The sequence below is a fragment of the Arachis hypogaea genome, chromosome 9, assembly GCF_003086295.3.
Source record: "Arachis hypogaea cultivar Tifrunner chromosome 9, arahy.Tifrunner.gnm2.J5K5, whole genome shotgun sequence".
Taxonomy (NCBI): Eukaryota; Viridiplantae; Streptophyta; class Magnoliopsida; order Fabales; family Fabaceae; genus Arachis; species Arachis hypogaea.
Genome location: NC_092044.1, coordinates 112,518,882 through 112,660,570, shown reverse-complemented (window position 1 = coordinate 112,660,570; position 141,689 = coordinate 112,518,882). Strand labels below are relative to the sequence as shown.

Here is a 141,689-nt window from a genome sequence, read left to right as displayed (position 1 = left end):
GGAAATTGGGAAGCCCTCTCAGAAGGCTCGGCCAGAGAAAATTTATCACTCCACAAAGAATGAGCATTCGCCCCAGGAATGAAACCATGGAGTTTACGTTGATGATAAAAAAAACTAAGGTTGAAATCTCGGCAGGAGCTTTACCCCCTTCAGACAGCACCTCCAAAGAATTGTCAGACTCGTCCCTTTTTCTTTTTGAAGAAACTGGCTGCGCAGTAGAGAAAGCAACACCCTCCTCACCAGTCTTCAGAAACACAGAGGTACTCACACCTTTCTCCTTTTTCTTATCAAGGAAAGACTGAAGCCTGGACGACGTTAGATGCGGAACCCGTCCTCCTACAAACAAGCACAAACAAACATCAATTATCAAACAATAGACTAATACTATATATATATATATATATATATATATATATATATATATATATATATATATATATATATATATATATATATATTACCTATATACGTCCTCAACCCGTCCCTATCATTCTCTTTTTCAAAATTCAACATCTCAGAGATCGAAAGGCACTCTCCAGTGGCAAAATTTTTTACCAAAAAGTCAATAACTAAATCCTCCTCCTCGGTCCTATAAGCCTCGAGAACTTACATAGGCTCGGAACACCAATAAAGCGGATACCTCTCCATCAACTCATCATCAAGATAAAAAGGGTATTCAGTTTCTACATATCGGACTTTGACGAATAGGAATTTGAAATTTTTAAAAGAAGACTTATAAAGAAGGAATATAGAACGACCGGAAAAGCTACTCAAACAAACCCATAAACCCTTTCGAACTCCCTTGGACTGAAACAGAGAAAAGAAAATCCCAAGAGAAGGAGAATATTCAAGAAAATCCATCAAACACTAGTACGCCTTCAGGAACACCCACAAATTCAGGTGTAGTTGAGAAGGGGCACAATTCAGCTGAGTCAAGACGTCGCATTCAAAAGAAGAAAAAGGAAACCTAATATACAACTCAGATAAACAAGGAGAATACATATCGAAGTACCCCCAATCTCCCCTACGCTCACAAACCCTATCCTCACTCGAGCAGGGCAGAAGTTCGATAGCAACATTAGAATCATCCTTAGTCAATTTCATGGCACGAAGCTCTCGAAGAGAATCAAAACTACAGTACGAAGAAGCACGGGTCTTAACATCGTCATGTACCCAATAATAAAGATCATCTTTTTTAACCTCAACAACTTTCTGCTTTTTCTTCAACTTTTTCTTTTCCATTACAGACTAAACTACGACAAGATATAGAGAAAGAGTAGAAGACAAAGAAGAAGAAAATTCTAACCTTTGGAAGTCATTTTCGGTCAAAATTTGAGTAAAAAGGAGTGACTTTTTGAGATTTTCCAAGAGAAAGAAACAGTAAAAGCCTATTACAACCCACTAACTAAGTGGAAAAGTAAAAAGACGAACCGCTAAGGAACCAGGGGTCAAAAATGGTACAGATGCAGTCATTAAGTGAAATAACTACAACACGTTTTCCTAAAAAAGGGAAAAAAAACACCCCTTTGAATCCAATAATTAATCATTAAACCATCTTTTCAAAAATTACAGATTGCAAACCACAAGACCTAACAAAACGCAGCGTTGAGGTTGGGGGCTGCCAAGACCGAGATATAGGTCGACTTAAGCTCAACTTGCTAAAAATAAAAACCCAGGCAAGTTAAGCTTGGGGGCTGTGTACTGCACCTTACAAAATCAGAACCTACCCCCTATATCTCGGCCACGTTAAAGAAGCAGGTAGGCAGCGGATAAACACAATAACAATAACCACCCAAGAATCTCAACCCAAACCGGGATTCACTCCAACAAATCACTAAACGGATTCAACCCAAAAAGTCTATAAAATGGCAACTGCTGAAATCACCAAAGGCATCTAGACTACACACACTAGTATTTCGTTCTGGTACTCGTATATTGAAAAATATTTTTTACTAACTTGAGCGTCGGAGTCCGTTTTGTAGGTACCCCCGCTCGGTCCGTGTTCAAGCAAGGTGCTCCTCGTCTCAAACCCGGTCATCTCCTCAGTAACACCTAGAGTCCGACGTATAGCACGGAGACGAGTATCCTTGCACGAACATGTGGTTTTTTAAAAATTTCTGTTAAGTGTGCCAAAAATTTCTTTAGTTAAATGTCAATCTTTTAAACATATAGTCTTTTAAAAAATTTTGTATTGTGCACCAAAATTTAAAAAATTTATATATTGTGTACTAAAATTTTGTGTTGGGTGTATTTTATTGGTTGAGTGTTAATACTCTAAGAATGTGGTCTTTTAAAAAATTTTGTACTATGCATCAAAATTTCTATGGTGTGAATAAAATTTTTTGTGCTTTTATTTGCTTAAAGAAGATGACAACTATGATGGTGATGATAATGATAGAAGACGATGAAAAAAATCAAACAAGTATTGAAGAAAAACAATAGAAGAAAATGATGACGACGACAGAGATGACGATGATGATGTCATTGAAGAAGACGACCTCAATAAACGATAATGAAGAATGAAGAAGAGGAGGAGAAAGAAAAAAAAAGCAGTTGTAGCATATATATACATACCTTCAAAAAAGATGTGTGCTGTAATTTAGTTAAATACTTAATTTTAAAATATTTGGACACCTTAAGAAATGTGTATTAAAAATGTATAAAAAAGTTATATATATATATATATATATATATATATATATATATATATATATATATATATATATATATATGACCATGTTAATAATAATGATAGAAGAGGAAGAAGCAACTTAATTTTAAAATGGTTGGACGCATTTTTATTGAATTCTTTTTATATTATAAAGAAACGTGTACTAAAGGTGTATAAAAAAGTAATATATATATATATATATATATGTTAAAAAATTATCAAAATTTATTATATTTTATCATTACTTAGTCATTTATATTTAAAAATATAGGATAAAGTATGTTATTGAATTATTAAACTAAATGAATTGAATTTTAATGGTTAAATAATGGTAAAAAATAATAAATTTTGATAAGCCTCTAATATTCTTTATATATATAATTTAAAAAATAAACCTCCCATTTTGGTACTCCAGTCCGCTATTCCCAAAGATGTCTGTTTTCTCTCCTATAAACAAATTTACTTTTATTTATTTATTTATTTTATCATTTTGGACAATATTTGTTGAATTTCTGCGAGAAGAAGAGCAGAATAAGAAGATAATATTATATATGAAGTTGTTGTGTTGAAGTTGTTTTACATAATATAAAAGTCATGTTATTTATACAAATATTTTCAACTAATCTCATAAATATTCATCTACTAATTACGAGCTATTACTAACTTAATTCCCAACTACTAACAACTCTAATAATATTTTAATAATATTCAAAGTATCTTAATAAAATCTTGCTAGAATTCTATATTTAATTAACAATATATATGTTTTTATTGAGATTGAAACTCATCAACACTGCATCATGCGAAAAAAACCCTTAAAGAAGAAAGTAGATATTTATATCTTGATATAAAATGACGTCAATATTAAAAACTCTTGAGAAGCAGTTGGCTTTGTGTTATTAGTAATTACATCTCATTTATTTGTCACGACAATGTGAAAGTAATATATAATTTATTCGGCTTTTCCACTTTCTAATGAAAGCTTTAGTCTCCACGCTATGAAGAACAAGTTTACTAGCCAGCTAGTAGAACTCACATGCATAATTACTAACATACATATATAAATGCCAACAAAATTATTTCAATATTGATTAAATTACTTTTAGATCTAAAAATGTTACTCAAAGACAACTCTTTTGAATTCTTAGATAATATTTTTTTAAATATTGTTTCAGATGAAAAATGCTGCCGTGGTGGTAGTTGATTTCTTAAACTTATCTGTAATTAAACTCAAGGGCATGGATCCAATGAATTTGTCTGTTTTTAGTTTTTTTTTTTGACAAGAAGTTTATTATTAATCTAGCAAATGTTGCAAGCATTTCTATAGTATTATTTAACCTCGGATCTCCATTATTTCGTAAAAATAATATTTTATTTTATATTGTGAAAATAAATGTGATAAGATAAATAAAAGATAAAAATTTAAATAAAATAAAAAATACAACAAAATAAAAATAAAAATAAAAAAATTAAAATTGAATAGAGAGAGTTGGTTTACTTTAATTTTTATTAATTTTTTTTAAAAAAATTCTTCAATCACACTTATACACATCATAATTTATAAATTAAATCGGGAAAACTTATAACTTTCTACCCAATTTTTTCAATACAATAAAAAAAAATCCATTCAATTTTATTTATCTACGTCATGATTTTACTACGAAATAAAAAAATTCAAATTTCTAACCACAGAATACTATAACTACAATAACTAAGAAGATACTTATCATTTTTTATTAAGTCAAAATAAAAAAATATTCTAAAACTTATAAACATAAAATCCAATCCAATGATTAAATAAATAAAAATTAAAGTATATCAAAATAAATTAATAATTTTTAAATAATATTTAATCTTTTTATATCACGGACATTTGAATCACGTATCAAAATAAAATTTAACTCTACAATTACTTTTTTTTATTATTTAATAATATTTTATTCTTCTTGGATCTTAGAGAATTGCAGTTATTGATGATCATCACCGCCTGAGAAACACGCTTGTTTGGGAGTATTATTAGTTTCTTCAACTTATGCACGGGGAAGGGAGAATACTTAGATATATATACACATTCAAATTTCAATTTGAAACAAAGACATCCATGTAGATAGAAAAAGACAAATTAAAGATGATACATGATATATTTGATGTTTGGTAGGTAGAAGAAGAAACAAGCTAAGTGATTCATTTTGATATATAAACAAGAAGGGACACAAGGTAAATGCTAATAGAACCAATGAGAAAGACGAGTCCAATTGCACCACATGCCATACCCAACATCTCTACGTATTCTGTTACTATTTTTGAATTTCTCTTATACCTTGAAACCTCGTATTCATTATTATTCAGCTTGTTATAGTTCCACCCACCATCCCTTTTCTTCAATTCTTCAATTCTTGCCCTCAAAACACTCAAATTTGCATCAACCATGTCTGCTGGCTTATTTGCCAAAACAATCACAAAATAAAACATGTTTTTTTGTAAAAAAATAAACTCTGAAATCTGATATGGTATCATAAAATGAAAAAATATATCATTTGTTGATAATAATAAATTTTTGTTAACAAAAACAGAAATAAATTAATATATAATATAAAATCGTTTTGCTGTGTTTGCGAGTCATGATCTTGAATCTTTAATTTGTTTTTTCCCCTTGAATTAATTTGCTTTTATCAAGGATGAATAATTTCAACTCATGAACACATCTTGTTAAGGATTGATAGATTGAGTAGCGAGTACAAGAATATATGTATTAATTACCATTGTCCTTAAAGCACTGCAATCTTATCTTGGGGTAAGGTTGGGAGAGCTTTATTTGCCAGCGATTTGAAGTCGCACTTGCACCGAAGAAACATGATACAGAGTAAGAAGCCATGATAATAACGATGATGTAGGTTTTGATTTCCTTGATTCCTACCTCATGTATTTATAAAGGACGATTAATTATTATCTATGATTGAGTACTTTAGTTTGACACTATATAGTATATTCTATATAGTGAAAGTAGCTAGGCACACAAAATAATAATAATAATATTATACTTCAAAGTGTATCAGGTCCACTTTAGCGACCTTTGATTTAAGATTAGAATAAAAAAGGATGAAAGAAAGTAGAAGTCCAAGTGTATTGTTTCATAGGATTACACATGCCACCGCTTGACTTAATCGAGATCCTTGTACAGAAACATCACCGTACTCAGATTTGAGAATTTTGAGAGTATCCCATGATCAAGAATATGATCATAGATAATGATTACGGAGTGCGTTGGATACAATAAAATAAAATAAGATAAATGACGATTTATATGAAATGTTTTTAACGTCAAAATAACAAATAAAAATATTAAATAATTTAATATAACTGACTGTTAATTTGTATATATAGATTTCTGTAAAAATTACATAAAAATTTTGTAAGTACAAAAAGAAGATAAAAAAATTCAATAATATTACATGTACAATTTTTTTGTAATTAAATTTAATTAAATTAATAAAAGGTACGTCTATATGTCACTGTTTTTTGTTATTTGCATTTTTTAGCATAGAAATTTTTTTTACAAAATAAAAAAACTTGTAAATATAATATAAAAAAATTTGCGCATAATATAAAACTTTTATTTACAGCACACATTTTTTTTTAATTTATTGATTAAGTGAGTCAATATTTTGGATATATGGTGTACTGTACCCTACAAAATCAGAACCTACATCCTATATCTCGGCTACGTTAGCACGTTAAAGAAGCAGGTAGGTAGCGGATAAACACGATAACAATAACCATCCAAAAATCTCGGCCCAAACCAGGATTCACTCCAACAAATCACTAAACGGATTCAATCCAAAAAGTCTATAAAACGGCAACTGTAAAATCACCAAAGGCATCTAGACTACTCACACTAGTATTTCGTTCTGGTACTAGTATATTAAAAATATTCTTTACTAACTTGAACATCGGAGTCCTTTTTGCAGGTACCACACTCGGTCCGTGTTCAAGCAAGGTGCTCCTCGTCGCAGACCCGGTCATCTCCTCAGTAACACCTGGAGTCCGACGTATAGCACAGAGACGAGTATCCTTGCACGAACATTTGGCACCCACTGTGGGGCAAAAAGCCTCACCTTCTAGTTTTTTCCGAGCTAACAATTTCACATTGGCCTTGTATTTTCTTTCCTTTCAGGAACTGAACCATGACGGACCATTTGGTAACTCTCTCGACCAATCCGACCAACGTTGACCTATTAGCTGCAAATTCCGCCTTGCTCGCGGAAAACCAGCGAATAGCCGAACTGTTGGCAGCAATGCAGAACAATGACGAGCAGAAGACCAACAAGAAAGCAAATACCGATCAGCATGAGGAGCGTCAATCAGAATCAAACGCAAAGACGGTGGAAACCAACCCCAAAACAGCAAGACGACGGACTAATCCCTTTTCCGAAGAAATAATGAGCTTTAAAATGTCTAAAAATTTTACACTTTCAATGACCCTAACACTGTACAAGGGGATCGAAGATCCTAAAATCCATGTTACAAAATTTGAAAATCAATGATGTTTCTCAATAGTGACTTCGATCCCATCTTGTGCCGATCTTTTCCAACCTTCTTAGATGGAGCTGCTTTATTATGGTTTTCTAACTTACCTGCAGGATCTATATCAAGCTTTGAAGAGTTTGCCAAATTATTTATAAATCATTTTGCAGCATTGATGAGCGGATAATTTGTACGCTTTTTGGCATTGTTTTTAGTATGTTTTTAGTATGATCTAGTTGGTTTTTAGTATATTTTTATTAGTTTTTAGTTAAAATTTACTTTTCTGGACTTTACTATGAGTTTGTGTATTTTTCTGTGATTTCAGGTATTTTCTGGCTGAAATTGAGGGATCCGAGCAAAAATCTGATTCAGAGACTAAAAAGGACTGTAGATGCTGTTGGATTCTGACCTCCCTGCACTCAAAGTGGATTTTCTGGAGCTACAGAAGCCCAATTGGCGTGCTCTCAACGGCGTTGGAAAGTAGACATCCTGGGCTTTCCAGAAATATATGATAGTCCATACTTTGCCCAAGATTTGATGGCCCAAACCGGCGTTCAAAGTCACCCTCAGGAATTCCAGCGTTAAATGCCGGAACTGGCACAAGAATGGGAGTTAAACGCCCAAACTGGCACCAAAGCTGGCGTTTAACTCCAAGAGGAGTCTCTACACGAAAATGCTTCATTGCTCAGCCCAAGCACACACCAAGTGGGCCCGGAAGTGGATTTTTATGTCATTTACTCATCTCTGTACACCCTAGGCTACTAGTTTTCTATAAGTAGGACATTATACTATTGTATTTTCATCTTGGTTCTTCTGGTTCCCTCTCTGGGACCGAAGCCAATGATCACTCTTGTTCTTATGTATTTTCAACGGTAGAGTTTCTACACACCATAGATTAAGGTGTGGAGCTCTGCTGTACCTCGAGTATTAATGCAATTACTATTGTTCTTCTATTCAATTCCGCTTGTTCTTGTTCTAAGATATCACTTGTTCTTCAACTTGATGAATGTGATGATCCGTGACACTCATCATCATTCTCACCTATGAACGTGTGACTGATAACCACCTCCGTTCTACCTTCGATTGGGTGAATATCTCTTGGATTCCTGATACACGATGCATGGTTGATCGCCTGACAACCGAGTGCTCGCCTGACAAACGAGCCAGCCATTCCCGTGAGATCAGAGTCTTCGTGGTATAGGCTAGAACTGATGGCGGCATTCAAGAGAATCCGGAAGGTCTAACCTTGTCTGTGGTATTCTGAGTAGGATTCAATGATTGAATGACTGTGACATGCTTCAAACTCCTGAAGGCGGGGCGTTAGTGACAGACGCAAAGGAATCACTGGATTCTATTCCGGCCTGATCGAGAACCGACAGATGGATAGCCGTGCCGTGACAGGGTGCGTTGAACATTTCCACTGAGAGGATGGGAGGTAGCCACTGACAACGGTGAAACCCTTGCTTAAGCTTGCCATGGAAAGGAGTAAGAAGGATTGGATGAAGACAGTAGGAAAGCAGAGAGACGGAAGGGAAGGCATCTTCATACGCTTATCTGAAGTTCCTGCCAATGAATTACATAAGTATCTCTATCTTTATCTTTATGTTTTATGCGTTTATCACCATACCCATTTGAGTTTGCCTGACTGAGATTTACAAGGTGACCATAGCTTGCTTCATACCAACAATCTCTGTGGGATCGACCCTTACTCGCGTAAGGTTTATTACTTGGACGACCCAGTACACTTGCTGGTTAGTTGTGCGAAGTTGTGTTTATGCCATGGTGTTGAACACCAAGTTTTTGGTTTCATCACCGGGGATTATTTGAGTTGTGAAAAGTATTGATCACAATTTCGTGCACCAAGTTTTTGGCGCCGTTGCCGGGGATTGTTGAGTTTGGACAACTGACGGTTCATCTTGTTGCTTAGATTAGGTATTTTTTTCAGAATTTTTGAAGATGAATTCTAGAGTTTCATGATGATTTGTTGAAGTCTGGCTGGCTGTGAAGCCATGTCTAATTTCATTGGACCGAGGTTTCAACTTATCATCACAAGAGCTTGTTGATTTCTATCAATCTTGCTGTTGGAGCAGTGATCTGCTAAGGCTTGGCTGGCCATTGGCCATGTCTAGTGTTTTGGACCGAAGCTTTCTTTGAGAGCTTGGCTGGCTGTGAAGCCATGTCTAATTCCTGGACCGGAGTCTTAGACTAAACATTGCATGATTCCTGGAATTCTCATTAAGAATTTTGATATCTTTGTCCACTTAATTTTCGAAAATCACAAAAAAAAATTTACAAAATCATAAAAACCAAAAATATTGTATGTTTCTTATTGAGACACTAGTCTCATTTTAAGTTTGGTGTCAATTGCATGCATTCATTCATGTGTCTTAGTGATCTTCAAGATGTTCTTGATGATTTCTTACTCTAATCTTTAAATTCTCTTGACTTGGGTGTTTTGTGTGTCTCATATGCATTCTCATTAGTGTCAGTAGAATACAAACTGCTAAGTTTGGTGTCTTGCATGCATTGTTATTTGATTCTTGTTGCATTTTGATTTTTCCTTATTATTAAAAATCCAAAAATATTTTTAATTTGTGTCTTCTCAAGTCAATAATACAGAGAATTGAAGATTCAGAACATACAGCAGAGGAATTACACAGAAAAAGCTGGGCGTTTAAAACACCCAGTGAAGAAGGACAGACTGGCGTTTAAACGCCAGCCAGGGTACCTGGTTGGGCGTTTAACGCCCAAAAGGGTATAGTTTTGGGCGTTAAACGCCAGAATGTGCACCATTCTGGGCGTTTAACGCCAGGATGGCACAAGAGGGAAGATTTTGTTTTTAATGCAGTTTTTTTTTCAGTTTTCAAACTTTTTCAAAATCAAATCTTTTTCAAATCATATCTTTTCAATCATATGTTTTCAAAATCAATTTCTTTCTATTTTTAAAAAAATACTTGCTATCAATTAATGATTTGATTCAACATTTCAAGTATGTTGCCTTTTCTGTTGAGAAAGGTTTAATGTTTGAATCATATCTTTTCTTGTTAGCCAAGTTTTTAATTTTCAAAATCAAATCTTTTTAAAATGTTTTTCAAATCATATCTTCTCAATCACATCTTTTTAAAACTAATCATATCTTCTTAACCACATCTTTTTCAAAATAGTTTTCAATCAATTCTTTTTGATTTCTAATTTCAAAATCTTTTTCAAAAATCACTTGATTTCTTTTCCACTTTCATTTTCGAAAATCAATTAGTGTTTTTCAAAAATGTTTTCAAAATCTTTTACTTAATTTTCGAAAATTACTTCCCTTCTTCTCACATCCTTCTATTTATGGACTAACACTATTCCTTAATGCAAAATTCGAACTCCATCTTCTTTGATAAGTTCGAATTTTCTACTTCTGTCTTCTACTTTTCTTTTCCTCTGACACCTAAAGGAATCTCTATACTGTGACATAGAGGATTCCACATTTTCTTGTTCCCTTCTCTTTCTTATGAGCAGAAGCAAGGACAAAAGCATTCTTGTTGAGGCTGATCCTGAACCTGAAAGGACCTTGAAGAGAAAGCTAAGAGAAGCCAAAACACAACTCTCTGTAGAGGACCTCACAGAAATCTTCAAAGAAGAAGAACCTATGGCAGCCGAAAACAACAACAATGCCAACAATGCAAGGAAGGTGCTAGGTGACTTTACTGCACCTACTCCCGACTTTTATGGGAGAAGCATCTCTATCCCTGCCATTGGAGCAAACAACTTTGAGCTTAAGCCTCAATTAGTTTCTCTAATGCAACAGAATTGCAAGTTCCATGGACTTCCATTGGAAGATCCTCATCAGTTTTTAGCTGAATTCTTGCAAATCTGTGACACTGTCAAGACTAATGGGATTGACCCTGAGGTCTACAGACTTATGCTATTCCCTTTTGCTGTAAGAGACAGAGCTAGGACATGGTTGGACTCACAACCTAAAGAAAGCCTGGACTCTTGGGAAAAGCTAGTCAATGCCTTCTTGGCAAAGTTCTTTCCACCTCAAAAATTGAGTAAGCTTAGAGTGGAAGTCCAAACCTTCAGACAGAAGGAAGGAGAATCCCTCTATGAAGCTTGGGAAAGATACAAACAATTAATCAGAAAGTGTCCTTCTGATATGCTTTCTGAATGGAGCATCATAGGTATTTTCTATGATGGTCTCTCTGAACTATCCAAAATGTCTTTGGATAGCTCTGCTGGAGGCTCTCTTCATCTGAAGAAGACGCCTACAGAAGCTCAAGAACTGATTGAAATGGTTGCAAATAACCAATTCATGTACACTTCTGAAAGGAATCCTGTGAACAATGGGACTAATCAGAAGAAAGGAGTTCTTGAGATTGACACTCTGAATGCCATATTGGCTCAGAACAAAATATTGACTCAACAAGTCAATATGATTTCTCAAAGTCTGTCTGGAATGCAAAATGCACCAAGCAGTACTAAGGAGGCTTCATCTGAGGAAGAAGCTTATGATCCTGAGAACCCTTCAATGGAAGAGGTGAATTACATGGGAGAACCCTATGGAAACACCTATAATCCTTTATGGAGAAATCATCCAAATTTCTCATGGAAGGATCAACAGAGACCTCAACAAGGTTTCAACAACAGTAATAGTGGAAGAAACAGGTTTAGCAATAGCAAGCCTTTTCCATCATCTTCTCAGCAACAGACAGAGAGTTCTAAGCAGAATAACTCTGACTTAGCAACCATGGTCTCTGATCTAATCAAAACCACTCAAAGTTTCATGAATGAAACAAGGTCCTCCATTAGAAATTTGGAAGGACAAGTGGGTCAGCTGAGCAAGAGAATTACTGAACTCCCTCCTAGTACTCTCCCAAGCAATACAGAAGAAAATCCAAAAGGAGAGTGCAAGGCCATCAACATGGCCGAATTTTGGGAGGAAGGAGAAACAGTGAACGCCACTGAGGAAGACCTCAATGGACGTCCACTGGCTTCCAATGAGTTCCCCAATGAGGAACCATGGGGATCTGAGGCTCAAAATGAGACCATAGAGATTCCATTGGACATACTTCTGCCATTCATGAGCTCTGATGAGTATTCTTCCTCTGAAGAGGATGAGTATGTCACTGAAGAGCAAGTTTCTAAATACCTTGGAGCAATCATGAAGCTAAATGACAAGTTATTTGGAAATGAGACTTGGGAGGATGAACCCCCTTTGCTCACCAAAGAACTGGATGACTTGTCTAGGCAGAAATTACCTCAAAAGAGACAAGACCTTGGGAAGTTTTCAATACCTTGTACCATAGGCACCATGACCTTCAAGAAGGCCTTGTGTGACTTAGGGTCAAGTGTAAACCTCATGCCTCTCTCTGTAATGGAGAAGCTAGGGATCTTTGAGGTACAAGCTGCAAAAATCTCACTAGAGATGGCAGACAACTCAAGAAAACAAGCTTATGGACTTGTAGAGGATGTTCTGGTAAAGGTTGAAGACCATTACATCCTTACTGATTTCATAATTCTTGAGACTGGGAAGTGCATGGATGAATCCATCATCCTTGGCAGACCCTTCCTAGCCACAGCAAAGGTTGTGATTGATGTTGATAGAGGAGAGTTAATCATTCAAGTGAATGAAGAATCCTTGGTGTTTAAGGCCCAAGGATATCCCTCTGTCCCCATGGAGAGGAAGCATGAAGAGCTTCTCTCAAAACAGAGCCAAACAGAGCCCCCACAGTCAAACTCTAAGTTTGGTGTTGGGAGGCCACAACCAAACTCTAAGTTTGGTGTTGAACCCCCACATTCAAACTCTAAGTTTGGTGTTGAGAGGTTCCAACATGGCTCTGAGCATTTCTGAGGCTCCATGAGAGTCCTCTGTCAAGCTAATGACATTAAAGAAGCGCTTGTTGGGAGGCAACCCAATGTTATATTTTATCTATTTTCCTTTGTTATTTTATGTTTTTTGTAGGTTGATGATCATGAGAAGTCACAAAATCAATGAAAAAAGCAAAAACAGAATGAAAAACAGGAAAAAAAAATAGCACACCCTGGAGGAAGAACCTGCTGGCATTTAAACGCCAGTAAGGCTAGCTGTTGGGCGTTTAACGCCCAGTCTGGCACCATTCTGGGCGTTTAACGCCAGAAAGGGGCACCAGACTGGCGTTAAACGCCAGAAAAGGGCAAGAAGCTGGCGTTAAACGCCAGAAATGGGCACCAGCCCAGCGTTTAACGCCAGAATTGGCTCAAAACGCAATTTTTCTTGCCATTTGGTGCAGGGATGACTTTTCCTTGACACCTCAGGATCTGTGGACCCCACAGGATCCCCACCTACCCTACAACTCTCTCTCTCTTCTTCACCCATTCACCAATCACCTCAACACCTCTTCCCCAAAAACCCTTCACCTATCAAATCCCATCTTTCTCTTCACCACTCACATCCATCCTTCATAAAACCCCACCTACCTCACCATTCAAATTCAAACCACTTTCCCACCCAAACCCACCCTCACTTGACCGAACCCTACCCCTCCCCCACTCCTATATAAACCCTTCTTCACTCCTTCATTTTCACACAACCTAAACACCATTTTTTCCCCTTTTGGCCGAACACAGCCATTCCCTTCTTCCTCATTTCTTCTTCTTCTACTCTCTTCTTTCTTCTTTTGCTCGAGGACGAGCAAATCTTTTAAGTTTGGTGTGGTAAAAGCATTGCTTCTTGTTTTTCCATAACCATTTATGGCATCCAAGGCCGGAGAAACCTCTAGAAAGAGGAAAGGGAAGGCAAAAGCTTCCACCTCCGAGTCATGGGTGATGGAGAGATTCATCTCAAGGGTGCATCAAGACCACTTCTATGAAGTTGTGGCCTTGAAGAAGGTGATCCCCGAGGTCCCTTTTTCACTCAAAAAGGGTGAATATCCGGAGATCCGACATGAGATCCGAAGAAGAGGTTGGGAAGTTCTTACCAACCCCATTCAACAAGTCGGAATCTTAATGGTTCAAGAGTTCTATGCCAATGCATGGATCACCAAGAACCATGATCAAAGTGTGAACCCAGATCCAAAGAATTATCTTACTATGGTTCGGGGGAAATACTTGGATTTTAGTCCGGAAAGTGTAAGGTTGGCATTCAATTTGCCCATGATGCAAGGAGATGAACATCCTTACACTAGAAGGGTCAACTTTGATCAAAGGTTGGACCAAGTCCTCATAGTTATTTGTGAAGAGGGCGCCCAATGGAAGAGAGATTCAAGAGGGAAGCCGGTTCAATTGAGAAGGCATGACCTCAAGCCCGTGGCTAGAGGATGGTTGGAGTTTATTCAACGCTCAATCATTCCCACTAGCAACCGGTCCGAAGTTACCATAGACCGGGCTATCATGATTCATAGCATCATGATTGGAGAAGAAATAGAAGTTCATGAGGTTATAGCTCAAGAACTCTATAAGGTGGCGGACAAGTCCTCCACCTTGGCAAGGTTAGCCTTCCCTCATCTCATTTGTCACCTCTGTTATTCGGTTGGAGTTGACATAGAGGGAGACATCCCTATTGATGAGGACAAGCCCATCACTAAGAAGAGGATGGAGCACACAAGAGACCCCACTCATCATGAGATCCCTGAGATTCCTCAAGGGATGCACTTTCCTCCACAAAACTATTGGGAGCAACTAAACACCTCCCTAGGAGAATTGAGTTCCAACATGGGACAACTAAGGGTGGAGCACCAAGAACACTCCATCATCCTCCATGAAATTAGAGAAGATCAAAGAATCATGAGAGAGGAGCAACAAAGACAAGGAAGAGACATTGAGGAGCTCAAGCACTCCATAGGATCTTCAAGAGGAAGAAAGAGCCGCCATCACTAAGGTGGACCCGTTCTTTGATTTCCTTGTTCTTTATTTCCTGTTTTTTTTCGAATTTTAATGCTTATGTTTATCTATGTTTGTGTCTTGTGATCATTAGTGTCTTAGTGTCTATGCCTTAAAGTTATGAATGTCCTATGAATCCATCACCTCTCTTAAATAAAAATGTTCTTAATTGAAAAAGAGAAGAATTGCATGAATTTTGAATTTTATAACAGTTTAATTATTTTGATGTGGTGGCAATATTTTTGTTCTCTGAATGTATGCTTAAACAGTGCATATGTCTTTTGAATTTGTGGTTCATGAATGTTGGCTCTTGAAAGAATAATGAAAAAGGAGACATGTTACTGAGGATCTGAAAAATCATTAAAATGATTCTTGAAGCAAGAAAAAAGTAGTGATTCAAAAAAAAAACGAAAAAAAAGGGGAGAAAAGAAACAAAAAAAAAAGAGAAAAGAAAAAAAAAGGATAATAAAAAGTTTTGATCCAAGGCAAAAAGAGTGTGCTTAAGAACCCTGGACACCTCTAATTGGGGACTTTAGCAAAGCTGAGTCACAATCTGAAAAGGTTCACCCAATTATGTGTCTGTGGCATGTATGTATCCGGTGGTAATACTGGAAGACAGAGTGCTTTGGGCCACAGCCAAGACTCAATAAGTAGCTGTGTTCAAGAATCATCATACTTAACTAGGAGAATCAATAACACTATCTGGATTCTGAGTTCCTAAAGAAGCCAATCATTCTGAATTTCAAAGGATAGAGTGAGATGCCAAAACTATTCAGAGGCAAAAAGCTGAAAGCCCCGCTCATCTAATTAATACTGATCTTCATAGATGTTTTTGGAATTCATTGCATATTCTCTTCTTTTATTCTTATTTGATTTTCAGTTGCTTGAGGACAAGCAACAATTTAAGTTTGGTGTTGTGATGAGCGGATAATTTGTACGCTTTTTGGCATTATTTTTAGTATGTTTTTAGTATGATCTAGTTGGTTTTTAGTATATTTTTATTAGTTTTTAGTTAAAATTCACTTTTCTGGACTTTACTATGAGTTTGTGTGTTTTTCTGTGATTTCAGGTATTTTCTGGCTGAAATTGAGGGATCCGAGCAAAAATCTGATTCAGAGACTAAAAAGGACTGTAGATGTTGTTGGATTCTGACCTCCCTGCACTCAAATTGGATTTTCTGGAGCTACAGAAGCCCAATTGGCGCGCTCTCAACGGTGTTGGAAAGTAGACATCCTGGGCTTTCCAGAAATATATGATAGTCCATACTTTGCCCAAGATTTGATGGCCCAAACCGGCGTTCAAAGTCACCCTCAGGAATTCTAGCGTTAAATGCCGGAACTGGCACAAGAATGGGAGTTAAACGCCCAAACTGGCACCAAAGCTGGCGTTTAACTCCAAGAGGAGTCTCTACACGAAAATGCTTCATTGCTCAGCCCAAGCACACACCAAGTGGGCCCGGAAGTGGATTTTTATGTCATTTACTCATCTCTGTACACCCTAGGCTACTAGTTTTCTATAAGTAGGACATTATACTATTGTATTTTCATCTTGGTTCTTCTGGTTCCCTCTCTGGGACCGAAGCCAATGATCACTCTTGTTCTTATGTATTTTCAACGGTAGAGTTTCTACACACCATAGATTAAGGTGTGGAGCTCTGCTGTACCTCGAGCATTAATGCAATTACTATTGTTCTTCTATTCAATTCCGCTTGTTCTTGTTCTAAGATATCACTTGTTCTTCAACTTGATGAATGTGATGATCCGTGACACTCATCATCATTCTCACCTATGAACGTGTGACTGACAACCACCTCCGTTCTACCTTCGATTGGGTGAATATCTCTTGGATTCCTGATACACGATGCATGGTTGATCGCCTGACAACCGAGTGCTCGCCTGACAAACGAGCCAGCCATTCCGTGTGATCAGAGTCTTCGTGGTATAGGCTAGAACTGATGGCGGCATTCAAGAGAATCCGGAAGGTCTAACCTTGTCTGTGGTATTCTGAGTAGGATTCAATGATTGAATGACTGTGACGTGCTTCAAACTCCTGAAGGCGGGGCGTTAGTGACAGACGAAAAAGAATCACTGGATTCTATTCTGGCCTGATCGAGAATTGACAGATGGATAGCCGTGCCGTGACAGGGTGCGTTGAACATTTCCACTGAGAGGATGGGAGGTAGCCACTGACAACGGTGAAACCCTTGCTTAAGCTTGCCATGGAAAGGAGTAAGAAGGATTGGATGAAGACAGTAGGAAAGCAGAGAGACGGAAGGGAAGGCATCTTCATACGCTTATCTGAAGTTCCTGCCAATGAATTACATAAGTATCTCTATCTTTATCTTTATGTTTTATGCGTTTATCACCATACCCATTTGAGTTTGCCTGACTGAGATTTACAAGGTTACCATAGCTTGCTTCATACCAACAATCTCTGTGGGATCGACCCTTACTCGCGTAAGGTTTATTACTTGGACGACCCAGTACACTTGCTGGTTAGTTGTGCGAAGTTGTGTTTATGCCATGGTGTTGAACACCAAGTTTTTGGTTTCATCACCGGGGATTATTTGAGTTGTGAAAAGTATTGATCACAATTTCGTGCACCAAGCATCCAAAATCTACATGCGAGACTCGAACTATCTCAGCACGATCAAACAGGAACAATATGAAAGCTTAAAAGAGTACATGATGCGGTTCACAGAAGCAGCTATGCAAATCTCTGATCTTAACCCCGAAGTGCAGCTACACGCCATCAAAAGCGGACTCTGTCTCGAAAAATTCCAGGAAGCAATAGCAGTGGCAAAATCAGAAACGCTGGAGGAGTTCCGAGAAAAAGCCCAGGGTCAAATTGAAATTGAAGAGATCAGGGAGGCCAGAAGAAGCAAAAGGTCGACCAAAAAAGAAGAGGAAAGGCCACACCGGCCTACAAGTAAAGACCCCCGGAAACCATTCAAACTAGCGCCGAAGTTCGACTCGTACATAAAATTCAACACAAAAAGGGAGGATATAATCAAGGAAATTCTGCACAACAAACTGATCAAACCACCTATCAGAGCAGGGTCATACCAAGATCAAAAGTATGTGGATCGAAGCAAGCACTGTGCTTTCCATCAAAAGTTCGGTCATACAACAGACGAGTGTGTGGTGGCAAAAGATCTGCTTGAAAAGGTTGGCGAGACAAGGACTTTTAGACAAATATATCTCATCAAGAAAGCAACACGACACAGAAAGAGAAGTAGAAAGAGAAAGCAAGCAAAAACAAGTCGTAGCACCCCCATCCAAGGGGATAATCAATTACATTTCAGGAAGCTTCACTGGCGGCGAAAATATCACTTCAGCAAGGAAAAGAAGCTACCGAGCAATGATGACGATGGAAGGATCTCGTCCGGTACGACAAACGTCGGTTCCGACCTCCCGCATCGACTTCAGCGCGGCCGATTTCAAAACAACCTGCCCGAACTTAGACGACCCTGTTGTCATCTCAGTCCACATGGGAGAGTTAATAATAAAAAAGGTCCTGCTCGATCCAAGAAGCAGTGCCGATGTCTTGTTCTACTCAACCTTCAAAAAGATGCACTTCAACGACAACGCACTACAATCGTCACCCAGAGAATTGGTAGGGTTCTCTGGAGAAAAGGTATCGGTATCAGGTATATTTGGCTGAGAACAACAATTGGAGAATCTCCAAACAATAAAACACTATACATTCAATTCCTAGTGGTTGATTGCCCCAGCCCTTATAATATCATCCTAGGGCGTCCATCACTAAACGCCTTTGAAGCCATTGTTTCAACAATTCATCTTTGTGTGAAATTTTCTTTGAAGGATAACGCAGTAGGGACGATATACGTCGACCACAAGGAGGCAAGACAATGCTACAACGCAAACTTCAAAGTAGTCAAGAAGGAAGAAACACCTCGGATACACACGGTGTACAACTCGAAAAATATACCAACTCTGGCCGAACTGGACCCTCGAAGTGACGACAGTCGTCCCAATAGTGACTTTGAAAAATTTGAATCAATGATGTTTCTCAATAGTGACTTCGATCCCATCTTGTGCCGATCTTTTCCAACCTTCTTAGATGGAGCTGCTTTATTATGGTTTTCTAACTTACCTGCAGGATCTATATCAAGCTTTGAAGAGTTTGCCAAACTATTTATAAATTATTTTGCAGCATCCAAAATCTACGTGCGAGACTCGAACTATCTTAGCACGATCAAACAGGAACAACATGAAAGCTTAAAGGAGTACATGATGCGGTTCACAGAAGCAGCTATGCAAATCCCCGATCTTAACTCCGAAGTGCAGCTACATGCCATCAAAAGCGAACTCTGTACCGGAAAATTCCATGAAGCAATAGAAGTGGCAAAATCGAAAACGCTGGAGGAGTTCCGAGAAAAAGCCCAGGGTCAAATTGAAATTGAAGAGCTCAGGGAGGCCAGAAGAAACAAAAGGCCGACCAAAAAAGAAGAGGAAAGGCCACACCGACCTACAAGTAAAGACCCCCGAAAACTATTCAAACTAGCGCCGAAGTTCGACTCGTACACAAAATTCAACACAAAAAGGGAGGACATAATCAAGGAAATTCTGCACAACAAACTGATCAAACCACCTATCAGAGCAAGGTCATACCAAGATCAAAAGTATGTGGATCGAAGCAAGCACTGTGCTTTCCATCAAAAGTTCGGTCATACAACAGACGAGTGTGTGGTGGCAAAAGATCTGCTTGAAAGGTTGGCAAGACAAGGACTTTTAGACAAATATATCTCGTCAAGAAAGCAACACGACACAGAAAGAAGTCGTAACACCCCCATCCAAGGGGATAATCAATTACATTTCAGGAGGCTTCGCTAGTGGCAAAAATACCACTTCAGCAAGGAAAAGAAGCTACCGAGCAATGATGACGATGGAAGGATCTCGTCCGGTACGACAAACGTCGGTTCTGACCTCCCACATCGACTTCAGCGCGGCCGATTTCAAAACAACCTGCCCAAACTTAGACGACCCTGTTGTCATCTCAGTCCACATGGGAGAGTTAATAATAAAAAAGGTCCTGCTCGATCCAGGAAGTGGCGCCGATGTCTTGTTCTACTCAACCTTCAAAAAGATGCACTTCAGCGACAACGTACTACAATCGTCACCCGGAGAATTGGTAGGGTTCTCTGGAGAAAAGGTATCGGTATCAGGGTATATTTGGCTGAGAACAACAATTGGAGAATCTCCAAACAATAAAATACTATACATTCAATTCCTAGTGGTTGATTGCCCCAGCCCTTATAATATCATCCTAGGGCGTCCATCACTGAACGCCTTTGGAGCCATTGTTTCAACAATTCATCTTTGTGTGAAATTTTCTTTGCAGGATAACGCAGTAGGGACGGTATATTTCGACCACAATGAGGCAAGACAATGCTACAACGCAAGCCTCAAAGCAGTCAAGAAGGAAGAAATACCTCGGATACACACGGTGTACAACTAGAAAAAAAATACCAACTCTGGCCGAACTGGACCCTCGAAGTGACGACAGTCGTCCCACGCCAACAGATGTTTCTCAATAGTGACTTCGATCCCATCTTGTGCCGATCTTTTTCAACCTTCTTAGATGGAGCTGTTTTATTATGGTTTTCTAACTTACCTGCAGGATCTATATCAAGCTTTGAAGAGTTTGCCAAATTATTTATAAATCATTTTGCAGCATCCAAAATCTACGTGCGAGACTCGAACTATCTCAGCACGATCAAACAGGAACAGCATGAAAGCTTAAAGGAGTACATGATGCGGTTCACATAAGTAGCTATGCAAATCCCCGATCTTAACTCCGAAGTGCAGCTACACGCCATCAAAAGCGGACTCTGTCCCGAAAAATTTCAGGAAGCGATATTAGTGGCAAAACCGAAAACGCTGGAGGAGTTTCGAGAAAAAGCCCAGGGTCGAATTGAATTTGAAGAGCTCAGGGTGGCCAGAAGAAGCAAAAGGCCAACCAAAAAAGAAGAGGAAAGGCCACACCGACCTACAAGTAAAGACCCCCAAAAACCATTCAAACTAGCACCGAAGTTCGACTCGTACACAAAATTCAACACAAAAAGGGAGGACATAATCAAGGAAATTCTGCACAACAAACTGATCAAACCACCTATCAGATCAGGGTCATACCAAGATCAAAAGTATGTGGATCGAAGCAAACACTATGCTTTCCATCAAAAGTTCGATCATACAACAAACGAGTGTGTGGTGGCAAAAGATCTGCTTGAAAGGTTGGCAAGACAAGGGCTTTTAGACAAATATATCTCGTCAAGAAAGCAACACGACACAGAAAGAGAAGCAGAAAGAGAAAACAAGCAAAAAGAAGTCGTAACACCCCCATCCAAGGGGATAATCAATTACATTTCAGGAGGCTTCGCTGGCGGCAAAAATACCACTTCAGTAAGGAAAAGAAGATACCAAGCAATGATGACGATGGAAGGATCTCGTCCAATACGACAGACGTCGGTTCCGATTTCAAAACAACCTGCCCGAACTAAGACGACCCTGTTGTCATCTCATTCCACATGGGAGAGTTAATAATAAAAAAGGTCCTGCTCGATCCAAGAAGCAGTGCCGATGTCTTGTTCTACTTAACCTTCAAAAAGATGCACTTCAGCGACAACGCACTACAACCGTCAGCCAGAGAATTGGTAGGGTTCTCTGGAGAAAAGGTATCGGTATCAGGGTATATTTGGCTGAGAACAACAATTGGAGAATCTACAAACAATAAAACACTATACATTCAATTCCTAGTGGTTGATTGCCCCAGCCTTTATAATATCATCCTAGGGCATCCATCACTGAACGCCTTTGGAGCCATTGTTTCAACAATTCATCTTTGTGTGAAATTTTCTTTGTAGGATAACGCAGTAGGGATGGTATACGTCGACCACAAGGAGGCAAGACAATGCTACAATGCAAGCCTCAAAGCAGTCAAGAAGGAAGAAACACCTCGGATACACACGGTGTACAACTCGAAAAATATACCAACTCTGGCCGAACTGGACCCTCGAAGTGACGAAAGTCGTCCCACGCCAACGGATGACCTTGAAAAGGTACAATTAGGTCAGGAAGAACAATTCACTAACATAGGATCCGCATTCATTGCAGGACAGAAGGACGACATTATCACAATACTAAAGACAAACGCCGACCTTTTTGCATGGAGACCGGCGAACATGCCTGGTATCGACCCCAATTTTATCTGCCATAGGTTGGCAGTCAACCCCAATACCCGACTTATACGACAAAAGAAAAGAAACTTTGGAGACTAAAGGAGAAAGGCAGCCGAGGCAGAAACAATAAAGCTCCTGGAGGCAGGGTTTATCCGGGAACTACAATTTTCAGCATGGCTAGCAAACGTCATAATGGTGTGAAAAAGCTCGGAAAAGTGGCGCATGTGCGTAGACTTTACCGACTTAGACAAATCATGCCACAAAGAGGGTTACCCACTGCCCAACATAGACAGGCTAGTAGATGACACCTCAGGTTTCCTAGTACTTAGCTTCATGGATACCTACTCAGGTTATAATCAAATTCTCATGCATCCGGGAGACGAAGAAAAAAAAACATTCGTCACCGATCAAGGGAACTTCTGTTACAAAGTCATGCTCTTTGGGCTAAAAAACGCGGGGGCAACATATCAACAGCTAATGGACAAAGTGTTCAAAGAACAGATCGGAAGAAACATTGAAATATATGTAGACGACATGGTAGTAAAGTCAACCTCAGAGGAACAGCACAAGGACGACCTGACCGAGGTATTCGAACAGCTCAGAAAACACAATATGGGATTGAATCCAGAAAAGTGCGCCTTCGGAGTACAATAAGGAAAGTTCCTCGGCTTCCTATTAACCAACAGGGGGATAGAGGCAAACCCTGTCTCGCAGTAATCAACATGCAATCTCCTTGGAATAAGAAAGAGGTCCAACAGCTAACAGGTCAGTTAGCAGCTCTTTCCTGCTTCTTGCCAGCAGCAGCAGAAAAATCATATCACTTCTTCAACACCTTAAAAAAGTCCGATCAATTCATCTAGATAGAGGAATGTGAAGAAGCTTTCACAAAATTCAAAAATGCCTTAGGGTCACCACCCATATTGAAAAAGCCGGAACAAGGTAAGCCTTTACATCTATTCCTTTCAATTTCAACTAACACAATCAGTTCGGTACTTGTAACAGATAACGAAAAAGAACAACACCCAATATACTTTGTAAGTAAAGTCCTATAGGGTGATGAGACGATATACCCAATGATAGAGAAATTAGCATTTGGACTAATTGCCACAGATCGGAGGCTACGACATTATTTTCAAGGATACCGAATTATAGTTTGAATCAATCAACCGCTTCGACAAATCCTAGCAAAACCTGACCTAGCAGGAAGACTCACAAAATGGTCGGTCAAACTCTCAGAATTCGACATTACTTATCAGTCCATAGGATCCCCCAGGGCCCAAGCCCTGGCCGATTTTATCTCCGAATTCACCAATGAAGTAGAGGAAGCCGAGCCATGGGAATTATATGTAGATGGAGCATCCAATGACAACGGATGCGGAGCAGGAATACTGCTAAAATACAAAACAGGGGTATACGCCGAGCAATCAATAAAATTTCTGTTCCAGGCAACAAACAACCAAGCCGAGTATGAGGCGTTATTAGCGGGACTAAGACTCGCAAAAGAAATTCAAGTGCCAAGCTTGCAAGTATATTGTGATTCCTTACTCGTAGTACAACAGGTAACCGGTAACTTCCAAACTAAAGATCCCCTCTTGGAAGAATACTTACATATTACTAAAAACATGATAAAAAGTTTTCAAACATTTGAAATAACGAATATACCCCGAGAACAAAATAGCAGAGCAGATATACTATCAAAGCTAGCAACATATAGAGATGACAAACACTTAGAAAATCTGGTACATCTCACACTAACGAAATCTAGCCTAGATATGCAGTATGTTTTATATGTGTCACGGGAAGGAGATTGGCGAACCCCCATAATACAATACCTAAAGACAGGAGTAGTGCCAGAAGGCAATCCGACATCTTTCAAAAGAAAAGCAACCAATTACACCCTAATAGGAGATCATATATACAGACGTGGTTTTTTCCAACCACTACTTAAATGCCTCGCAGGAGATGACGCAAGAGCAGCAGTCGACGAAGTCCATGAAGGTATTTGCGGACACCATATCGGAGGCAGAAGCCTGACAGCAAAAATCTTGCGCCCAGACTACTATTGGCCGACCTTAAGGTCGGACTGCACGAACAAGGTTTGAAAATGCGATTCGTGTCAAAAATGCTCGCCACTAATACACAGTCCAGCCGAGACGTTGCATATGTCCGACGCCAGCTGGCCATTCCACAAGTGGGGCATGGACATCCTCGGACCATTCCCAACATCGCCAGGCCAGGTAAAGTTCCTTTTGGTGGCTATTGATTACTTCACAAAGTGGATATAAGCATAACCACTTGGAAAAATCACCTCGGACAAGGTACAAAAATTTATTTGGAAATTTATTATTTGTAGATGTAGTTTACCAAGAGAAATTATTTCCGATAACGGCAGGCAATTTAATGATAAAAAAAATCACCTCGTTCTTAACTAACATGAATATAAGACACCATTTTTCCTCTGTCGAGCACCCACATACCAATGGGCTCACAGAGGCAGCTAATAAAGTGATTTTGCAGACCCTTAAGAAAAAATTGACCGAGGATAAAGGTCGCTGGGCCGAACTTATACCAGAAATACTGTGGAGTTATAACACAACTCCTCAAACCACGACAAAAGAAAGCCCTTTCCGCTTAGTGTACGGAACAGAGTGCGTAATCCCTTTGGAAATCAGCCAAGGCTCGACCAGGACCGAACACTTCAATGAGAGTGCCAATGAACAATCTCGGCGTGCCGAAATTGACGTCGTTGAGGAAGAACGCAATTACACAGAGCTAAGACAAAAGTCAATGCAACTAGCTATGAAGCGTCAGTACGACAAGAAAGTAAAACCAAGGATCCTTAAACAAGGAGACCTAGTGCTCAGACAACTAGAAAATATTCGGAAGTCACCAGGCCATGGAAAGTTAGCAGCAACATGGGAAGGACCTTTTCGGATCGCCAAAGTAATCGGAAGAGGTGCCTACTGCTTAGAGACATTGAACGGAACAGCCTTACCAAATACATGGAATATTTCGTCACTTAAATACTACTATAGCTAATCATGATGTTGTAAGAAGCAGGATGGCCAGGTACTCTTTTTCCTAGCCACGAGGTTTTTCCCTAAGGAGGGTTTACTCGGGTAGGTTTTAACGAGGCCGACCATCCTGCAAACCTCAAACATGAGGAACAATTACATATGAATAAAAGCATACATTTACTATACTATGCAGTCATATTCTAAACATATTACGAACCAACAAGGTATAAACGTTGGAATCATATAGCATAACATAGCAAAGCCATTCCGAAACCATAGTTCAGACAATCAATCATTAACGTTGGAACAAAAACTGACAAGTTTTTCAAAAAACAAAATACAAATCCAAACTACTTTCTACCAAGATATCAAATAGGCGGTGGAACATTCTCATCATGATCATCGCCAGCCTCATCTTGAACTAACTCTCCATTAATAACTATCTTCGTCACATCAAATTGACGAATATCAAACCCGGGAACAAACAGCGACACCTGAGAAACAGCTCGATCAAACCCCGAGGTAAACATTTCTATACCTTGATCCTCCAGCTCATGAATACGGGCAATCATCTCACCTTTTGTCTTGTCATTATCCCTTATCTCGGCCTGAAGAGTCTGAATCTGATCCTGAAGATGACATACTTCCTGCTCCTTCTCCTTCAACTTCGCAGCAATATCGGTAACAGCATCTTCCTTCTCCTTCATCTTAGCTGTAATGTCAATAATAACCCCCTCATTCTCTTTCACCAAACGCTCTAGAGCAGCAAACTTATCAACATCAACTTGTTGCTCGGCACCAAGAAATTCGGTGGTACGACTAACACACAGTAGACGAGTAGCAACAAACTGACAGGGTAATATTAAACCCAATCAAAAAAAAAAAGAGAGGAGATGGAAGAAAAAGAGAGTCAAAAACTACCTGAACATATTTACCTAAGGCTTCCACCCCGGCACGGCGGGTAAGCACCATGTCCCCAGAAAATTGGGAAGCCCTCTCAGAGAGCTCGGCCAGGGAAAATTGATCACTCCACAAAGAATGAGCATTCGCCCCAGGAATGAAACCATGGAGTTTACGTTGATGATAAAAAAACCGAGGTTGAAACCTCGGCAGGAGCTTTACCCCCTTCAGACAGCACCTCCAAAGAATTGTCAGACTCGTCCCTTTTTCTTTTTGAAGAAACTGGCTGCGCAGTAGAGAAAGCAACACCCTCCTCACCAGTCTTCGGAAACACAGAGGTACTCACACTTTTCTCCTTTTTCTTATCAAGGAAAGACTAAAGCCTGGATGACGTTAGATGCGGAACCCGTCCTCCTACAAATAAGCACAAACAAACATCAATTATCAAACAATAGACTAATATTATATATATATATATATATATATATATATATATATATATATTACCTATATACGTCCTCAACCCCTCCCTATCATTCTCTTTTTCAAAATTCAACATCTCAGAAATCGAAAGGCACTCTCCAGAGGCAAAATTTTTTACCAAAAAGTCAATAACTAAATCCTCCTCCTCGGTCCTATAAGCCTCGAGAACTTACATAGGCTCGGAACACCAATAAAGCGGATACCTCTCCATCAACTCATCATCAAGATAAAAAGGGTATTCAGTTTCTACAAATCGGACTTTGACGAATAGGAATTTGAAATTTTTAAAAGAAGACTTATAAAGAAGGAATATAGAACGACCGGAAAAGCTACTCAAACAAACCCATAAACCCTTTCGAACTCCCTTGGACTGAAACAGAGAAAAGAAAATCCCAAGAGAAGGAGAATATTCAAGAAAATCCATCAAACACTAGTACGCCTTCAGGAACACCCACAAATTCGGGTGTAGTTGGGAAGGGGCACAATTCAGCTGAGTCAAGACGTCGCATTCAAAAGAAGAAAAAGGAAACCTAATATACAACTTAGATAAACAAGGAGAATACATATAGAAGTACCCCCAATCTCCCCTACGCTCACAAACCCTATCCTCACTCGAGCAGGGCAGAAGTTCGATAGCAACATTAGAATCATCCTTAGTCAATTTCATGGCACGAAGCTCTCGAAGAGAATCAAAACTACAGTACGAAGAAGCACGGGTCTTAACATCGTCATGTACCCAATAATAAAGATCATCTTTTTTAACCTCAACAACTTTCTGCTTTTTCTTCAACTTTTTCTTTTCCATTACAGACTAAACTATGACAAGATATAGAGAAAGAGTAGAAGACGGAGAAGAAGAAAATTCTAACCTTTGGAAGTCATTTTCGGTCAAAATTTGAGTAAAAAGGAGTGACTTTTTGAGATTTTCCAAGAGAAAGAAACAGTAAAAGCCTATTACAACCCACTAACTAAGTGGAAAAGTAAAAAGACGAACTGCTAAGGAACCAGGGGTCAAAAATGGTTCAGATGCAGTCATTAAGTGAAATAACTACAACACGTTTTCCTAAAAAAGGGAAAAAAACACCCCTTTGAATCCAATAATTAATCATTAAACCATCTTTTCAAAAATTACAGATTGCAAACCACAAGACCTAACAAAACGCAGCGTTGATCTTGGGGGCTGCCAAGACCGAGATATAGGTCGACTTAAGCTCAACTTGCTAAAAATAAAAACCCAGGCAAGTTAAGCTTGGGGGCTGTGTACTGCACCTTACAAAATCAGAACCTACCCCCTATACCTCGGCCACGTTAAAGAAGCAGGTAGGCAGCGGATAAACACAATAACAATAACCACCCAAGAATCTCAGCCCAAACCGGGATTCACTCCAACAAATCACTAAATGGATTCAACCCAAAAAGTCTATAAAATGGCAACTGCTGAAATCACCAAAGGCATCTAGACTACACACTAGTATTTCGTTCTGGTACTCGTATATTGAAAAATATTTTTTACTAATTTGAGCGTCGGAGTCCTTTTTGTAGGTACCCCGCTCGGTCCGTGTTCAAGCAAGGTGCTCCTCGTCGCAAACCCGGTCATCTCCTCAGTAACACCTAGAGTCCGACGTATAGCACGGAGACGAGTATCCTTGCACGAACATGTGGTTTTTTAAAAATTTATGTTAAGTGTGCCAAAAATTTCTTTTGTTAAATGTCAATCTTTTAAACATATAGTCTTTTAAAAAATTTTGTATTGTGCACCAAAATTTAAAAAATTTATATATTGTGTACTAAAATTTTGTGTTGGGTGTATTTTATTGGTTGAGTGTTAATACTCTAAGTATGTGGTCTTTTAAAAAATTTTGTACTATGCATCAAAATTTCTATGGTGTGAATAAAATTTTTTGTGCTTTTATTTGCTTAAAGAAGATGACAACTATGATGGTGATGATAATGATAGAAGACGATGAAAAAAATCAAACAAGTATTGAAGAAAAACAAGAGAAGAAAATGATGACGACGACAGAGATGATGATGATGTCATTGAAAAAGACGACATCAATAAACGATAATGAAAATGAAGAAGAGGAGGAGAAAGAAAAAAAAAGCAGTTGTAGCATATATATACATACTCTCAAAAAAGAAGTGTGCTGTAATTTAGTTAAATACTTAATTTTAAAATATTTGGACACCTAAAGAAATGTGTATTAAAAATGTATAAAAAAGTTATATATATATATATGATGACCATGTTAATAATAATGATAGAAGAGGAAGAAGCAACTTAATTTTAAAATGGTTGGACACTTTTTTATTGAATTCTTTTTATATTATAAAGAAATGTGTACTAAAGGTGTATAAAAAAGTAATATATATATATATATATATAAATGTTAGAAAATTATCAAAATTTATTATATTTTATCATTACTTAGTCATTTATATTTAAAAATATAGGATAAAGTGTGTTATTGAATTATTAAACTAAATGAATTGAATTTTAATGGTTAAATAATGGCAAAAAATAATAATTTGTGATAAGCCTCTAACATTCTTTATATATATAATTTAAAAAATAAACCTCCCATTTTGGTACTCCAGTCCGCTATTTCTAAAGATGTCTGTTTTCTCTCCTATAAACAAATTTACTTTTATTTATTTATTTATTTTATTATTCTGGACAATATTTGTTGAATTTCTGCGAGAAGAGAGCAGAATAAGAGATAATATTATATATGAAGTTGTTGTGTTGAAGTTGTTTTACATGATATAAAAGTCATGCTATTTATACAAATATTTTCAACTAATTTCATAAATATTCATCTACTAATTACGAGCTATTACTAACTTAACTCCCAACTACTAACAACTCTAATAATATTTTAATAATATTCAAACTATCTTAGTAAAATCTTGCTAAAATTCTATATTTAGTTAACAATATATATGTTTTTATTGAGGTTGAAACTCATCAACACTGCATCATGCGAAGAAGACCCTTAAAGATGAAAGTAGATATTTATATCTTGATATAAAATGACGTCAATATTAAAAACTCTTGAGAAGCAGTTGGCTTTGTGTTATTAGTAATTACATCTCATTTATTTGTCACGACAATGTGAAAGTAATATATAATTTATTCGGCTTTTCCACTTTCTAATGAAAGCTTTAGTCTCCACGCTATGAAGAACAAGTTTACTAGCCAGCTAGTAGAACTCACATGCATAGTTACTAACATACATATATAAATGCCAACAAAATTATTTCAATATTGATTAAATTACTTTTAGATCTAAAAATGTTACTCAAAGACAACTCTTTTTAATTCTTAGATAATATTTTTTTAAATATTGTTTCAGATGAAAAATGCTGCCGTGGTGGTAGTTGATTTCTTAAACTTATCTGTAATTAAACTCAAGGGCATGGATCCAATGATTTTTGTCTGTTTTTAGTTTTTTTTTTTTGTGACAAGAAGTTTATTATTAATCTAGCAAATGTTGCAAGCATTTCTATAGTATTATTTAACCTCGGATCTCCATTATTTCGTAAAAATAATATTTTATTTTATATTGTGAAAATAAATGTGATAAGATAAATAAAAGATAAAAATTTAAATAAAATAAAAAATACAACAAAATAAAAATAAAAATAAAAAAATTAAAATTGAATAGAGGGAGTTGGTTTACTATAATTTTTACTAATTTTTTTTAAAAAAATTCTTCAATCTCACTTATACACATCATAATTTATAAATTAAATCGGAAGAACTCATCAACCTTCTATCCAATTTTTTCAATACAATAAGAGAAAAATCCATTCAATTTTATTTATCTACATCATGATTTTACTACGAAATAAAAAAATTCAAATTTCTAACCACAGAATACTATAACTACAATAACTAAGAAGATACTTATCATTTTTTATTAAGTCATAATAAAAAAATATTCTAAAACTTATAAACATAAAATCCAATCCAATGATTAAATAACTAAAAATTAAAGTATATCAAAGTAAATTAATAATTTTTAAATAATATTTAATCTTTTTATATCACGGACATTTGAATCATGTATCAAAATGAAATTCGACTCTATGATTACTTTTTTTTATTATTTAATAATATTTTATTCTTCTTGGATCTTAGAGAATTGCAGTTATTGATGATCATCACCGCCTGAGAAACACGCTTGTTTGAGAGTATTATTAGTTTCTTCAACTTATGCACGGGGAAGGGAGAACACTTAGATATATATACACATTCAAATTTCAATTTGAAACAAAGACATCCATGTAGATAGAAAAAGACAAATTAAAGATGATCCATGATATATTTGATGTTTGGTAGGTAGAAGAAGAAACAAGCTAAGTGATTCATTTTGATATATAAACAAGAAGGGACACAAGGTAGATGCTAATAGAACCAATGAGAAAGACGAGTCCAATTGCACCACATGCCATACCCAACATCTCTACGTATTCTGTTACTATTTTTGAATTTCTCTTATACCTTGAAACCTCGTATTCATTATTATTCAGCTTGTTATAGTTCCACCCACCATCCCTTTTCTTCAATTCTTCAATTCTTGCCCTCAAAACACTCAAATTTGCATCAACAATGTCTGCTGGCTTATCTGCCAAAACAATCACAAAATAAAACATGTTTTTTTGTAAAAAATAAACTCTGATATTTGATATGGTATCATAAAATGAAAAAATATATCATTTGTTGATAATAATAAATTTTTGTTAACAAGAACAGAAATAAATTAATATATAATATAAAATCGTTTTGCTGTGTTTGCGAGTCATGATCTTGAATCTTTAATTTGTTTTTTCCCCTTGAATTAATTTGCTTTTATCAAGGATGAATAATTTCAACTCATGAACACATCTTGTTAAGGATTGATAGATTGAGTAGCGAGTACAAGAATATATGTATTAATTACCATTGTCCTTAAAGCACTGCAATCTTATCTTGGCTTAAGGTTGGGAGAGCTTTATTTGCCAGCGATTTGAAGTCGCACTTGCACCGAAGAAACATGATACAGAGTAAGAAGCCATGATAATAACGATGATGTAGGTTTTGATTTCCTTGATTCCTACCTCATGTATTTATAAAGGAGGATTAATTATTATCTATGATTGAGTACTTTATTTTGACACTATATAGTATATTCTATATAGTGAAAGTAGCTAGGCACACAAAATAATAATAATAATATTATACTTCAAAGTGTATCAGGTCCACTTTAGCGACCTTTGATTTAAGATTAGAATAAAAAAGGATGAAAGAAAGTAGAAGTCCAAGTGTATTGTTTCATAGGATTACACATGCCACCGCTTGACTTAATCGAGATCCTTGTACAGAAACATCACCGTACTCAGATTTGAGAATTTTGAGAGTATCCCATGATCAAGAATATGATCATAGATAATGATTACGGATTGCGTTGGATACAATAAAATAAAATAAGATAAATGACGATTTATATGAAATGTTTTTAACGTCAAAATAACAAATAAAAATATTAAATAATTTAATATAACTGACTGTTAATTTGTATATATAGATTTCTGTAAAAATTACATAAAAATTTTGTAAGTACAAAAAGAAGATAAAAAAATTCAATAATATTACATGTACAATTTTTTTATAATTAAATTTAATTAAATTAATAAAAGGTACGTCTATATGTCACTGTTTTTTGTTATTTGCATTTTTTAGCATAGAAATTTTTTTACAAAATAAAAAAACTTGTAAATATAATATAAAAAAATTTGCGCATAATATAAAACTTTTATTTACAGCACACATTTTTTTTAATTTATTGATTAAGTGAGTCAATATTTTGGATATGTGGTGTACTGTATCCTACAAAATCAGAACCTACATCCTATATCTCGGCCACGTTAGCACGTTAAAGAAGCAGGTAGGTAGCGGATAAACACGATAACAATAACCATCCAAAAATCTCGGCCCAAACCAGGATTCACTCCAACAAATCACTAAACGGATTCAATCCAAAAAGTCTATAAAACGGCAACTGTAAAATCACCAAAGGCATCTAGACTACTCACACTAGTATTTCGTTCTGGTACTAGTATATTGAAAATATTCTTTACTAACTTGAACATCGGAGTTCTTTTTGCAGGTACCTCACTCGGTCCGTGTTCAAGCAAGGTGCTCCTCGTCGCAGACCCGGTCATCTCCTCAGTAACACCTGGAGTCCGACGTATAGCACAGAGACGAGTATCCTTGCACGAACATTTGGCACCCACTGTGGGGCAAAAAGCCTCACCTTCTAGTTTTTTCCGAGCTAACAATTTCACATTGGCCTTGTATTTTCTTTCCTTTCAGGAACTGAACCATGACGGACCATTTGGTAACTCTCTCGACCAATCCGACCAACGTTGACCTATTAGCTGCAAATTCTGCCTTGCTCGCGGAAAACCAGCGAATGGCCGAACTGTTGGCAGCAATGCAGAACAATGACGAGCAGAAGACCAACAAGAAAGCAAATACCGATCAGCATGAGGAGCGTCAATCAGAATCAAACGCAAAGACGGTGGAAACCAACCCCAAAAAAGCAAGACGACGGACTAATCCCTTTTCCGAAGAAATAATGAGCTTTAAAATATCTAAAAATTTTACACTTTCAATGACCCTAACACTGTACAAGGGGATCGGAGATCCTAAAATCCATGTTACAAAATTTGAATCAATGATGTTTCTCAATAGTGACTTCGATCCCATCTTGTGCCGATCTTTTCCAACCTTCTTAGATGGAGCTGCTTTATTATGGTTTTCTAACTTACCTGCAGGATCTATATCAAGCTTTGAAGAGTTTGCCAAATTATTTATAAATCATTTTGCAGCATCCAAAATCTACGTGCGAGACTCGAACTATCTCAGCACGATCAAACAGGAACAATATGAAAGCTTAAAAGAGTACATGATGCGGTTCACAGAAGCAGCTATGCAAATCTCTGATCTTAACCCCGAAGTGCAGTTACACGCCAGCAGTGGCAAAATCGGAAACGCTGGAGGAGTTCCGAGAAAAAGCCCAGGGTCAAATTGAAATTGAAGAGATCAGGGAGGCCAGAAGAAGCAAAAGGTCGACCAAAAAAGAAGAGGAAAGGCCACACCGGCCAACAAGTAAAGACCCCCGGAAACCATTCAAACTAGCGCCGAAGTTCGACTCGCACACAAAATTCAACACAAAAAGGGAGGATATAATCAAGGAAATTCTACACAACAAACTGATCAAACCACCTATCAGAGCAGGGTCATACCAAGATCAAAAGTATGTGGATCGAAGCAAGCACTGTGCTTTCCATCAAAAGTTCGGTCATACAACAGACGAGTGTGTGGTGGCAAAAGATCTGCTTGAAAAGGTTGGCGAGACAAGGACTTTTAGACAAATATATCTCATCAAGAAAGCAACACGACACAGAAAGAGAAGTAGAAAGAGAAAGCAAGCAAAAACAAGTCGTAACACCCCCATCCAAGGGGATAATCAATTACATTTCAGGAGGCTTCGCTGGCGGTGAAAATATCACTTCAGCAAGGAAAAGAAGCTATCGAGCAATGATGACGATGGAAGGATCTCGTCCGGTACGACAAACGTCGGTTCCGACCTCCCGCATCGACTTCAGCGCGGCCGATTTCAAAACAACCTGCCCGAACTTAGACGACCCTGTTGTCATCTCAGTCCACATGGGAGAGTTAATAATAAAAAAGGTCCTGCTCGATCCAGGAAGCAGCGTCGATGTCTTGTTCTACTCAACCTTCAAAAAGATGCACTTCAGCGACAACGCACTACAATCGTCACCCAGAGAATTGGTAGGGTTCTCTGGAGAAAAGGTATCGGTATCAGGTATATTTGGCTGAGAACAACAATTGGAGAATCTCCAAACAATAAAACACTATACATTCAATTCCTAGTGGTTGATTGCCCCAGCCCTTATAATATCATCCTAGGGCGTCCATCACTGAATGCCTTTGGAGCCATTGTTTCAACAGTTCATCTTTGTGTGAAATTTTCTTTGCAGGATAACACAGTAGGGACGATATACATCGACCACAATGAGGCAAGACAATGCTACAATGCATGCCTCAAAGTAGTCAAGAAGGAAGAAACACCTCGGATACACACGGTGTACAACTCAAAAAATATACCAACTCTGGCCGAACTGGACCCTCGAAGTGACGACAGTCGTCCCAATAGTGACTTCGAAAAATTTGAATCAATGATGTTTCTCAATAGTGACTTCGATCCCATCTTGTGCCGATCTTTTCCAACCTTCTTAGATGGAGCTGCTTTATTATGGTTTTCTAACTTACCTGCAGGATCTATATCATGCTTTGAAGAGTTTGCCAAACTATTTATAAATTATTTTGCAGCATCCAAAATCTACGTGCGAGACTCGAACTATCTCATCACGATCAAATAGGAACAACATGAAAGCTTAAAGGAGTACATGATGCGGTTCACAGAAGCAGCTATGCAAATCCCCGATCTTAACTCTGAAGTGCAGCTACACGCCATCAAAAGCGAACTCTGTCCCGGAAAATTCCGTGAAGCAATAGCAGTGGCAAAATCGAAAATTCTGGAGGAGTTCCGAGAAAAAGCCCAGGGTCAAATTGAAATTGAAGAGCTCAGGGAGGCCAGAAGAAACAAAAGGCCGACCAGAAAAGAAGAGGAAAGGCCACACCGACCTACAAGTAAAGACCCCCGAAAACCATTCAAACTAGCGCCGAAGTTCGACTCGTACACAAAATTGAACACAAAAAGGGAGGACATAATCAAGGAAATTTTTCACAACAAACTGATTAAACCACCTATCAGAGCAGGGTCATACCAAGATCAAAAGTATGTGGATCGAAGCAAGCACTGTGCTTTCCATCAAAAGTTCGGTCATACAATAGACGAGTGTGTGGTGGCAAAAGATCTGCTTGAAAGGTTGGCGAGACAAGGACTTTTAGACAAATATATCTCGTCAAGAAAGCAACACGACACAGAAAGAGAAGTTGAAAGAGAAAGCAAGCAAAAACAAGTCGTAACACCCCCATCCAAGGGGATAATCAATTACATTTCAGGAGGCTTCGCTAGCGGCAAAAATACCACTTCAGCAAGGAAAAGAAGCTACCGAGCAATGATGACAATGGAAGGATCTCATCCGGTATGACAAACGTCGGTTCCGACCTCCCACATCGACTTCAGCGCGGCCGATTTCAAAACAACCTGCCCGAACTTAGACGACCCTGTTGTCATCTCAGTCCACATGGGAGAGTTAATAATAAAAAAGGTCCTGCTCGATCCAGGAAGCAGCGCCGATGTCTTGTTCTACTCAACCTTCAAAAAGATGCACTTGAGCGACAACGTACTACAATCGTCACCTGGAGAATTGGTAGGGTTGTCTAGAGAAAAGGTATCGGTATCAGGGTATATTTGGCTAAAAACAACAGTTGGAGAATCTCCAAACAATAAAACACTATACATTCAATTCCTAGTGGTTGATTGCCCCAGCCCTTATAATATCATCCTAGGGCGTCCATCACTGAACGCCTTTGGAGCCATTGTTTCAACAATTCATCTTTGTGTAAAATTTTCTTTGCAGGATAACGCAGTAGGGACGATATATGTCGACCACAAGGAGGCAAGACAATGCTACAACGCAAGCCTCAAAGCAGTCAAGAAGGAAGAAATACCTCGGATACACACGGTGTACAACTAGAAAAAAATACCAACTCTGGTCGAACTGGATCCTCGAAGTGATGACAGTCGTCCCACGCCAACGGATGTTTCTCAATAGTGACTTCGATCCCATCTTGTGCCTATCTTTTCCAACCTTCTTAGATGGAGCTGTTTTATTATGGTTTTCTAACTTACCTGCAGGATCTATATCAAGCTTTGAAGAGTTTGCCAAATTATTTATAAATCATTTTGCAGCATCCAAAATCTACGTGCGAGACTCGAACTATCTCGGCACGATCAAACAGGAACAACATGAAAGCTTAAAGGAGTACATGATGCGGTTCACAGAAGTAGCTATGCAAATCCCCAATCTTAACTACGAAGTGCAGCTACACGCCATCAAAAGCGGACTCTGTCCCGAAAAATTCCAGGAAGCAATAGCAATGGCAAAACCGAAAATGCTGGAGGAGTTTCGAGAAAAAGCCCAGGGTCAAATTGAAATTGAAGAGCTCAGGGTGGCCAGAAGAAGCAAAAGGCCAACCAAAAAAGAAGAGGAAAGGCCACACTGACCTACAAGTAAAGACCCCCAAAAACCATTCAAACTAGCGCCGAAGTTCGACTCATACACAAAATTCAACACAAAAAGGGAGGACATAATCAAGAAAATTCTGCACAACAAACTGATCAAACCACCTATCAGAGTAGGGTCATACCAAGATCAAAAGTATGTGGATCGAAGCAAACACTGTGCTTTCCATCAAAAGTTCGATCATACAACAGACGAGTGTGTGGTGGCAAAAGATCTGCTTGAAAGGTTGGCAAGACAAGGACTTTTAGATAAATATATCTCGTCAAGAAAGCAACACGACACAGAAAGAGAAGTAGAAAGAGAAAACAAGCAAAAAGAAGTCGTAACACCCCCATCCAAGGGGATAATCAATTACATTTCAGGAGGCTTCGCTGGCGGCAAAAATACCACTTCAGTAAGGAAAAGAAGCTATCGAGCAATGATGACGATGGAAGGATCTCGTCCGATACGACAGACGTCGGTTCCGACCTCCCGCATCGACTTCAGCGTGGCCGATTTCAAAATAACCTGCCCGAACTTAGACGACCCTGTTGTCATCTCAGTCCACATGGGAGAGTTAATAATAAAAAAGGTCCTGCTCGATCCAGGAAGCAGTGCCGATGTCTTGTTCTACTCAACCTTCAAAAAGATGCACTTCAGCGACAACGCACTACAACCGTCAGCCAGAGAATTGGTAGGGTTCTCTGGAGAAAAGGTATCGGTATCAGGGTATATTTGGCTGAGAACAACAATTGGAGAATCTACAAACAATAAAACACTATACATTCAATTCCTAGTGGTTGATTGCCCCAGCCTTTATAATATCATCCTAGGGCATCCATCACTGAACGCCTTTGGAGCCATTGTTTCAACAATTCATCTTTGTGTGAAATTTTCTTTGTAGGATAACGCAGTAGGGATGGTATACGTCGACCACAAGGAGGCAAGACAATGCTACAATGCAAGCCTCAAAGCAGTCAAGAAGGAAGAAACACCTCGGATACACACGGTGTACAACTCGAAAAATATACCAACTCTGGCCGAACTGGACCCTCGAAGTGACGAAAGTCGTCCCACGCCAACGGATGACCTTGAAAAGGTACAATTAGGTCAGGAAGAACAATTCACTAACATAGGATCCACATTCATTGCAGGACAGAAGGACGACCTTATCACAATACTAAAGACAAACGCCGACCTTTTTGCATGGAGACCGGCGGACATGCCTGGTATCGACCCCAATTTTATCTGCCATAGGTTGGCAGTCAACCCCAATACCCGACTTATACGACAAAAGAAAAGAAACTTTGGAGACTAAAGGAGAAAGGCAGCCGAGGCAGAAACAATAAAGCTCCTGGAGGCAGGGTTTATCCGGGAACTACGATTTTCAGCATGGCTAGCAAACGTCATAATGGTGTGAAAAAGCTCGGAAAAGTGGCGCATGTGCGTAGACTTTATCGACTTAAACAAAGCATGCCCCAAAGACGGTTACCCTCTGCCCAACATAGACAGGCTAGTAGATGACACCTCAGGTTTCCCAGTACTTAGCTTCATGGATACCTACTCAAGTTATAATCAAATTCTCATGCATCCGGGAGACGAAGAAAAAAAAACATTCGTCACCGATCAAGGGAACTTCTGTTACAAAGTCATGCTCTTTGGGCTAAAAAACTCGGGGGCAACATATCAACAGCTAATGGACAAAGTGTTCAAAGAACAGATCGGAAGAAACATTGAAATATATGTAGACGACATGGTAGTAAAGTCAACCTCGGAGGAACAGCACAAGGACGACCTGACCGAGGTATTCGAACAGCTCAGAAAACACAATATGGGATTGAATCCAGAAAAGTGCGCCTTCGGAGTACAATGAGGAAAGTTCCTCGGCTTCCTATTAACCAACAGGGGGATAGAGGCAAACCCTGTCTCACAGTAATCAACATGCAATCTCCTTGGAATAAGAAAGAGGTTCAACAGCTAACAGGTCAGTTAGCAGCTCTTTCCTGCTTCTTGCCAGCAGCAGCAGAAAAATCATATCACTTCTTCAACACCTTAAAAAGTCCGATCAATTCATCTAGATAGAGGAATGTGAAGAAGCTTTCACAAAATTCAAAAATGCCTTAGGGTCACCACCCATATTGAAAAAGCCGGAACAAGGTAAGCCTTTACATCTATTCCTTTCAATTTCAACTAACACAATCAGTTCGGTACTTGTAACAAATAACGAAAAAGAACAACACCCAATATACTTTGTAAGTAAAGTCCTATAGGGTGCTGAGACGATATACCCAATGATAGAGAAATTAGCATTCGGACTAATTACCACAGATCGGAGGCTACGACATTATTTTCAAGGATACCGAATTATAGTTTGAATCAATCAAACGCTTCGACAAATCCTAGCAAAACCTGACCTAGCAGGAAGACTCACAAAATGGTCGGTCAAACTCTCAGAATTCGACATTACTTATCAGTCCATAGGATCCCCCAGGGCCCAAGCCCTGGCCGATTTTATCTCCGAATTCACCAATGAAGTAGAGGAAGCCGAGCCATGGGAATTATATGTAGATGGAGCATCCAATGACAACGGATGCGGAGCAGGAATACTGCTAAAATACAAAACAGGGGTATACGCCGAGCAATCAATAAAATTTCTGTTCCAGGCAACAAACAACCAAGCCGAGTATGAGGCGTTATTAGCGGGACTAAGACTCGCAAAAGAAATTCAAGTGCCAAGCTTGCAAGTATATTGTGATTCCTTACTCGTAGTACAACAGGTAACCGGTAACTTCCAAACTAAAGATCCCCTCTTGGAAGAATACTTACATATTACTAAAAACATGATAAAAAGTTTTCAAACATTTGAAATAACGAATATACCCCGAGAACAAAATAGCAGAGCAGATATACTATCAAAGCTAGCAACATATAGAGATGACAAACACTTAGAAAATCTGGTACATCTCACACTAACGAAATCTAGCCTAGATATGCAGTATGTTTTATATGTGTCACGGGAAGGAGATTGGCGAACCCCCATAATACAATACCTAAAGACAGGAGTAGTGCCAGAAGGCAATCCGACATCTTTCAAAAGAAAAGCAACCAATTACACCCTAATAGGAGATCATATATACAGACGTGGTTTTTTCCAACCACTACTTAAATGCCTCGCAGGAGATGACGCAAGAGCAGCAGTCGACGAAGTCCATGAAGGTATTTGCGGACACCATATCGGAGGCAGAAGCCTGACAGCAAAAATCTTGCGCCCAGACTACTATTGGCCGACCTTAAGGTCGGACTGCACGAACAAGGTTTGAAAATGCGATTCGTGTCAAAAATGCTCGCCACTAATACACAGTCCAGCCGAGACGTTGCATATGTCCGACGCCAGCTGGCCATTCCACAAGTGGGGCATGGACATCCTCGGACCATTCCCAACATCGCCAGGCCAGGTAAAGTTCCTTTTGGTGGCTATTGATTACTTCACAAAGTGGATATAAGCATAACCACTTGGAAAAATCACCTCGGACAAGGTACAAAAATTTATTTGGAAATTTATTATTTGTAGATGTAGTTTACCAAGAGAAATTATTTCCGATAACGGCAGGCAATTTAGTGATAAAAAAAATCACCTCGTTCTTAACTAACATGAATATAAGACACCATTTTTCCTCTGTCGAGCACCCACATACCAATGGGCTCACAGAGGCAGCTAATAAAGTGATTTTGCAGACCCTTAAGAAAAAATTGACCGAGGATAAAGGTTGCTGGGCCGAACTTATACCAGAAATACTGTGGAGTTATAACATAACTCCTCAAACCACGACAAAAGAAAGCCCTTTTCGCTTAGTGTACGGAACAAAGTGCGTAATCCCTTTGGAAATCAGCCAAGGCTCGACCAGGACCGAACACTTCAATGAGAGTGCCAATGAACAATCTCGGCGTGCCGAAATTGACGTCGTTGAGGAAGAACGCAATTACACAGAGCTAAGACAAAAGTCAATGCAACTAGCTATGAAGCGTCAGTACGACAAGAAAGTAAAACCAAGGATCCTTAAACAAGGAGACCTAGTGCTCAGACAACTAGAAGATATTAGGAAGTCACCAGGCCATGGAAAGTTAGCAGCAACATGGGAAGGACCTTTTTGGATCGCCAAAGTAATCGGAAGAGGTGCCTACTGCTTAGAGACATTGAACGGAACAGCCTTACCAGATACATGGAATATTTCGTCACTTAAATACTACTATAGCTAATCATGATGTTGTAAGAAGCAGGATGGCCAGGTACTCTTTTTCCTAGCCACGAGGTTTTTCCCTAAGGAAGGTTTACTCGGGTAGGTTTTAACGAGGCCGACCATCCTACAAACCTCAAACATGAGGAACAATTACATATGAATAAAAGCATACATTTACTATACTATGCAGTCATATTCTAAACATATTACGAACCAACAAGGTATAAACGTTGGAATCATATAGCATAACATAGCAAAGCCATTCCGAAACCATAGTTCAGACAATCAATCATTAACGTTGGAACAAAAACTGACAAGTTTTTCAAAAAACAAAATACAAATCCAAACTACTTTCTACCAAGATATCAAATAGGCGGTGGAACATTCTCATCATGATCATCGCCAGCCTCATCTTGAACTAACTCTCCATTAATAACTATCTTCGTCACATCAAATTGACGAATATCAAACCCGGGAACAAACAGCGACACCTGAGAAACAGCTCGATCAAACCCCGAGGTAAACATTTCTATACCTTGATCCTCCAGCTCATGAATACGGGCAATCATCTCACCTTTTGTCTTGTCATTATCCCTTATCTCGGCCTGAAGAGTCTGAATCTGATCCTGAAGATGACATATTTCCTGCTCCTTCTCCTTCAACTTCGCAGCAATATCGGTAACAGCATCTTCCTTCTCCTTCATTTTAGTTGTAATGTCAATAATAACCCCCTCATTCTCTTTCACCAAACGCTCTAGAGCAGCAAACTTATCAACATCAACCTGTTGCTCGGCCCCAAGAAATTCGGTGGTACGACTAACACACAGTAGACGAGCAGCAACAAACTGACAGGGTAATATTAAACCCAAACAAAAAAAAGAGAGGAGAGGGAAGAAAAAGAGAGTCGAAAATTACCTGAACATATTTACCTAAGGCTTCCACCCCGGCACGGCGGGTAAGCACCATGTCCCCAGAAAATTGGGAAGCCCTCTCAGAGAGCTCGGCCAGGGAAAATTGATCACTCCACAAAGAATGAGCATTCGCCCCAGGAATGAAAACATGGAGTTTATGTTGATGATAAAAAACCGAGGTTGAAACCTCGGCAGGAGCTTTACCCCCTTCAGACAGCACCTCCAAAGAATTGTCAGACTCGTCCCTTTTTCTTTTTGAAGAAACTGGCTGCGCAGTAGAGAAAGCAACACCCTCCTCACCAGTCTTCGGAAACACAGAGGTACTCACACCTTTCTCCTTTTTCTTATCAAGGAAAGACTGAAGCCTGGACGACGTTAGATGCGGAACCCGTCCTCCTACAAACAAGCACAAACAAACATCAATTATCAAACAATAGACTAATACTATATATTATATATATATATATATATATATATATATATATATACACACACGTCCTCAACCCCTCCCTATCATTCTCTTTTTCAAAATTCAACATCTCAGAGATCGAAAGGCACTCTCCAGTGGCAAAATTTTTTTACCAAAAAGTCAATAACTAAATCCTCCTCCTCGGTCCTATAAGCCTCGAGAACTTACATAGGCTCGGAACACCAATAAAGCGGATACATCTCTATCAACTCATCATCAAGATAAAAAGGGTATTCAGTTTCTACAGATCGGACTTTGACGAATAGGAATTTGAAATTTTTAAAAGAAGACTTATAAAGAAGGAATATAGAACGACCAGAAAAGCTATTCAAACAAACCCATAAACCCTTTCGAACTCCCTTGGACTGAAACAGAGAAAAGAAAAACCCAAGAGAAGGAGAATATTCAAGAAAATCCATCAAACACTAGTACGCCTTTAGGAACACCCACGAATTCAGGTGTAGTTGCGAAGGGGCACAATTCAGCTGAGTCAAGACGTCACATTCAAAAGAAGAAAAAGGAAACCTAATATACAACTCAGATAAACAAGGAGAATACATATAGAAGTACCCCCAATCTCCCCTACGCTCACAAACCCTATCCTCACTCGAGCAGGGCAGAAGTTCGATAGCAACATTAGAATCATCCTTAGTCAATTTCATGGCATGAAGCTCTCGAAGAGAATCAGAACTACAGTACGAAGAAGCACGGGTCTTAACATCGTCATGTACCCAATAATAAAGATAATCTTTTTTAACCTCAACAACTTTCTGCTTTTTCTTCAAATTTTCCTTTTCCATTACACACTAAACTACGACAAGATATAGAGAAAGAGTAGAAGAAAATTCTAACCTTTGGAAGTCATTTTCGGTCAAAATTTGAGTAAAAAGGAGTGACTTTTTGAGATTTTCCAAGAGAAAGAAACAGTAAAAGCCTATTACAACCCACTAACTAAGTGGAAAAGTAAAAAGACAAACCGCTAAGGAACCAGGGGTCAAAAATGGTTCAGATGCAGTCATTAAGTGAAGTAACTACAACACGTTTTCCTAAAAAAGGGAAAAAAAACACCCCTTTGAATCCAATCATTAATCATTAAACCATCTTTTCAAAAATTACAGATTGCAAACCACAAGACCTAACAAAACGCAGCGTTGAGCTTGGGGGCTGCCAAAACCGAGATATAGGTTGACTTAAGCTCAACTTGCTAAAAATAAAAACCCAGGCAAGTTAAGCTTGGGGGCTGTGTACTGCACCTTACAAAATCAGAACCTACACCCTATACCTCGGCCACGTTAAAGAAGCAGGTAGGCAGCGGATAAACACAATAACAATAACCACCCAAGAATCTCAGCCCAAACCGGGATTCACTCCAACAAATCACTAAATGGATTCAACCCAAAAAGTCTATAAAATGGCAACTGCTGAAATCACCAAAGGCATTTAGACTACACACACTAGTATTTCGTTCTGGTACTCGTATATTGAAAAATATTTTTTACTAATTTGAGCATCGGAGTCCTTTTTGTAGGTACCCCGCTCGGTCCGTGTTCAAGCAAGGTGCTCCTCGTCGCAAACCCGGTCATCTCCTCAGTAACACCTAGAGTCCGACGTATAGCACGGAGACGAGTATCCTTGCACGAACATGTGGTTTTTTAAAAATTTCTGTTAAGTGTGCCAAAAATTTCTTTAGTTAAATGTCAATCTTTTAAACATATAGTCTTTTAAAAAATTTTGTATTGTGCACCAAAATTTAAAAAATTTATATATTGTGTACTAAAATTTTGTGTTGGGTGTATTTTATTGGTTGAGTGTTAATACTCTAAGTATGTGGTCTTTTAAAAAATTTTGTACTATGCATCAAAATTTCTATGGTGTGAATAAAATTTTTTGTGCTTTTATTTGCTTAAAGAAGATGACAACTATGATGGTGATGATAATGATAGAAGACGATGAAAAAAATCAAACAAGTATTGAAGAAAAACAAGAGAAGAAAATGATGACGACGACAGAGATGACGATGATGATGTTATTGAAGAAGACGACATCAATAAATGATAATGAAAAATAAAGAAGAGGAGGAGAAAGAAAAAAAAGCAGTTGTAGCATATATATACATACTTTCAAAAAAGAAGTGTGCTGTAATTTAGTTAAATACTTAATTTTAAAATATTTGGACACCTAAAGAAATGTGTATTAAAAATGTATAAAAAAGTTTTATATATATATATATATATATATATATATATATATATATATATATATATATGATGACCATGTTAATAATAATAATGATAGAAGAGGAAGAAGCAATTTAATTTTAAAATGGTTGGACACTTTTTTATTGAATTCTTTTTATATTAAAAACTAATAAATTTTGATAAGTCTCTAACATTCTTTATATATATAATTTAAAAAAGAGGCCTGCTACACATACAAGTAAAAAGATTGTACAAGTTTTACAAGTTATTAGCCCAAACTTTATTAACACGCGCACTAACTCATTTTGAATGGAACGTAACTACACGCGCCCCACTCAAACGGTTCCTCTTCATCTTCTTCTTCTTCCTCTTCCTCTTCCTCTTCTTCTTCTTCTTCTTCTTCTTTTCTTCTTCTTCTTCCTCTTCGTCTTCTTCTTCTTCCTCTTCCTCTTTCTCTTCCTCTTCCTCTTCGTCTTCTTCTTCTTCTTCTTCTTCTTCTTCTTCTTCTTCTTCTTCTTTTTCGTTTTTTTCGATTTTCATGGTTTATGAATTTCTTCTTCTTCTTGTTGCACGTTCTTCTTTCTCTTACTCTTCTTCTTCTCCTTTTCTTTCATTTCTGCACGTTCTTCTTCCTCGTTTTCTTCTTCTTCTTCTTCATTTACGTCTTTTCTCTCTGTTTTCTTGTTTTTTTTTTAATTTTACATGGTAAAATCGTTTTTGAAGAAGAAGAAGCAGCAGAAGATGAGGAGGAGAAAGAGAAAGAGTTCTGAATTATGCATAAGATGTACTTCAACGAATTTTGGGTGTATTTTCTTAAATCCTTTGGGTGTATTTTCTGTAACCCTTTGGGTGAATTCTTGTAACCGTTTTGGTGTATTTTCTGTAATCCTTTGGGTGTATTTCTGTAATCATTTGGGTGTATTTGAGTGATATCTGACTGATATCTATGGGTGTATCTGACTCATATCTATGGGTGTATCTTACTGATATCTATGGGTGTATTTTTCATTTCAGGAAAAATGGCAGGCATTACAGAAATACACCCAAACGATTACATAAAATACACCCAAGAGATTACAGAAATACACCCAAACGATTACATAAAATACACCCAAGAGATTATAGAAATACACCCAAACGGTTACAGGAATTCACCCAAACGATTATAGAAATACACCCAAAAGATTACAGAAAATACACCCAAAGGATTTAAGAAAATACACCCAAAATCATGCATAATTCAGAACTCTTTCTCTTTCTCCTCCTCATCTTCTGCTACTTCTTCTTCTTCAAAAACGATTTCAGAGCTTGATGTCAAAAAATAATAGAAATCGAGAATAACGAAAAAAGAAAACAGAGAGAAAAGCACGTAAATGAAGAAGAAGAACAGAAAGAGTAAGAAGAACGTGTAGCAAGAAGAAGAAGAAGAAGAAGAAGGAGAAAGAGAAGACAAGAAACGTACCTTGAATAATATTTCTTCGTTTTTTCTAGTGATTTTGATGAAGGAGAAAGAGAAAACGAAAAGAGGAGAAGAAATTTCAATAAAAAAAAGAGGGAGGAAGAGAAAAAAAAGAGACACAGAGAAAGAAGAAGAAGGAGAAGAAGAGGAAGAGGAAGAGGAAGAAGAAGAGGAAGCACGGAGAAAGAAGAAGAAGAAAAAGAGGCACAAAAAAAAACGTAAAACGGCATGAATAAAACGCGTGTAAGTGACGTAAGAGTTGCAACACGTTTTGGTGGATTAGGCATTAATAAACTTGTAATAGTTACAAGCCCTAATCGCTTGTATACTGAGCTTTTCCCTTTAAAAAAAAAAAACTCCCATTTTGGTACTCCAGTCCGCTATTCGCGAAGATGTCTGTTTCCTCTCCTATAAACAAATTTACTTTTATTTATTTATTTATTTTATCATTCTAGACAATATTTGTTGAATTTCTGCGAGAAGAAGAGCAGAATAAGAAGATAATATTATATATGAAGTTGTTGTGTTGAAGTTGTTTTATATGATATAAAAGTCATGCTATTTATAAAGATACTTTCAACTAATCTCATAAATATTCATCTACTAACTATGAGCTATTACTAACTTAACTCCCAACTACTAACAACTCTAATAATATTTTAATAATATTCAAAGTATCTTAGTAAAATCTTGCTAGTATTCTATATTTAGTTAACAATATATATGTTTTTATTGAGGTTGAAACTCATCAACACTGCATCATGCGAAGAAGACCCTTAAAGAAGAAAGTAGATATTTATATCTTGATATAAAATGACGTCAATATTAAAAACTCTTGAGAAGCAGTTGGCTTTGTGTTATTAGTAATTACATCTCATTTATTTGTCACGACAATGTGAAAGTAATATATAATTTATTCGGCTTTTCCACTTTCTAATGAAAGCTTTAGTCTCCACGCTATGAAGAACAAGTTTACTAGCCAGCTAGTAGAACTCACATGCATAGTTACTAACATACATATATAAAAGCCAACAAAATTATTTCAATATTGATTAAATTACTTTTAGATAATGAATGCACATATTCTATATGCCATTTGAACATGTAATCGCAGCCAGCACTCGAGGCGATTGGGGTGTGAGCCAATTACATCAAATCTAAACTTGGGATAATTGCAACAAGTGGCGCAAATTAAATCACTAATCTTTGTCAATGCCATATATATAGAGATCAAGTAGGCACAATCCTCCTATAAGACTTTAAGTATATGATTAGTTGTCATAAGAATACCAAATGTCATCCAAAAACTTAACCTCAGCCAAGATTATTGGACTCATACGCAATCGTATCTTTTTCATTTAATGCATAGATGGTAGTGCTACGCTAAGGACATAAATCGTGAAAAGAGACTACAAAAGAAAAAGGTGACAGGAAATACATTTTAGTTATATTTGATTACCTTTAATTTGTTTATGTTTCTCCACTTGGTTAACTATGCTGAAGGACACGTTTACTATCGCCTAGACGCCTATATACTTTTCTTAACGAAATAACGTGGCCGAATGTATATGAGAGGTTTCTATTAAACGAAATAATTTTACATCAGTCCAAAACCAACCTAACAAAAGAAAATTGCACCACTGCCACAATGTGCAATAAATGTTGTCTTGCTTTTACTTGTGCATGAAAAATGCTTGAAATGGATACAAGTTATTATCACTTATCAGAATATAAACAAATATTCAAGACGAACAAAGAAAGCATTCTTTTCAGAAGAAGATAAACATATATCCAACGATCATTGCTCCACTTCCAACCAAGGAAATGTCTGTTATTTACACACCAGAGATGTGCTAACTAGGATTAGTTATCTACAAACAACTCGATTCAGATTCGGAATCTAACTATGTGCATATAAGAGAACGACACACATACTGACTCTACAATATGCACATAAGATGATACAAATGCTAGATCTACCACTCAAGCTTCACATAGATTTGCTTTATTTTACAGAACTAAACACGAGAACTGGAAACTGATCAGATAAACACATGGGACGTCAAGGGGGTCTTGACAAACTAGCATAATATATGCAGTGTTGACTCATATATCCATGTCAGCAAATATTTCATCATCACCCTCGTTGAGTACTCCATCCATAAGAAATCCATCAGCAACCAAGTTACTGCCAGAAACAGCATTGTTGTAAGGCTGAATAACATGCAAACAAAAAGTAGAAAGTTGTTCCAGATAATTGAAAGAGAATATGAATTCCCACCTAAAACAACTGAAACGGAAAGTCACAACGCGTTTTAGCTTTCTATTGTAAAAGAGGAAATTAAAGGACCATCTACAGAAAATAGATAAGAATATCAGAATAATCTGTAACAGGTAAAACAAATGTGGTTACAGTTTTAATTTTTAGCTTGTGATGATAATTTACATTGCTCCTTTTTCCACTAACGGATCAGCTTCAGAGTCGGGAACATAACCATAAATTTCACAATCCCCTAACTTCACAACCTGCAAGACAAGGTATCAAGAAAATGCCTTCTGGTATCACCAACATTCATGTTCAAAAACAAGAGTAATTCACCTCATCAAGAGCCATGTACAATGTGTCCAGGAGAGAAACATCCCCAACAGTTTCATCCCATTCCTGCAGTTTTGACAAGTTAATCAAAACCAAGGAAAGGAAACCACTATACCAAAAGTAATCACTATTGCTAACAGCAACAACAATAGCTAAGATGTGCATTGTGTGCATTAATATGTTTAGCCATTTCTAACCCGAGACCCTAAGATGCCAAACAAAACTTGACAATATTTATGACTTTCCAATTTCGGCCTCAGTTTTTTCATTTTCAAAATTGATAGAAGAAATGATATATAGAACAATAAAAAATATTACTATGTACCAATGTGTTAAATTATTGATCAACTGTTCTGTTGATTAGTTCATGTTTAAAATCTAGGAATTAATAGGGTGTTATAAATAAACATAATTAGGAAAGAATATATTTCGAAATTTAAAGTTGCACAACTAAGATCATTAGGTGCATCTAGACAAGACCATCAAACACGCTCTGAGGTGTAAAATGTCATACAAAAATGAAATATTGAATTTGTAGATACCATATATTTTACAACCTACCCAAACATCACAATCCCAGACATTAAAGATGTCGGGAAACCAAACACCATGGCTGCAAGTAATACAAAAGTCAAAAGTAACACTTAAAACAAGAAATAGACAGTATCAATCATAGTACCTTTGAGGCTTCAATCATGTAGGTGTCAAAGATAAGCTTAAAATTGTCCCATGATTCCTCTGTGAAAAACTGGTGAGCTTTGACTGCACTAAAAATCATTACAGGCGTATGGTATTAAAGGAAAAATTAAAGAATGCAACAACAGAGACACTCAATTTAGAAGTTTAACAAGGTAAAAAAAACCAAAGAAAAGACAGGAAAAAAAGACTTGGGAAATGGAGAGACTTGAACTCTCAGCTCCAAGAGCAACAGTTTTATGAACTGTCTGTCAAGCCTTTTGACAACACTCCCAAAAAGAAAAAATGACAAAAGGATTATATAGTGGGTTGCCATGTCGCCAACTAAGCTGACAGTAGCATTACCCATAACCCCTTTATCATATTTTTATACGTCACGAGATACTGAGATACCTGAAGTCATAGTCCGGATACATGTGATACAAGGTAAGAATAAGGTAAATCAATGTCCTTCGGCTGGAAAGGAAACATAATTAGAACGTGTAAAGGAAGCACTTAAGTGGTATTTACAATTTATGAAACCTCTCCACACAGTAAAGGCCACCTGGATCTGGTTAATAACATGTCGTCCGGCGGGGGAGAATCAGGGCTAGATGAATTCTCAATAAGTTCAAGCATCTGAAAATGAAGCAGTTTTTTAAAAAAATATTCTATGAACAAATTGTAGAAAAAGATCCTATTACCACAACTCAGCTTTATTAGAGTCATCTACCTCATTCTCCAAACTGATAGAGAGTTTTTTATCTGTTCCAGCATGTTTGCCTACGGAATTTTTAAAAGAAAATAGTTCGTTAATTACTATTACTAACCCAAACCCAGTGAGCAAATCCAAACCCAAAATCAATTCTGTTGAAACTTAAAAGTCACTAATTAGTCCTTACAAGTATAAGCTTCAAGGCATCCTCTGATAGTACGTTCTCCCAAATTCAAATCACCAAAGAAATCGTTAAGCCTGGACAAGTTTCACGAGACTCTTACAATATACCAAAATTATGTAATAAAATCCCAGAATTCAACTCAAATTCGTTTGAAACTACAATTACCGATCCAAGGAAGGACACTCGAGGAACTTCATCGTGAATGATCTTCAAATGATGAGAACTACAGCTACAAACCCTAGTTTCCGTCTTTGCCTAGAAAGCAGAGATAAGCAAAATCATAAATCACAAGCAAATTCGAAACAATTCATGACAGAAAAACAAATGCATGAAAAGTGCAGTAAGATCTCTTACAAACGAGTCAACAACCAGAATTTTGAAGCGAACACAAGAGAGAAAGCGAAGCACGAATGCAGAAAACGAGAGAGAAAGAAGGAATTGAAGTGTACCAGAGAAATGAAGAAGACGAAGATTGCTTGGTTTTCTGATGAAGACTTATGAGAGATTACTTGAGAACAGCGAAGATTATTTGGATTTCAAAAATTTGGGGATAAATTGAAGGGTTTCGAAGCGGTGAAATTCGACTATTCTGATTTTAGATTTGAAAAAGATGCAGTCAATACAGATAGATGGATTGGTGGATGAGAGAGAATCTGCAATTCGAAGAGAGACAGGAAACGACATCTACCCGAAATTGTAAGAAACATCCATGGGCCAAAGTAATGAAAAGACCAGCCCAATTTAGTATTTCATATGAAGTTCAATTACATGGATTCCAATTGGGCTTTCTTTTGTATATCCTTTTCAAAAGCCCATCTAGTGGTAGGGGAAGGAAAACCAACGTTTCGGCACATAATTAGTTTCATTTGATGTAAATTTTTAAAAGAAAATAATAATATTATTTAATTTTTGATGATGTCATTTCACATATAATTCTTTTATTGTATATTTACATATATTTATAAAAAACAAATTAACATTATCATAATAAAAATAATAATATTCATTATTTTATAAAGTTCTCATTGCATTAAATACTAACATTAATGGATTAACGTTTTTTGTTTTCTATATATAAAATAAATTACTAAACGATAACAACGGAGATAATATTTAATTTTGTTCATAATTTATACACAAATCTTAATTCAATTTCGCTATGTTATTAAGAGTATTTCTGCTAATTTCTGTCAACTCTTATTTATAACTTGTTTAATAAAAATATTTTTGTAGATGTGTCTAACAAAAATATCTTTTTTATAACTGTGTTTAATAGAAGTATCTTTATAGATATAGTTTTTGGATGTGTATTTAAAATATAATAATTAATTATTGTTGACAATAAGTTGACAGATAATATGTTGGTACTCTATACTTTTCTATCTTAATTTAATTCGAGTTTTTATTTAGTTTTCAAATTTTATAAATGTGATTCATATTAATCTTTTAAAAAAATTTTAACGCATAAATATTATCAAAATATTGACATAGACAATCAAATATCACGCTGAACTGTGTAAATAATGTTAATTTAATTTTAACACTAAAATAGTCCAAAAATATTATAAATAGTATTTATTAAAAAAAATTTCAAAAAATAAGTGATACAAAATTATTTATAGACTATTTAAATGCTAAAATAAAATCGTTTTATAAATTTTAATATATCACTATTTATTCATATTAATACTTCATTAATATTTGTGTGCTGAAAATTATTCTGACACATAATTTTTAATAATATTACATTTAATCACATGTAACACTATAATAGAAATAATAATACTCCATTAATCACGTTTAATATTTGTACCATCTCTTTAAAAAATTTTACTATACCAAAGTTAAATATCATGAGCTACAATATCATGACACAAGAGGATAAAGAGTCAAAGATAAAGACAAGCTTGTTCACATAATAATAACGCAAATTAATTTTATTATGAAAACAACGTTAGTATAGGACGCAGATATAGAAAAGAGGGGATCTTTAGTGAACTGTGGTGTCAGCAACATAGTAATCGGATCCTATGATTTATTGATGGGAATTTAGACCCTTCAATTTTCTGTAAATTAAAAAAATTACTCTTAATTACAAATCAGATTCAAGGACTAGTATAACCAAATAATAATAAAAAAAACAAAGAAAACGGACCATCCATTTTGGTGAGGACATATCGCACGGTACAATTTTTTCTATGTGAATCTCGTATACTACAAGCAAAACAGATTCTCCGATTTGCTTGCAAAATTTTCAAAACAAAGAATTTGGAAGGTCCGATTTCTTCCTACCAAATCTGAGCCGAAAATTGTCTCACATTTTAGTGTAGCATCCCCTCATTCCATAACCTGGCACAACACCTGTCCCTCCTCCATAACCAAAAAAATTAGCCTAATAATAATAATAATAATAATAATAATAATAATAAAATTTGTTAAATAAATAATAATTTTTATAAATATTATGAACAATTAATTTTAAAATTAACTTAATAAAATAAAAATATATTATACTCTTAAATTATTTTTTAAATTTTAATATTAAAATAATTAATTATACATCTAATAAATTAAATATTTAATATATTTATTATTTATATTATCTAATATTTTTATTATCTATTTATATTTTTATAATAATAATAATAATAATAATAATACATTTAATTTATATTATTGTGTCATTAATTTCTCTGTTGACCATTTGATGTAGAAAAGATAAGGATAAGGACTATTAAAGAGAATTAATTAATGGAAAGGCCAAATTATGTTAAAGATATTTATAAAATTCAATAAAATACTATTAAAAATAAAAATCACATAAATCTTTTAAACAACGGCTAATATATGTTATTTTATTTCTTCTTAATCTTTCATTTTATTTCCCTTTCTTCAACCATATATAACTTCTCATTCTCAAGAAGAGCTAAATGTCTTTCTTCAACTAATTACTCCAAGTAAAAAATTAAGAATTTGAATCTTTTTAATTTTAAATTTTTATTTTAAAAAATAAAATATAATTTTTTGTTTTTATCTATAAAATAAATAATAAAAAATTATATTTTATTTTCTAAAATAAAATTTAAAATTTAAAAAATTTAAATTCAAAAATAAACACTATAATAATAATTTAAACTTTAACAAATTTTTTAAATATACCGATAAATTAATATTTTTATAATTTTTAATTATTAATTTTAATTATATATATTATATATATTTTATCATTAAAATTAACCGTTAGAAATTATTGAAATATCAGTATAGTATATTTTAAAATTTTCCAATTCTTTACACTGTCCTATCGTTTATACCTGTTCAATTTTTTTTTTCATTTTTTTTTTTTGCTTTTGGTGTCTTTTTCATTAATTTGTTTATTAAAATTAATTTAACTTTTAATCTCAGAAAAATAACATTTGAATAGGTTTGGTATCGAGAGAGAGAGAGGGGGGGGTCGCGTTTCGTGGTTCCGCCATCTTCAAAAGCAAAGTAAAACGTAATTTGTACCCTTTTCTGCTTCGTCTTTCCCTTCCCAACAACACCTTCACCATCTTCATCATCAACATAGTCACCACCACCATTAACATAACCCCATAAAACTATTTTTTTTTCAAAAATAAAAATAAAAGACTGTTCCAGAGAGAGAACTGAAAAACACTAGCAGATCCATTCATCTTCTCCACCCCACCTTCAAAAACCTCTCCTTTCTCCATTTTTTGTTAATAATCCTCAAAACCCTAGTCCTCGCGCAATCCATACGTTGTGATCTACCTTTTTTTGTCTCTCTTATGTCTGGGATGTATTCGTATCTGGGTCTATTCCTGTGCTTGCTTTCTGTGTGCTCCGCCGCAACCTCGTTTTCTTCACGGCGTGTGATCCTTCGAGAGGTCAACGACAATGGTGGTGATCATGCTGATTACGCTGTTGAGCTGAATGTTACCAATTTCGATGCTGTTCTGAAGGATACCCCTGCTACTTACGCTATTGTTGAGTTCTTTGCCCATTGGTTAGTCATTGATCATTTCTATCAAGTTTTCGTATTATTCTTTCTTATTTGTTTGGTTGATGAATTCTCTAGTTAGTGATAGTATCGAAAATTGTGGACTTTTATTGATTCTATTTGTAATTAGATGGTGGCATTTTTTTATTAGTTACCTGGAAATTGGAATTAGGGTAATACAGTAATAAATAGTGAGGGAGATCATACTTCTTGATTCATAATATTACAAGGTAATTGTTGCTGTAATAACAGAGAAAAGAACAGAAGAATAAGGGAGAAAAAAAAAGGAGGAGGAAATGGACTTTTTTGAATTTGATTAAATTTGGGAAAATTGTGTTATTGCAAGCTGCTCTCTTAAAGCTTTTGTGCAAAAGTTGAATCTACATAGAATATGTATATATCCCTTTTCTATTCTTGACAAGCATATAATTTAGTCTGGCTTCCCATATTGCCAATTAGTTAATATGCCAATACAGGAATAGAACATAAAAGGGAGAGTAAAAAACATATTTTCTGTAAACTTTTGCATTGCATTTTTTTGTTTAAACGGTTTACATATTTTTTTCCCTGCAATCTATAAACACAAAATACTTACCTGTGTCTCTTTCTTTCCTATCAGGTGCCCTGCTTGCAGGAATTATAAGGTATTATCTGCTAAAAATGTTAAAAATTATTCAGACATTTTCCAATCAACATTTCAGCTCACCATTATTTTCTCACTGTACTTCAAATGTAGCCTTACTATGAAAAGGTCGCAAGGTTATTTAATGGCCCTGATGCAGTGCATCCAGGAATCATACTAATGACAAGGGTAGATTGTGCATTAAAGGTACATGCTGCCTGCTTCTATTATTTTCTTCACAGGATGTGATTTAATAGTTATTACAAAACATGACTCGATGATCGGTTTCTCACTCCTCACGTTTTTGGCAGCACAGATAAATACTAAACTATGTGATAAGTTTTCTGTTGGTCATTATCCCATGCTTTTTTGGGGACCTCCTACTAAGTTTGTTGGTGGTGGTTGGGAACCTAAACAAGAGAAAAGCAGTATACGTGTGATTGATGATGGACGCACTGCTGATCGGTTGCTTAATTGGATCAACAAACAACTAGGCAGGTATATACTAATATTAATAGTTTTACATTTTTTCTGTTTATGCTGGTATGATGTGGGGGGCAAACATTCTGTTTAAGCTAGATGTTGTGTTGGAATTTAGAACATAAATCATGTGGACTAGTAATGTACAACAAACCAAGCAATGTTAGAAAATTGAAATGCTGAATGCAAGAGTTTAGAAGTATAAGGAAACATTTAAGAAGTTGTCATGGTGTATTTTGCTTTAATCCGATTTAACCTTAGCTTGACGTTATTTTATTTTTTGTAAATATCATTCTTTATATTTTACAGTACATACGGCCTGGATGATCAGAAGTTTGAAAATGAGCATCTTCCATCCAATATATCAGACTCTGAACAGGTCTTTTTCTTTACATTTACCGCATATTGAGATTTGCTTTTATATTTGAAAATATTGACATAGATAATATGGATAACTTGGAAAGGTTGCAAGAGCTATCTATGATGTGGAAGAGGCAACTTCTACAGCATTTGACATCATTCTAGAGCACAAGGTAGATTATCAATGGTTTGTGATTAGTCCATAAATTCTTTGTTAATTGATCTTTTGTTTTGTGCCCATTCATTATGATGATTAAATAAATTCTCTCTGTTTGCCAGATGATAAAACCAGGAACTCGGGCTTCATTAATAAGATTTCTTCAGCTTCTGACAGCTCATCATCCTTCTAGGAGGTAAGATGAACCTTGCACTGCTTCTTTGTTCTCTGTCAATCCAGTGTTTAGTCTCACCTTTTTGTTTTGGCTTCTGGATTTTGTGTGTTTAGATGCCGGAAGGGTACTTCAGAATTACTTGTGAGCTTTGATGACTTGTACCCAGCAGATTTTGAAACACCTAATAGGCTGGATGATGATAAGGGTTCCGTTAAGAACATAAAGATATGTGGAAAAGATGTGCCTCGTGGATACTGGGTAGGATCTCAATACTTGTATTTGAACTTTTAAGCATTTCCGTCATACATTTATGCTTGGTATTGTATGAGGTGTATGAAATTGATGTGCGTGCTGCTTGTTGTGGCAAGCTTTCACCTTCTGCTAGATTCTATGGTGAAGTTCTCATTTGAAGTCAATCTGAATTGATTGATTGTAGTGAGAACAAAAAATTTGAAAAACTCTAGTTGAGCAATAATCCCTACAATTTTTTTTAGGAAAAAAAAAAGAAAAAGGAAAAAAAATCATATTCTTTGCAAAGTTGGTGTATTCTTCGATATTATTGTGCTGTTAGATTTGACGATGCAGCTCAATACCATTGTTGCTATTTCCAACCTGTGGTGAAAAAGTAGCTCGTTGCAGTACAGTAAATGTTATTGTATTGAGTATGATTATTTCATTATAAATGTTAACTTTTTATTCATATGTGGACTATTGAAGTTTTTAGCATGAAAAGGTTGTTGCTTATTTATTTATTTTTGACTTTTCTTTTGTAGATGTTCTGCCGTGGCAGTAAGAATGAGACCAGAGGTTTTAGGTATTGCTTCCCCTTGTTCTTATTATCATGCAAATATGTGTATATACCAAGGGTGGACCTTAACTATCTAAGTGACATTGGATTCTGCATTGACTGCTCTCTTTGGGCTTTTTTACAGTTGTGGTTTATGGGTTCTTCTGCATTCACTCTCTGTAAGGATAGAGGATGGAGAAAGTCAGTTTACATTTAGTGCAACGTGTGATTTTGTTCATGACTTCTTTATATGCGAGGAATGCCGACAACATTTTTACAGGATGTGTTCAAGGTAAATGAGTTTATGAATGCTAATGTTAATATCATTCAAGCGCATTTTTTTATTTTTCCTGCTTCTAATGTTTAACTCAATCTTCAGTGTTTCTAGTCCTTTCAACAAAGCCCGTGACTATGCTCTCTGGTTGTGGAGCACCCATAATAAGGTCAATGAAAGGTTGATGAAAGAAGAAGCTTCTCTTGGCACTGGTGACCCGAAATTCCCAAAGACAATTTGGCCTCCAAAGCAACTCTGCCCTTCCTGTTATCTAGGCATTGACCAGAAGAACAATAAAATCGAATGGAACCAGGATGAGGTCTTCAGGTTTTTGACTAATTATTACAGAAACACACTTACTGCTCTATACAAGGACAAGAGCATTGTTGGAAATGATGAGGCTGAGGTAGCCGTTGAAGATCTGATCGTCGCAAATAACGCAATCGTGGTGCCTCTGGGAGCTGCATTGGCAATAGCTTTTGCCAGCTGTGCTTTTGGCGCACTTGCTTGCTACTGGCGTTCGCGGCAAAAGAGTCGGAAGTATTTCCACCGCCTATACTCTTTAAAGACAATATGATAATTAGGAGGGTAATAAACCTCTTTAAGATTAACTAGGAATAATAACTGTATAGCCAGAAGACATTAAACGGCAGTATAAGGAGAGAAAAATTTCTAAATTGATGGGGCGTTGAGATTCTCAGTTATTTGATGTGTTGTTTGATTTGCTTAATATTTCAGGCCAAGGAGAACATGGAAATAGGTATAGAAGACATGTACACAGAAGAGATTGGGTGCATATCAGCTCCTTCTGAGAGCCTTGACAAAGTGTCCATTTTGAATCCATACTTGCTTGATTGATGTACAGAACACAATTCTTGCTTTTTTAGATCATTATTGATCTATGCTACCTTCTTTCACTTTCTTTTTGGGTTGAGCTCACATCTTGTCTAATGTGTGGAAGTTGGGAGAAAGTAGCAAATGACTTGTAACATTTTTGCTGTGTAATTTTGAGTTATTTTGTACTATCAAAGTAACTATAAGCTATAAGCCAGAATTGCATCACATATGATTCACTTTTTAGCAAACACTTGAATGAAATCACAGGATCTCATGAAATGGATAGGCCGTATTACTTTTAAGAGAAACTAACTGGTTTTTTAAGAGAAACTTGTAGTGTTTTAGTATGAAAATCCGGGTAATGGAAATTTCACAAGCTTTGTTGTAACCATATACTTGCCATGTCATTCCTGTTCTCTGTGTGTACAACGTTTTTTCGAGTAATATGAAAAATAACAATTCCCTTAAATCTTGTACTTATTCTTTTCTTGCTGAATTAAGGGTTCAGATTATGGGTAAATAACAAATAACAAAGATACTTATTCGTATGTAGTATTTGGAAATTGTAAGAACCAACTCACCAAGTATAAAATTACATTACCTCAAAATAAAAAATGCTTGCACGTACTCAATTTTAAAGTGAATTTATGAAAGATCATATGTAAATAACTAAACTTTTCGTCAAAAATGACACAATTAACGTATAAAAATCTGAAAATAAGCCTGTTTTCATTGCGATATGTACAAGAAATCCATCTTTGATATTGTTATCTACTCAAGCAAATTTCTCTACATAAATTTTCTATCTATCTATACACTGAAAGATATTGTTGCGATATTAAGAATCTCGATATATATATAAGCAGAAACTTGTGCATATGTAGAACTTGCTTTTGCCAAGTCTTCCCAATAGATATGAACACTTTTGAGCCTTAGAATTTCAATGTATTTCTCAGAAAACTCGATCAAAGAACTTCTCTCCATCCAACATTTCATGCAACATTTGCTTCAAACGGCTAAAGCATTTTCACAGTACACGTATAACATGAGGCTGAGGCTGCAAAACCGTGTGCTCATTTTCATCATCAGATAGTGTGACCAAGCCATTGGGATGATCCTAATAAGCAACACAAGGCCAAGCAAAAGACATAAATTATCACTACAGTAATGAGACATTTCCTGCAATATTATAGTTAATCATGGGAAAGAGACAGGACCCTGCGTAGAAACTTACTCGATGTTGTCGCCGATGTCTCTGGATCAATGTCACTGCTCTGACCATGAAGTATATAGGCAGGACGATTCCAGCAATCCGAAACAATAGCAGCTGTCAATATTCCATTAAATTGAATAAACCTTAGTAAGTAAGAGTATGATTGATGTGGCTAACCAAATTATATTCGAGTTATCCATACGTACCATAAAGAGGGGGAAAGAATAATCCTTATTCTCACTGATTAGGAGGGGAAGAGTGTGTCTTAAAATTAGTAGAACCATGAACTATACATGAAATGCAACAAAGAATGTGACATGTTATATAGAGTAACAGTAGGTGTAAAAGCTACTAGAGTGAGAGAGGAAGAGAGATTAGATTATACAATGACAGCGACCGAACAGCAGCATATCAAACTTCCAGTAGGGGAAGCTGAATACTGGTCATAGTTGGAATTGGTAAGATTCTGATCGGTAGAAACCATGCTGACCAAGTGAGTACTATTTAAGTCTCTTCTTGAAATCTCCCAATTTCCCCTGAAACAAACAGCATGAAAGGATATTAGATCGAAACGACAGAACCAGGTTTAAAGCTTAATTAATAGTGAGGAGACAAATATTGTATCGAAGGTTACCTGAAACTCATTGGAATACGTCCAAATTGAAACAGTGGAGGAGGAGCTGTATAACCAGGCTTGAATTGCTAACATTTACAAAATAAGAAAAGATCACAACCAAAAGACGAGATCACAACTCACAAGTACAATGACTCTCAAAACCCAAATAATCTAGGTAGTACCATTTCCTCACATGAATTTTCGAAAACGATAAGAATGTCGAAGATAAAGAGGAGGAACAAGGGCGATTTTAAATTACCTGATGACATATCTCACAGGTGGTGTCACCCTTCTCATTACACCATCGTTGTATGCATCTCCGGTGGGCATACTGCAAAAGTAATATCAATGTAGCTTAAGGCATCAAACTGAAGCAAATAAATAAATAAAATCAAGGCAAGATATCAAGCAATCACCCCTAATGATCAGGCTAAATATCAGCAGAGTTCGTTAAATATCGTAAGTTGGTACTCGGTAGCAAGTGCCAAATATATCATTCGGCCAACAACACATGACAAACACTGGGAGTCTAAAATTAATTGCATGTATTCTGATGTTTTAACCCTGCACACTATGCAACGCATGCAGGTAAGAGCTTCATGTTCCACAAATCATCTTATATGTGACCACAGACTAGATTGCAGCAACTGCGCCAGCCTTGACCAACACAATGCATGTTAGAAAGAAATATTTCCAAAATCCTTACCAATGTTGAAAGAGATTCGTACGGTCAAACTAATGATAAGATGCCAGACTAATAGTTGGCTAGTGTAATGTGTAGGTAATTCATATCTTCAAAATTTATGCTAGATGGGGATATTAAATCATGAAAGGAAGATCTTTCTAGTTGATCTAAATCGCCCTGTGAATTCTTAACCCAATGCTATCAGGGAGAAAACAGAGAAAAAGACACATGTTCCTTGCTAGACACACTCTTACCAAACACCTTGTTCACTGAACATTTTCCAAAATGTTCCAAAACCCTTATCATTGACATTTCACAATAAAACTTGTCCTTAACTCTCCCAGCAATTGTGTGTGTCTCTCACATTCAGATTGATTTGCCATTAAAATTTAAAGCTCAAACTCCATGGATTCAAATTATAGGAACAACAATACAGATGATCAAATTCACATATCAAAACATGAGTGGAGCATACACACTAGTAAAAAGCTAACCTTCAAACTACCACAACAGAAGCAGGGTGACTCCATATTAGAATCTTCATCTTCATCATGACATATCCTGCATTCTACAAGTTTCCTGGGAGATTTTATATCACCTAGACCCGTCTTCATCAAAGAGAGATCAACCTGTGCATCATTCACGGCTGAGGATGCAGCCTGCATCCAACGATTTTGGCTTTCAAGAGCAGCTTCCAATGTGGATTCAGTAAGCAACCGATCAACCAGCAACACAAAGTGATCCCCCATAGTTGAGCACCTTATGCTCCAATGCAGTTTAAATCCTCTTGTTCACTTTCACAACTTCTGGAAATTAAGGACACACATGCAAGGAAAGAAAAAAAGAAAAACGACACATGTCAGCAATAACATCTAGAAGCATATTGGGAAAAAAAGTTAATTTTCTTTTCTGGATGCTTATAAAAATTGATGGAATCTAATCTTCATTCAGAAATTGCTAGCCAGGTTCCATAACACAAGCTGGACCCCACAGTAAAGCGTGTAGAGAAAAAACGGCAGAAAGAGGTGTCAATTCATAAAAAGAAAGTTCCAAACTTTGAAGCAACAGCACCCAATCCATCACATTTTATTTCAAGACAAAAAAAATAAAGTCACAAACTGATGCAACCATCAACGAAACTGGTTTAATTTGAGAAACTGATCTGGAAAAAGATGAGAAATTTTAGTTTTCAGCACAGCATTAATTGATAATTAAGAAAAAGGGATATAGCCCAATAAGTTCAAACAGTGAATAAACATTGCAAACATGAAAAAACGAAAAGAGAGAGAGAGAGAGAGAGAGAGAGAGAGAGAGAGAGAGAGAGAAGATACTCGAGAAAATTTAAGAGGGGAAAAGGGGAAGATCAACGGACCGACCCAGCTGGGAAAAATGGAAGAAAGGAACAAAAAGTGAAAAACTTTACTCACAGAAAGAGTTAAAAGAGAGAAGGAGAACAAAATGGGGGAATCTTAAAAGAAGGGGATCGCATTTTTGTGAAAGCTAAGAAAGGGTTAAGCTTTTGAGCGCAGAATTGATGAGAGAAAAAGGAAAGGAGCTTTGAGGCTGAGAGGAATCTGAAGTTTGGGAAGGAAGCAAGAGATTGAGTGTGGTTAATGTCGAAATCAAAATCCAAAAGGAGAGATGCGATTTTTGCTGAGAGTATGTTTTTTTTCTATATAGAAAATGATTGAAACAGAAAGGAAGAAAAAGTGGAGAAGGAGAAGGAGAAAGAGTCTGTAAAAAAGTGCATGGTGTGTGGCCATGACCGCCACGATTGGAGACTTGTTTTCATTTCGTTTCATGGTTTGTCTAACTACCATCGCCATGCTCTCTGCCCATCCACGTGTCCCAACTATATCATACACATAATAATAATAATAATAATTTAATTTTGATATATTAAAAATAATAAAAAAATCGTTAAATAATTTGATAAATTTAATTAAATTATTATCTAACAATTTTTTATTATCAATTTTGTACGAAGACAATTGTATGTAAAAAGTAATTATTTTTAGTTTTGTATTATTCATACTAACATCATTTAACAAAATGATATTTCATTTAAAAGATAATTTTAATAAAAAAAAATTTAAGTGGCAAATAACTTTTTGGCTAATATATATGTAGCTAACATTAATTAATAGAAAGATGGTAGAATATGAGGGGTGATGTATGCATGTTTTCTATCAATATAAGTGTATAAATTTGTGTGATGTATATATATATATATATATATATATATATATATATATATATATATATATATATATATATATATATATAATATATATATATATATATATAAATAAATTAAAGTCATTATTTATGTGTATATAGAAGTTGATAAAATATCAAAAGTTTAATGTTTTAGTTAGCTATTTAAAATTTTTTATATTACACCTAGAGTCATTCATAAAGTTTTTGTGATTATTTTTTTGTAAAGTTTTGCTGTTGAATTATTATTAGTATAATAATTAGTATATGTATAGTTATGTAGTGTTAATAAGAAAAATTGTACAAAAAAGCATGACTTTTTTCAACAAAAATAAAAAAGCCAAAAGTGCAATTTGATTAAAAAATCATAACCAAAAGCATCAGCATAAAGCAATTTGATAAAACTGTGAAAGAATAAAAAAATGAAAAAAAATATTGTATTTTGTATTTTTTGATTGATTGTTGATTGATTGAATTATAAATTATGAGGATAAAATTAAATATATATAGAACATTGACCTATAAAAAATAAAAACAAATAAAGATAAGATAAAGATAAAATAAAATAATAAAGAATAAAATTATAACTAAATTTATGTATTTTGTTGAACTGTATTTATAGACTATGAAATTTTTTTATTGTTATCATGGACTTAAGATAAAAGAGTGATTTAATACTATTAATAAAGCATAACAATATATTCCATATTGAGCACCAGGGAAAAAAAAAAAGAAAGATGGCTTTTGGTTTAATCTCGAAGACTTGGAGAATGAAGTAAAAGTTTGGTTGAAAGAACTATTAGAAGGCATTTAATCGTGCACGTGAGGCATGCTGTGCATGCACCCAATCAAAGACTTTGAGTATTCATCTTTATTTAGACCAAATCAAAACGTCACGCTGTTGTGTTATCGATTTTTAAGTAAGTAATGAATTAAATTTTGGTCATAATCCACAAACACTTTCACAAAATTTGAAAGACCGATATACTACAAATTAATTCTAATTGGTCCAACCAAGAACCAACCTTCATATATAGTACGTATCTTGAAATTATAGCAAGAGAATAATTAAATAGATGACGTAAAAAGATATATTATTTATTTATTTTGGACCAAATTTCAAATTTCGCCTCATGCAATACATACCTGAATTTCGGAACTATATTAAGACCCAGTCAAGTTCACGTGTTTATTCCCCCTGGCTTGGTGTACAATTTCTGTTTAATTATTTTCATTTTCATGATATATTTCCATTTTGAATTGGTTGCGACATAAGATAAGTATGAGATATACATGAAGGCATCGTTTATTTGTTAACCAGCCATTAGGAACAACATGGTGCAGCAATTTGCATGCTACAATCCAAATTAAGTAAAATAGTTTTTTAAAGAAAATTTGAAGTGACATTGAGTCATTGACTCTTAAATAGTTAAATTTCAATATCACAATTATTATCATAGATTGACCCCACAATTTGTTATAAGATTTATTTGGACTGTGGTTTGGTTGAGCAAAGTCTAATGATATGGACTTTCTATGCATGCATGCGTAACATTGTCAACGTACATATTAATAAATAAACTAGTCCTGGTTCCTACTCCATTCTAATTATGGATGAACAAACAAATTGTATGGGTTCAAGAAATAAATCACATTCGAATTATTAGTGTGTAGGTGAACCACCGGAAGCGCACAATAGAATAATATCAGAGATGGTGCATGATGAGCCTAATTTTGACAAAATTAGAAACCCTTGATTCCTGAATCAAAAAGACAAGGTCAATGTACCAAAAGCTATACGTGCATGTGGTCATGTTAGAGTAGTTGATAAGTCTGTTAACTGCTGGGATTATACTTTATTTCAAGTAATAATAACCAAAAAATTTCCTTAGTTCTGTATTTTTTTTTGTGGATCTTATTTATAAATTTAATGTTTATAATTCCAAACTTTTGGATTATGTATTTTAATGCGTTTACAGTCTGAAAATTTTTTTACCTTATTCTTAAAATAGATTATTGGAGATTTGAATCTTGAAAAATAGGTTAAAAATGGAGAGACTACTATTAAGTGATTTTACATCAGTTTCGAATGATAGTGGGTACATGTAAAGAATTTTTATGTTTAAGGCTTAGCTCAACTGGTTAAACCATATGCCTCTTAATATGTCGAGTATCAAGATCTGTGTTTCAAGCAAATTGAATTTTTTTTTTATGCTATTTTTTAGTTCGACAGGCTAAAGAGTAGTATTGAGTTCTATTTAAAAAAAATTTATTGGTCAATGTATTGTTACATGCACCAAAATTCAAACTTCCAAAACTTGTTTAAATAAATTAGTGAATTAATCATTAGACCATCACAAAACTTAAATAGATTAATCCATGTAGTTATTTAGTTGGACCTTATTGAGTCTGGACAGTTGTTATTAGGCCTTCCGGGAATAGTCAAATTTTTTTTGGGCCATGGCTTTAATTTATCATGGGCCAATGTATGAATAACGGTTATCTAATTATGTGTTTTTATGTTTTTTTAATGTAGCGAGTTTGAAAATTAATTAGTTTTACTATGATAAAATACGATTGAATGATCTATCAATACATGATAATTAATTTTTTTTATTATCCTTATTTAAAAAAAATTAATATATAGGAGGAACACATACATCATACACAATAACAAAAGGTCACTATTAGAAGGAAAAAAAATCGATTATTTATATTTTTAGATTCTTTATATCATTATTGACAGAACATGCATTCTCACAAAGCAGAGGTGAATGAAGAACTAGAGGAGTACGATGGAGAAGAGGGTCAGGAGAAGGGGAGACTCAAAGGAATAGCAAAGGGTGCTGGTCTGTGTTTATGTAGACTCACTTGTACTAAACCCTTATTTAGGGTTACCAACAAAAAGTTATAAGAGAAAACTTATGTATAATTATTTTTATATAAAATTAATGATTAAAAATTATTAAATATTTTAATATGTTTGACTAAATTATAATTTTTAATTATTAATTTTATATGAAAATAACTATTATATGTGATTTTTTTTATCAAAATTTAACGATGCGATAAAAACATTTCTAAAACTGTTTTATTAACAGGTCATTGACGAATTTTTCATTTGTATAAAGTTCCCACAAAAACTATAAAAGGACAATTTTTTCTACAGATTGTTGGGTTGGGTCTATCAAAAAATTTTATGAAAAATACATCACGTTTGTTATTACTAAAAAGTTTGTCAATTGTCATCACAAATTTCGTCACTAATTCTATCAAACCAATTCCATCGCTAAAATATAACAGTAATTGATAATGATCAAATGCAATATATAATGGTAATTTTTTTTTCAAAGGCAATATATAATGGGCTGATAATGATCAAATGCGTTACCACCAATGTTTTCCCTGTCGATCTCACTAGGGAACCAATTAGGGTCTAGTTAATTTAGAGTTAATTAATTAAAAAATAGATCCATTAAACAAAAACTTGTCATTATTTTTATTTCTTAAATTTTAAAATTAAAAATAAAAAATATTTTTTAACTAGTTAACTAATGGGCCTTATTCATGTGGGACTATTAGACATATAGGTTGATCAAAGAGAAAAAAAAAAAGAGAGAGAGAGCGCAACGTTAAATAACCAAAAGCAAATTGGCAAACTAAGTTAGGTTGGTTTAGTGATTAGCTTATTAGTCCGCTTAAACAAGTATCGGGGTTCAAATTCCGCCTTGTGCATGCAGCAATTCATTGGTCATCGACAAACTCTTAAATGGAACTTAGTACCGCAGCAGATTAATTCTTAACTTGTCGGGTTAAAAAATACTGTGGGAAACCAAAAAAAAAGCAAATTGGCATTTGGCAATAACGTGACACTTGAAGATAATACCAAAAAAAAAAAGTGACACTTGAAGAGATCTCAGTGACGTAAACAATATGCAAAAGTATTACACTAAAAAAAATGCAAAAGTATTTTAGATATCAATTCATAAATCTACTATCTATGAATAATAATAATACCAAAATAAAAAAACTATGTATGAATAATATGGTAAGAATATGAGTAGTGTATAATTTTATTTTTTAAAAATATTTTTTTTAGTAACATAATACAAAAGTAGCATAAATTTAAGATGTATTATTTTGTTTTTATTTTTTCTGGTATTTTTAAATTCGACAAATTAAAAATTAATCTGTAATTAATTATTGTATATACAAAACGAAATTCGAATCTAAACACTTTTAAATGGAGCAGAGCTAACGACTTGATCCATCTAAATTTAGTTGCTTAGGATGCATCATTTGGCAAGCTTAGATTTCACTATTTAAAAGATGCAGTTCCACCAGTTTTTTACTAAGTGGTAGGTGTAGTTATTACTTACTAGTTACTAGTGAACTAGGGATGCCTGAGATTCAAAATAACTGATACGGGGGCGTTTCTGTCTTTTCATACGAAACGACTAACGAACCACATAACTGCTTATTTTTCTTCGCCAATAGAAGACCGCCACGTTTCAATCACTTTTTCCCCGCCAAATCTCCTTCATTTTCGGAGACTCTCAAGCTCCACCAATGGCTTCCTCACTCTCCTTCCTCCTAATCTTCAGTCTCTCCGTCATCTCTCTCTCCACCGCCCTTCCAACCGAAGCTATCTCCGATGCCGCCGACATCCTCGCCGACTCAAGCTTCGTCTCCATGGCCCTCACCCTTCAGGTTGTGGCAGAATCCCTCTTGGAGCAGTCCCCTTCCGTCACCATCTTCGCCCCCACCGACTCCGCCTTCAAGAAGTCCGGTCAGCCCTCTTTCGACCTCCTCCGCTTCCACCTTGCTCCTATTCCCTTACCGCCGCAGAGCCTCCGCCTCCTCCCAGCCGGCGCCAAGATCCCCACCATGCTCCCCGGCCAGTCCCTCGTCGTCACCACCTCTCCCTCCGATCGCATTACCTCCCTCAACAACGTCCGAATCACCGGATCTCCGATCTACGACGACGGCGTCCTCCTCATCTACGGCGTAGATCGCTTCTTCGATCCAAATTTCCAGGACAACAGCGGATCCAACCAGAAACCTAATTCCAATGCCTCTTGCATAGCAAGGAACCTAACCGCGAATAATTCCTCTGACTCCTTCTTCCCAGCCATCGAAACCTTGAAATCCGGAGGGTACACCGCCATGGCGTCGTTCCTGGCGATGCAGCTTGTCGGCTTATCGGAGCAGAACCCGGTAACGATATTGGCTCCGCCGGACGAGATGGTGATGAATCGAATCGGAGAGTTCGAGGAGTATCCATCGTTCTTTCTCCGGCACGCCGTGCCGTGCAGGCTTCTTTGGAACGATCTGGTGAATTTCAAGGGTGATACGGAGCTTCCTACATTCGTGGAAGGGTTCGGGATCAACATCACGAGATCCAATGGCGTATTGAATCTGAACGGAGTGACGGTTTTCTTCCCTGACATGTTCTTCAACGATAAGGTGGTTGTTCACGGCGTCAGTGATGTTGTGGCTTTGCAGGACAGCAGTAAGACGAGTAACAACAAAGCTGTGGAGTCTTCTCTTTTTCACTATGATGGATTCAACAGCACCGATAACGAAATTATGTTTGATCCCGGTGAATTCTGAGGGTTCTCTCTACTTTCTGTTATTCATGTAGATTCGGATTTCCATTTTCATTTTCATTTTCCACGCATGCTTGCTTGCTAGTCACGCCAAAACCTCCATCTGGTTTATAAAGTCAACTTTTTAAGAATGAATATCAGTCATATCCAAGTCAACCACTTCATTCTCATTTTCTATTGCTTTAACAGGTGATCATGTTCTTATTCTAGATTTCGTTTTTTATGATTCAGTTGGAAAACTGGTAGATAGATAAAAATACGAATTAATTTGATCGAATATTCTAGAAACATGATTCACGAGTAGTTTCTTAATTCTTTTTGCTCTTGGTTTTATCTAAAATCTAGCATTGAATCTAGGGAAATTTTAACAGTATTAAATATTCCTTTTCCTCCATTAATTCTGCACCGCTATTTTTGAAGAAGGGAGAAAAATCTTCAACTTGGTTCGTAATTCAATCAAAAAAGAAGAGAGAAGGGCCAAAGCTGAAAAATCTTGTAAAATAGCTTATTCTTTACAAAGGCAAAATGTATATGTATATGGTATACACTACTTTGGTTACTATTCTCCAACAAAAGATGTTGCTTCGCTCCACCTTTGTTTCTTCCCGCTATATGTGGCACAGTAAAATAATATATAAGCCTATATTTATACTAAAAACTATTTTACAATCTATACTTCACTACCAGCATTTGACAATGACGGATTCGTACTATTGCGGTTCTTGCTAAATCTGCTCTTTAGTTTTTCTGATAAGGATAGCTTCCCAAACACATCCCCTTTTCCGGGGCGGTTGGCATAGAGTAACCAGAGAACAAGGCAGAGCAAGACGCCAACTGAAATGAGTCCCAGTCCTGCATTCACAATCTTGAGATAATGAGTTAATGGAGGACAGTAACTTGTGGTGATTCCTGCAAATGCATCCCTGACAAAATTGCAATTCTGAAGGTTAAGCAAAAGCGGAGTGTAATGTTCTAATGCATAGCTTTCATTAACTGCAGCAACTAATTGCGAGTAAATCGCCGGGGTCACCCTCCCAACTGTTGTGCAAATACCAGATTCAGATACCTCACATTCGTAGTTCTTCCAAACCTGCAAAAGTTTTAAACAAGTTCAGTGAGATTCTTTTGTTTCATTCAGTAGAAATAGACACTATAGCCTAATGCAAAAAATACTGGATCCAAATCAAGAGATCCAACTATCCAAGCTAAAATAACTAGCATTCTTCTCCCACGCTAACACAGCAGAATTTATTAGGTTCGAGCAGAGAGGTGCACAGAGCCACAGAGGATTGAAACAAAAATAATGCTATATAAACCCAGCTGACCGAAAATCTCAATAATTAAGTCATGTAATGTTTTTAAACAAAAAATTACCATTGAAGCATTGGCAGAAGAAACTTCTTGAGCTGTACACTGCCGCTCTTGATACTGAGGGTCAAAGGGATAGCACAAAGATGGCATTCCAGGCCCAGATTGGTTGTAGTAATATGGACTACCTTTTGTTGCATTTATGTTCGCGGTGCTGTAAATGAACTGATTGACAACATTCGCAATGTTGTTGACTACTTGCTTACTTTGAAAAAGTGTTTTGTTTGTGGTTCTCTGATCAACACATGGAAGAATATCACTAAGTGCAGATTCTGTATGTGGATTCTCCACCCATTCTCCCATAGCCATACAGGTATCAGAAATTGCACTGTGATAAAAAAAAAAAAAAAAAATGTATTACAGTTTAATGAATGAAAAGAAAGGGGATCGCTCTTGCTGAATATGGTAAACAAGGATTGTTTTATAATGGCTTACTTATTAATGATCATGAACATTCCACAAAGAATGAATGTGGTTGCAGCCAGTAACCAACCACTGATAACAAATCTGCAATAACATTCTGAAATCAGATATAGAAGAATGTGGAAAACACCAACACTTCAGGCAGACAGAGGCATGATAAGCCAAGGTAATATCAAGAGGCACAAACAGAGGAAACTCACATGAGGATTGCATGTTGATGTCCAAGGATAGATAGCACTGCAACAAATACAACATAGCCATAAGCAAGAGTTCTAGGGCATGAGTATAAAAGTAGCTAGATTGATTTAAAATACATACACAATCCAATTACTGCCAGCAGAAGCATCACTGCTGCCACAACTATCAAAGCAAGACGACTACAAAAAAAAAGTCCACATTTTAGGATCATATATGATGGAATATTAATATTTCAAAATGACAAGTCCTCGGTTTTATGATTCATACACAGCATCGAATACTCTTCGAACTTTAACAGAATTTTCTTCCGTCTTCTCCGAAAGTGTATTTGCTGCGGTATTTAGATCCACATTCAACTTGTCAATATCATCCATGACATCAGATGGAAGAGGGATCTGATTGACATTGATAGTTTTTGCAAGGGAGAGATACTCGGTGACATTTCTTAGAGTCTGCACTGTATAATCTGACTGATTAACAACATATTGTAGGGTACCCAAGGCCTCGCCATGAAACTTATCTTGCCCAACAGAAAGAAGGATACATCCCGTTCTGCGAAGATTAAAGAGAATTGGATGTCAGTAATCAGGACAGGTTGGATTCGTCTCCAAGTAAATATGAACAAACAATGAAGCAATGGTAAATAATAGATTTCATAGAACTTCAAATACTTTTGTGGGCAAATAATGGTGAAAGTTTTCAGAGAACAAAAAACTACACTAAACATTTGTAATATGTAACATGTGAATACCAAAGAATATCTGGCAACTACTAATGGAAAGCAAAGATGATTAAAGAACCCATTTTCCCCATGTAAGATGCAAAGAACAAGGCCAGGGGGATTGTGAGGAAATAAAACATCCTATCAAGAAGTTAACAAAAAAAAGCATTAAAGTAAGTAAAGAGAATTACGCTACTGCAAAGGTGAATGATATCAGCAGTATAAGACAAATCCTTTGTGAACGATTTGATTCTTTGTGTTTGATACTAATTCCCCATCCACAGCATAGATGAATCCCAAGTGCTAAGCCAAACGAGATGAACCATAGCACAGCAAGAATGAAACCAGCCGCACCCGTGAATCCAACTGACTGCAAATATTTGGTGACAAATGGTTAGCTGAAATTCTTTGGAAAGCAAAGTAACATCAAAGAAACATGGACAAAAATGCAAGAAACAATACAGGGAATGCAATGAGGATGTGAAAGAATAGCACTCTCCGTTTCAATGCTAAATGAACAAAGCACCAAGTGATTACTGAATAAACTCATTCAAGAACACCATGAAAAGTAGGAATGACAAATAGCACTTACAGCCCAATAATGGCGATCTGTAATATCCCAACCACCTCGGTATCGTCGAAATCCTCTGAGAATGTCGGGTCTTTTGGTCCTGTTTGCCGCCAAGACAAGAGTATCCTCACCATTAGGCCCTGGTGCTGGACCCATGTGTGTCATCTGACTCATTTCATACTTCCATGGACCCAAATTCTCTTCTCCTCCTGAAAACAAAGAAGGAACAGACCAGTCACAACCATAACAGATAAATCCAATCCAATCAAAACAACAAAACTTGCACATTTTGAGCTTCAATTAGTTATGTGGGATCAATCCAAATGAATTAAAACTTGGCACAAAGTTTTGATCTTTCATCCCAAATCCTCAGCTTAGCAAGATCTGCACCTAATCCTAACTCCTAACCCATCACCATAACAAAAGAAGAGAGGGAGACACACGATTAGACGAACCTATGATAAACTTCACCGGAGGCAGGTCGGAGCCACTTTGAGACAGAGCTGAAATCGAGCTCAGAGACATGAAGAGAGTGAAGAAGAAGAGCAAGAATAAGTAAAACCCATTGAAGGAAACTCCTTTCATTACGGGTCCACCGTAAGAAACAGTATCACTCAGAATCACACACACTTGAGTGCAGTGGCTGCACCATTTGGGGTTCAGAGTGAGGGAGGAAGCATGAGCGCCAGAATGTCTTCTGTTACGGGTTTAGCGCTTTATTGAAGGCTAATTCCGAGTAAAGTACGGAACTTGGAAGATTTTATGGGAAGAAAGAGAGAGAAGATCGCAATCACAATCACATGCCATGCCATGCGGATGGGTGCTAACGGTGGAGATTGACGTCACGAATACCAAAATGGAAAAAAGGCGGGTTCAGCTTCCACCGTGTCACTGTGTTGTTATTGCGGTGCCCACTTAACCTAATCTTTAATTAAATGTTACTTAAGTCGTGTTAATTACTACTCACTCCCAAGTTTCCTCATTCTCATTGCACCGCACCTGCTTACTTGTTCTTTTGTCGTTTTCAGCTTTCCTTTTATGTATTTATTAGGTTAGATATATTTTTAGTCTTCAATTCTTTTACCCGTCCTTTTCTACCCAGATATAATATAAGTACAATTAACTGCTACATGTAATATTTATTAAATTTCTATCTACTTACTGTAGATCTTGCCAAAGATTTTTCCTTGAAGGGTTGATTTTCCGTGCGTGATGTAAAATTGTGAAAGCGAAAGCAGAATTATGTTATTAGCTTTGGAAAGGAGTATAAGAATAGTGGTGGAGTCTGGACTGGCATCCAATTGCATGGAAACAACCAACCACATGAATTTCTTACAGTAAGGGCAACATGGTAGGAACATCATGTGACGCTTCAAGGATAAAGTATGCATCATACTTGTACTTGTTAACACCAAAACATCATTTAAAAAAAATAAGGATGAATAGTTTTTTAGTAAAAAAATGATTGAAATATAAAATAAAAATACAAATATTGATTATTTAACATTTTTTATAACAAACATCATGGGTCATGATGAAAAAACAAATAAGAATAATCCCATATATATATATAATTGTTTTTTGTATAATATAGTATTTTTTTTAATTAATAACGGGGCTTGAAGCCCAAAGAATTGTACAATATAGTATTTCTATAAAAAAGCAAATATTGTGGGATAGGTTCATCATTCGGTTAAAGGAAAAGAATATGAAGTCAAGTGTCTATCGGCTAAGAATTGAACAACTTAATTAATAATTATTAATGTTAAATTATTTTTTTAAATTTAAAATTTTGTTAATTGACATTAATGAGTTTTAAATTAAAATTTACCCTAATTTATTTTCACTTTTACTTACTATTCACTACACAAAACCACAAATTCTAATCTCTTTTCCTAATACCCCACGTTACCGCAATTTCGTTCTCGCGCCGCTAGCGTCACCACATCACCATCCTCCCGTGCTATCGCTGGTCGTTCTTGCATCATTCTCTGCCACCTCATCTTTTACCGTTCGCACAGGAAAGACAACCACCATCGCGCTTCTACTTCACCCACCTCGTGTCCCCTCGCTCGTCCGACGCATCCTCGCCGCTCGCGACTCCCCATCACTCGCCACTCGCATCCCACGACTCTCCAAACTTTGCGACACAGTCACCACTAGATCCCTATTCGCAACGCGCGATCAACTACTCCGATCCATGGCGATTCTTCTACACGTCGCAACACGCCACCACGAGTCCCCCAACTGTCCAAGCAACATCGTCTAAGACGTCGTCGCCGACTACCCTGCGGCTCTTCTTCTCTTCCTCCTATTTGGTTTTGAATGATTTTTTAACTAGTTTTTTATGTTTCTTTTTTCTACATTTCGGATGATTCCTTTTTTTAGTTTTAGATGATTCATTTTTCTATGTTTTGTATGTTTTTTTCTTAGGATTTGGATAATTTTTATTATTAATTTTAGATGATTATTTTTCCTATGTTTTATATGTTGTTTTCTTAGAATTCTTATCTTATGTTTCGGTGTTTTTGTGTTTTGGAGTTTCAATTTTTTTTTTTAAAAGAGAAATTAGTATTTACGTAATAAATAGTAAAAAGTGAATTAGAGTAAGAAGAAGTAATTAATAATCATTAATTTTGTATTTTTTTAAAAAAATTTAAATAACTACTAATTAATAATAATTAATATTATTAATTATTATAGAATATAATTTAAAAATATTTATATTGTTGACTAAACTTCTCTTATTTCTTAGCGGGATTGTTCCGTTAATCACTTAATTTCACCATCTAATAGGTGACAAAATAATTAAATCAGTTGAAGACTTAAAAAGTAGTGGGTCCCTTTTCCTTTGGACAGGAAAAAGTAGTGGGTCCCTGAACTTGAACAACAGAAAGCTATGAATTGGGCTTTGGAAGACCAGGCACGCCACCACCGGAAAAGCGTGTGGGCCTAGTCTGCTTTTCATTTACCGACACAAGAGCGGGCCTCAGCCCATACATATTAGTTTATAATTTATAAATATATATTAAATTAATTTTAATATATATTTTATACCAATAATAATAACCGACTAATTTTTGTACATCCACATATTATTGACCTAGTATGATTGAAAAAGAGAAAGACCGTCAACTCGAAATTTTGTTTGTATTTTCATTCATGATGCACAGCTAACTCCAAATTTAAGATGCCAATTCTTAGTATAAATTTTCTATTTGAGAGTCAAATATAATAAGGAGAATGTTATGGAAACCATGATTTTATTGAATAATGTGAATAACTACCAATTAAATAAAAACACACTATATTTTTAAATTAAATTTCTAAATTTTAATATTAAAATAACCATTCATACACTAATAAAATAAACATCTAATATATCTATTGTTATTGTTTAATATTTTTATTCTTTACCAATACTTTCTAATAGTCATCATTCATCATCATCATCATCAGTAGTGTCATGTGGGTATGCTGGACACAGAGACGTAAAATAACAGTAGGCACATTTCCATTGGTCTTCCACAGCAACGAAACTAGCTTCTCTCTGTTGAAGCCAAAACTGAAGGCATTTCGAAATCTCACTCTTTAACCACCCATAATTGTATGCAAACTTGTCTTCATCAAGCACCAGTGACTTATCTCTCTGAGACTCATATCTAAGCACCAACTCATCATCATGTGCACGTGGCATCATCTTACACGCTGTTTGGTAACACACCACCACTTCATTAAGCGTCACTGCATTGAAACCAGAACAACAACATGCCTTCTTCAGATCTTCACACAATGCTCGCTGCGATTCTAAATCGAAATAATCATAGAACTCTCTCAAAGGGAATGGATTGGAAACTAGATTGTCCCATAAATACTTGTAACACATCAACTGAATCCTACCGTTTCTTTTCTGTGATTCTGAAGGAACTGTGTCGCTGATTCGAGTCTTCGTCTCAACGAGTATTGACTTGTGATCAGTGCTATGCATTCGAACCTCGTCGATGCTTCCCACCATCCATATCCCTTGTTCGAAAGCAAAGCTTACTATTGGAAGCTCGCGGGTGAGTCCTTCAAACAACAACTGATTCACGCCATTTATGAAGTTAACAAGTTTCAGTGCCATGAAATCTTCTCTTGACTTCACCTCCACTCTCACTGGTTTCAGAACCTCGTCTCGCAGTTCAACATGGCGATCGATGCCAGCTTTCATAGCCTGATCATGGGTATTGTTCTTCCCTGTTCCTGATGCTCTTCCTTCATAAACGAAGCTGAAGCATTCTTTGTCATCATTGTTGTTGTTATTGCATTCCTCATCATCAAAGAAGAGAGAAAACTCCATTTGCTTTTGGCACCATTCTGTCTTGCTAACATCGGTGACAAACAAGCCCCTCTTGCTCCTATACTTCTCCAGAAACGTGTCAGCTACCTTCTTATTCTTTGAAGCAAAGAAATGGCCATAATCCTCTATGTCAGGTTCAGGAGTGGTGAATAGATTTCGCTTGGCTTTAGCTGAATCTGAGTCAATGGATTTTGTTTTACGTTTCAATAAGAAACGAGGGGTTTTGGAGGGTGATCCGGCCATGATGTATTATGAAGCTTGAAGCAAGTTATTATAAATGATTGCAGAGAGCAGTGTATAAAGTACTTTTACTAAGTTTTCTTGGTGGGTAAGCAACTTGTTAACTATGTTTCAAATCAACAATAATAGTCTTTGCATGGTAGTGCAGCACAAAGGAGCATAGATAAAGTGAAAGATGTTGTGAACTTTCCTTTCTTTCCTTTCACACACTATTCAGTATTCACTCTTTACTCTCCTTTTCCTACTTTTTCATTTGCCCAATAGGACTTTAGGTACAATGGGATGTCAAAAGTTCACATGAGATAATATGAGATGCTTGATAATTATATGGAATGTAGGAACAGAGCTAGAACTTTTGTTTGAAGGAAGCTAGCATAAAAGATATAACTAAATAAAAGGCCACAAAATAAAATTAAGAGGAGCCAAACCATAAAAATAAAGAATTTTACATGTAAAATGATCAATTTGAGAGGGTAGAAATTAGGGGTGGATACTAATCGGAACTCGACGGGTTGATTCGCATAATTCGTCAAAAAATAGGTCGGGTTAGAAATTTAAGATCGCTACAATAAAAAATCCGTCTAACTCGCACCGCTAATACATGGGTTTTGGTGGGTGAGACAGATTTTTGGTTTTAAATGATAATTGAATTTAAAATGTTAGTTTTGTGCTTGTATTTAGAATGTTTGTTCGTTTTACTTGAAATTATAATTTGAACTAATTTTTGATTGATTAGAAACTTAAATAATGTTTAATTATATGTTTTGAACAAATTGGTTTTATTATTTTGTTTAAAAGAATTTAGTTGATAATTATATTTATTAGTTATTTAGAATTAAAAGACTTTAATGTTTGTAAATTTAAAAGTTATAATTTTTTGTCTTTAAAAATTATAAATTTATTAAAATATTTGTCAACTTATATATTTTTTAATATGTAATAGTTTAGTAATTTTTTAAAAAAAAAACAAAAAAATTAGTGGGTTTAGACCTCCTCAATCTACTAATTTGTCATTAGACAGAGCAGGTACAAATTTGAGACCATTTTAGTAGACATCGAGGCAAATTAACCCACCAAATGATAATTTTTTGGTGGGACGAGCTAACCCGTTTGCCACCTCTAGTTATGTTCCATCTTTAAAGAAATATTTTTTTATTGAATAGATTAAATATCCCTCAATTCTAGATCACACTCACACACACCACACCCACACCATAAAAGTTCTATTTACTACTTGGTCATTGTTAAAATTTAAATTAATGTGCAACATATTCATATTAAGAGACCCCGCATATAGCCACTCAACCAAAATCTCAGTTGCACTCTTACTGGAATGTTTGATCATGTATTTAAGGAACTAAAAACAGGATTTTTTTTCGCCCTAGTAGCTCGTTTTTATGGTGTGATTTTATACTTTTGAGAAGGATCAGAGTTTGCACATATTATTTGGGGATTTTGCTACTGTGTAGATTGCAAGATTCTTCTACAAATATAAAATACAACGTGTTAAGCTTTTAGGAAGGATTGTTGCAAGACTGGACCAGTTCAGGCCAACAGCTTCTAAAATAGTGGGCCGAATAACTAGTGAAGATATAGATTTTGTAATTTGTAGGTTACTATTCACTAATGTTAATTTGTAAAATAATTAACCATTTAATAATGATAATTATTCTAAGATATTAACAGAAGAAAATAAATATTTTAAAATATTTTTATTTGTATGTAATGACCGTTGACACCTTTTTTTTGTCCTCTTTTTTATTATTTTTTTGTTTCAAAGATAATAAAATCATTGCCAGAGGAAAATAAATTATACCACGATATTGTTATTAGAAATTACTAACGCATGTTCTAAAAATATTATTAAAAAATACACAATTAAATTTGTATATTTTAATATATTAAAAGTTTTAAATATTTTATTATAATAAAATATATTTTTATCTCTAATATTTATAAATTTTTTAAAAATTATTTTTAATATTTAGTTACATTTAATTTTATTCCCTAACATTTTTTATTTATATCAAAATTACCTCTAAACATCAATTTCATGTAAAATATTGAAGATAAAATTAAAAATTTTTAGAAATAATTTTTACACAAATAAAAAATATTAAAAATAAAATTGAATGTGCCAAAAATATTAGAAGTAAAATTGAATAAAATTAAATATTAAAAGTATTTTTAAATAATAAAATCAAATCAAATTGTTTTCAAATTAAGATTTTAAGTGAAACCAAATATAATTTACAAATTTTTAATAATCAGTCTAATAATATTAAAAATAAAGAGTACATTTTTAAAATGGTATCTCAAAGTTAATTTTGTTGACAAAAAAAACGCAAAAAAAAATAACAAATAAGTCTTATAAGTATGTATACTTAAGAATATTAAAAAAAAAAACTTTTTCCTAACAACTAAAGTCTAATTAAAAATTATTACAAATATAAAAATCTTATTACAAATTTGTGAAGTATAGAGATTTATTTATGAATTTAATAAAATATAAGGACCTTTGTATTAATTTAGCATAATAATTACGAACAAAATTGATTTTTTTCATTTGCATACAACTATACAAATATTCACAGCTCAGAATTAAATTTTGCATCATTTACTTATTTAAAAATTTGTACAAATTGATATGTTGTTTTTGTATTACTATATAATAAGCTTAAATGGATTTTAAAAAAATAAATAAATAGTTAATTTTGTCTTTAAAAAATATTTATTTTTTAAATTGATTCTTAAAAATTTTTTTAATTAAATTTATCTTTTAAAAATTCTAAGTTAGTCATATTAATTTTTTTTTTGTTGCTTATGACATCAAAATTTGTTAATATAGTATATTATGTGACACCACAATATATACTTAATAATTCTAATTGATTGCTAACATGATATCTATTCTATTATATAAAAATCGAATTTCTACACTTAATGATGGAGGTGACGTGGCATGCTTCTGAGAGTGTTTCCCAATTTATTTCTTTTAACTCATTAAATACAAGTTATTACGATAAACTAACTATATCAGCTAATTAATTTGATTAGATATTTAAATATCATATATAATTTATTATAATTTATATCAATTTGATTTAGTAATATTTCTTAATTCATTTATTTTAATTTTTTGTTAGTATTTTTTAATTTGATTCTTTTAATTTATTAAACCAAATTTATTGTGTGTACTAATTAATTAATTTGATTAATTTATTAGTCATTAAATAATAAATTTATGAATAAAATAGACAATTGAGATATTTTCAACTAATAATTAAATCAAATTAAATCAAATAATATATATTAAGCTAAATTCAAATAATTTGAATTAAAGACTAAATATGTTAAAAAAGTAATTTATAATAATAATGTGATTTACATATTAATTTTTTTGAGTAAATTTATTTCAAAATGTAGAAATTAGACTCAATTATGCTAAAATTTTAAAGGTAATATAGAATTTAACAATAAATCTAACACTCATTAAGGAAATAAATTTATTTATGGCTATTTCCTAATCTATTCTATTATATAAAAATTGGATGTCTGCACTTAATGATTGAGCTGACGTGGCATGCTCTAAAGAGTGTTTCCCAATTTAATTATTTTAACTCATTCAATATAATTTATTACCATAACTTAATTATATCAGCTAATTGATTTGATTAGATATTTAAATATTAATATAATTTATTATAATATATATTACTTAATTAATTTTACTACATTAATTATAATTTGTTATACTAGTTAATTAATTTATTCATTTATAAAGTCTGAAATAAAATAAATAATTTATTATTTATTCTAATTGAATTCATTAAATTTAATTATATATTATATACGAATTAATAATAATTTGTAAATCACTTTATATTATATATGTCTTAATGTGTTAACTAAATATTATATACGCACAGAAAAATAAATACAAAGATGATTTATATAATATTGATAATATTATATTAGCACGGTGATTTTTTTTATATCATATAGTATTAATAATGATAATATTATTATATAGTATTATATAAACTTTCTAATATTAGTATAGAAAATTAGAAAATTATTCCTTATAGTAATCATTCTTAGTGGAATAGTATGTTCCTTATATAGTATTGATAATTGTTGCTTAATTTAAAGTAATTGTATGTTGGTATCTTAAATTTATTTTTTAATAATGACCTAAATAGATAAATCTAATTGAATTAAATGATTATATAAAATATTTTATATTATTAATATACTAAAATTAAATTCATTTTTCGGTACAGAATTTTATAGGTAAATTTTATATAAGATTAAGTTATTTTTTATTTTTTAATTTGTTTTATCTGTATTACTTTATTTAATTTTAAGTAGCGTCATATTTACAATTACCGCCAGTATGATATTTTATAAAATATGAAAATCAATTTTTTTATAATTTAAATATCATTGTTTGAGTTAATTTTAATTTAATTTTTTAAATTAATATTATCTTTCATTTAGATCTTAATTAATTTAAAATACAAAAATACTAATATATTTACTATCTCTTTAAATAATAATAACTTTAATTTATTTACTGTATTTTTTTCCTTTTATATTTTGTTTAGCAAAGATAATATATGGATTAGGATGGAGTTAAAAAATTACTTTATGTGATGCATGTTTGGCACTAATAAATTCATATAAAATATATGAGAAGAAAACAGAAAGCTAAAAAATACTGAGTTGAATGGTGTAAACAGATTCATTGAAGGCAAGTGTCTGTGGGTTCTCATGTCTCATCTCATTTTTCGAAGTTCAAACACATTTTAAATGTATGAATTTTAATTATATTTATTTTGTCTCTCTTCAATAAATACTACAATCTCTTCCTATTTTTGCTACAGGCTTGCCTTTTATTTAAAAAAACACACACAAAAATATAAAAAGAAAAATTAAAGAAATTAAAACTGTTATTATATTTTAAAAAATTAAATGCTCTTTCAATTAAATATCTATGTAATTCTTATCTAGATATATAAATTGTATTTTAATATATTGAGTGGTAAATATAAAAAATATCTAATAGATAAGTTAAAACAACGAATAATGAGATATCTATCTATTCTATTTATTCTATTATATAAAAATCGAATTTTTGTAATTAATGATAAAGTTGACGTGGCATGTTTCTTAGAATATTTTCTGATTTATTTTTTTTAACTCATTAAATACAATTCATTACGGTGGATTAATTATATAAACTAATTGAGATATTTAAGTATCACACAATTTAATATTATGTATATCAATTAATTGAATATAATTGTTAGAGTATAATTAGGATCAATTAGATCAATTAGTATTATTTAATATATCTAAATATTTATTATAGGATATTACGTTTTTATTATTTCGATTCTCTTAGCACCTATAAATACCCTTCTATATTGTATCATTTTACACAACTTAAATACACACAAACCTTTTCTCTACTGCTCTCTCTTACCCTTTCTAATAATAATAAGTACAGTTTAATTTAGTTAGAAGTTCATTATTTTATAGTCTTCTATAAAATAATCTTTTTATCACTTTGGATATTTTAACTATTTTTTATTTTTTTCTCTTTACATGTAATTTTGTTGTGCATTAACTTTGTTTATTTAATGATGAAATATACTTAAGTTAATTATATCATATAATAGTTTATTTTCTCCTATGTATTTTGATTTGTATAGTTACTATTGATCTTATTGTTTTCGATCTTGCTGTTTTTGTTTCTTGAATTGTTCTTTATTTTTTTTATGACTTGATAATTTAAAAAAAAAAAGCAAAGAACAGAAAAAAAGATGGCCAAAGACGAAGGTTAGAAGCCTAAAGCAGCAATATCATTTCTCAACATTATTGTTATTAATATGAACTTTATTATTTCTTTTCTAACATTCTTTAATACAAGCTTCGTTTCTTTTTAGGGCAAAAAACCATAATAAGCCAAGACAAGAAGTGTGTAACGTAAATACGCCAAACCAAAAATCGTTTCAGCAATAAGCCAAACACTCTCTTTATGTAATTTGAACCAAGATGGTTCGAACTACAAACCTTAGTAAATCGAACCAGGCTGGTTCGAATTAGGGGAGAGCAAGTTTGAATGTAATTCGAACCAAAGTGGTTCGAACTCATAATACACGTAATTTGAACTGATCTAGTTCGAATTATTCATTCGAAACCAAACCATGTAATTCGAACCAAGCTGGTTCGAATTACCCTTGGCGTGCTCCTTCATAGTTCGAACCAAGGTGGTTCGAATTAGGGGTGATTCGGCTATATAAGGAGTTCGAATCACCCTCATTCGAACTATTATTCCTCCCCCTACCCCACAAAATCTCAGAGAAAACGACCCAGATTCTCTCCGAGGAAGACCTGAACGGAATACTCTGCTCATGGGGGACGATCCGGCACGGTTATATCGCTTGGACGGAGTCGCTCATATAGCCGAGGTCATCAACGAGGAGGTTAGTACGGAACTATTTTTTATTCTAGCTCTATTTGTGCCTTAGTGGTTTTGCATGTGGGTTAGATGGTGGTTTATGTAGGTGGTTTATGTTAGTGGTTTAGCGGTTTAAGTTAGTGGTTTATGCTAGTGGTTTATGGTAGTGGTTTATGTTAGTGGTTTATGTTAGTGGTTTCAGTTGGTGGTTTCTGTTGGTGGTTTATGTTGGTGGTTTATGTAGGTGGTTTATGTTAGTGGTTTAAGTTAGCGGTTTAAGTTAGTGGTTTAGGGTAGTGGTTTAGGTTTGTGGTTTAGGGTAGGGGTTTATGTTAGTGGTTTAAGTTAGTGGTTTCTGTTGGTGGTTTATGTTGGTGGTTTATGTTAGCGGTTTTTGCAAGTGGTTTATGCAAGCGGTTTATGTTAGTGGATTAGGGTATGCGGTTTTATTTAGCAGAATGGTTTGTTGATGATTTATCGTGCTGCTTACGGTTGTGGTTGGTTTTTATGCTGGTTATAACTATGCGGTTCATTTTGTGCGCAGCCCCAGCGATGCATTAGGAGCATGCGGCGGCAGCAGGGCATGCGACTTGATGACAGATACGTTCCGTACTTGCAGGTGGCAGGTCTATACCATCTTGCAAGGCTGAACGACCGATGGTTCCGGCTAGACGAGGCCCTTGTCAGTGCATTCGTGGAGCGATGGCGTCCCGAGACGCACACGTTCCATATGCCGTTCGGAGAGTGCACGATCACACTCCAGGACGTGGCATACCAGCTGGGTTTGCCAATGGACGGCCGTTACATGAGCGGGTGCTTGTCAGAGTTCCATATATACATCGAGGGTGGCCGTCCAGCCTGGGTCTGGTTCCAGGAGTTGCTCGGAGTTATACCTCCTCCCAGTCAGGTTCAGAAGTACGCAGTGAACTGCAGCTGGTTTCAGGAGACTTTCGGTGAGTGCCCTGAGGATGCAGATGATGACACTGTGCGCCGATATGCCCGTGCGTACATCATGATATTGTTGGGCACGCAGTTGTTTGCGGACAAGTCAGGGAACCGGATTCACATCAGATGGCTTCCGTACGTAGCGAGGCTGGAGGAGCTGGGTACCTACAGCTGGGGTTCTGCCGCACTGGCTTGGTTGTACCGGTGCATGTGCCGAGTGGCGAACAGACATGTCGTCAAGTTAGCGGGCCCGCTTCAGCTACTACAGTCTTGGATCTTTTGGCGCTTTCCTCGGTTTAGGCCTGCAGGATATGAGGAGTTGAGCTGGCCTTTGGCCTCGAGGTACTATACTAGGCCTTATCTATTTCAGTTTGACATACATAACTACGTATTCATTAATATTCTATTTCATAATCTGAACACATATTTCAGTAGATGTAACACATGTGTATGGTGCAGATGGTCAGGTTACAACCCTTCCGGGAGCGAGAAGGGTCCTAGAGTGCAGATGTGGAGGCTCAGGATAGACCGGTTACAGGATAGGGAGGTGAGTATGCTAGTTAACAAGTGTCCTTTTATAATCAAGCTTTTCTAGTTGTGTGCTACAGTTGCCCTGACAAGGGTGAGTTCCTTTTGCAGTTTATATGGATGCCGTATAGTAGCCCCGACGTACTTCAGGTTGTGCATCCAGAGGTTTTGGAGCCTCGGCATATGGCGTTGTGGCGCTCCGTTACCGCGCTGATCTACTTTGCTGTCATAGAGTGGCATCAGATAGATCGTGTTCTTCCGCAGTTGACCCGTGAGTAGGCACAGCATGCAACTGCGTGCTGACACGGGAAATGAAGAGCCTGGAAGTACCCGCAGTCACATGTCTGAGAGGCAAGTGATACTCTATAAGTACCCAAGGAGAAAGAACCAGTCGGAGTGGTCTCTGCTACAGTGAACTCGGAGTTATCCCGGTCATACAGCGTCACCGTGAAGCACCTGGCCGTCTTCAAGTTGGCCTCAATACACTTCACCAAATGCTGACTGAATTGTTGTCATGTTCCCATCTGGGCTTCAGCCTCTCTCCCCTTGCGAACAAAGAGTTCCGCAAGCCTACCATATGTTGCCTTCACCAGGGATGCTACAGGGAGATTTCTGACCCCCTTGAGGATAGAGTTCACACACTCGGAGATGTTCGTCGTCATGTGACCGAATCTCCGCCCCTCATCACGATGCTGAGTCCACAACGAGTAATCAATCCGGTTCGCCCACTCACACATCGCCGGATCTTCAGATCGCAGAATATCAAACCAGTAATCAAATTCAACTTCGGTCTTCGCATACGCCGCGTTCACTAGGAGCCTCCTAGCGTCTTTGCCCTTGAAGGTAAGGGCAAAATTAGCCGCTACGTGACGTATGCAGAATGCACGGTACGCAGATGGTGGTAACCAACCGCCGTCAGGGGCCTCAAGCGCAGCCTTGATGCCGTTGTGCCTGTCCGATATAACCAGCAGACCGGGATGCGGGGTCACGTGCTGTCGAAGGTGCGAGAGAAATAATGTCCAGGACTCCGCATTCTCACCCTCTACTAGTGCGAATGCGACAGGTAGAATGTTGGAGTTCCCGTCCTGTGCAATCGCGATGAGCAACGTTCCCCCATACTTCCCATACAGGTGTGTGCCGTCAATGCTGATTAGCGGCTTGCAATGAAGGAATGCCTCGATGCATGGCGGGAAAGTCCAGAAAAGTCTTTGGAAGTACGCTTGAGACTCGTCCACCTGTCCTCCAACTCGAACCGGGCTCGTCTTAAGGATCGCAACACTCCCAGGCATCGTCAGCTGGACACCCAACACCCACCTAGGCAGCTCGTTGTAGGACTCATCCCAGTCACCGTAGATGAGGGCAATAGATTTCTGCTTTGCCATCCATACCCTCCGGTGAGTCGGCCTAAAACCAAAGTGCACTGCCGTGGCGTTCAGGAGCACCTTTATGCTCACGGATGCATCAGCCCTAACCATTGGCATAATGAACGCCGAAATGACATGATAATCCAAACTCCTGTGGTCACTCGAGATGGATGTGGCCAGGCAAGTGTGAGGTCCATTGTACCGTTTGACCTCCCAAATGCCCTTGCGCTTTCGGAGACTCAGTCGAATCAACCATGTGCACCCATTCCCGAACTCGGAACACTTGCCCACATACCGGCGGTGATCGGACTCCATCACCTTGTACTGTACCCCCCGCCGGATGCTGTAAGTCTTCACACTTAAAAGGGCCTCATCTTTATCCTGGAATTGCTGACCAACCTGGAACTCTGTCAGACCAGCAGTCCCTTCCGCATCTCTAGATCCGAAACCAACAGCGTCCCCTAAAACCCCCTCATGTCTCATGGTGTCCAGGTCCAACGAGGAAAAATGTGGTGGATACTGCTGTGTGCCAGAGCTAGAACCACCACCAGCCAATGCAGGCCCAGTCGCTCCAACCTCGTCGCCGCTGTCATCCTCAATCGTATCCGGCTCGACGTCGTCCTCCTCTGCATCACCCAAGACTCCGTCTCCGACGCCAACTGGTGGAATGCCCTGTAAGGCGTTCGGCATAATATCAACGGATCCTACCTCGTCGCCTACACCGTCATTCAGATCAACAGCAAAAGACGGGGAGGCGACAAGTTGGACCGCTGGCTCGTACACTGGGACGGAGGAAGAAGCCACGGCAGCCCAGGAACTGGAACCAGCTACCGTGGCTACATTGGTGGTATTCCGGTTCGAACCTCCTGAGCTGGATACCACATCAACCAGCTTTGCGAGCAATTCTGGTGTCCTCACCTCCGGAAACTGTCTCCGACAAAGAAACATGACTTGCAGGTCCTCATCACTACCAATCGTCAGACAATCATACTTCACCGTATTGTGCAGGATCGAGACTGGGATGCGATAGAAAAACTTCTTAACCCGCTTCACACCTTCCAGGCCAAGCTTCATCAGGACAGCTCTAACAAGTTCATCATACGTTATCGTTGGATTCACGACAATACAGAGAGGATCCTTATCTGTGAACTTCACTCCGGAACGAGTTTTCCTCTTAATGGATCCTCTGTGGTGAACCAGAACAACAAAACTCTCCTCACTAGCCATCTTACTCCATCTAATGAGACCAACTCACGGTTAGAACGGTTATGAGAGGTCTCTCTCCCACTAATTCGAACCGGCCCGGTTCGAACTAAGTTTTGTGTAATTCGAACCAGCCAGGTTCGAATTACTAAGGCCTGACTCTCTCTCTATAATTCGAACCACATTGGTTCGAATTATGTGAACTTCGAGTTCGAACCAAGCTGGTTCGATTTATGAAGATTATTCAGTTTGTAATTCGAACTGCTTCGGTACGAATTACTTTCATTTGCAGTTCGAACCATATTGGTTCGAATTATATAAATACAAGATCTGCGCATTATTGAAACGATTTTCACTTTGGCTTATATACGTCAATTTCAGATGACATTGGCTTATACTGGTTTTTTGCCCTTCTTTTTATTAATTATTATTAATACTTTTATTCTTTTCTTCTCTAATTATAAATCTCCTTATAATAATTTTTTTGATCGGATATTTTTTTGGTCTAATAAATTTTTTTCTCTATTTTTTGTCAAAAATAATTTATATTAGAAAAAAAGATAAAAGTAATTTTAAGATTCAAATTTAAATAAGATGTGTAAAGAATAATTATTAAATTCATTTGGTCGATTTAAACACTTTGTATTATCGTCATTGAAAATTTTAAATACTATTATAAAATTCTAGATTTTTTATTTTATTGTTCTTAAATTATATATTATCCGTGTATTTGAAGAGTTTCATCTTTTTTAACATAAAGTGTGACATTATATACTTTTTAGATACAATAAATGAATAATAAGGTTAAAGTGAGTAACGAAATTGATTATAAATAAGATACAAATTTTTAGAATTTCTAGCACAATTAACAAATTTTTAGTTTCAAAATAATTGTTTACTCTATTTTTTATCTTTTATTTGATTTTTTATAATTTTTTCTTGATTTTTTAAATTAATTATGATTGTAATAACTCATCATAAATTTATATTTTGTAAAAAAAAATTATCAATCATAAAACACAGAAGACTTAACCAAAAAATTTAAAAAATATTGATTAATCACAAAATAAAAAATTATGAATGGTGCTTTAATTATGTTGTAAAATACAAATTGGGACTATTTAAAATTAGTTTTTTACCATTAATGTTAACTTCAATCATAATAAGGTAAAAAGTAAAAATTTTATATAATAATTTAATTTTATTATTTATACTACCAAAATTATTCTTTAATGTATTATATCCTATTTATTTTTATTCATTGATAATCTTTAGTTTTCTATTTTCAATAAAAAATTAAATTGATTAAATAGATCATTTTTCAATTAGTAATATAATTATTGTGATATTTACTTTGTTCAGTAATATTTTTTTAATTTATTTAATCTGATTAATCATCTCTTTCTTATTTTATGCTAATTTAATTAATTAAAATTAATAAATTTCAGTTATTTTAATTCTTGCAACTTTTTATTATAATAATGTATTTCTATTAATGTATTAATATAATTTTAATATTTATATGTCACTAATAATAATAATATATAATATGTCTCATTGTAAAAAATTTACTATTTTTTATACGATTAGATTAGATATATTTATATTCAATTTATTTGATTATTTAATTAAAATTAATTATATTAAAAGATTATATTAATATTGTGGTAGACTAATTATATTATTATTTATTAATTATATTAAAAAATTAAGATTATGATAAATTATCATTATTTTATTATTTTTTATTTTTTTATATTAATTCAGATGTTTAGCTTCTTGTTATTATCATTTTTTATTCTCTTATTCTATGTGTTTATTCTCATAAATCTTGCTAAATTAAATAAAGTACTGTATATCTTATTTTTATTCTTCTTTTATATACATATAAAATTTATTATATTATTTCTCTTCCATCTAATAATTTTGTTTCTCTTCTATTTATATTTCTTTCCTTCAATATTTTATTGGTTCTTATTTTTCTAAATTTTATTTTAATTTATGTATTTGTTCTTACTATACCCAATTTTTTTTATTTATGTGTAATATACATTCTTATATATATTATAGAAATATGATTTGATTCCATTAACTTACCAAATTTTTTTGAAAAATCTAAAGCTAAAGTACAAAAATATATTTATAGATATTTTACTTTAATTTTTTAACTAAAAAATATAATATTTTTTGTCATATTAGTTGGAATTCAAAGTTAAATATGAATATTAATTTTTAAAATAGAATAAATATATTTTAAATTTTTTGCTTCTAAAAATAATATTCTATCAATGTTAGAATTATTTAATTTTTTAATAAAATTTTTAATATAATTTTATGTATTATCCCGTACAAGGTACAGGAACATACACTAGTGTTTATAAAATTAGATCAAATTAACTCTAAATTGAAAACTTTCAATGTCTCAAGATCCTCCTTAATTTGGAATTGATTTCATTTAATTGCATAAACTTATGATGTTAGCAGCTAATTAGGATTGACAAGTGCGTGATGTGGTCAACGTGATATCACTAATGTGTCACATAAGTAAATTTTGACACTTTTATAACGAAAATGACATGACGACTAATGTGACTAATTTAAAATTTTTTAATGATAAATTTAATTAAAAAATATTTCAAAAACCAATTTAGAGAATGGGTAATATTTCAAGGACGAATTTGACTATTTATTCATAAAAAAGTTATATGCTGATGAGTAATAACGGAAAAGTAAGAGCATAATAATAAAAAGGTAAAGTATAATTCTTGTCCTTTGTAATATTTTTTCAAAAATACTTTTAATATTTAATTTTATTTAATTTTGTCCCTAACATTTTTGATGCATTTAATTTTATCCTTAATGTATTTTATTTGTGTCAAAACTATCCTTAATAATTTTTAATTTTATCCCTAATATTTTACATGGAGTTAACATTTAAGGATAATTTTGATACAAATCGAAAACATTAAAAATAAAATTAAATATAACTAAATAATAGATATATTTTTCAAAAAAATCACAAATATTAAGAACAAAAGTATATTTTTTTCTAATAAAATATTTAAAACTTTTAATATATTTAATATATTAAAAATATACAAATTTAATTGTGTTTTTTTTATATGATATTTATAGAATATGCATTAGTAACATCTAATAACAATGCGGTGATATAACCTACTTCGTCAATGGCAATGGTTTTATTATCTACGAAAAAAAAAAAAAGAAGCGGACTAAAATAAAGTGTCAACTGTCATTACACACAAATAAAAATAGTTAAAAACATTTATTTTCTTCTGTTAATTACTTTAGAAATCAATACTAATGACCTACAAAACCTATATCTTCACTAATTACTGACCCCAGTATTTCAGAAATTGTCATCCTAAATTGGCTTAGTCTTGCAGCAATCCTTCCTAAGAGCTTAACAAATTGCATTCTACATGTGTAGAAGAATCTTGCAATCTACACAGTGACAAAACCCTCTATTTGGATTTGTGCATCGTTTTAGGCAACGACGCTCATGCACAGATTGTTTCTTTCAGAATTGGACTTCAGTCCATTACACAACCCAATTCAAACACGTATCCAATTCCTACCATATTGTGTCGTGTGGTTGTTAAGTCCAGAGTGGTGAAAGTCATGTTTAAACATGTCGCAACAAAATAATAATGGGAATGGAAAGCAGGAGTGGTGATATCTTCTTCAAATCTTTTGTTCTTTTTGGTGTCTAAGGCAGTAGGCACACCTTTAGTCAACACACAACTGCTCTATTTTATCCATGCAGTTCCGGGATTAAAGAGATTCTATGCCGCCACAGTTCTTCATTCAAATGGATAAGATAAACTATAGTGCCTAACTTAATCACCACATTAAATCAACTTGAGATAAAACAAAGAAATTTTAGAATTGTGTTTTAAAGCAATCTCCTATACCGGACATGTTTTCTGACCTTTGAATTCAAGAAAGAAAGCAATGGTCAATTACAAAAGTTAAAATGGTCTAGATCAGTGATGATAGAACCGAAACTCACCTAACAATTGGGGTCAGCATATTCCAAAGAACACTAGTCACGGCATTGTTAATTAAGGAATTCTAAGACAACCAAGAATATTACTAGTATGTAACTTATTTACTTGGTCGTTGCAAACAACTGCAAGCATCATACTCATAACTTTGGCATCTTCTATGCTAAAGCTTATTAATTTTCAAATAACTCAAGTATGGGCATGATTAAATAAAATCACAACCCAATGTCAAATAAGTTAGTATTGCAGCCTAGTTATGACTTATCAATGAAGCAGTTATAGTGAACGTTTGATCTCATCTAAAATATCTAATGTCAAATCTAACATGTAAGAAAAGTATATCAGATTATTGATCCAACATTAAACTGCAGTAAACAAAAAAAGTACATAATATTAAAGGTAGTAAGAAGAGAATTAGGAATTGGTCTCAATGATAAAATACCATAAATGATCACAAAAATGATCATAACTCCGATAAAATATTAACCAATCATGGAAAACTTAACATACTTCACCAATTTTACATGAATAAGGTTATCATGACTTAATCATTATGTATTAATCACGGAATACTATTACTAACAAGAAGCTTTTCCTAGCTCAAATAATCTGATAGCTAGAAATACAACACAACTTATATGAAATAATACCAGCAATTGCGAGAGCTGCCCCATCTTTCCAAATCTAAAGACAAAATAACAAGTTTTAATGGTTTCTAATGAGGAAGAATTCGTCGTGAAAACAAGACAATAATCCATTATGTTAATGCTCATCCATAAAATCAATATAGACACGTTAATAGAAGCATCAACCACTTAAGAACACAACTTGATCACACGACATGTGTGAAGTTAGGTAGGCAGCTGAAGTCTCCTTTTCATAGAGTACAAGAAAATGCAGAGGACAATGCTAATAATTGCTCGAGCATTCACACTATTTAATAATCATGGCAATATAATTGAAAAATTTTAATGCATGAATGACGACAATCTTATAGCCTTTTGCAATGCCATAAGACAGTTAGACAGAGAAGTACAGAACAACTAATCTTTTTTCAAGTCAATGAATGAGGATAGTTATGATCTACCTACCACAAAGTGTTTCCACGTTTACAAAAATTTACAAACCCTGTTAACAAGTGTACTTACAATCACGAATTATTGGATCCCAAATAGCAATTAAATGGATGCAAACACTACAGGTGATTTATGAACAGCAGCTACATCTTGATTTAAAGAAAAAGTACTTCAGAATCAGACAAAGGCTAAGCACCAAAATATAAAATCCCCAAATCAAAGAGGGAAAAAGGAACAAAATTTGAATTGGATTAATTCAATAAGTTAAACAATATCAGTTTAATAACAATTTGTGTACAAAACACAAGAGCCATTACATGAACTGAAAATCCCAATTCCCAACAAGTCTATAAAATTCTCTTATGCTTGCTTGCTCAAACCAGGTCAAAAATAACAAAATTGGCGGAGAAATTAAGATACTTTCTCCAGCAATTGCAACTACACCAGGTATCGTATGTTAGAACCCCCAAAGGCCGCCCCAAATGTCAAAGCATCAACCGTTACAAATTAAACTACCTCCTTGACTATTCCAATTTTACCTACATTATTGTTCATGTCATTTAATGGTGTTTGAATTAAGCTACTACTTATTCTTAACAGTTAGGCCAAGTTCACCTGCAACAATAACAGTGGTAGCCATGTCAATGAACATTCCATGCTCCACAACACCGGCGATTTGCAGAATGGAATCGCTGGCAGCCTTCAAATTTCCAATACTCTGCTTGAAATACAAATCAATGATATAATTGCCATTATCAGTGACATAAGGCTCAGCCTTTTCGCCCAAAGTTCTGAGCTTTGCAACGCAACCAGATTCCTGAAAGAGATTCTGAAGCCTGGAAGCAGTGAACTTCCAACAAAATTGAATAACTTCAACGGGCATAGCCAAACCGCTACCACCAATATAGTTAACGAGCTTGGACTCATCGACGATTACAACGAACTTCTTGCAAGCACCTTCAACCATCTTCTCTCTCAAGAGGGAGCCACCGCGGCCCTTGACGAGGTTAAGATGAGGATCAACCTCGTCGGCGCCGTCAATGGCGAGATCAACGACGGGGTGAGAGTTCAGATCCGACAAGGGGATCCCGAGAGAGAGGGCTTGCTCGTGCGTTTTCTTGGAAGTGGGTATTCCGACGATGTCTTTGAGCTTGCCCTGACGGAGAAGCTCGCCGATTCGGTCGACAGCGTGTTTGGCAGTGGAGCCGGTTCCGAGGCCGAGAACCATACCGGATTCGACGTACTCGACGGCTTTGTAGGCGGCAATTTTCTTCAAATCGTCTTGGGAGAGAATGAGCTGAGAGAGAGAGGAAGAGGGGAGAAGAAGGCCAGCTTCCATGGCTGCTTTCTCGGAGGCAATGAAATGAGGGCAGGGGATTGCCATTGAATTGAGTTTGGGGGGAAATGAATGAATATAAATGTGTGGTGGTGAATAAATATATGAAGATAGGATTCGTGCGAAAGAGAAGAAAAATGAGAAGAGAAGAGAAGAGAGGTGGCGGAGATATGAAAAGGCGTGTTTGATTGTGGAAGTTTATATAACGACAGAAAGGAACAGAGGAAAGGGATGCAAGTGGAAGTGTGTCTCAAATCACAATTCAGCTTTCTTTCAATTGGGGGCAATTTTATGTGTTTCACTGTTTCTTTCGCGTGGCGAATGAAGCAACAAAGAAACACACACACTTTCTTTCACTCTCTCTGCTGAATTCTCCCTATAAAAAATACAAATTTATTGGACAGAAATTATTCGCAAAATTCCCGGAAAGCTAAACCGAAAACTCATGGAAACTGGATTGGTATTTTACATTTTAATTTTATTTATTTATTATACTTTGAAGAAGTGTGAAAGGAATAATGCAAACAGTAGGATGCATTGGGAAACTAGGTGTGAGGCTTGCTTTCATTACGAATCTCCGCAGATTCCTTTTCAATGGATATTATCTATGATCTCATTACTTTTGTGCACCGAAAACAATTTTTTTATAATCACTTATTTTCAGATTTCAAATTTACTTAATTATTGCCCTTTTATTATTTCATAGTATGAAGTACAATCCATACTACTTTATAAATTTTACGTCTTAATTATAAAAAAATTGTTTAATGTAAAATAAAAATTGAATGTGATTCTTGTTGTAATTACTATTATATTATTATATATTATATATTATTCTCCTTTTCCATAAAAGCCTTATTCGTTGCTCTTTCTCTGCCACTTTTCTTTTGATAAGATTCTTTTTCTTCTCTCAAGTCTGAAGGATATGGTGATTGGTGGGTATGCGGTTAGACAATACCACTTGACTTCTTCGATAAAGACACATGGTGCGTGTGACCGATAATTTTTGTATTATATTTTTATATTCCTTTTGTAAGAAAATATATACGCAAAAATAATATATAATGTTGTTCTATATAATTTGTTACCATCTAAAAAGACTTTATTATGTTTTTATTTATGATACTTTAACTTATTTATGAATGATTATGCTGCGCAGCTTCGGTCTCATCCATTGGCCAATAATAGGTTCTCTTTCTTTTTTTGTCTGCATTTTGTAGGGTGCACAAACAACCGACGCGAATTTGAATATATTATTGGAACTTGCATGTCAATGCAACTTGCCATTTTTATATGCATAAATAGTCTATAATATATAGTCTAGGAAAGAGAACAATTTTTGTTTTATGGAGCAATTCTTTTTTACCCTCTTATTTTACAGAAAATGAAAAGCAAATAATTAAGCTAATGGAGTTATATGAGTCCTTTAGTTCAAGAGATATAAATTTGAGTTTAGATATTAATAATATTAAAGTTAAAGACAATAAAAAATATGGCGATTCATGCGTTCAAAATATATCACGAGATTTGGTTCATGAATCAAAAGCCGAGTAATATCATAAATCAATCTATTCTTAATATATAAAAGTATATACACAAGTTTACCCACATTATTTTTAAGTTATTTTTCTCTTTCTACTAATATCATGTTAACAACATTGTTTACTTAGCAAAATTTTAGAATCAATTACTATTTTTTGTTAAATCAACTATTATTTTTAAATTAATAAAAAAATAAAATATATAAAAAAATATACCACCAATAGAAATATATGCAAATTTGTAACTTACAAAAATTCATATTTATATATTTATTATATTTTACCGTTACAAATAATCTATTCTCAATAACCCCGATAATTAATTTATTTATTTTTATAAATAATTCATTAAATATAATAAATATTTATTCTTTCAAATGTCATAATAATCTATTAATCATAATAAATTTTACGTTACAAATCTATTCAAATTCCATATTATTTGAACTACTTATATAAGTCTCTTATTACTATTTCTTTAAATAACATCAAATTTAGCACAAAAAATTTATTTTCACACTACACAATATCTCAAACTTACTCAATGGAGCATAATTCTTTAGACAATATCATCAAACAAACACAATTGGTTTATCAAAGTTTATGTGGTTCGTCGATAAAAAACATTAACATCCACAAATAAAGAATAATTTCTTTACTTAGAAATGATTATATTAGATGAAAAGGTACAAAACAAACATATTTATTGTATTTTTAAATTGAACACTTTCTAATACTATTTTGAATTTGTATCACTTGAGACATTATTTGACAAAGTGGATCAAAGAAAAATATTAACAAGTAATTTCACTTTATACTATTTCAATTATTCTTATTAAAATAACTTATTTTAAAAAATTATATTTTTTGTTCTTTTTATTGTAGATGTCATTGGAAAATTACATGGACATCAAGAGATTAAGGAGAAAGAAAACTATATAAATTCAAGACATATCTTCGGAAGAAAAACATACATGCAAAGATGGAACAAGCACAATAGAAAGTGCATACAATTCAACAATCCATAAAAAATATACCTTCACAAAAATCTACGATAGAAATAAGAAAGCAAAAATTCTAACAATAATCAATAAAGAAAAAGGAGGACGAGTGCCACATAAGAAGACTAAGTCCATCAACGAAATCAAATACAAAAACAAACCAACAAATACTTTATATAACTCTAACATCCAAATTTTTTATACTCTAGATTATTTTAAACAAAATACATTTTAAATTTAACTTTAATTTATACATATTTAATTATATAAATATGGTCATTTTTAATATTTATTATAAACTATTATTAATTTATCGTTGGCACATCGCGTGGGTTCATTTTAGTTGAAATTGAATTGTAGTAGTAGAGATTCAGAGAGATTACTCTGACTTCACACGTAAGCATTGAAATGAAACATGTTTTCTACGGGGAAATTACGCCAAAGTGAAAAACTCTAGTATTAGGTTCCAATTAAATACTGCCATTATTAGTCATGGTCTTGGTCAAAATTTTGGTTAGGAACATTGAACATGCTTGAAAGCTTGATACCTGGCTTTCCAATTTCATAATCTATTTGCTTATAATTATAGGTGCCTTTGGTAAGTTTTAAAAGTAATTTTTTAAAAATTTTTAATTTATAAAAAATAATAGTTTTAATATTTAAATATAATTTTTAAAATTAAATTATAATTTTTTAAAAAATTATTTAAATATTTATAAAAAAATAAAAAATACTTTTTTATAATAATAATTTTTTATTATATTTTTTTAAAATAAACACTTTTAAAACGATATATAATATTATGACGATGCAGCATAATAATAAAGTTCTAGAGTAGATGGTAGTTTTTCTTTTTCTTTTTTCCCCTAAATTCAAACTATGTATGTTACTAGGTTATTAATTATCTAGGTGTTAGTGTTATTATTTGATTGTTAAGATGTCATGCATGCATGTTATTCTTGTAATTCGATTTACTTTTCTTTTTTTCTTGGGTCAAGTAGATTGGACAACCTAACACACACTACATGGATATTATGAATTCTTTAAATAATTTTCAATCTCAGCTGAGATTCGAACCCAGGTACAACTTACAAGAAGCATATGGATATGCCATCCGTACTAGGCCTCGGCTGCACAGATAGGAGAACTGAGATAACATACAAATAGATTGTTTTTTGTTTTTTATTTTTGGGTCATGAATTGTTTTTTATCTTTAAGATGTCATGCATGCACGCTATTCTTGGTCACATCCTCAATTCTCATTCAGATTTTTGGTCAATTGGGCCTGTTAGCCCATCATCTTTGGGCCTAAATTGTATTGGGATAGACCCTATTTATATAGCCCAAAATAAAGATAATGTTTCTAGTCCAATAATAAAAAAAGATAATGTTATTAATAAATTAAAAAAGAGAAAAAGATATAAAAAGGAAGTGAAAAGAAAAGACAAGACGGTACTGAACAGAGAAAAAGATTCCCATTTGACTATTGAGTAGTGAGAATGGCTGATAAGTCATGATGATAAAACCCGCCATCACCCAAATATAAGAAAGGTTCCCGAAAATGACGAAGAAAGTACTTTCCTATTTTTTTCTTTATAAAAGGAAGTGTTTTCATATCTTTTGGGGCTCATAACTCATAACTCAGGTATTGAGTAAACAATACAATGCATGTGTTCATTTCCCAAAGTTTACATGCTATCTAGCTAGCTTACTGTTCAGTACGGCCTCCCCATCTTTCACACCACTCATCACATTCATTATTTAGGGACCAGTAACTAACTACTTTAATTATCACATAATCACTGGTTGGGAACCAACATTGCAGGACACTTCCTAAGATTAGTAACTTTACTTATTTCTTAATCACAAGTATCATCAATCAAGTATTTGGAATGAATTGAATATCATGCATGCAAGATAGCATTATAATGAAATTTACCATGGGGTAGTTAATAATAAGGGGAGAAAGGACAAGGTAATGAGAGTGTTAGGGTTAGGTAACAAAGAACAAGTTGTTAGATGGGGTCTGATGTAGGGGGAAGGATACATATATCTGTGATGCAAAGAAATGCAACTGGGACAGCTATTCTGCTGCACCATTTGATTCACTACTCCTACTCTCTAAGAATTTGTGCCACATACATAATAATGTTAAGGCCTTCCAGCTGTTTTGATTAGATATAACTTGGCCTCCTCATCACTAGTGTACTATAGTGTCATGGATAGAATAATGATAGTGTAGTCTTAGTCTTCTTCTAATCAATTTCAACCATATCATCATTATATATAATTCAACTCAAGCTAGCTTCTACTGCCCCAAAATCTTCATCTCAGCCTGCCTTTAGATTTCCATGTCCCCAAAATATCCTTAGCTTCTTCCTTTCTTTCTTTATTATTTAAACAAACCCCACCCTTCAGCTTTCTCACACCTCATTGGCTTTAATCAATTTCCTCGTACCAGATCTCACTCACACACACTCTCTCTTCAGGAATACTCAAAACCCTAGCTAGTAGCTAGGTTAATTCTGTTTGAGAATAAAATACCCTAGACACACAAGATATGCATGTTTGTGTTTGTAACCAATGATGATAATACTATCATTGTTGTTGTGATGAATGGAGGGGGGAGTAAGAAGAAGAAGGGGCTCACTTCAGTCCAGTCCGAAGCAGTAGAAGAGGGCTGAAACACAGCTGCTGACTCGTCGATTCAAGAGCACACTATCATGGCGGCATGGTGTGATCCTGATCCGACGATGCAGGAGCTGTTGTTTAGTCCTCGCTGTTGTGTCTTGGACTGAAGGGGCCTCTTCCATCTCATCTCCCATCCACCATTTAATTTCTGAAAGATAAGTATATTCATTCGTTCATATCTTTATATACATGTACAACAAGCTAAAAAAGTACCAAAAGTAGTGCACTAGTACTGTGGTTAATTCCAATAATTTTCTGGATTATTCTAATCAATTATGTGTGTATCTTTTGACAGCAAAAAGATAGAGAATCAGAACAACCTTGGAATTGCTAATAACTAGCCAAGTTGCTTGTGTTGCTCATGAATAATCATGATCAATCATCCATCATTGTTTCTGTGCATGCATGCTAATCATATATCAGTAAGGACCTAATAATACATTCTTTCTATCAATCTTACACTATAAATTTTCTCATTTATATCGATTATTCATCCATCTTCTAATACAACATTTCTCAAGTTTAAGAGAAACTAATTACTTAAGTTCATATCTAATGAAAGGATTAAGAGAAGGCTTTAATACAGTTTTGTCAAGGATCCAACTAGTTCAATACAAGTCTTTCAATTCTTCTTTTGTTGTCTCATATATATATGTTGCTGCACCACTATTATACATTCTAGACTAGACAATATATTACCACATTTGGGAAGTTTTTTGTAAGAAATTGGAGAGTGCCTGACACAGTTATATGCAATTATTAGACATGAATAAGTGTGCATAAAATTAGGGACACTCATGATCTTATAATTTTGCTTTCATATACCAAATTAATATATATAGTATGCTTCCAAAAATATATACAACCACAAATATTTCTAATCTATAAGCACTAAGTACTAGTTGTATTGTATGAATGTATCTAATGGATCCCAGGAGAGAAAAGAGAGTTGGTAAAGTGAAGAAGATGGAAGAAAAAAAGAGCAGCAGAAGTTGGAAGAGAGAGAGCAAGAATAGCCATAGCTCCAAGAGCGAAACTTGGCCTTGTGTTCATCAACTGTGTCTGGAGAAAGGCCATGGCTTCCAACACCATGGAGTCATAGCTTGTGTAATATTGTTTCTCCCAATCCATCCAATCAGAAGGTGCCTCGTAGTTCCTCTCAATCATCTTCATCTCATGGATCCTCTTCCTCAGCACTATCATGCTCTCATCCACCAATCTACCACCATAGTAGTTGTTATTGTTGGTATCATTATTCTTCCAACATGCCATAACTATCACTGAAGATTTCCCTAATTTCCTTCCATGAAAATATGGTGCTGATGAGGAATAATTTATCAGAGAAGTGGATTGCATTATCTTAGGATATGTATGTGAAACTATGAAGTGGATTCAATTCCTATGATGATGATATTTATAATAAGCACAGTTGGGCAGTAATTGAATAATTGAAAGGGAAGTGTAAATTAAGGATCTGATCTTAATCTTAATTAGAGAAGAAGCCAAGCTAATTAAGTAATGTGGCGGAACCGTGTTTCTTTTATTTTTTTTATTGACAGGTAATTAACATCTGCTTCAAACCGCGTCTCTCTCTATATGTGGCGGCCTATTGGAAAGTGACGCGTGTCCCTCAAATATAATAACACCAGGTAATAATCAGTCCCTGTTATTATAAGGTGCATTGCATGAATAATAATTCTTGTCACAAGTAAGAATCTGATGATAATATAGGTGAGATATTTGAATTATGTGCATAATATAGCACGAGATGAAATAATTAAAGTAATGGAAAAATACGAAGAAGGTATAGAGTGTGGGGCAAAGGAAGAAGAAAAAGTGATGGAGCGGAAATAAAAGAGGGTTGACCTTTAACATTAATTGTTAATATTAGTAATAAACAAAACAAAGGACGGCCCTTTTGTTTTTATTACTATCTATTTCAACGTTGCCTCAACTGTTTCTAATAATCTAATAACAATATATATGATTAGGAATTTTTCAAATAATTATTTATTATGGGCAACGCCGACCTAATGGTTAACATGTGAGTCTCGGTTTATGCATTTTGCATGGAACCTGCAGAATACATATAATAATTTCAGATATAATTATATATTCTATCCATATAATTATGTATTTATTTAATTTTTTATTTATTAGTAATTTAATATTTGACGGGGTCATCCCTTGCAAGGCTTGTAACTGGAAGTGTCATCATTTGGCCTTGAATTTTGAGGAAGAAACAAAGTTTGATTCAAAAAGCAGCATAAGATTAGGGTTACAACTAAACATTATTTTGCAATTGTGTCTAGAAAGATTGACATTGTCAACAAAAAGTTGTAGTTAAATAATAAATACAAACGAAACGGCACGTATAGAATGGGTACCAAGAAATTAAACTCAACAATCTAGAACGAACATCAGAACCACTCTTCTCATGCATCTGTCTCGTGGAGCTATGATGATATATAATAATTAATTAATCTTAATTAATTAATTACTTGCCAACTATATAACGGCGTTATAGACAAGTCGAACCAATTTAGTTTTCTTATACGTTTCCTTTTTTAATTAGGAACCTTGAGTATAGTATCTAGAAGTTCCACTTCTAGAATTTAGCATGTGTTTTTCTGCTACTTCTTGTTATAATCTTAAAGTGCCAAATGATTCAACCTACTATCAGTGTCTCTAATAACATGACATTTATTTATTTCTAAGATCTCATTATCATCACATGTAACAGTAGTTGAGCATCGAAGAATTTAATCCTATATAATATATCTGGTTGAAAGATTACATGATTGGGTTGGCTAAATAATGGACGAGATTAAAGAGTAGTAGTGAAGCTGAGGTTGACATGCTTAGCATAAGCAGAGCGATGATGGCGAATGCGAAGGAAGGTCTAGTGTCCATTAACATTCTCTGTAAGAATCCAACTGCCTCACACACATCTGACTCATAGTTTGCAAAGTATTTCTTCTCCAATTTGCTCATCCAATCAGAAGGAGCTTCATTGTTGTTATTTTCATCCATCTCAATCTCCCGGATTCTCCATCTGAGAGTGATCATGTCCTCATCCACCAACTTCCCATCATTGTAATTGTGGTGCCCGTATGATGATGATGCACATATAAAGCTCCTCCTATTAGTGTGTGAAATAAAGGGTAGTGATGAATTGCGCCGTGGAGGAGGAGGGAGTGATGGAAGGCCAAGAGAGCATAGACAAGTTCTTGATTGCATTGTTTTTTTAGTTTGTATAGTGGATGGACGTTATTATGGATATGATATTATTATGATGTGGCCAGGTTGTGTGTATATATATATATATTGTTGATGATGCAGCGTAAGGGAATTGAAGGACGTTGGAGTGAAGTTAGGGCGAAATATACAAGTTGTTTTCCGAGAAAGAGCCAGAGGAATGGGTAGCAATCAATAATAATACATACGTATACGTCACACCGCATATTTGGAATAAAGGGTAGCGTGCTGCGTGCGTGTTTCCTTGCTTCTAAGAAGTAAGAGCCTTCTCTCTTAAGTCTTAATCTTTCTGACGTTGTTTGGCGTATTATTGCTTCCTATAATCAACGTAACACAATGAAAAAATCTTTTTAAAAAATCTGTTTGGAAAGACAAATCCTAATAATGATAAATACACACAATAATAATAATAATAATAATAATAATAATAATAATAATAATAATAATAAGAAGCACACTACTGACACTAGGAAGCCAACAAAATCCACTAATGCAATCGAAAACAAGTCATCAATTAGGCCTAAGAACGAACGATTAGGAATAACTAGGCTTCCACCTCCCATCAATTAGGCACATGTTAAATTGTTAATGCCACCCTAAGTTCATAAACAGAAAACCTTTACTCGCTTGGACCTTTACGTATTGTTAATCACAGTAATATTCACATTCAACAAAACCCATTGCATGGATGACTTCGACATATGCTTGTTATTGAATGGAGAACAGCTGGTAAAATCGAACATGATACAGCTCAAGAGGCCAAAATTCACTCTAATTTTTCTTTTTATTTTTACAAGTAAAGACCTTCAAGAAAAGTTGACTTTTTGTATGTTCGATAATCACATCCTGATTGTGTGTGGTCCATGTTTATGGGGAACGGCTTAGGGCCTCAGTGACTGCAGGAGGCCATCCTTTGCAAAGATATGTATCTCTTTACTTAGTACCTGTATTGTATAAATTAATAAATAGGTGGATATCTGATAAGAACAGCATTAGTGCCCAACTGATTACAAACCTTCTAAGACAAATGGACCAATAGGATCCACTTCAGGTGACTCAAGAGGCTGGTTGGATCCATCTTGGCTGACAGGTTGAGATTCAAGTGTCTGATCAACTTGTTCAGGGTTTAATTCCTCGAGTTTGAAGTGTGTTTTGTTTTGTTCAAGTGGGATTGGCTCAAGTTGCTGGAATTTAGGCTTGTTTTTCTCAAGGAGAAGGTAGGTGGTGCAATACCAGAAGAACAGTATTCTATTTTGTGCTAACACTGTATCACTAATCCTACTTTTTCCAAAGGAAAGGCGCTCAAGTGCCTGCAAAAGACATTGAGGGAAGGGGAACATAGAAAGAGGAAATTGAATCAGCATTCAAGATAGCAGATCCCATTAAATTACCATCTTTCCACATATTCTGAAAGTAGAAAATCAGATAACTACATGGTAAATTTGTGTGAAAATATCTTCCACAAAAATAGTTATGCACGAAAAGTAGACAATAGATCACAAGTTAATTTAAACACAACTGAAGCGGAAATGATCAAATGATGGCAATATTAACAAGAGTATCGACATACTAATTCTAGCTTAAGTAAGAGATGAGGTGAAAGCAAATGCACCACAGCTATTGGTATTGTTCTACCATCAGATCAGTTTAGAAAAAATTCCCCCCTCACATCCTTTTTCAAATCCAAAAGTTACCATGTTGTCAAGCTTCCCTTTGCGTTTATTTTATTTTTCGTTACTTGAAAAAAATTTCTTTGGCTTTGATGTGCACGTCATAATGTATATAATTTTGACTTTGTTATTAATTCGGTTAAACATGATCATATTTCCACTTGAAAAAAAAAAAAAAAAAAAGAAGCCAGGACTCTATTGTCACCTGTTCTCCAGTTTGAATGTCAAAAGAATTCTGATGCTCAAATTGAAGACCACTAAATTCATTGATGCAAAGTCCTTGGAAGGCCCTGAAAGTGTGCATGAGTCAATTAGAAAGACATAGTACCATTAAAAAAACCAATGCTTAACTTTGGTAAGATTTTCAGCTCTGTGTTTCTGGTTTATGGAACTCTTCTAACATCTAGAATCAGAATGTGCTTACCATCTAATTAGAGAAACGCTGGGAATCCAACGGAAGATGATGGGGGTATTCTCAGGATTGACATAGTAGCCTCCAAATACAATAAAAACTGTCATAAGAGATGGGCCTACCGCCATTGCAGCTTCGGTGGTTGGAACCATAGCACCAACAGTGAGACCCATTGCAGATGCAGCAAAAGACTCCATGGTGACAATTCCACAGAATTTCCCAAATCTAAAATGTAAAACTTGTAAATCAACAATATATAAGTTCGAAAGAAAACTGAAATAAAGTGATCCAAAGAACAGAGGCAAAAAGGGAAGTGGAAAGAGAATGACAGAGACTAAACTTCTGCGTCTCTATTCCCTACTCCCCAGAATTCAGCCTTTTTTTTTTCCTCCATAAAATTAAGACAAACAAAAATTCCAGAGAAAAGGGTAGAAGATGTTATTTATTGTCTACAAAACATTCATTTATCACTTATCTCAATGTATTAGCTTTATAGGTCTTCTATAGTTTTAAGGATAAATGGTTCAAGTTATGGCCTTTAGGAAATCATGGAAACTTCATATGTGGGGAACCACTTATTTTAACAACCTATAGGAAAGAGTACTTTAGATAAATTTTCCCTTTTTAAGGCTCTATAAGGAAATTGACCTGAGCAAAGTAGGATGAAGACGAGCCATTGGGTATAAAACAGCACCAAACATCAATGGAAATGAGGCTCCAATCGGAATCTCTGCTAACAATTTTGAGAACAGATAGGGACCCAAAGAATAGGAGCCTTTTGCACGTTCTCTATCAACAATGGCGCGTTCCTTTGGAAATACACCAACAGTCTTTGTGAGAGCTGCCATAGCTGTATTTATTGCGGCTACCTGAGAGTCCATCCATGTAATGAAGCAAACGAAACTTTGTCCAATGAAACTTTCATTTAAATAGCATAACAAAAATATGAAAGGTTAGTCACCTTTTCATTACTATATCCTTCCTATTATGTTCAATTTGTTTTGACTAGATTATATGATTTTAATATCAATAAAAAATGATTTGCTAACATAGGAAGAAAAGGGTTCGTTTACACAGGTTGTTTATTATATAGAGTGCACAAAAAACCCAAACAAAGAAACATGTGTAAACCAAAAATGAGACTTAGTGTACAAAAGTTTTAGTACATTTTTTTCCACTGTGTTGATATAGCTGAGGCATAACCCATCACAGAAGATCATGCTAGCATGTTGATAAGATTTTCTCCAATTTAACCAGGACATAAATCAACTATAACAATTAACATACAAACATTTCAAAATTGTTTTACAAGGTCAAATGAGAAACAGGTTACATGAATCAAGAACATCACAAACCTGAAGTAATCCCATTCTGTCTTGTATTGAAGTCTGGGAATTTCCCATTCTCCAGAAAACTGAACCGAAGATAATTGCTGATGCTATTGACATCCTTGCTCGAACTTTGTTTGTTGGTACATCTCGGGAAGCCTAATCAGCCAGAGAATCAAGAATAAAGTAAAATGAGAAATATAAGTTTCACTCTCCTTACAATCTGAAAGAAATAAACTACTTGTACAAACACATCTTCTCTGTGCCCAAAACAAAAAGAACAATCCAACAGTTACACATACGATGAAGAAATCAAAACAAACGTGATACTGTTGAAGCTAAAAGCAGATTGGAAATTAAACAATTAAACTGCAGCAGACACAAGATATATAAACAACATTGGATTGCCAGTTTTATGATTATGTTTTGCCAAATGTCTTCAGCGAATCTTGCAAGTCTTTTGTTAAGAAACATCATGACAAAAAATTCAAAAACGAAACTTTATTCAGGCCCTGTTTCTAATGACTAGCCAGACAATGAAAAGAAAAAGGCAGACCTGCATCCATGCTCGCCTAAGAAGCAACCAAAATTGCTTCCACCAACCTCCTTTCTTCTGCACAATAGTCCTCCTACTGATTTTCTTTCTACTTTTTGAGAGCTCATCTACAGTAATTGGAGTTGCATATATTATAAAAGATGTAGATAGCCTTTGCGAGAATGACTCGACAAGACCATCGATCCTTTTTCGAGAGGAATAAACACTATCAGCAGAACTGTAGTCTACAGATATAAGATCAGCCAAAAATTCAGCAGGATTCACATGATCAGGGCAGTGGTACCTGTTATATGGACAATTATCAGCCAATTGCTAGGTACTAACAGCCATAAGATCACTAATAAAACTTTAGTAAAATCAAATTACCACTTATTTCTTATCTGTAACAATGAAACATAAAATTTAGAGAGACGATGTTAAACAATCAAGCACACAAACATTGAAAATTTGATGCCTCAGATCCTTTTCTCCTTTTGGGGGGCAAACATATTTGATCACTAAAATTTACGGAAAATAATCGTGAGAAAAGAATGTAGAGCATTCATATGCATGTGTGTTTTATAACATGGTCCTAGAAATAATATTTCATAGAGAAAATTCCTTAAGTGTGAAGAGTATAAGACAGCATAAGATAAAGAAGTGTCAGAATGTGAGATGATTACCCAAATTTTGAGAAGTATGCCAATGGTTCATCATGGGCAGGACCAGCATACACAAGTGAACCCTCTGTTAGCAAGACAATGTCATCGAATTTACTGTACACTGAACCTCTTGGCTGATGTATAGAGCAAATTACAGTATGACCATCTTGGGCAAGTTGTTGAAGAGTTTCCACGACTTTCTCAGCTTGGAAGGCATCAAGTCCTGAAAGCAGATCATGTAACTCTATGAAAAGAGGGAAAATAATATGCTATGATTGTGTGAGAAAATTGACCACATTTGCCAGCAGCCCATTTACACATAAAAACCAGAGTTAATAAAAAAGAAGTGCTATCTTGCACCTTTTAAACTGTATACTTTATATGTCAATGGCTATCCAGATTGAGTACGAGCTAGCAGGAAGGTATGCTACAAATATATTGTTCAAATCCACTGTGAAGCAAACAAATTTTAAAGATCCATGTTACCTGTTGTGGGTTCATCAGCAAATATAACAGATGGGCTTGCAAGTAATTCACATGCCAAGGATAAGCGTTTCTTTTCACCACCACTGATTCCACGAACTTTCGCATCACCAACATTGGTATCAGCACAACTGACCTTTTGAATAGAAAAACATACAATTGCCAAAACGTGTAATATCAGCAACATAGGGTATCCAAATTGTAGCATCTTTTCAATCAAAATTTGAAACGGAACGCTAAAACTAGTTATATAAGAGACACAAAGTAACTTGTAATAGCGATTCTTATTACAAACATGTCAGACTAGAAGAAAAATCAACATCCATTCTAAGAGGAAACTTCGAAACTGTAAAGGTTTTAGGAAACGAATAAATACTGCTATAAAACAACATATACGACCCAGCAGTCAAGGAATATGAGGGACTCTCACCAAGCCTAGTTTGAAAAGGAGATTGTTCACGTATTCATCTCTCTCTTCTGCAGATGAAATGTGGGGAAGCTGGAGTTCTATAGCAAGAGACAATGTTTCCCGAACAGTGAGTTGTGAGAAGAAGAGATCCTCCTGCCTCACATAAGCAAACCTACAGCAATACAACAGTATACGAATGGTTCTTTCTTTGGTTACTTCAATGAACTCAAATTGCAGCAATCAAAGTTTTCCTAAAAAGCATACTTGTAAGTGTTCCTTGAACTAGGCTTTCCATTGAACTCCAAACGGCCTGACAAATGCAACCGAGGCGATGCTGCCAACTGGCCTGCAAGAACATTAAGCAGAGTTGTCTTCCCTGAACCCGAAGGCCCCATTATAGCTAGCAACCTTCCAGGTTTTGCTTCTCCACTCACATTTTTCAGCAAAATCCTCACCTGTTCATTAAAACATCATGATCAACAAATAAAGCAACATATAGAACGAATAAAACAATATGATTATTACACAGATCGAACTAACAAGTGCAGCAAATTATATTCTCATTTCTCAAATTATCACGATACATTAAAGACATATATACTAGTTTTTTCCTCAGAATTTCTCAGATACCAAACAGTAGCTCAGCATTAACGAAATGAAGAAAAAATGAACGAGAGATTAAACAGGAACTCACGGACTTGGACGATTTATCGGAAAGGGAGCAATTGATGTTGTTCCATCGGATTGTAACCGGCGTAACCTTTCCGGAAGGCGGAGCTTCCGCGTCGTGGATGCCGTTCTCCGGCACCTCGTAGCCGCCGTCATTATCTTCATCGTCCGGAGGGAGTGCGGGACCGGGAGAAGTGAACAGGCGGAGGAGGAAGGAAACGGCGACGGCGGCAACGACCTGGCCGATGCCACTTCCACCGAAGCCAACAACCATTTGGCGCATCTTTTTCCCGCCAAAAGCCACCATTATCGTCTTCCTTTCACTTCACTCTGAAACTGAAACTGTGAACTCAGAAGTACTGAGAATGGTTCAAAAGGAAAAGATAAAAATATCTGAGTTCAAAACGACGGCGTTTTGAGGTGAATGGCATGCGTGACACGTGTCTAGTTTTAGTTGAAGATAAGATGGTGTGGAATTGGGGAAATGGTGCTGTTTTTTTTTTCTTTTTTTTTTTCAACTTACATGAAAGCAATTGGTTCTTGTTTTTTTCGTTCTCCGAATTGAGATGAAAGCAATTTTCTTATCTCTCTGAACACGTCTCAAGAGAGATATAAACTCCAAATTAATTATATTTAAAATAACTGGATAGTTACGTGAAATTATATTTATATGCGGAGATAGTTAAGATATTAAACTAACGTAATTACATTGGTTTGGTTTGAGTTATTTAATAAAGGTGAAAATTTAGGTGCAATCGACTTCACATAAAGTTAATACTTGAGAGCCGTTAAATGATTTGACTGATTTGACTAAATTTTCATCTAATGACTTTCAGATATCAACTTCACCTGAAGTCTACTTTACCTGAATTTTCATCTTTAATAAATTTCATGACTCAGATTTAATTTAAGACAGACTAATTAAATCAGTTTGGACATCAACTTTTTCATTTTTAAACTGAAACTAATTGTAATCACCCAAATTGTTATTATTATTTCTAGTCATGAGTGCCTATCAATTTACATTATTATTTATTTTTTAAGTGTATATAATAATATTATATAAAGAATTTAGGGAAAAAGACAGATAGGTCCCTGACTTTTCAAACTTTTGACAAATACATCCCTGACAAAATTTAAATACAAAAAAGTCCCTGACTTTAACAAACGGAGGTCAATTTAGTCCTTCCGTCTATTTGCCTCTCACACACCTAACGAAACTGGCTGACGTGGTTGAAACGGTGTACAGGTGTCCGTTACGGTGCCACGTTGGAAGGGGAAAAAAGTTCGAAGGACAAATAAGTCCTTGACGTCATTTTACAAATAAAGTTCGAAGGACAAATAGGTCCTTGAGAATTTTTTTTTCATTATACTTCTATTATGCTTCTATTATGAGAATTTAGTTTATAAAATTAGGCTAATTTTTTTTGTATGGAAAAAATATTTGTGTTTTTGTTGACAATGGGAGAATGTAGTGTAATTATAGATGGGTGGATTTTTTTGTGGGTAGTCAACACATGGGGGGCGTGGTGCAACACGTGGAGGGCGTGGTGCAACATGTGGGGGACGTGGTGAACACGTGGCATTATTCTGGCCAACACGTGGGGGCGTGTTGAACACGTGGCAGCATCTTAGCCAATATTCAACCAAAACACCAATTTTCTTTCCATATTAAAAATAATTTCTGATAAAATTATGCTTGTATTTTGAAATCTAGTTAACTTGTTTTATTCTATAATTTAAATTATTTGTATTAAAATTATAGAAATTGGGCTTGTTATGTTTCTACTCTTTTTCTTAAATTATATTAGTTTAGTTTTAGTGCATTTGTGTATTATATTAGAATTTGTTAAATTGCATTAGTTCAGTTTTCATCATACCAATGGCATCAGTTAGCATAAGTTCATTTATGCATCAAATTAGCATTAGTTCATTTGTGCATCATTCATGTATTAAGTTAGCATTAGTACATTTGTGTATTATATTAGAATTAGTATTTTTATGCATAATAACATTACGAGAATATATATTTTTTTTAAATTATAGTTCACTTTGTTCTAACAATATAAATTATGCATGACACAAAAGATTTATAAAATCAAACTACTTTTACAGAAAAGTAGTAAGTTGACAAAAGTTTTTAACTAAGAAGACCAAGATATCTGCAGATAAAAAATTAAATAATAAGATTTTTAGTTATTATTTTTATATGAAAAAGTCTAATTTTTTATTAGTAATTAATTTTAACATTCATTATCTAAAATTTAAAATAATTTAATGTGTATAATTTTACATTTAAAATATTTTAATTGTAAAAAAATATCGAATGACATATTTTGATTTGTCAAATTACAAATATAAAATATAATTATATATAGAGTAAAAATAGTAGAGAGAAATATAAAAATGGAGAGAGGTAGATGAGAGAATTTAGGAAATGAGTTTATTAATTTTGAAAAAAAAAATCTCAAGGACCTATTTGTCCTTCGAACTTTATTTGTAAAATGACGTCAAGGACTTATTTGTCCTTCGAACTTTTTTTCCCTTCCAACGTGGCACCGTAACGGACACCTGGACACCGTTTCAGCCATGTCAGCCAGTTCCGTTAGGTGTATGAGAGGCAAATAGACGGAAGGACTAAATTGTCCTCCATTTGTTAAAGTCAGGGACTTTTTTGTATTTAAATTTTGTCAGGGATGTATTTGTCAAAAGTTTGAAAAGTCAGGGACCTATTTGGACATCAACTTTTTCATTTTTAAACTGAAACTAATTGTAATCACCCAAATTGTGATTATTATTTCTAGTCATGAGTGCCTGTCAATTTACATTATTATTTATTTTTTAAGTGTATATAATAATATTATATAAAGAATTTAATTAATATGTCCTTTAAAATTACATGATAAATTTATTAATAAAAAATTAAAATATTTTTATTTAATAAATATAAAATAAATATATTAAAAAAATATATTTTTAATAAAAAATTTATTTTGTAATCTGTGTCAAAATAAATAAACTCTTATATAAAATAAAACAATATTATAAATACTTTTGTTTTTGATAAAATATTATAAATACTTTACTTTCTAATTAAAGTGATGCTATGTCCAAAAACATAGTTGTGTTTTAATAAGGGCAGAAATAAGCCCCCAAATCCAATGATCATTTGGAGGTTAGTCATTTGGGCTGGGCCCGATTCGAGTTCTCGACGGACTTGGAATTGTTGGATATCTTTTGTTTTAATATTTAAGGACAACACAAGAAAATGCACTTGGCAAGAATGATCTTTGTTTATCCGTAATATTAATAGAACTATCTCATTCACCAAAAAACAAATATATAGAATGATCTCACTTTGGCAAGAGCAATTGGCATGAACATGTGAGTACATACTACAGGCCCATATAGGTGGCTGCAAGCCCGCAACGGCTCATCTCCGAAGAAATAATCAAGTTAGGTTGGTCTAGTAGTTAGTTTATTAGTCTATTTAAGTAAGTATCAAAGATTCTAATTTCACTTTGTGCAGGGGCAGAGTTAGATAAAATATTAGAGAAGGATAAAAAATATTTACACAATAAAATAATATTAAAATAAAATTTTAAGGAAAAGACTAAACTGAAATTTACATATAATTTACATGTAAAAAATTAAAATTAGGAGTCATTGCCCTCCTTTTCTTGTACCTGGCTCCGCCCTCGACCTTGTGTATGCTAGTAACTCATTGGCCATTAACAAATTCTTAAATGGAGTTCGATTCGCAACGAATTAGTCTTTAATTTACTGAATTTAAAAAATACCATAAAAAATAAAAAGTCTAATAGTAGTGATTTTTTTCTTATAATTTATACAATTGAATTGGAGACTTAACTAAAGCTAATAACAAATGAGAATCTTCGGTGTTGAGTGTGTAAAGTGTAAACGTGTAGTATGCGACTATGCATGAGTGTTATTATGTGTAAAGTATAAAATCAGGAGTTGTCCAACTTATCTTCTTGAAAGGGGAAAAAAAAAACCTCGCCAATCACAATTTGCCCTTGTATACTTAAACTTGAAAAACTATGCTTCCATAATGTCACCATTCACCAAGAAAAATATCACTTGACACTTGATAAAGTCAACAAAAATAAAAGAAAATGCAGTCATGATAAAATTTGAGTTTGATTCTAATTTTATCAGATTGATTTATGCTTAGTTAATACTTATATATCGTATTCATATTTGTACGGAACAATGTTCTGACCAACTTCGAACTTGCATTTTTTTTTTTAACACTTCCACGTTGCCACACGTCTTCCACAATACTTTCCGTTATTTTAAACACTTGGATCGTTATATATTTTTATTCTTAAATTTGAGTTAAATAATTTTGAATTTATAACATATGAAGTATGAAACCATCACCTACGGATTTTTCAAATTTCAACAACTCATATTTGATTTGTTTTTCTTTTTTGACTTATCTAACCCAACTACTTTATTTTGGACAGGGACACGTGATTTTTTGGGTTTATAAAAAAGGAAAGAGAAGTTAATAGATAGTATTTTTGGCGTCTTAAGTTAATATATAGTTGATAAAATGATAGTTGTTTAGGGTATTCAAGGATCATATTTTAAGTTCGATTTTTTTTATAAAAATAAGTTAAAATAAATTATGATAAATTTAGAAATTCGTTGGTGGCTTTTAATAAATAAAATAGACAGTAGTGAATCCAAATGAAATAAGAGGGAAAAAATCTCTTTTCTTTCGGTGACTAAAAAAAAAATTAAAATTATCTTTTGACTTTTTATAAGGTTTTTCTATGCATAGCCGTCACCACATTTTTTTTTTAAAGAACAAGTTTATTAATTTTTGGTTTATTTTTTTATGAATATTATAATAAGTTGGTTTAATCCGGAATCAAACCATTTGTTTTGTCTTTAATGAAATTTAAAGAAGCTGCTGGTTAACTGTATCAAGCTCTTTTATCCTATAGGTGAAAAAAAGTTGGCCTTACATAAATTTCTTCAATTTTTAGTAGTGAACTAAATTTTATCATTTTTAGTAGTGAACTGAACAAATCTAACAGCTAGTAAATGTTCCAAATTTTAAAGATGAAAAACGCTCAAATTTTAGATATCTTATATCAAATGTATAAACAAATTAAAATTTTATTTAGCTCTTCAAATCTTTTTATTGTTTATGTTTTTTATTTAAAAAATGAATTACTGTATACATAATATATCATTAAAATTTTAGATATTTATTTAAACAGACGAGTAATTAATTACTCAATCAATTTAATTAGTTGTAATAATTTTTTAGTTTTTTTACAAAAAATACAATATTGAGACATAATTTTTTATCAAACAATACTAAATGTATATAAAAAATAGCTATTAAAGTCAATAATTAATATAAAAATATAAATACATATTAAAATAAATTAAATTATACATATATTTATACACAAATATATTAATAATTAACTTTAATATATAAATAACATTTTTATTTTTCATCACATCCCAACTGGAATCCAAATTTGGGATTTGTAAAAGTATTTAAAAATAGTGTCCATAGATAGAAGAAAGATTGGGTTAATGCTTAGTAGAACCGTAAAAGACACTTTTTTTTCTTTTGTCAAGTGTCACCGTAAGAATGAATTTTTTCAATTTTTTTTAATTATTTAATAAATAATAATCTTTCACCTCACATTCTTTAAATAAAATTAATAAAAAATATATAAAAAATATCAAATAATAAAAGATAATATTTTATTAAATAATTAAAAAATTTGAGAAAATTTACTCTCTAGAACATCGTAAAAAAATAATTATATGTCTCATCCTATTACATATAACATTTTAGTCTTTTCTTAGTTGCTATTTTTTAGCTTTTCTCTTATTTTTATGTTTAATCTAATTTCTTATCTAAAAGCTTTAATAAATCACTCTTTTTAGTTTTGGACATATCTCACTTTTATTTCATTAATAAAATTATATTTTCATTCAAAAAATCCAATGCTTTTATTATTGGAATAAATCTCCTTTTCACACCCACTTTCCTTAAACAAAAATATACATATTGAAGAAAAAAAAAATTAAAACCTGGATAACAGTAGAAAATTCTATGAATAGATATAACAGTCTTCGTAAAAAAATTAATTTTAATTATTATAATTAATGTCTTATTTGAGCTAGAGTTATATATTAAAGTTTCATTTCTCTTAGTAATTCCATTGGAAAAAAAAATAAAAAATAAAAAAATAGTGAATTTGGAGATGAATGAATGACAATAATGACAATGTGAAACATTAGAAGAGAGGCATGAATCCGTGATCTCTGAAACTCCCAACATCTTCCCCCATCTAACTTGTGAAAACCTAGCTCCTCCTTTTCTCACAGCAAGGTTGGGATTTCATTTCATCATTGATTAAGTGACAAACTGCAACTTCTCTATCTCTATTTGCAACAAAATTTTGGAACTTTATGAGCTAAGCTTTCATTTGTTTGTTCCGACCATCATTTATTTAATTTGTTGTTAATGTAAGTTAGTTTGATATCTTCCATGCCCATCATCATCATCAACCTGCTAACAACACCAACCTAGGAAAAGCCAAGATCTTGAACTACCCCATCAACCGTAACGATCTCAAAATCCGGGCTTTGACCCGATCGGATTCCAAAAATCCCTCCTTTCACCGGAACCACCCACACGCCATATGCCCCAACGCCACCGCAAGCCACACCCACTATCATGGGAGCTGAGAGAAAATGGCTTTTCACGCTGTTCAGTGCGGTGTTCCTCACTTTCATGGTTTTGATAATGTCTTCCTTCTCTTCCTTTAGCTCCCCAAAGGCTTTTCCTTCCCTTGTTCAGCATGGTTCTCCTTACCCTCCTTCTTTTGCGTACTTTATCTCTGGCGGGCACCAAGATAAGGATCGGATCTTGCGGTTGATGCTGGCGGTTTATCACCCAAGGAATCGGTACCTTCTTCATCTTGGAAGGGACGCTGGAGATGACGAGAGGCTGGCCCTTGTCTCCGCTGTCATGGCGGTGCCGGCTATTCGGGCTTTTGGGAACGTTGATGTGGTTGGAAATGCTGATTGGATCACGTACTTGGGTTCATCCAATGTTGCCCTCACGCTGCGTGCTGCTGCCATCATGTTGAAATTGGATTCTGGTTGGAATTGGTTCATCACTTTGAGTGCACGTGATTATCCTCTCATCACTCAGGATGGTATGCCAAATTTTCTGTTATGAATTTTTATATTTGATAACCGAATCATTATACTGAAAGAAGAAAGTTCAAATCAACAAGCTTTTAAATGCAATTTTATGAAGTTGACCTGTCTTCTTAGGTGATTTGTGTGTAGTGGCTTGGTAATCATTGTTGGGAAGTTTATGCGGATTTTAAGGTGCTTTATTTTCATTTTCTGTTAGTCAGGCTCGCTTTATAGAGTTTGAGATCTGGCATTAATTAGAAACTTAAGATTTAATAATTAATATCCAAATGAATGACCTTTCTTTCATAGATGGTCTTATCGTTGAATTTTGGATTGGTTGCTATAGGGTCATGAAATGCAATTTAGTAATTAGTATCATTCTTGTGTTACTCTGAGTGGAATCAGCCATTGCTCAAGTTAAGCTGGTTACACTACCCCCTTTGGTGCGGCTTTTCCCCCCGAACCTGCGTAGCATGCTTTTGCACCAGGCTGCCCCCTTGTGTTAGTCTGAGTTTGGTTGTTCATATAATTTTACACTATTCTGGCAGATGATCATGAGTTAGGCTCTAGAATTGAATTTATATAGGACACTAGTTGAAAAGATTGGTCTTCTAACTGATTTGGTAGCACATAGGCATGTGAAAGTTAAGAGGAGTGAGGAATTAGGGATGGTTATTTGTGAGTTAGGATTTTGGAGGGGAAGGGAGGGCTTGGAATGTAAAATGTTTACTACCTCAAGGGTGGGGAAGGAGAGGTGTAGATGGTGCACTTTTCCCATTAGCTACGCCTGTTGTGATTTATAGTAAAAAGAAAGAAGGTACTGCTCTTTCCTTAAATGAAACAACAGATTCTAAGGACTTCTTCAAGCCTTCCTACATACCAAAGAAACTCAGCTGAAATTCTTCATGTGATCTGGTTCAGTTTACATTTCTAACCCCCACCCAAAAAAAAAAAAAAAAATCAATATTATCTGTGCTTGCTTGACAAGCTGCTTAGCCATTGCATATCAATCTCTGAGTTGAAGAGTTTGGCTCTATGCTGGAATCCTATTATTGCATAAACAGTCAATGGTTTTTGAGCCAAAGAAGTTTACAAAAAATAGTATGTGAATATTAGGATTTAAAGTGTAAAGGAGGTGCTGACAGCATATTTAGATGCTTAAATGCTAGTTTCAAGTTTCAACCAGTTTTCTTATGCTTCTAGAGAAAAAGGGAAATGGGTGTGTTAAACTCCAATATACATCAGCTACTGGAATTTATCACAAGTAACAAAAATAACAGTTTGCTATTGACAAGTTTCAAGCTGGACTTTATGGCATATATCAAACATTTTCTTTGTGATTATGGTGCCCAAAAGGAAAAAAGAAGAGGAAAGAAGGGGGGGGGGGGGGGGGGGCACTGTTTCTCTTTGCATGCACATGCTATTGCATAGTGCCGATCATTGACGTACATCCTTTGATATTGGACCATCTTGTTAATAAGACGGCAGTAAAGAATGCAACTAAGCAATATTTTATATTTTGAAATATGAGGTACGCTGAAAAAGCTGGTTTGTAACTACATGGTTGGCTTTTGAAGGCTCAATAAGTCCTCCATTTTAGGGTTCATCAGTGTGGCCTTCAATCATAGACATCTTGCTTTTAAAATCCAATAACATTTACAGTATTTTCACTTTATTTTGTTATAGGTGACAAGAACCCTACATACTTTTTCCTGTTTTAACTTCTGTGGATCTTTCATATTCTCAACTCTTGTTTCTATGTTACTGATCCGTGCTTGTTTATTTTTCCAGATCTTTCTCATGTTTTCTCTTCTGTTAGGAGAGACCTGAATTTCATTGATCACACTAGCAACCTTGGATGGAAAATGTATGACAATTACTGTTAACTTTCTCTGCTAGCCTGTACTTTGTGGCACTTATTCAATTGGTCTTAGATCATTTATTTGTTTGCTTGTGCAGAGGTGATAGATTCCATCCTATAGTAGTTGACCCAGGGCTATATTTAGCAAGGAGAAGTCAAATTTTTCAGGCTACCGAGAAACGGTCAACCCCTGATGCGTTCAAACTCTACACAGGCAATTCTTTCCTCTCATGCTGTCTGTGTAACACTATCTATGCCTATGAGATTTGCTTATGTTTGTTGTTGACTGCTTTCCTTTCCTTGCAGGTTCATCTTGGGTAATTTTGAGCCGATCTTTCCTCGAATTTTGCATTTTTGGTTGGGATAATTTACCTCGAGTACTGCTGATGTATTTCACAAATGTGAAGTTATCTCAAGAAGGCTACTTCCATTCAGTTATTTGCAATGCACCAGAGTTTAAGAACACAACTGTAAATGGGGACCTAAGATTCATGATCTGGGACAATCCTCCAAAGATGGAACCACACTACCTTAATACGTCCGATTATAATCGGATGGTAGATAGTGGAGCTGCATTTGCAAGGCAGTTCGCAGTTGATAACCCGGTGCTGGACATGATCGATGAAAAGATCCTTCACCGCGGTCGCAAACAAGTCGTGCCAGGGGCGTGGTGTTCTGGGCAGAGGAGCTGGTGGTCAGATCCATGCTCCCAGTGGGGCGACGTCAATATACTGAAGCCGGGTCCTCAGGCCAAGAAGCTCGAGGCTTCGATTTCTGGCCTTCTGGATGACTGGAACTTGCAGACCAATGTATGCAATTGATGGACCCGGTAATAGAAACATTTTAGGAAACCGCTATTCATGGACCGGTAGAAGTTGCCATTTATTGAGAACACATTCTTTGGTCACCAGAGTTTGATTTGGATGTTGGAAGTTGGGGGAGGAACTGCTGTGATAGCAGGATTTTTTCTTTTTCTTTTGTTTTTTTTTTTGTTTTTCCTAGTGAGTGTCCATAGCAAACACGAGAGTTGGAGGGTGGGGAAGGGAATATATGTATTGTTTGAGGGGCCTCTAATGTTTGTTGTTGATGCTCCAATACATTCAATGAATAGGAGGATATTCATCCAGCTTCCATTTTCATCATCTTGTATGTTTTGTATTCCTCCAAATATCTCAATTCTGGACTACTAGAAACATAAAATTCATTCTTTTTAAGAAAATGATATATACATTGTAATATTATCGTTATTTTACGTTGTTATGTAGAATCTTACGTTTATGTAGCATGACTGGAAAAAATTATTAAATTAGTTATTATTGAATTTGATTAATTATATAATGAAAATATAAAGTGAATTATTTTATGTTTTGGGAAGAAAATAAAAATAATAAAAAAACGAAATTAACAGAGGTTGGGCCTTAAAGCACTAGAAAGAGCAGCGGATACACCGACCCAGCCAGAAATGAGAGATAGATCATCGATCTATGCATAGAAAAGGGCATCCCTTTTCTCTCTCTCTCTTTCTCTCTCTCGGAATAGCTCTACAAGATCCCAGCCCCTTCAGTGTAAGCTCTTCCCTCGTTTTCTTCCTTCTAGGTTCCACTTCGTGCTCACCCACTTATCTAATTACTCTCCTGAATTCACTTTTCTTTATTAGCTTATTTACTTTCTGCTTCCTACAGAATCATGTTTTTTTTTAATAGGTTTCAAATACATCGAAATGAACCCTAGGCACGCGTGTGTTGTTCTTGTTAGTTTTGCGGCTTTCATTTCCTTTAGCTTTCGCTAGGTTAAAAATCTGTTTCTCATTTGCAGGGCTGCTTTGGTGCTTCCTTTTGATTTTGGTTTTGTGTGAATTCGCATAGAAAATATTTGAGCTTTCTAGGGGTTTTCACATCATGTTAGGTTCATTGCCGATACTGCCTCTCCCTGCTCCTCCTTCTGATGGAAATCTCGGTCCTCTACCTGAGTCTCAGCTCCCTCAGGACGATAGGGAGGAGGAGAACAAGTCGAATTCAGCTCCTGCTCCGCCGCCTGCAACGGTTGCTACCCATACTAGAACTATAGGAATTATACACCCCCCTCCTGATATTAGAACCATCGTTGATAAAACTTCCCAGTTTGTTGCCAAGAATGGTCCCGAATTTGAGAAGAGGATTATTGCAAATAACACTGGCAATGTCAAGTTCAATTTCCTCAACGCATCGGATCCCTATCATGCGTATTATCAACACCGTTTGGCTGAATTTCGTGCTCAGAATCAATCGTCTGGTGCGCAACCACCTTTGCAGCCTCCTGACTCGTCTGTTCCTGAATCTGCACCTTCTGCACCGGCCCCTGATAGCAATGGCACAGTGGCAGTTGAAAAGCCTGATATTTCTGCCCAGTTTAGACCTGTTAAGAAAGTGCTTGAACCCCCTGAAGCCGAGCAGTACACTGTTCGGCTTCCCGAAGGAATTACAGGTGAAGAGCTGGATATCATAAAGCTTACGGCACAATTTGTGGCTCGAAATGGGAAATCTTTTTTGACAGGATTAACTAGTAGGGAAGTTAATAACCCACAGTTCCATTTCTTGAAACCAACCCACAGCATGTTTACGTTCTTTACATCCCTTGCGGATGCATATTCAAAGGTTTTGATGCCTCCAAAGGGTTTGACAGAGAAGCTGAAGAAGAGTGTTCCTGACATGACAACTGTCCTTGAGAGGTGTGTGAATAGGCTAGAATGGGAGCGTTCACAAGAGCAAGCCAGGCAAAAAGCCGAGGATGAGATAGAGCAGGAAAGGATACAGATGGCTATGATTGATTGGCATGACTTTGTGGTGGTTGAAACAATAGACTTTGTTGATGATGAGGATGAAGAGTTGCCTCCTCCAATGACCATTGAAGAGGTTATTAGGAGAAGCAAGGTGTCAGCCGCAGAAGAAGATATTGTAGAGCCAGGAAAGGAGGTAGAAATGGAAATGGACGAGGAGGAGGCACAGCTTGTTGCAGAGGGCTTGGGAAAAGCTAGTTTAGAAGACAAGGATGATGAGAGAAATGAAGCCATGGTTACTGAAGAACCTGAGCCACCGATGAAAATTGTGAAGAACTGGAAGAGACCAGAGGAGAGGATTTCTGCAGAAAGAGATCCAACCAAGTTTGTTGTTTCTCCTATCACCGGTGAACTGATTCCTATTAGTGAAATGTCTGAACATATGAGAATTTCCCTTATTGATCCCAAGTACAAGGAACAGAAAGAAAGGATGTTTGCCAAAATTCGAGAGACAACTCTGGCCCAGGATGATGAAATTTCAAGAAACATTGTCGGACTTGCTAGAACCCGTCCTGATATCTTTGGTACAACAGAGGAAGAAGTTTCGAATGCGGTCAAGGCAGAGATTGAGAAGAAAAATGACGAGCAACCTAAGCAAGTTATATGGGATGGTCACACCGGTAGTATTGGCCGCACTGCAAATATAGCCTTGTCTCAGAATATGGGTGGTGAGGATCAAAATGATCCATCTAATAATGAAGCCAAGAACCTTCCTGGTCCTGCTGCACCTCCTCCTAGGCCTGGTATGCCTTCAATTCGGCCTCTTCCACCACCAGCTGGATTAGCATTGAATCATCTTCCCCGTTTTCCTCCCAATGTAGTCCAGTATTCTGCTCCAAACAGTGGTGGACTTTCTGTTCCTCCGCCTAGGCCACCAGTAATGTCCATGATGCAATCTAATCCTAACATTCGGCCAGCCCCACCTCCTCCTATGCCAATGTCTTCTGGGCAGCAGTCGGTTATGGCTGGTCAACCACCCCCAATGCCTCCATCAATTCCTATGAATAGCCAAGGAATTCCCATACCTCCACCTCCAGGATCTCAGTACACTCCTATACCTGTTCCCCGACCTTTTGTTCCTTTCTCTGTCCCACCATCAGGTATGCCTATGATGCATCCACCACCTATGCCTCAAGGAGTGCCACCACCGCCACCACCACCTGAAGAAGCTCCTCCCCCACTTCCAGAGGAACCAGAGCCAAAGAGGCAGAAGCTTGATGATTCTGCTCTGATTCCTGAAGATCAATTTCTGGCTCAACATCCGGTATTTTCCAGACAATCTTCATTTTTTACTCTTAATTTTTATTTACCATGTACCATCATTTCTATTTATGTCCTTCCTAACCGGTTTCGTCTTTGCAGGGACCTCTCCGGATCAGTGTGTCTGTTCCAAACCATGATGAAGGAAATCTTAAAGGACAAGTTCTGGAAATTACAGTGCAATCTCTGTCTGAAACTGTTGGCAGTCTGAAGGAAAAGATTGCAGGGGAGATACAACTCCCTGCTAACAAGCAGAAATTAAGCGGAAAGCCAGGCTTTCTCAAGGATAATATGTCTCTTGCCCATTACAATGTTGGTGGAGGAGAAATACTTACTCTCAGCTTAAGAGAGCGTGGTGGTAGAAAGAGATGAGCATACTAGTTGTTGTCATTTCAAGAAGGTTGTTGTAACCTTTACTCCCTCTTTGAGGAATATGGATCCTCATATTATTGATAGACTACATGTTGTTATCTTAGAATTTTATGTTGGATACATTATATTTGCTGTATTGTGAGGTTTTTTTTTTTTGAAGTTTTTATTGTTGTCTTAGAAACTGATGATAATTCTGGAATACAGATTTTGGCACCTTGGCGCAGGTCTCAAGGGGAATGGGAAGTAGTGGAGTTCCTTTATCTAACCTGCTCAAGCTAAACATTTTGCATCACTGATTATTGTTTACTCTTGCATTTCAGTTTATGTGGTTTTTTTGCAAGGTTACTGATTTATTTTTATATGAAGCTTCTTTGCGGTCGGGGACAGGATTCATTAGTGTTTACTTCTGGTGTGTCCTAGTATTCTAACACTTATCAGCGTGAAGATTTGTGTTTCTTGTTGTCCATTACTAGTGTGTAGTTTTTGTCACCATATCTTACTTTGACTAGTGCCACCTTTGGCTATAATCATGAGAATAGTTTTGTGTCGTTTTATAATCTAGTTAATTTCATGCAGTATTGGGATGGTTTTTTTTTTTCTTTTTGATTTGGGCGTTTTGTCATAACAGAAAATTCTACCTGGACTGTAGGAAGTGCTGTGCAGCTAGGCTGATATGTCTTAATGGGTTCAGGTAGGTAGAATGATCTACAATCTTCTCGGTGCGGTAATAATCCCTGCATTGAGTTTATTTTCAATATTAAATTCTGATGGCAATTTGTGCCTGCCAATGTATTGCAGAATGAAGATGGTTTGGTATTTTATAGCAAGGCTCTCGTTCATGTGTAATCAATCTTCCTGGCCTATGAATATTCAGGATTACTTGATGCCAAAACTTGATTAAGATTTATTTGGTAGTTATGTTAGAATATAATGAGTTCTTTAAAAGGGTTATATAAACTTCTTTTACTGTGTCCATTTATTTCTCGTCCATTGGTTTGAATCTTATCTTAATGACCCCTTGATTGGAGTCACATTGGGGTTGCTGTGTCCATTTATTTCTCGTCCATTGGTTTGAATCTTATCTTAATGACCCCTTGATTGGAGTCACATTGGGGTTGCTAAGTGCTAATATTTCTGATGGGTAGGCTTTTATTGGTGTTACTTATGCGTGATGATTATTGGTATTCTAAATTAAGTACTAATAATAGGAGTTCTCCATAGGTCTTCGTTATAGATTTTGTCTACCTTGTTTCTAGTCTATGGATAAAAGAGAAATATACAAAGCGGTTCACTTTATACATAAAAGAAAAGTTACATAAATATCGTCGTTTAATAAAGATACCGTCTGTTCGTACCCTGACCCAACGATAAAGGCCCAGGTTCAAATAAAAGGCCTAATCTGAAGGATTAAGCCTAGCTAAGTACCGACCTTCACATAAGAAGTCGGTATCAACCACGACTTGGTCTGAAGAAGTCGGATGTGAGATTAGCTGGCAGATAAATACTCATTCGAATGAGTAACCGCCCCTGAAATCTCTCTAACCACTTCATAAAGCCATATCTTAACCTCCCCAAGATAATGGGGGCGGTTAACACCCTAAAGATACGGCACTATTTCAACGGTGGTTATTGGCTCACCACTATAAATACACTGACACCCCTCAGGTATCTCTAAGCCTAATACTCTCTAGACCTGCTCACACTCTTGCTAACTTAGGCATCAGAGTGTCTTTGCAGGTACCGCCCCCATTCACCCACGTATACAAGTCGGAAGAAGGCTCCAGCGTGCAAACCAGCCCGGAGCTCACCATTCGTGGACGATTGGGCCATCCCACAGCATCTGTTCTATTAATCTCCGGTTACCCACCGTAACATTGGCGCCGTTGCCGGGGACCCGAGAGATCATCCATTGATGGCGGACAGATCCCACGAAGAAGGCCATGTGGAAACAGATTCCGAACAAGAGAATCTGGACATGAGTAATAACGATGCGGATCTAGCCCTACAACAGGAAGTTAATAATCAACATAGAGAAGGCACCTCCGGAGTGAAGAACCCGAAGGTAAATTCCTCCGATGGGCGCGAATCAGAAAAAGGCGGACCATCCCACGTAGCTGAACTAATGGGATTAGTCCACAGCCGCCTGGAACAATTAGAACAAGAGCGGGAGAAGCAAAAGGAAACGGAAAAGTACCTCAAAGAGGAGATGGAGCGGCGAAAAGAGTTAGAAAGAAAACTCTTACAGCTAGAATCTTCCCTCAAGAATCACAACTCCCGCGACGAACAAGAAGAACAACTCTTGGGCGGAGACGATCCTTTCAGCGAGGACATAATGAGGGCAAAAGTTCCGAGAAACTTCAAAAGCCCTGACATGGACCTCTACGATGGAACCACGGACCCAAAGCATCATCTAAGCAACTTTAAAAGTCGGATGTATCTAGCTGATGCTTCCGACGCTACTCGATGCAAAGCTTTCTCGACCACTTTGTCGAAAGCAGCAATGAAGTGGTTCGATAGCCTTCCCCCGAAATCGATCACTAGCTTTGAAGACCTCTCAAGGAAGTTTTTGATGAGGTTCTCAATTCAGAAAGACAAGGTAAAACATGCACCGAGCCTCTTGGGAATAAAACAGGAGGTCGAGGAGTCTTTACGAGCCTATATGGAAAGGTTCAACAAAGCATGTTTGGAGATCCAAGACCTGCCCACAGAGGCAGTCATAATGGGGCTAGTCAATGGGCTCAGAGAAGGTCCCTTCTCACAGTCCATATCTAAAAGGCACCCCGTTTCTCTAAGTGATGTACAAGAAAGGGCTGAAAAGTACATCAATATGGAAGAGAACGCCAAATTAAGGGACCTGAGCTGGCGACCTGGACCCCCTCCCTCAACTAAGGAGAGGGAAAGGGAAGCCAAGAAAAAGGAAGAACTCGGTCTCGAAAGGCCCAGAAAATATCACTCTTATACTCCTCTAAAAACTTCTATAGTGAACGTATACAGAGAGATTTGCCACACCGAAAGGCTGCCACCCCCTAGACCTATTAAAAATAAAAAAAGGGGGGAGTCGCAGCGATTATTGCGAGTACCATAAAATATATGGTCACTCCACTAACGACTGTTACGACCTTAAGAATGTGATAGAAAAGCTGGCTAGAGAAGGTCGGCTTGATAGATATCTCATGGAAAGGTCGGACAGTCACGGAAAGAGAAAGCGAGATGATATGGATAGAAGAGATCCACCACCACAAACCCCAGAGAGGCATATCCATATGATCTCAGGAGGATTTGCGGGAGGAGGACTCACCAAATCTTCTCACAAAAGGCATCTCAAAAGAGTCTATCAAGTCGGGGAAGAGTCACCCGACCTCCCCACTATTTCGTTCACAAAAGAAGATGGGCAAGGGATAACTCCCGGGCACGATGATCCCGTGGTGATAACTATGATCCTAGCCAATGCCCATCTCCACCGAACTCTCGTGGACCAATGAAGCTCGGCGGATATTCTCTTCAAACCTGCTTTCGACAAGCTAGGATTAGATGAGAAAGAATTGAGAGCCTACCCCGACACCCTATATGGATTAGGGAACACGCCAATAAAACCACTAGGATTTTTACCCCTTCACACCACTTTCGGGAAAGGGGAAAAATCAAAGACTCTGAGTATAGACTTCATAGTCATTGATGAAGGGTCAGCCTATAATGCCTTAATTGGCAGGACTACCCTTAATCGGCTCGGAACAGTGGTATCCACTCCCCACCTCTGCATGAAATTTCCGACCTCAGCGGGAATAGCAACGGTGAGAGGAGACCAAAAATTGGCGAGGAAATGCTACAATGAAAGCCTAAATCTGAGAGGAAAGGGCAAAGAAGTCCACACTATAGAGCTCGGTGGCACAAGGGCCAGAGAAGTGCTACGACCTCAACCGGGAGGAAAAACCGAGGAGATACAAGTCGGTGAGGAGGAAGGAAAAAACACTAACATAGGAGCCAACCTAGGGGAAACCCTAAAACAAGGGTTGGCTGAACTCCTAAGAGCTAATTCCGACCTCTTCGCATGGAAGGCTTCCGACATGCCCGGGATTGATCCCGAGCTCATGTCCCACAGGCTCTCGGTTTACTCAGGATCCCGACCGGTACAACAAAGAAAACGCAAGCTCGGCATGGAACGAGCCCTAATAGTAGAAGAGCAAGTACAGGCGCTCCTGGAAGCCGGCTTTATTAGAGAGGTCAAGTACCCAACATGGCTAGCCAATGTAGTGCTGGTCAAAAAACAGAATGGTAAATGGAGAATGTGCGTCGACTATACCGATTTGAATAAGGCATGTCCTAAGGACCCTTATCCCTTACCAAGTATTGATACCCTGGTGGACTCCAGCTCGGGGTACCAATACTTATCATTCATGGACGCCTACTCGGGATATAATCAAATCCCGATGTACGAACCCGACCAGGAGAAAACATCATTCATCACACCCAGAGCCAACTATTGCTACGTGGTCATGCCATTCGGATTGAAGAATGCAGGAGCCACATATCAAAGGTTGATGAATAAAGTGTTTTCTCCCCACCTAGGGAGCCTAATGGAAGTATACGTCGACGACATGCTAGTAAAAACCAAGGATAAAGTCGACCTCTTATCCGACCTCTCACAAGTCTTTGACACCATAAGGATGCACGGGATGAGACTAAATCCTGCAAAGTGCGCCTTCGCGGTTGAAGCAGGAAAATTTCTAGGATTTATGCTAACACAAAGAGGGATTGAGGCCAATCCCGATAAATGTAGAGCCGTCCTAGAAATGAAAAGTCCGACTTGTTTGAGAGAGGTCCAGCAGCTCAATGGCCGACTTGCAGCCCTCTCCAGATTTTTGGCAGGATCGGCAATAAAATCCCTTCCATTATTTTCCTTATTAAAGAAGGGATGCCCATTCGAATGGACTCCGGAATGCGAGGAGGCGTTCCAAGAGTTCAAAAGGTTTTTAAGCCAACCTCCTATCTTATCCCGACCAGTACCTGGAAAAGACCTCGTTCTGTACTTATCCGTAGCAAACAGGGCTGTCTCGTCAGCCCTGATAAAAGAAGACGAGGTCGGACAACACCCGGTCTACTTCATCAGTAAGGTCCTACAAGGCCCTGAACTAAGGTACCACAAACTAGAAAAGTTTGCCTACTCCTTAGTGATAGCCTCACGAAGGCTACGACCTTACTTTCAAGCGCACACAATTAGAGTCCGTACGAACCAACCCATGAAGCAAATCCTCCAAAAGACGGATGTTGCAGGGAGAATGGTTCAATGGGCAATAGAGCTTTCCGAATTCGATTTGAGATACGAAACTCGGACAGCAATTAAAGCCCAATGTCTCGCCGACTTCGTGGCAGAATATGCAGGGGATCAAGAGGACAAGCCGACTACATGGGAACTCTATGTAGACGGATCCTCCAACAAAACAGGAAGCGGTGCAGGCATAATATTAGTAGATGAAAGAGGAACCCAAATAGAGGTTTCCTTAAAATTTGAATTTCCGGCTTCAAATAATCAGGCAGAGTATGAAGCCTTGATAGCCGGACTAAAATTGGCAGAAGAAGTCGGTGCTACAAAAGTGATGATATATAGCGACTCACAAGTGGTGACCTCCCAAATAAGCGGAGAATATCAGGCAAAGGACCCTAACATGAAAAGGTACTTGAAAAAAACCTTGGAGCACCTTGGGCGCTTTGCAGAAACCGAGGTCAAACACATAACTCGGGAGCTAAATAGCAGAGCGGATGCCCTATCCAAGTTAGCAAGCACCAAACCGGGAGGAAACAACAGAAGCCTGATTCAAGAAACCCTCCAAGAGCCCTCGGTAACAAAAACAGAAGATAAACAAGAAGTACTTGAGGTAGTCGGTTTAAACCTCGGATGGATGAATCCCCTAGTCGAATACTTGAAATTCGACATCCTCCCTAAGGAGGAGAAAGAAGCTAAAAAGATCCAAAGGGAAGCACAAGATTACACTTTGGTGAGAAATGTCCTCTACAGAAGAGGGATATCAACATCATTGTTGAAGTGCGTACCGACCTCAAGAACCGCCGAGGTGCTGAAGGAAGTACATAGCGGGATCTGTGGAAATCATCTCGGAGCAAGATCACTAGCCAGAAAAGTGATCCGAGCCGGATTCTACTGGCCGACCTTGCAAAAAGATGCCACAGAATTTGTGAAAAAGTGTCAGCCGTGCCAGATGCATGCAAATTTCCACGTGGCTCCCCCAGAAGAGCTCATTAGTATCACTTCTCCATGGCCTTTTGCAAAATGGGGAATGGATTTGTTAGGTCCTTTTTCCCAAGCGCCAGGACAAGTCAAATACTTGATTGTGGGAATAGATTACTTCACAAAGTGGATAGAAGCAGAACCATTAGCTACTATCACCGCCCAAAGAAGTCGCAGATTCCTTTACAAAAATATCATCACAAGATATGGGATACCTTATTCCATTACCACGGATAATGGAACCCAATTCACCGACGCTACCTTCAGAAGCCTAGTAGCCAGCATGAAAATTAAACATCAGTTCACCTCGGTAGAACAGCCACAAGCCAATGGGCAAGCCGAGGCAGCCAACAAAGTCATACTGGCAGGATTAAAGAAGAGAATACAGGAAGCAAAGGGAGCTTGGGCTGAAGAGCTCCCTCAGGTGCTATGGGCTTATAGGACAACCCCCTAATCCGCCACAGGAGAAACACCTTTCCGACTAGTCTATGGTGTAGAAGCCATGATTCCGATAGAAATCAATGAGCAAAGCCCAAGGGTGATTCTCCACGATGAGGTCGAAAATGTGCGGGGACACAAAGAGGAGCTCGACTTGCTCCCCGAAATCCAAGAAGATGCTCAGATAAGAGAAGCAGCATTGAAACAAAGGATGACTACCAGGTACAACAAGAAAGTCATTCGAAGAACATTTGCCTCAGATGACTTGGTCCTAATCAGAAACGACATAGGAGTCAACAAATCAGGAGAAGGAAAGCTCGCCGCAAATTGGAAGGGACCATACAAAATCAAGGAAGTGCTAGGGAAGGGTTATTATAAAGTAACCGACCTGAACGGCACTGAGCTACCAAGGTCGTGGCATGCTTGTAATATGAAAAGGTACTACAGTTAAAAGCGAACTCTACTCCCTGATGTACTCTTTTCCCAACTTCATGATTTTTTCCCAAAAGGGTTTTTTCTGGAGAAGGGTTTTTAACGAGGCATCATAGTAGAGGCTAAGGGGAAATAGGCTATCAAGACCCTTAGTAGCAAGAAGGTACCTCCCCGATTAATAAAGATCTTTTTTATTTTTTCTCTTATAATATCCTTCTTTATTTTTCTAAGTATTTCTACGAAACGCGCCGACTTAAGCTCGACAAAACGTGAAAATCCCATGAACCGACCTAAATGGTCGTCAGGATAAAACGACGAGGTACAAGTCGGCGTAAAGAGGTGGTATAAGTTGATCGTGAAAAACTCGGGAACAATCCGACTCCTAAGTCGAAATGAGAACCCGAGTAAAACAAGCTCAGAAACATTCCGAGTAGACGAAAAACGCATCACAAAAATAACCTAAGTCATAAAAACTCATTAAAGCAAAGTTGAGTATAAAGGATAATAAAAAGAGATTGGAAAAACGGAGAAAAGTTTAAAGGCTGCACAAAAGCCCTTAAACGAAAAAACGATACAAGCCAACAAAAAGGTTTTCAGGAAAAGGGTTTTGAAATATCGAAATTAGAAAAGCATACACGCACAAGGTAACTTAGGACCCCTATCCAAAAAGGGGCATTTATTTTTCTACACCCTTATTCAAAAGGGCACTTGTCAGAAATATTTTGTTTACGGCCTTAAAAGGCCAAGAGAAATTGTTCACACAACCACCAAACAACACATAAATAAGTTTAAAAAAGGGGGGACTCACAAGCCGAGCCCCCATGTAGCCATGAAAAATAAAGTCATTTTTTCAGAGGAGTAGACGGATCACCACCACCAGAGTCAGGAGGAGCGCCACCGGAACCAGGAAGAGAAGCTGAAGAGGAAGTCGGAGGAATGACGGAAGAACTCGGAGCATCTTTGGGGCGAGGAGGAGACTCTATGATCCTCTGCCCCCGAGTCTTCAACTCGGATTCAGAAACAATTTTGGGGACAGGAGGATCTACAATGGCGCCGTCAAGGACAACTTTGTCAGGATGTAAAGGAGACAGATCCAAGTCAGGAGCAATAACTCTGACCTGCTCCAGAAAAATCCGCCAAGATTCCTCGGCGCCATCGGCAATGGAGTCCTCTAACTCCTCATACGCTTTCCGAGAATTAAACAGGTCAGTTTTCACCGACACAAGATCCTTGAATAAGCTCTGATAGCTAGCCTGTGCCGTCTTCCTCAATTCCGTCTCCATGTTACATTGGGCTTGCAAAGCTTTCCCTTTCTCCCGGAGGGTGTCTCTCTCCTCCTTTAACTTGGCGATTTCCTTCTTCAACTCTCCCTCCTGCTCTTGATATACACGGAGCCTCCCTTCCAGCTCCTCGACCCTCGAGGTCGCCCCTAAAGAGCTGAGAGGAGCCCTATCAAAAATATCTAAGAGCTTGCCGCAGACCCCCGCCGCCTTAAGGCTCTCCTCGACCATGGTGGTAAGGTGGCTCCGAACAGACATATCATCCATGCCAATACGGGCATAAGGATAGATATTCTTTCGGACGAAGGCAAGAGCATCCGCCTTAACCTCCCCAGAAGAGCCAGACTCTAAAAGCTTGCGCTTCTTGGGATCGGGAGAAGGTCGGATGACGGAGGACGGCTGAGAAGGAGTTGAAGAGGAAATCACCATAGGATTGGAAAGAGTTCCAACATTACGAGGAGGAGGAGAGATAACCCTGGCACCATCAGATCGAGCGCGAGACTTAGCTTTAGCCTCCTGGACCCTTTGAAAAGATTCTTGAGCGTTTGTCTTTGCCATTTCTGAAAAAGAAAACAACAAGCTAAAGGATCAAACAAAGTCGGAATATTAGGTTAACAAGTCGGGAATTCAGCATACTATAAAAAACTACCTAGCTGAGATTGGACAAAGGTCGGAGACCCTTGGAGAAATTTCTTAGTATCCAAATAGGGGGCCCTCCCCCACACTTCTCGGAGGAACCCCACGACGGCAGCCTCTACCTCATCCAGGTCATCTAAACTATATTTCTCGCAAGGGGAGGCCTCCAGCCAGTATAAAGGAAAGTGAGGAAAAGAGTTCTCATCCAAGAAAAAGGGATGGTGACCCTCTACAGCTTGCACTTTGAAGAAGAAATTTTTAAAATCATGAAAAGATTCATCAAAAAGGGTAAAAATCCTCCGACCTTGTATGGCTCGGAAGGAAACCCATTGTTGTTTATTATTCAGCCCATTAAAAGGCTTGGTCATATGAAAAAGATGGAAAAAGATTTTTAAAGAAGTCGGGAAATCCAGAGCATGGCTAATAAATTGGTAAATTTTCAAGAAACCACAGTAGTTGGGATGAAGCTGGGTAGGGGCAACGCGACAATGCTGCAAAACAGACATCTCAAAATTTGAAAAGGGCAGAAAGACGCCCAGTCGGGTGATCATGCACCCATACATAAAGAAGAAGTGGGGGGCCGTTTCATTGGCTCTCCCATGACAAACCCGGTCCTCTAAACCGGGAACAAGCAACTCGTATTTAGGCTCATCTTCCTCCGAAATACAGAGTCGATGATGGGTGCGAAGGTGAGTAATAAACTCCGCATCCACCAAAGGCTCCTCCCCCAGAACTGTAACGTCAACCCAATTTACGGAGGCCATTTTTCTCTCTCTAAAGGAAAATGAAGGAAACCTACAAAAGGAAAAAGAAAAAGAAAAAATCAAAAAGGTCTCTAGAGAAAAGAAAAGGAGCCGAGCAAAAATTTACAAAACTATCCCTCTACAAAATCAAGTCATACAAAGAAGAAGAAAGAAACTAACCTCTTTTTGAAAATAAAGAAGCAGAAGTCTCCGGAAGTATAGTACGTACAAACACAGCACGAACAAAGAAAGAGGAAGTTTGAAAGATTGCAGAAACGGAAAAAGGAAAGAGAGAGAAAGTACTTATAAACATGCTAAGGGGCATAATAGTAAAAGCGGAGCAGTCATTAATGAGATTGCACCGTTACCAAAGCCCTCAATGCTTCCCTAACGGACACGACGCTTGAATTGACGTAACTGTCAGAAACAAAGGGTCGCGAAAATCACGTCGGTTTATAGGACCCATGTTCTCTCCAAATAAGTCGGCTACGAACCCGAGTTAAATACTTGAACCCAAACTCTAAAGAGACTTTGGGCTCAAATAAGGGCACTGTTCGTACCCTGGCCCAACGATAAAGGCCCAGGTCCAAATAAAAGACCTAATCTGAAGGATTAAACCTAGCTAAGTACCGACCTTCACATAAGAAGTCGGTATCAACCACGACTTGGTCTGAAGAAGTCGGATGTGAGATTAGCTGGCAGATAAATACTCATTCGAATGAGTAACCGCCCCTGAAATCTCTCTAACCACTTCATAAAGCCATATCTTAACCTCCCCAAGATAATGGGGGCGGTTAACACCCTAAAGATACGGCACTACTTCAACGGTGGTTATTGGCTCACCACTATAAATACACTGACACCCCTCAGGTATCTCTAAGCCCAATACTCTCTAGACCTGCTCACACTCTTGCTAACTTAGGCATCGGAGTGTCTTTGCAGGTACCACCCCCCATTCACCCACGTATACAAGTCGGAAGAAGGCTCCTGCGTGCAAACCAACCCGGAGCTCACCATTCGTGGACGATTGGGCCATCCCACACCATCTGTTCTATTAATCTCCGGTTACCCACCGTAACACCATCGTACCAAGAATTTTTAAAATTTCATATCAATTCCTTTGAACTAGCTTGTATTAACTGGGTGACAGACGAAAATTTCAATTCCAAGTCTATTCTACTCCATTCCGATTACTTGGATTCCTTTGTTTCGTTGTGTGTTGATTAATGGTGGTGATCATGCATGCATAAATCATCAGGACAATATTAGTGATAGAAGTAATTTTGATTATTCTTAAATTGAAAATTTATTAAAATACAATTACACTCACCTTTCTAGTTGTTTGTCTAAGCCTCTTCTCCCTTGATTTACTGATATTTTAATTGGAATATAAAATATACTCTTTTTCTTTTGTTCTTCTACATATCAAATTGCCAGCACCACTTTTGAACCCATCTTGGAACTTAAGCAACCATCTCTCGGTTTCTTCTTTTACTAAGCCACTCGTCACGGCGAATGCGGATCGGATTAAATATAGCCAAAATTTTGATCGGATTCACACTAAAATTATCGAATTGGATTCAATATTTGCAATTTTTAATCTTATCGTCCACACATTTGTGAATTGAATATCGGATATATATGCAAAACACAAAAATATTTTAAAAAGTTCATTTTTATTTAAAAAAATTTAACAAAATTCTTTTTTTTACAATTTTAAATATATTATCATAAATAATAAAATTAAAATAATCTAATATATATGATAATTATTAGTTGAAATAAAACATAAAATTTTTTTACTTAATTATTTTTGCAAATATTCGAATACCTGCAAATATGTGAATACCTACATAAAAGTTAACCAAAACCCGATCCTATAAATATAGGAATTAGATCTATATCAACAATTTTCAAATCGAATTCGAATAAATACGACATATATACAAATCAGCCATAAATAAATATAACGAAAGGATATAGGAGGCGCATAGCGGCATAGACGCATTTTTTACATTTAAAATAAAAAGGAATGAATTAAGAAAAACAAATCTAAGAAAAAATTAAGGAGAAGCGAGCTTAATTTCACAAAATTTAAGCGTCCTCTCTCCATGAAATATTTTATATCTATAATTTGTTAATTTTAGATTTATTTTCGAAATTCTCATCTCTTATCCATCGGTCACTAATATACCCAAATTAAAAAATTTATTTAAGTTTTTTTATTTATAATAAATTTATAAAAATTTATTACCGAAGATTAAAATTTCACCCCCAAACAAACAAGAGATTGAGCGCATGTGAATAAAACGCGCAGATCATGATGATTTAGCAACAAGAAATAGATTTTGTTCAAGTTCAAAAAAAAAACAAAAAGATTTTGATCAGGTGCAATGTGAAACACGTGAATTGTTTCGACATAGGAGAAAGAGTAACGTAGAATAGAATAACCCCAAGAGAATACAGAAGGAACCGTTCTACCAGGAGTGATTGTGATCCAGTACATCTATTTGATCAAGGGAACACAGTAGAGATTCTGAGCGAGAGAGAGACTCAACTCAACTGTGATTCCCTTGATTAAAAGGATGGAATGAATCATTATACTCAAAGTCACAAACAACTAAACACAGTAGAAAGTAGAGAGTAGAAACTAGAGTGAAAGTGAATTGAACACTACTTGCTATGCATTTATATAGCCACAAAGTGGAGCCCTACTTTTTCTTCTTCTTGGGCCGGGCTGTTCAGCATCACAATCACAATAATCCCTCCAAATTTATTTTTCGTTGACCAAATTATGAATTTCATGTAATAAATACGAATGTTACTATCTTATTTACAAAAAACAATATCTTATTATCTTAAAAATTTAATTTTCGTGTACTGCTAGTGTTTACACAGATAATTAACAGTTATCACTTAACCACAAAAAAAAAATAATTTCAACTCTTCGAAGTTTCAAACAATCATCTAAACACATAAATGAATATGTAAAAATAGTATATCAAATTCTAGTTCATTGATCTTCTTTATATACATTTTAAGAATAAATAGTCAAATTAGTCCTGAAAGATTACTGATTCTTTAAATTGGTTTTCGAAATATTTTTTTCATCAAATTCGTCGTTTAAAGATTTTAAGTTTGTGATGTTAGTCCTTCCGCCACTTTCTTTGTTGATAGTGTCAAAATTTGCTAATAAGGTAGGTTAAATGACACCTCAACAGATACATAAAAATCTTAATTGACTATTAATATGATTAGTTTATGAAATTATATCAAACTAACTCCAAATTGAGACATTTCAATGCCTCAATTTCTTTCTTCAATTAGGTTTTGATTTGATCTAATTTTATAAAGTTATTATGTTAATAGTCAATTAGCACTTTTAGGTGTATGTTGGGTTTCACTTAACGTGCCATATTAGCAAATTTTGACACCATTAACAGAAAATAACAAAAAGAATAATATAACTAATTTAAAATCTTTAAAAGACAAATTTGATTAAAAAAATTCTTTCGAAGACCAATTTAAAAAATGAGTGATCTTTTAAGAATCGATTTGATCATTTACTCTATATTTTAATTTTAACTATGCTGTGGAAAATTTTTCTACAATCATTTTTTTATTAAAAAAAAAACCCTCCTAATTAAAGTCTTTCATTTGTTTTTAGAAAAAAAAAAGTGAAATTACTCTTCAATTTTTTGGTAGTTTTTTTAAAAACTTGGGTTAACATTCATTAAATTGTTAACCACTTAGAAACGGTTTGGTTTGCATGGTTATCCACGAAAACAGGAAAATACAGCTCCCAAGTAATCATTTCCCATTAGTCAGTCAAGCCTATTCACAAATCACAAGACCAGGATCAAAGAGTATTCCACTTTGGTTAAACATTCAAGCCGCACCTATAGAAATTAGAAAGATAATTGAAAAAAAGAGTTTAGACTTTTATATATTTCATTCATCTCTCTATGTATTAGCTTAAGCACTTTATTTCACATGCAGTTACACGAACTGTACAGAGAGATAGGTTGATTAATGTGATCGTGCAGGTATTGCTGAGAAGTTATCAGGGCAAACTCATACGAGTGCACCAAGAATTCCTTTCATCCTGTTGGATCATCATCATAAACTTGATTTGGAATTTGTTCCATCCAAAAATTGCAATTTGATACTCACATCATTGTTAAGATGTTTCTTGAAGCTGTTTCGTCCAGTCAAAAGGCTCCCACTCTTTAGAGAAGCTAGCAACTGCTTGCTTCTGTACATCCACCGCTTCATACCGTCGACGCCGATACATGTCTTCCTCGGCAGACTTCAGCATCCCTCTTATTACATTCAACCCAAGGTTGCTCTTGAACTGCTTCTCGTCATCAATAACATGGACAAAACCCTTGTTTAGTCCAAACTCAACATGGAAGTATGGGAAGTGCTTTGGAATCGAATTCCGCAGTCCCTTCTGGCTTGTGTCGATAAGTTTCTTAGCATTGTGCTGGCTCCATTCATCTTCAGCTTCATCAATTGCCTATGGTGAACACAATGTCAGGACAGATTCAACAATAATACAATATTCAATTTGACATGGCCCATGCAACCACACAAGATAATAAATCAAATCGATTTCAATAGATGCTGTGGAAGAATTATAATTATAATTATAATTATAATCTCTAAGAAAAACAAGGAAATTTTTTTCAAAAAAATTAATGAAGAAACCCAGATCATTTAACATTGAAAAGCATTGATTACAAATTAAGATGATGTTAGACATCTCACCTTTTTAAAGTACAAAGGAGCCTCTTTGGCAATATCTTGGGGTAACGGAATGCACTCGACCATACAATGTCGTCTTTGTTGTGCCAATCCCATCACGGTTTCAAGAAACACCACCTCCTTCTCTTGCTTTGCAAACATCATTATTAGGCATTTCTTGAAGTTTCGAATTTCAGTCCACACATTATCATCCACCGTCCTTGTAGCTGATTCATGCTGCAATATAAAAGGATAAGACAAAGTTGGAAATGTTTAGTAACAAAATAAAAGAAAAAAGCTCCTTATGGCACAAATCAACTAGCTCAAAAATATATGGACCTTCTTTAAATTCACATCAAATATATGATACTTAAATGTTAGGATTAATATAAGAATTAATCGTACCGAATTTGGATCCTCTAAAGTGAGAAAGTTGGTAAAGTGAAGAATTAATCACCATTGATTTTGTAATTTCCATGAAGTGTGTGCCCCACTATCTTATTTTAAGAGTGATTAACTCCTCACATTACCACTTTACCAACTTCCTCACTTTAGAAGGTCTTCATCCATCTGAACAAGTCACCATCCCAATTTCCAGAAGAATGCATCAAATACACTCCTCATTACTATGATCATTTCAACATTTCATTCACACCTTTTATTTAGGAATGGTTCTCATCCTAAAGGAAAATCTTCCAAGAGCTGAATCTTAGTAAAATATCGTCTCCATTATTTATTTTTTTATTATTATTTTCTGTAAAGTGATTGTGTCAAGTGAAATCCAAGGTAATACTGCTTTCAATTGGCCTAGCCTTTGAAAGGAACACGAACACTAGTAGAATAAGCTCACCTGAATGGGTAAAATGCAGCAATGGCCAGGTGCTACAGGCTGCCACTGTGGCAACATAAGATATGTGAAATTTGCAATTGATACCACCAAATGCATTGGCCGATTTGGATTTTCCAAACAAAAGAGGCAGCGCTCTTGCTGAGTCAAGAATCGATTTTCACGATTGTTTTTCTGAATAATCTTGTGATCATCATCACCTGCACGTGTCTTTCTACTCTTTTTGCTTGGACCATCATCATAGTCATATTCATCATCGGCCCGACTAGAAACCTTAAACTGCTTGTTCTGCATGATCTTGCGAGCAAGATGCATGTCAGCATCATCCTCTCCTTTTTTCTGTTGAGCATATACTTTTTGTGTAGCATATCTTGAATAAAATAAACACACAGTAAAGAAATCATAAGAAAATAATTAAAAAAAAAAATATATATATATACACACACACACAAGAACACACTAGCAGCCACATTCGTAGAAAGTTGCACAGAAAAATAAAGAAATGACAAATCCCCCCCCCCCCCGGCGGAAAAGGGAAGAGAGGGGGGGGGGGAGGGGGAGTATGTATGATTTCAAGATAGTAAAAATACCTGCTAGAATCCCCTTCAGATCTTGATCTAATTGTATGAGCTTGATTTCCCTGTTGTGTGTTCATAATCTTTGCTTCTTGCTGTCCACCAAAAGAGTACTAATTAAAAAACAATACAGTCAAAGTAATTCTGAAACTAGAAAGGCGTGCTCCCTTGACGATTAAATGACTTTATGGTCTCACCATTAGTTTCTCGGCTTCTTCGTGCTTTCCTTTCAAACGAAGTTGCATAGCCTTCGCTGCCAGCTGGTTTGCAGTCATCCCAGTCTTCACCACTTCACTGCTACTGCCAGGTGCATTTGCTTCAGATGAATCATTTACTGGCTCAACACCTTCTACAGCAGAACCATCAGAATTGCTACTCTTGTTGCTAACAAATTCACGCATAAAGCTTCCATCATTAGAAAATTTATTTAGGCTAGATGCCGCTGCAGAAATGAGTGCAGCTCCCTCAGCAGAATGTTGACTTTTTCGCTTTCCCCAAGATAAAGAATCTCGAACTTTAGGTGCTTTCATTTCACCATGCCGGACAGAAACATCCTTCAAGTAGTCCTGCTATTGTTATATTATAAAAATTCAGTGAAATGAAACGGAATATACTTCACGGTCTCAACAAAAGTGAGTTTGATATTATAATAAGTTTCTGAAGAAATAGTCATTGAACAAAGAAGAATACAATAGTTCTCTATTTGTTACCCTTTTATAATCCCTTCGGCTTTGCTTATCGGTATCTGATTTCTCTTCTGTTTCACCTCTTTGCCTACTTCTTATGGCACGTAGATGAGCACGAGCTGGGGCAGCTGCGTTTGATGCAACAGATGCAGTCAAGTCACCAAGAGAACCCCACCTCTCAGCTACAACCTGTGTGTATCCATATAGCAAAAAGCCAAAATTTTAAAAGATGGACTAGGATTTATTTTTCTAGCGTGTGTGAGTACAAAACAAATGAAAAATATCTGGAAAGTATGTAAAAAAAAACCTCCGGAAAGCTACGCCCTTCTCGAGCTGCTTGCTCTTGTGCACGCTTTAAAGCTTTAAGTCTCCAACTTGCTCCCCCATCCCCAACAAGGGAAGCAGATAAAAGTCGGTCTGCACCAACTTTAGTCCCATCACTTTCTTCTGGGTAGCCACTTCCATTATCCTTCAGATATGGATTCAACTCCTTAGGATTCACCTTAATTGGCTGAAGAAAAAAAAATATTCAGTCTTTTTAATCCTACAATAGCCATGAGAATAAAAGGAGCAGACAAGCTGCAAACAAAATGGAAATATTCTTCACCTATTCAAGTGTCAAAAGCAAAGTGAAATATTGGTCAATCATTATTCCTTCAAACAAAAGTATACAACAGTAGATGAGCCAAATAGGTTGTAGACACACAGCAAAATCAAATCATAGGTAAGAATCAGGAAATTTACTTTTGTGAATAATATTAGCAAATGTCAACATACTCGTTGTTCTCATTTAGAAAAGCCAAAAGGTCAGCAGGTACATTCTTACTGAACCCTGTTATCTGAAAGCTTTTTCAACATTTTTTTTAATACACTTTCTTTGCTTTCTTCATTTCAACTTGCTCTTCTCATATATTTATTTTCAGGAAAAGTTATACTGGGGTGATGAAATATAATAACGTGTTTTTCTTTGCTCGCATTTGTTGTTCATATTTAATGCTATTTAGTTTACCTTTTGCCTTCCCTTTTCATTTGTCCTTTTATTTTTATTCTTGTTATGGTATAGTAAAAAATGAGACCACCAAACTTTGTTTAATAAGACGAAATTCAAGTAAGCAACAAGATGTTAACAAACAACAAAAACTCAGAAGATAAATAAAAAACTGAACAGGAGAACGAGAAGCTAAAGGGCAAAAAATTATCGACACTGATTCATACCTCCTCAACAGGATCTTCCTCTGGCAATTTCTCCACTGTATCTGAAACTGTTGGTCCCTTACTCTCAGGCCTAAGCATCCAATCCAATCCCATTTCTTTTCTTGAAATTTCATTCTCACTTATAGAATCTGCTGCAATATTTGCAGCTTCACCTTTTACCTTGCTCTTTTTACTCCCGTGTTTTCTGTTTGTCTTTTGGTGCCTCCCCATTCGATCTTTGAAATCCTTACTAACATCGGAAGAGGATGATGAGCATTCCTCAGATGAATATCTTTTTTTCCCACTCCTTGATCTTGATCTTCGTTTTGACCTTTTACAAGAATCATCTGATGAACCATCATCCCTTTTCTTTTTTGCTTTCTTCGTGTTCTTCTTTTCATCTTGGTTGCTTTCATACTCTGATGAAGAACTTTCATCTGATGAATACCACTTCTTCCTAGAACCTTTCTTTATCTTTTCAAGTTCTTCATCATCAGAAGAGCTGTTCCTAGAACTCTTCCCTTTTCCCTTATTTTTTCTCCTCCTAATATCTGATTTAGAAACCAAGTCCTCATCTTGCATCTGTCAGACACATAATTAAGCCAAAAGAAATACAAACACAATCAGGCATGCCACACACCCCAGATGGAATCCGAGAAAATGGAAGAAATAGTGAAAATAACAACAAAGGCGCAATGATAGATAAGCAAACCCTACTTACCTGGTCACGAGGAATGAATTTCACCCCAGAAAGCATTTTCTAAATTGTTTGACTGTAGCAATCCCTGTATAAGAACAATGGTAAAAATTACAAAAACAATCAATTGCATAACACCAAACCAAAACAATTAAGCATGAAAAATAGTGTAGAACAGAAAAACTACATAAAAAGAGATACGCGATAGCTCCCAAAACTTACTGAGCTCGGAATCATCAAAGTTACAAATTGAAATATGAAAATTCTCAACCATACATCCAATCCAAGGGAATCACTCATAATTGACGAGCTTAGTGGTTCAAAACCAAACACAAAATCACGGAGTTGCACGAATGCTACCAAAGGAAAAAGGATAAAAAATAATTTGAAAAAAAAAAAACAGTAGTAGCAAGATGAAGGAACAATAGCAGGAGGGAGTTGACATACCTCTGCGAGATGTGCATCCACAGAAGATGGCTGCGAGGGGGAGAGCGCGGCGGTGCTGTAATTCAGACACCACTAGCTGGCGGGGGCGGAGACAGAAGGAAGAACCCAAGAAGGATGCGTCGCTCGTGGGTAGCACTTCTCAAACAAATTTTTTTTTTGGGTCAAAGATGGGACCATAGGCTGGCCCAGATCCGCAAAATAAATCCTACCCTCTACCCGACCCGGTTCACAAACTTGCTTTCGTTGATTGGATTGCTTTGTCCAAATGATATATCTTGGATCAGTCAGCCCATTGAATATTGTGAAATGTGGAATTTTTTGGACTGAAAATTAATTTACTTTCTTTGGGCTTTGGGGTGTTTGGCCCTTTTTTTGTAAAGCAATACAGACCAAAAACTCTATTTTGTCATTTGTGTGAAAAAAATTTCTTAGTACTACTTTTTTTTTATTAAGACAAAAGAAAGTTATACTCTGCATACCAAAATAAAAAAAATAAATAAATTTATACTCTATATGATTTTTGTCCCACAGTAAGAATTTAAATGCAACCTGGTAGTCATAATTGAGTAGGTGTCTCCTTTCAATTTTTGTCAGATTAGCAAATTAAATATGAGTTTAATTTTAGTGCATCCTTTTAAATAACTATTTACGCGCGGTCAATAAAAATAATTATTATTTTCTATGATGCTCGTGTTGTGTTATTAAATGCTCGTATAAAACTGATTTACAAATTCATTAAAAAAGTATTGTGCATTCAGACAATATCTTCAATGAACATATGAGAAATTGGTTAACTATACGATTATGCAATTATTATAGAAAAATATGACTCAATTTTAAGCCATAAAATTATAAATAAGTAGTTGTAAATGTTTCTAAAACACGAACATAATACATACAAATATTTATCGCAAGTAGTGCTATATATTTTGAATTCTTCTTGGATCATATTCACGCATAGTACTATCATTCATTCATTTAATGGCACCGCGCTAGCCACACTTATTCACACGTTTAATCATGCTCCTAATAACATTTGTGATTTGCGGAGGGAAGAACAGAACATACATTGATAGAACCACCCAGAAGGTTGCTCCATCTTATATACTATACTGTGCAGAAATATGTATATGTAATTGGATTGTGACACTTTGATAAATAATTGAGGCCACAACAAGAGACAGTGACAACAACAATCATATGTAGTTGAATGATTGCCATTCTGTGTTTTTGTGTCTGCATATAATGCACGGAGAGAGACGGACCCATCTCTAATCAATCATTTTTTCTTCAATAATAAGCAGAATAATATCATAATATATACATACATGGGACAAGTTACAACAAAAATCAACAATCATATT

At 35.8% G+C, this 141,689-nt stretch overlaps 17 protein-coding genes, 1 long non-coding RNA gene and 1 other non-coding gene across 32 annotated transcripts in view; 8 read left to right on the top strand and 11 right to left on the bottom strand.

Moving 5' to 3' along the window:
* Nucleotides 1-5,798, bottom strand: part of LOC112713089 (uncharacterized) — a 15,453-nt gene extending 9,655 nt beyond the window's left edge. The window contains exons 1-2 of one of the 2 annotated variants that reach the window (XR_011865174.1): nt 5,432-5,798; nt 4,713-5,110 (exon numbers count right to left, since the gene is read on the bottom strand). The gene's annotated coding sequence lies outside the window, so the exon portion shown is untranslated. Of the gene's footprint in view, nt 1-4,712; nt 5,111-5,431 lie in introns of those variants that run through there. The other variant, XR_011865173.1, reaches the window with a different exon arrangement.
* A 5,436-nt stretch (nt 5,799-11,234) lies between these two features.
* Nucleotides 11,235-11,342, bottom strand: LOC112713992 (small nucleolar RNA R71). The gene has a single exon (XR_003158950.1). It is a non-coding gene; the product is annotated as a small nucleolar RNA R71 (small nucleolar RNA).
* Nucleotides 11,343-19,939: 8,597 nt separating this feature from the next.
* Nucleotides 19,940-20,518, top strand: LOC140175227 (uncharacterized). The gene is made up of 2 exons (XM_072202178.1): nt 19,940-20,212; nt 20,402-20,518. Exons 1-2 carry the CDS (start codon nt 19,940-19,942, stop codon nt 20,516-20,518), a joined length of 390 nt encoding a protein of 129 aa, XP_072058279.1.
* Nucleotides 20,519-30,941: 10,423 nt separating this feature from the next.
* LOC112713088 (uncharacterized) lies at nt 30,942-31,994 on the bottom strand. Its single transcript, XR_003158083.3, has 2 exons — nt 31,585-31,994; nt 30,942-31,269 (listed from the first exon to the last, which is right to left on the bottom strand). It is a non-coding gene; the product is annotated as an uncharacterized lncRNA (long non-coding RNA).
* Nucleotides 31,995-35,122: 3,128 nt separating this feature from the next.
* On the top strand, nt 35,123-36,376 carry LOC112709532 (uncharacterized). Its single transcript, XM_025761416.1, has 2 exons — nt 35,123-35,821; nt 36,260-36,376. The coding sequence occupies exons 1-2, from the start codon at nt 35,123-35,125 to the stop codon at nt 36,374-36,376; spliced, it is 816 nt and encodes a 271-aa protein (XP_025617201.1).
* A 40-nt stretch (nt 36,377-36,416) lies between these two features.
* LOC112709530 (uncharacterized) lies at nt 36,417-36,905 on the top strand. Its single transcript, XM_025761415.1, has one exon. The coding sequence runs from the start codon at nt 36,417-36,419 to the stop codon at nt 36,903-36,905; it is 489 nt and encodes a 162-aa protein (XP_025617200.1).
* An 11,015-nt stretch (nt 36,906-47,920) lies between these two features.
* LOC112712000 (uncharacterized) lies at nt 47,921-51,070 on the bottom strand. The gene is made up of 11 exons (XM_025764764.2): nt 50,799-51,070; nt 50,515-50,604; nt 50,353-50,423; nt 50,184-50,233; nt 50,016-50,089; nt 49,865-49,927; nt 49,455-49,542; nt 48,779-48,841; nt 48,626-48,705; nt 48,461-48,532; nt 47,921-48,367 (listed from the first exon to the last, which is right to left on the bottom strand). Exons 2-11 carry the CDS (start codon nt 50,544-50,546, stop codon nt 48,286-48,288), a joined length of 675 nt encoding a protein of 224 aa, XP_025620549.1. The 5' UTR covers nt 50,547-50,604; nt 50,799-51,070; the 3' UTR covers nt 47,921-48,285.
* A 2,580-nt stretch (nt 51,071-53,650) lies between these two features.
* On the top strand, nt 53,651-58,268 carry LOC112711999 (sulfhydryl oxidase 2). 6 transcript variants are annotated; one of them, XM_025764763.3, is made up of 12 exons: nt 53,753-54,355; nt 54,969-54,993; nt 55,086-55,178; nt 55,288-55,469; nt 55,761-55,830; nt 55,916-55,984; nt 56,091-56,164; nt 56,257-56,401; nt 56,917-56,957; nt 57,076-57,222; nt 57,310-57,744; nt 57,943-58,268. In XM_025764763.3, exons 1-12 carry the CDS (start codon nt 54,138-54,140, stop codon nt 57,962-57,964), a joined length of 1,521 nt encoding a protein of 506 aa, XP_025620548.1. In that variant the 5' UTR covers nt 53,753-54,137; the 3' UTR covers nt 57,965-58,268. The 6 variants fall into 6 exon arrangements, with proteins under 6 accessions (XP_072060010.1, XP_072060011.1, XP_072060009.1 ...); XM_025764762.3 differs by having other exon boundaries at nt 57,310-57,792; XM_072203909.1 differs by lacking the exon at nt 54,969-54,993 and having other exon boundaries at nt 53,651-54,380; nt 57,310-57,792.
* Nucleotides 58,269-58,743: 475 nt separating this feature from the next.
* On the bottom strand, nt 58,744-62,381 carry LOC112711997 (uncharacterized). 2 transcript variants are annotated; one of them, XM_025764760.3, is made up of 8 exons: nt 61,887-62,381; nt 61,050-61,361; nt 60,130-60,201; nt 59,889-59,956; nt 59,640-59,790; nt 59,461-59,541; nt 59,276-59,368; nt 58,744-59,158 (listed from the first exon to the last, which is right to left on the bottom strand). In XM_025764760.3, the coding sequence occupies exons 2-8, from the start codon at nt 61,302-61,304 to the stop codon at nt 59,069-59,071; spliced, it is 810 nt and encodes a 269-aa protein (XP_025620545.1). In that variant the 5' UTR covers nt 61,305-61,361; nt 61,887-62,381; the 3' UTR covers nt 58,744-59,068. The 2 variants fall into 2 exon arrangements, with proteins under 2 accessions (XP_025620545.1, XP_025620546.1); XM_025764761.3 differs by having other exon boundaries at nt 61,983-62,381.
* A 4,960-nt stretch (nt 62,382-67,341) lies between these two features.
* On the top strand, nt 67,342-68,385 carry LOC112711996 (putative fasciclin-like arabinogalactan protein 20). The gene has a single exon (XM_025764759.2). It carries the CDS (start codon nt 67,342-67,344, stop codon nt 68,383-68,385), a length of 1,044 nt encoding a protein of 347 aa, XP_025620544.1.
* Nucleotides 68,386-68,855: 470 nt separating this feature from the next.
* LOC112711995 (uncharacterized) lies at nt 68,856-72,657 on the bottom strand. Its single transcript, XM_025764758.3, has 9 exons — nt 72,118-72,657; nt 71,684-71,871; nt 71,283-71,461; nt 70,638-70,922; nt 70,491-70,549; nt 70,373-70,409; nt 70,185-70,256; nt 69,756-70,077; nt 68,856-69,471 (listed from the first exon to the last, which is right to left on the bottom strand). Exons 1-9 carry the CDS (start codon nt 72,245-72,247, stop codon nt 69,052-69,054), a joined length of 1,692 nt encoding a protein of 563 aa, XP_025620543.1. The 5' UTR covers nt 72,248-72,657; the 3' UTR covers nt 68,856-69,051.
* Nucleotides 72,658-75,098: 2,441 nt separating this feature from the next.
* Nucleotides 75,099-76,244, bottom strand: LOC112711994 (exonuclease V, chloroplastic). Its single transcript, XM_072202177.1, has one exon. The coding sequence runs from the start codon at nt 76,242-76,244 to the stop codon at nt 75,099-75,101; it is 1,146 nt and encodes a 381-aa protein (XP_072058278.1).
* A 6,416-nt stretch (nt 76,245-82,660) lies between these two features.
* LOC112709529 (protein MAIN-LIKE 1-like) lies at nt 82,661-84,459 on the top strand. The gene is made up of 5 exons (XM_025761414.1): nt 82,661-82,732; nt 83,327-83,389; nt 83,471-83,994; nt 84,112-84,199; nt 84,292-84,459. Exons 1-5 carry the CDS (start codon nt 82,661-82,663, stop codon nt 84,457-84,459), a joined length of 915 nt encoding a protein of 304 aa, XP_025617199.1.
* A 7,623-nt stretch (nt 84,460-92,082) lies between these two features.
* LOC112711993 (probable ribose-5-phosphate isomerase 2) lies at nt 92,083-94,091 on the bottom strand. The gene has a single exon (XM_025764756.3). It carries the CDS (start codon nt 93,233-93,235, stop codon nt 92,435-92,437), a length of 801 nt encoding a protein of 266 aa, XP_025620541.1. The 5' UTR covers nt 93,236-94,091; the 3' UTR covers nt 92,083-92,434.
* Nucleotides 94,092-99,218: 5,127 nt separating this feature from the next.
* On the bottom strand, nt 99,219-99,892 carry LOC112711992 (uncharacterized). Its single transcript, XM_025764755.3, has one exon. The coding sequence runs from the start codon at nt 99,774-99,776 to the stop codon at nt 99,342-99,344; it is 435 nt and encodes a 144-aa protein (XP_025620540.1). The 5' UTR covers nt 99,777-99,892; the 3' UTR covers nt 99,219-99,341.
* A 2,387-nt stretch (nt 99,893-102,279) lies between these two features.
* Nucleotides 102,280-108,429, bottom strand: LOC112711989 (ABC transporter G family member 7). The gene is made up of 12 exons (XM_025764753.2): nt 107,872-108,429; nt 107,442-107,632; nt 107,199-107,349; nt 106,772-106,904; nt 106,307-106,508; nt 105,645-105,927; nt 105,116-105,247; nt 104,409-104,629; nt 103,773-103,985; nt 103,554-103,638; nt 102,694-102,988; nt 102,280-102,622 (listed from the first exon to the last, which is right to left on the bottom strand). Exons 1-12 carry the CDS (start codon nt 108,151-108,153, stop codon nt 102,612-102,614), a joined length of 2,199 nt encoding a protein of 732 aa, XP_025620538.1. The 5' UTR covers nt 108,154-108,429; the 3' UTR covers nt 102,280-102,611.
* A 5,601-nt stretch (nt 108,430-114,030) lies between these two features.
* Nucleotides 114,031-118,163, top strand: LOC112711988 (beta-glucuronosyltransferase GlcAT14A). The gene is made up of 4 exons (XM_025764752.3): nt 114,031-115,069; nt 116,847-116,922; nt 117,015-117,130; nt 117,223-118,163. The coding sequence occupies exons 1-4, from the start codon at nt 114,586-114,588 to the stop codon at nt 117,735-117,737; spliced, it is 1,191 nt and encodes a 396-aa protein (XP_025620537.1). The 5' UTR covers nt 114,031-114,585; the 3' UTR covers nt 117,738-118,163.
* A 119-nt stretch (nt 118,164-118,282) lies between these two features.
* On the top strand, nt 118,283-122,338 carry LOC112711987 (probable splicing factor 3A subunit 1). Of its 6 annotated transcripts, none has more exons than XM_072203904.1 (6): nt 118,283-118,481; nt 118,732-120,995; nt 121,094-121,391; nt 121,568-121,772; nt 122,013-122,054; nt 122,162-122,338. In XM_072203904.1, exons 2-3 carry the CDS (start codon nt 118,815-118,817, stop codon nt 121,361-121,363), a joined length of 2,451 nt encoding a protein of 816 aa, XP_072060005.1. In that variant the 5' UTR covers nt 118,283-118,481; nt 118,732-118,814; the 3' UTR covers nt 121,364-121,391; nt 121,568-121,772; nt 122,013-122,054; nt 122,162-122,338. The 6 variants fall into 6 exon arrangements, with proteins under 6 accessions (XP_072060005.1, XP_072060003.1, XP_072060007.1 ...); XM_072203902.1 differs by having other exon boundaries at nt 121,992-122,054; XM_072203906.1 differs by lacking the exon at nt 121,568-121,772.
* A 12,589-nt stretch (nt 122,339-134,927) lies between these two features.
* Nucleotides 134,928-140,501, bottom strand: LOC112711985 (uncharacterized). 2 transcript variants are annotated; one of them, XM_025764748.3, is made up of 10 exons: nt 140,326-140,501; nt 139,903-139,966; nt 139,203-139,763; nt 138,295-138,498; nt 138,012-138,176; nt 137,499-137,870; nt 137,317-137,396; nt 136,730-137,096; nt 135,904-136,116; nt 134,928-135,652 (listed from the first exon to the last, which is right to left on the bottom strand). In XM_025764748.3, exons 2-10 carry the CDS (start codon nt 139,936-139,938, stop codon nt 135,314-135,316), a joined length of 2,337 nt encoding a protein of 778 aa, XP_025620533.1. In that variant the 5' UTR covers nt 139,939-139,966; nt 140,326-140,501; the 3' UTR covers nt 134,928-135,313. The 2 variants fall into 2 exon arrangements, with proteins under 2 accessions (XP_025620533.1, XP_025620534.1); XM_025764749.3 differs by having other exon boundaries at nt 137,499-137,867.
* Between the last annotated feature and the right edge of the window lie 1,188 nt (nt 140,502-141,689).

What these genes read in the sequence shown, in the direction of transcription:
- LOC112711999 (XM_072203909.1), top strand. Translation starts at nt 54,138, where the DNA reads ATGTCTGGGATGTATTCGTATCTGGGTCTATTCCTGTGCTTGCTTTCT. An exon ending in GCTCATCATCCTTCTAGGAG is followed by an intron (nt 56,165 to 56,256) that starts GTAAGATGAACC and finishes TTGTGTGTTTAG; the next exon opens with ATGCCGGAAGGGTACTTCAG. An exon ending in TTTTACAGGATGTGTTCAAG is followed by an intron (nt 57,223 to 57,309) that starts GTAAATGAGTTT and finishes CTCAATCTTCAG; the next exon opens with TGTTTCTAGTCCTTTCAACA.
- LOC112711987 (XM_072203906.1), top strand. Translation starts at nt 118,815, where the DNA reads ATGTTAGGTTCATTGCCGATACTGCCTCTCCCTGCTCCTCCTTCTGAT. An exon ending in AATTTCTGGCTCAACATCCG is followed by an intron (nt 120,996 to 121,093) that starts GTATTTTCCAGA and finishes TCGTCTTTGCAG; the next exon opens with GGACCTCTCCGGATCAGTGT.
- LOC112711994 (XM_072202177.1), bottom strand. Translation starts at nt 76,244, where the DNA reads ATGGCCGGATCACCCTCCAAAACCCCTCGTTTCTTATTGAAACGTAAA.
- LOC112711993 (XM_025764756.3), bottom strand. Translation starts at nt 93,235, where the DNA reads ATGGCAATCCCCTGCCCTCATTTCATTGCCTCCGAGAAAGCAGCCATG.
- LOC112711985 (XM_025764748.3), bottom strand. Translation starts at nt 139,938, where the DNA reads ATGCTTTCTGGGGTGAAATTCATTCCTCGTGACCAG. An exon ending in AGGAAGATCCTGTTGAGGAG is followed by an intron (nt 138,499 to 139,202) that starts GTATGAATCAGT and finishes TTTTTTCTTCAG; the next exon opens with CCAATTAAGGTGAATCCTAA. An exon ending in AAGAAGCCGAGAAACTAATG is followed by an intron (nt 137,397 to 137,498) that starts GTGAGACCATAA and finishes TTTGGTGGACAG; the next exon opens with CAAGAAGCAAAGATTATGAA.
- LOC112709529 (XM_025761414.1), top strand. Translation starts at nt 82,661, where the DNA reads ATGGGGGACGATCCGGCACGGTTATATCGCTTGGACGGAGTCGCTCAT. An exon ending in CCGAGGTCATCAACGAGGAG is followed by an intron (nt 82,733 to 83,326) that starts GTTAGTACGGAA and finishes CCGTACTTGCAG; the next exon opens with GTGGCAGGTCTATACCATCT. An exon ending in TCCGGCTAGACGAGGCCCTT is followed by an intron (nt 83,390 to 83,470) that starts GTCAGTGCATTC and finishes ATCACACTCCAG; the next exon opens with GACGTGGCATACCAGCTGGG.
- LOC112711989 (XM_025764753.2), bottom strand. Translation starts at nt 108,153, where the DNA reads ATGGTGGCTTTTGGCGGGAAAAAGATGCGCCAAATGGTTGTTGGCTTC. An exon ending in TGCTGATGAACCCACAACAG is followed by an intron (nt 106,509 to 106,771) that starts GTAACATGGATC and finishes ATCTGCTTTCAG; the next exon opens with GACTTGATGCCTTCCAAGCT. An exon ending in ACATTCAAACTGGAGAACAG is followed by an intron (nt 102,989 to 103,553) that starts GTGACAATAGAG and finishes TGTCTTTTGCAG; the next exon opens with GCACTTGAGCGCCTTTCCTT.
- LOC112709530 (XM_025761415.1), top strand. Translation starts at nt 36,417, where the DNA reads ATGACAGTCGTCCCACGCCAACGGATGTTTCTCAATAGTGACTTCGAT.
- LOC112709532 (XM_025761416.1), top strand. Translation starts at nt 35,123, where the DNA reads ATGCGGTTCACAGAAGCAGCTATGCAAATCCCCGATCTTAACTCTGAA. An exon ending in CAATGGAAGGATCTCATCCG is followed by an intron (nt 35,822 to 36,259) that starts GTATGACAAACG and finishes TTTTCTTTGCAG; the next exon opens with GATAACGCAGTAGGGACGAT.
- LOC112712000 (XM_025764764.2), bottom strand. Translation starts at nt 50,546, where the DNA reads ATGAAGTTCCTCGAGTGTCCTTCCTTGGATCG. An exon ending in GAGTGTCCTTCCTTGGATCG is followed by an intron (nt 50,424 to 50,514) that starts GTAATTGTAGTT and finishes AAACTTGTCCAG; the next exon opens with GCTTAACGATTTCTTTGGTG. An exon ending in ACATGATTGAAGCCTCAAAG is followed by an intron (nt 48,842 to 49,454) that starts GTACTATGATTG and finishes TCAAAACTGCAG; the next exon opens with GAATGGGATGAAACTGTTGG.
- LOC112711988 (XM_025764752.3), top strand. Translation starts at nt 114,586, where the DNA reads ATGGGAGCTGAGAGAAAATGGCTTTTCACGCTGTTCAGTGCGGTGTTC. An exon ending in TCCTCTCATCACTCAGGATG is followed by an intron (nt 115,070 to 116,846) that starts GTATGCCAAATT and finishes TTATTTTTCCAG; the next exon opens with ATCTTTCTCATGTTTTCTCT. An exon ending in TGCGTTCAAACTCTACACAG is followed by an intron (nt 117,131 to 117,222) that starts GCAATTCTTTCC and finishes CTTTCCTTGCAG; the next exon opens with GTTCATCTTGGGTAATTTTG.
- LOC112711992 (XM_025764755.3), bottom strand. Translation starts at nt 99,776, where the DNA reads ATGCAATCCACTTCTCTGATAAATTATTCCTCATCAGCACCATATTTT.
- LOC112711996 (XM_025764759.2), top strand. Translation starts at nt 67,342, where the DNA reads ATGGCTTCCTCACTCTCCTTCCTCCTAATCTTCAGTCTCTCCGTCATC.
- LOC112711997 (XM_025764760.3), bottom strand. Translation starts at nt 61,304, where the DNA reads ATGGGGGATCACTTTGTGTTGCTGGTTGATCGGTTGCTTACTGAATCC. An exon ending in CGTATTCCAATGAGTTTCAG is followed by an intron (nt 59,791 to 59,888) that starts GTAACCTTCGAT and finishes TGTTTGTTTCAG; the next exon opens with GGGAAATTGGGAGATTTCAA. An exon ending in GCTGTTCGGTCGCTGTCATT is followed by an intron (nt 59,542 to 59,639) that starts GTATAATCTAAT and finishes TTTCATGTATAG; the next exon opens with TTCATGGTTCTACTAATTTT.
- LOC112711995 (XM_025764758.3), bottom strand. Translation starts at nt 72,247, where the DNA reads ATGAAAGGAGTTTCCTTCAATGGGTTTTACTTATTCTTGCTCTTCTTC. An exon ending in CGAAGAGTATTCGATGCTGT is followed by an intron (nt 70,550 to 70,637) that starts GTATGAATCATA and finishes TTTTTTTTGTAG; the next exon opens with TCGTCTTGCTTTGATAGTTG. An exon ending in ATGTTCATGATCATTAATAA is followed by an intron (nt 70,078 to 70,184) that starts GTAAGCCATTAT and finishes TTTTTATCACAG; the next exon opens with TGCAATTTCTGATACCTGTA.
- LOC140175227 (XM_072202178.1), top strand. Translation starts at nt 19,940, where the DNA reads ATGACGATGGAAGGATCTCGTCCGGTACGACAAACGTCGGTTCTGACC. An exon ending in TAGGGTTCTCTGGAGAAAAG is followed by an intron (nt 20,213 to 20,401) that starts GTATCGGTATCA and finishes TTTTCTTTGCAG; the next exon opens with GATAACGCAGTAGGGACGGT.